This window comes from Pseudopipra pipra, chromosome 2 (assembly GCF_036250125.1).
Source record: "Pseudopipra pipra isolate bDixPip1 chromosome 2, bDixPip1.hap1, whole genome shotgun sequence".
Taxonomy (NCBI): domain Eukaryota; kingdom Metazoa; phylum Chordata; class Aves; order Passeriformes; family Pipridae; genus Pseudopipra; species Pseudopipra pipra.
The window spans coordinates 33,605,466-33,710,156 of NC_087550.1; the positions used below are offsets into that span (position 1 = coordinate 33,605,466).

At 38.8% G+C, this 104,691-nt stretch overlaps 3 protein-coding genes across 21 annotated transcripts; 2 read left to right on the plus strand and 1 right to left on the minus strand.

The window, feature by feature from the left end:
* Positions 1-7,648: 7,648 nt before the first annotated feature.
* PICALM (phosphatidylinositol binding clathrin assembly protein) lies at positions 7,649-74,507 on the plus strand. 16 transcript variants are annotated; one of them, XM_064644909.1, is made up of 24 exons: positions 7,649-7,919; positions 8,417-8,458; positions 34,115-34,257; positions 36,501-36,576; positions 37,800-37,902; positions 40,074-40,167; positions 40,656-40,767; positions 42,030-42,136; positions 43,351-43,392; positions 44,099-44,184; positions 45,504-45,627; positions 45,978-46,114; positions 48,404-48,504; positions 53,300-53,449; positions 55,328-55,408; positions 57,969-58,076; positions 58,970-59,101; positions 59,191-59,221; positions 60,046-60,145; positions 61,902-61,925; positions 63,945-64,004; positions 66,188-66,292; positions 72,110-72,212; positions 73,157-74,507. In XM_064644909.1, exons 1-23 carry the CDS (start codon positions 7,790-7,792, stop codon positions 72,200-72,202), a joined length of 2,181 nt encoding a protein of 726 aa, XP_064500979.1. In that variant the 5' UTR covers positions 7,649-7,789; the 3' UTR covers positions 72,203-72,212; positions 73,157-74,507. The 16 variants fall into 16 exon arrangements, with proteins under 16 accessions (XP_064500979.1, XP_064500994.1, XP_064500982.1 ...); XM_064644924.1 differs by lacking the exon at positions 8,417-8,458 and adding an exon at positions 54,902-54,985; XM_064644912.1 differs by lacking the exon at positions 72,110-72,212.
* Positions 74,508-79,611: 5,104 nt separating this feature from the next.
* CCDC83 (coiled-coil domain containing 83) lies at positions 79,612-99,034 on the minus strand. 4 transcript variants are annotated; one of them, XM_064644926.1, is made up of 11 exons: positions 98,924-99,034; positions 97,945-98,049; positions 94,977-95,061; positions 92,467-92,635; positions 91,816-91,983; positions 88,952-89,043; positions 87,726-87,794; positions 85,161-85,282; positions 84,054-84,136; positions 82,427-82,605; positions 79,612-80,643 (listed from the first exon to the last, which is right to left on the minus strand). In XM_064644926.1, the coding sequence occupies exons 2-11, from the start codon at positions 98,028-98,030 to the stop codon at positions 80,452-80,454; spliced, it is 1,245 nt and encodes a 414-aa protein (XP_064500996.1). In that variant the 5' UTR covers positions 98,031-98,049; positions 98,924-99,034; the 3' UTR covers positions 79,612-80,451. The 4 variants fall into 4 exon arrangements, with proteins under 4 accessions (XP_064500996.1, XP_064500997.1, XP_064500995.1 ...); XM_064644927.1 differs by lacking the exon at positions 98,924-99,034 and adding an exon at positions 98,636-98,752; XM_064644925.1 differs by lacking the exon at positions 98,924-99,034 and having other exon boundaries at positions 97,945-98,607.
* Positions 98,207-99,570, plus strand: LOC135407284 (uncharacterized). Its single transcript, XM_064642197.1, has 3 exons — positions 98,207-98,227; positions 98,600-99,165; positions 99,450-99,570. The coding sequence occupies exons 1-3, from the start codon at positions 98,207-98,209 to the stop codon at positions 99,559-99,561; spliced, it is 699 nt and encodes a 232-aa protein (XP_064498267.1). The 3' UTR covers positions 99,562-99,570.
* Positions 99,571-104,691: the final 5,121 nt, after the last annotated feature.

The window sequence follows — 104,691 nt, forward strand, 5'->3', positions numbered from 1 at the left end:
ATTCTGTTTGAAGTCAGTGGGCATTTTGCCACAGATTCAATAAGAACAGAACTTGGCATCTGAAAGCATACTGTGTTTGATGAAATATGGACCTGCAGAGTATTTGATCTGTGGTTTTACCTGCCTACACTACTGTTTTCTTTACAACTACCCTTAGTAAAATGTTCTTTTTGGCATCTGGTCTTTCAGGTCAACAAGATGTTGCACAAACTCCTTATCTTCTCCTCCCTCCTCCAACTGTGTTATCTAATCTGAATAAGTTCAGTGCATCTGATATCAATTTTTGCCCTTTATCGTTTGCTGGTTTTTTGGTTATAAGGGTTAAAAAACACTGGTGCACAGAATGTTCACCAGTATCTTGCTTTTGTAGTTCTTCCTAGGTTTCAGCTGTTGCAATGTATAAATTCTTTAGCAATAAACAGGCTCTCTTGGAGAATGTTACAAGTGAATATCAAGACATGCAGGGTTAGTGTTTGACTTCAGAATATCCCAGTGCAATTTCAGAGACTATAATACTTTCTTTTGGATCATTATTCCTTCTTTATTCCTCCGGTAGCAAGTACTGCCAACATGTCTGGCTTTCCAGTGAAAAGGGACGCTGTATAAAAAAGCAGGGGAGGGCTTAACTGATTAGTGAAAGCACACAGAAGTGGTCCAAAGAGAACTGGATAGGTGGATGCATTAGAAAACATGGATCCTCTACCACTTTTTGCTCCGGCATGCAGAAAAAAAGTCACCAGTAAAAATGTTGGTTATTTTGTGATCCATGGAAAGTGAATTTGTTGGCCTGCAGCCAGTAGCCAGTGGAAATATTCACATCACACAACTTCCCAACACAGTGGGCGACTTATGATCTGAAGTCACAGAAGTTTGTTGCCAGAGTCACTTGTAGCTTTAAACCCATATGGATTTACCAGGAGGCTACCAAGGGAATTTTAGCATTCTTGTAGCCCCTCTCCCACTCCACTACTGTAGTCCTGACAATTGCCTTGTTCCCAGCATATCACCTCATCCCCTATCTGGCACCTCAACCCCATCTGCAAGCAGTGGGGAGTCACAGAGAAGGCACGACATGAGGCGGAACCGTGAGTGTGCATTCTCCTGCATTTGGCCCTCCACCGTGGGATCTCCCCAAGGCCGTTGAGCTGGTGAAAGGTGGGTGCTGACATTTAGTTGTGAAGGGAGAACTGCGGCCCTGCCATTCACATCTGGCCTGCAGCTGTCTCTGGCCTTGGCAGAGGAAACAAGCAGAACATACAATCCAATCACTTCTAGACGAGGGGGTGTGGCTGAAGTATGTTATCAAGACAAGCCTGCACCACTGCTACTCAGGAAGGATTGCTTTTTGAGCTCCAAGAAATAAAACTAGGAAGGATGACAGAGGAGGTGAGAACATTCAGTCCAGTATTACCTGTAGTTATTTGCTTCTCAGATCCTGAAAAGCAAGGCACTTTTAAATTCCAGTTAATTTCTTTTTCTATGCATTTGCTCCATTTCGCTGAATGGAAAGCATTTTATTTTATGTGCCTGCGTTTACTGGAATGAATTAGAATAAATCCTCTATGGATTTCAAGATTCAGAATATCTTATACACCATCAGAATGTTGGGAAGCATTTAGTTAATGTTCTTTTCAGTGCAGCAGTTTGACTTAATCAGCATGGAGTCTGCCCACGTGTAAATGCAGTCACTGACCCCTGAAACATAGAGCCAAACACTGATAGCCTGACTCACTTCAGTAGGCAAGATTCAGATCTCACATGAAGACCAGGGAGTGGGACCTACCTATACAAGGCTTGAAAGTAACTCACTGGCATAAATGGATTTATTTGTTTGAGGAGGGAACCAGGATTTACTTTTGGTGCACAGACCCAGTTATGAGAATACTTTTCACACATAGGTTTTCTTCTGGGTGAGAAGCCCCATTCAAGTCAGCATTGGCAGGACCCAGCTATTTACTCTCTATAGTTGGCATTGCCAGCATCAACATTTTTGTTTCAGCTCCACATCAAAATTCATGTGGGTGTAAAGCTTTCCCAGACACAGAGCATGAGCACATGAGCCTCAACATTAATGAGGGAATTGATTAAGCTCTGCTGCACGTCTGTGTGTGCAAGAGTGTGAGCATAAGTAACAATTACAGCTCGGCAGCAGGCTGAAGTGGCTGCTCCATTGTCACCCTCAATGTTTGTTTGCTTGCAACTTTCCTTAAAAATATTCCTTTGGGATTGAAGTGTGTTCTGCTTGCCTTTGATTCAAAGGTGACTGAAGAAAATTATAGGAGCGGCTTCTGAGTTACAGGAGCCCAAAAGGAATGCAGTTCCTCCTGCACTCACCCTGCTGGCATGGTGCTTGTGAACTGGCAGGGAAGTGAAATGAATGACAGTACCGTCTCAGAAGTGCCCAGAGAAGGATTCTTATCAAATGCTGTCTCCTGCTAAGTCTCACAAGCCAGCCTGCAATGATGGGGAGAAGTATTTGGCAGCAAGGCCCTAGTTTTCAACATCAAACTAGGGGGAAGGAATGAGTACAAGTGATACTAGCTGGGACAGGGCCATTTTTTTTTCCTGTATGATAGACAGTCTCCAGAAATTTTAGGGAAGTGTATGGGTGCACTTATCATGCTGGTAAAGCTGTGTTGTAAGGTTTGATTTTCCTTGTGCAGTATCTGAAGCAAGTTGCTGTGAGAGTGCCCACTGGCAAGAAAAAAAACACGGTATGAAAGAGCAGCAGGAGTGCATTAGGAATTCTCGCTGATGGGCAATGCACGGAAGACACAGAGGACAGCAGGCCTCTTGCTCTTCAGAGGTGTCAGTGTGTGACAGTTCCACTGGGATGTGTGAACAAAATGTAAGGGAGCTTGTTTCCTTCCTCTCTCACACTGGAAGACATTTGTTGCATGCATTTGTCAGTCAGGTAAAAATCCTCCTTATAGTGTTAATGACACCATCAATTTTGCAAGGTGCAAGTCTCGTGTCAGGCCAAGGAAAAGGTGTTACAACACACAAACGAATTCAGAAGCATCATATTTGTTTTCCATACCCACTTTGATACTCTCATATGGCATGGGAGCTCCTACCCAGATATTCTGCTCCTAAGTGAAGGCAGTAAAATTAGTTCTGATTGTTCCCCTCCTGTGAAATGGTACTGACTCATTTTTCTCCCTTCCTACATGCTTTTCTCAAGTCAAAATTACGTTAGCTCTCGGGCAGCTGCTTTCTTCCTTGACAAAGTCAACTTCCTTCGGGGGAACAGAACAGCAAGGGGCATTAATTACTAGATAACTGGAGCTGCATGAGAAGGTGACACAAGCTGCAGAGCTCAGAATAGTGCATATGAGAAAGGATGTTGGATATTGGCATTACAAAAGAGGAAGTGTGAAAGGAACAAAAGAAACATGAAAGCTGTCACCATTTCCAGAAAGAGGGAAGAGAATTAGGAAAGAGATCTCTGATTCACCATGGACTTCAGGAAGTTGGCTTTATCTGCAAGAACAAGACTTGGACTAGATGTGAGGACAGTGAGAAGCTTGAAGAAAAGTGGGTGATATAAGAGGACTGCAGAGCAATAGCTGGATGTTCCTATTTCAGCAGGAAAATTCTGGATAGGTTCAAGGTGGATATTTGGATGGAAGAGGGTGACGTATTTGAAAGAGGAATGAACACGGAATAATGATCATTAGGAAAGGAAGGAGCTGAGTAGAAAGCGTTTGAAGGATCAGAAACATAATTTCATACAAACTGGATACAAGACGAGCAAAAGGAAAACCTGTGAACAAGCCCATCTGGAATAGTGAAGAGGGGTATCAATTAAAATGTATCCTAACTCCATTGTGGTTTTTTATTATTTTGCAATATTACAGCAGTCCTCAATAATCATTTTGCTTCCTTTTCTTCCACGCATGCAATCTGGCCACTTTGAGTACCTCTGCTGACACATGCCTGGGCTGCTTCATTTCACTGTGCCACTAACAACTGCTACTTTAACTGCAACTTTTCTACGTCCCAGTTTCTTTTTGTTTATCTTCTTAGAGGTGATACTGGAAAAAAATTCTTTATTGTCCATAAAATTATTTGATGAAGTTGCTATGGTGACGCAAATTATATTGACTTCTTACTATAGTCACAGAAAAGAAATATTGGGTAAATTATTACGCTGGAGTTAAATGGGCAGATTTCTACTAGGCTGGGCAAATTTAGGCTACTCAAAAGTTCATCACTAGCCCTAGATTGCTGCATATGGTCAGTGAGTGGCCTGGTTCTAGCCATGCAGCTGCTCTGGAGCTCTACATTGCCAGAGGTGCATGAAAAAATGGACCATACAGTGGCCATGGACACAGGCAGATGTCATAGAGAGCTACATTTGGGAAGCTGGTGTTTCCTGCTGTCTTGTTCTGTATCTTATATCTCTAACTCAGATGCTAACTTCTTGGGGCTGACATCAAATTCACCTTTCCTGAAAAGTTGGGGAAAATACTATAGCCCTTAAGAGTAAATGAAACTACAGTGATCCTTGAAATGGGTCATGTGAAACATCTGGATTGTAACAGGTTTCCAAATCATTTATACAACACTGATAGACTGTTTCCCAACCTTATGGACGTGGCTTCCCTGCCTCTGCTTTCCCTTCCCATTGCCTTCTTGCCCCATCACTCTTACTATTCCCTTGAGCAGTTCCACTGTTCCAGCCCTATTTCAAACTTGTTCACTCTCTGCAACTTCTCTTCCCCAGCCCTGTTCACTTCCCAGATTATGGTTGCTGGGTTTTTTTGTTGTTGTTTCTGTTAGGACATATGCCCTCATCCTTGGTAATGAGCCTGTGACAGTTTATTAGCATGTGCTCAGCTTTGTGTCTCACTGGCTTTGTGCCTCAGAAGGGCTGATTTCTAATAGGCCTGAAATTCAGCCCAAACACCTGTTTTAAATCTGAAGCCAGTTCTGATTAATAGTGCCCCAACCCACATGTCTCCTAATTGCATGCAATAGTATGAAGTGTGGAGGAAGGGCATGGATGCCAGCAGCACTGGGAACACCAAAGCACCCAGGCAGATCACCGGCATTACAGTGTGGCAGGCACCTCACCGAGTAGAAATGACAGTATTGCAAGAAAATTATATACATAATAAATTACAGAGGTCATGATGAGGCAGTGTTTTCAGTACTGCACAATACACATGGGAAGAAACAGCCCTGTCAGCTTGTTTGTCCTTCCAGGATAGCTGGATGCCAGTGAAATACTGACAATTTTGGGGAGCTTGTGAACGTAAGATTCAGCATTTTCACAAAAGCTGGATCCAGATTATGGAAGAACTTTTCACAGGATAAAAGAATGTTGTTTAAGTTTGCTGCTTCACTAAATATAGGACTCCTATCTGCATTAGTTTCTCTTCAGATATATACTCCCTTCTTTCATTCTCGAGCACACCCAGGCACACAAACAAAAACAAATGAGTTATAAACTAATCAAACTTGTTTTCTTCGGGTTGGAAAGGAAAAGAGATAATATTTTGATTTCAATTTCCAAATCTTTGGGAGGTGCTCAGATATTATCTATCACAGAGCTTAAAGCTCCTCACTGGAATGGTATCTAGTGGCTCCCAAGCAATTAAAAAGCAACAATTACCAAAATATATTTTCCCATCACTTCTATCTCCCATTTTTGCTTATGAACAAACATAACAAGCAGAATTTTTAACTGTGGAGTAAAACTGTGAGGTTTCTGTGCACATGAAGGGCTGTAAAAAAAGGCAAAATTTATTTTTGGTTTTGGACCTCTAAGACCGAGGTCACTTTTTGTTCCCTTAGGAATGAAATATTTTGTCCAAATCTGGTCTCAGTAACTCCTAGGGTCACAAGCTTCCTCTGTTTGGATAGTTTCACTGTTCCTGAAGAAAAAAAATGGGCATCGTCAGAGAAGAACTGATGAAGCCTAATTTACTTAGGCCTATTCCATGGAATTTCTCCAAACAGGAACTTGGGATGTTGAAATCCAGCTCCTAGCTGAAGTTAGCATAAAAAATACCAGCAGTGTCAAAATTGTTTATATCTCTGATTTACCATATAATCTAGAAATAATATAAAAAGATGATCACAGCAATGCGTGTTGCTGTATCAGTAGCCTATAGCAGCCTCTCTGTTCTCATGGTGGGCAGCTCTATGCTAAAGCTGTCTTATGTCAGAGTCTGCTGCTGTATATGTCAGTGATTTATTTCCCCAGCATAGATACTTGGGACTCCAAAAGCTGTTTAGACGGAGCCAAGAAATACAAATACAAGAGTATTTTCAAAGAGCTTGGCATTATGAAGGAAGCAAGTTCTACATGTGCAAGCCCTCTTTACACACACACACACACAAATGGCATTATATGGGTTCAGTTTTCGCCAGATGTCCTTCCTCTGACACCAATTTTCCTTATGCATTATAAACAGATAATCCTACTTATACATCCAGTCAAGCAGACAGAGCCGAGTATCATTTGTATACCTCTGCTCTTTAAGTTGCCCAATAAATATTTCATTGTCTTCATGGATGAGGGACAGTTACAAGACAACTCCTCAGGAAGCACTTCTGGGAGAGGAAGAACTTTTGTCTGCTGGAATCCTGTGGTTTTGCTGTGTTATTTGCTGCAGTGTGTTTGGGATGGGGGAGAAGAGCCCTGTTGTAAGGAGTAATGGAAGTTGCAGACCGGAGGGAGGCTGGAACAGTGCTTTGGCAATGCACAGGAGGAGGTGAGGACTCCAAGTAGCTGCTCCTCACTGTCCACCACTGGGATATAGGTACCCATGTTTACAGATGTAGGTATCAGGTCTGGAGAATGCACCTGAAGGAACAGTTAGCTGACTTTTATGAACAGAAACCGAGTAACTTCGTACAAAATTCCTGGCTGCCAAGGACAGAGCCACTGACTAAGTCCAAGAGCTCTGAGAAGTATCAGCAGAACAGCAGAACAGTGGGAGGCTAATCATGAAAGACCCGAGAATCACCAATGTTTTTGTGCTGGCCGTGATGTACATTCAAGACATTTCTGGTGAGCTTTCAAATAAAAATAACTCCGAATAGAAGCCCGATCACAGCAACCAGACAGCTCCGGACCCCTCGCTGCCTGCGAACAGATTTTTTTTTTTTTTTTGTTTCCCCCTTTACGCTTTCCCTTGCCTCAGGTGACACCGAAAGGAGTTTCCACAAAAACCTTTCAGGCTGAGAAATACAAAACTGCTTCCTTCAGGGACGGACCCCCGCCCACATACACACACTCGCTCGACGAAAACTTTACCCCGCGCTGAATCCAAATAGGGGCCCATCGACCCTCCCCGGGGGAGCGCGCCCCAGGGCAGGGGATGCTAGAGGGAGGTGATGCCATTGGAAGGGATGCCAGACGGAGGGATCCCGCCCTGGGAGGGGATCCCGCGCCCCTCAGCGCTGGGGGGGCGGCGCGTGTCAAGGGGCGGGGCTCCGAGCGGTCACGTGAGGCGGGAGAGGCCCGGCAAGGCCCGAGGAGGAGCTCGGTCGCCGCCATTTTCCTGCGGCGCCCAGTGCGTGTCCCTGTCCCCGGCCGGGCGGGCGCGCAGGGGGAGGGGACGGCGGCCGGGGGAGGGGGGCGGGAGGAGGAGGAGGAGGAGGAGGGGTCCCTGCTCGGGTGACAGGTCCGTCCCTGAGGGCGGAGCGGGGGCCGCCTGCGGCACGGCGGGGTGAGGAGCCCGCGCAGCTCCATCCCTCCGGCGACTCCTCCCGTCCCGGCCCCTGAGGAGGGAGCGGAGCCGCGCTCGGTTCCAGCGCCGCCAGCGAACCCGCCATGTCCGGCCAAAGCCTCACCGACCGCATCACGGCGGCGCAGCACAGTGTGACCGGTTCGGCCGTCTCCAAGACCGTGTGCAAGGCCACGACCCACGAGGTCATGGGCCCCAAGAAGAAGCACCTGGACTGTGAGTACCGGGCGGGGACGGCGGCCCGGGGGCTTTCTGCGCCGAGGAGCAGGGCTGTCCGGCCTGTCCCGGGGTCCCGCTGCGGGGCTGCCGCCCTTCCCACCGGCCTCGTGGGGACGAGAAGCCTCCTGAGGCAGAGGAGCTCTGTGTTCCAGCATCGGGCTTTCCCGGAGCGCGGGGGGGGGGTGGGATCGGGGACGTGGCGATGGAGAGCTTGGGAGAGGCTGTTCAGTGTATCTGCTCTCCATAAGGGGCCTTGCTGGCTCTTCCCTATGCACAGGGCCCTGGACAGTGTGAGCTTCTGAAGGACAGGACTTACTCTATACCCCTTCCTTGGAAAGAGAGAACCACGGAGGCCACGCAGAGGAATGGGCTGCAATTTCCTTACTAATTGATCTTATTTGTGTCTTGCTAGGGGCAGCACTCCCCCATTCTCAAGAGGAGGTGCAGGAGTTTCAGGAAGGAATAGCTGATCACTGATCTTAATTCTTTTTCAGGTAGTCTACTAGGAAAAAAAAAAATCCTTCTCTATCAATCAGGTAATTCTTCCACGTAGGGAAATATGTGAAATGAGTGCTTGAGGGGCATATCTCTCCCAGTAAGGATGTTCTTCTAGCTCGTCTTTCTAGTCTGTCTCATTCACTTGGGAAGATGGATCTAAGAGAACTTCTTTAGAACTTCAGTACCTGAACTTAACATCCCATACAGGGATGGACCATTTTTCAGCTTCTGTTAGAAATAAATCGAAGGCGGGAATGCCTCAAAGGTTTTCTATCAACTCCGATCCACCCAGGTGATTATGAAGAGAATGATGAGCACCAAAGTTCACATTAGTGTATCTCCTACTAAGCTGTAAGGTCACAGGACTGAGGAAGTTCTTCGCTTGAATACCTGATTATCTTGCATCTGTTTATTCTAGGCCTTTTAAGGACACCCCCCCTTCACTTCACCCAATATATAATGAAAGGTACTGGATAGAGATGTGTGTCTGTGCCTTTTGTATGTGTGCTTTCTCCTTTCCTCCCACCCACATCTGTGAGGAGAAGGTTGAGTCTTCATGCATCTTGAATTTGTGCCTTCTGAATCGCTCTGTATCCAAATGAGAAGATCAGATGACAGTACTAGGGTTAATTGTGCTGTAGTTCTTTCTTCTTTCCACCAAAATGTGTCTGCATTAAAGGTTTAAGAAATTCTTGTTCTGCAAGCACCAGAGAGGGATGTGATCAATTTTTTAGGGTAGCCCCAGAACAGCTGCCTCTGTTTAGTTCTGGTATTCTCTCATCCATTTAATCTCTTGTGTGAAGATGGTAGTAACTGAGTGACTTTGTTATTTTTGGTGAGCCAGGGGTGTTAGAACACTGAGGAAATCTTTGGGCATTAAATAACTTACTCTCATGTGGAGAAAACACCTTGTCATATGGCTTATGTATGAAATTGTGATGTTACTGAATTTCACACAGCAGAAGTGAGGCTTTCTGAAAAACAAACTTTGTCAGGTTTAGCCTGTAATAGTGCTAAAAGTACAGTTTCAGTAATAAGGTGTTTAGGAGCTGAATTATTTAGTGGCAAAGCTTTATGAAAAAGAACATCAATCTGGCCAGAAAACTGCTCTGCAGATTGGAGGATGTCTGTGTGTGTGTAAGAGGGTGGTGTTCTGAGCAGGGCTACTAGGGGACAACCTAATTGAGACCTCCAGGGTGCTGCTGCAGAAGGATGCCTGGACTTCCTTAGAAAGCTGTCTGGTAGCTGCTGGATGAGAAGACCATTTCTGTGTCTCCTTTTTCTACTCTAGATTGTCACAGGTTCTAATTTCTGCCTCTCTCTGAGAATTCTTTTATCAGAGCAAACCAAACTTTTTTTTTTTTTAATTAGTTTTACTACTAGTCCCTTTTTTTTTTTAGCAGTTAAAATAGATCATGGGTAGATAAGTTTTGTATGCTGCCCCTAATATGTTTGTTAGAAGTCTCTGTTCCTGGCATCAGGAAATGACACATGGTCTTGTATTCTGAACATTTTCTTTGTTCATACCCTTTATGGTTATATGTTTAAAAATAAATATTTTTTGCCCAGGCTGTGACTCAAGCCCCACCTCTGAATTATTTGTACGTACCTTCCTTTTACAACAGTTTAACTAGGTAAGTCCTATGAACTGACATCTCATTGTGAATGACAATTAATATACCAGTCTTCATAGGCAGCATGGTGCTTAAATATTTTTCTGATTATTGTTTATTGTGGTAATATGGTTAAAACTTGCTTTGTTGTGTCCTGGGTGAGTGGATTAGCTGAGTTTTCCTATACTGCCCTGTAATGAAGTCTTAGTTTTGTGGCATTTTCTGTGACCATGACACGCCTTGCTGTTAACATGGTCTCTGTATTTCTTGTACAGATCTCAAGATCTCTGACTGTCCTGTTACTGAAATTCTTTCTTCATTAAGCTTGAGCTGTCATGAACACATTTAAGTAGCTCAGCCTCATGTTAACTCAAATAAATGAGGGGAAATCCAACAGAAGTACTTGTGCACATGATTATTCCTGTCCTTATTTATCTTGCTCTTGACTGTGTATGGAGATCCAAAACTGAAGTGCTCCATCCTAGGTTTGTATATTCCCTCTGTATGTCCCTCAGTGACAGTTATCACAATAATCATCGCAGGTAAAAAGGCATTCTTTTCTTAGCCAGTAATGATTAAAATATAATTACTTCAAAGAATGCTCTTTCTCTCCCATTACAAATATCAGTTGCTTGTTTGGTTTGAGGGAGAAAGAATTTTAGTGAAGATGACTTATGATAAGTAAAAACAGCATCTTGAGGTTGTATACTTGAACTCACAGTATTTTTTTTTTTTTGGTCCTGTTTTGAAAGTCCAGTCTTTCAGCTGGGATAAGGATGCTGTTTGGTAACCTAGGTGCTGCTTTTGTAGTGGTGAATTCCTTGTTTTACAGAAATCAGACAGGTTTAATAGTCTTGGAACCCTGAAAGCATAGTTCATGAAATTTCTTTTACGGAAAACCCAGTTTCACTAGGACTTTGTCCTAGTTTTCACACCTCTCTGAGCAGTGAGAACTCTAAACTGGTTTGTGGGTTTAACTTGCATGCTGAGATTTATACAACCCTTTCTTTCAAGTTAGCTTTTTGTCGCCATGTTGAGTGCTGTATAGTGATGCTAAGGACAAGTGGTTTAGTTTGTTTGAATATAAATGGTGCTGGAAAACTTGTTGCTAGGTTTCACTCTTTTTTTTTACGTGATTTTGATGGGGAGGTGTTCTTGTATATGTATGTGTGGTGGATAATTAATATTAGGAATACCTGAAGATACCCAGTTAAGGCCAAATAGGAGATTTCACTAGGTTGGTTCAGTGAAACTGCTGTAGCTGTATTAGCTCAGCAGCATAAAACTGTTTGTGTGCACGTGCATGCTGTGAGGTGTACTTCAAACAGCTGTGTTGTGATACACACTTAGGGTTGGGTTCTTGAATGAGTATGGCATAGTGACCCTATCTGCTGGTAGCTAATTGAGTGGTGCTCTTTAAAGGAGAATGTGGATGGATGGCTTGGAAGGAAGTTGTGATGCTGTAATTATCCATTCTTAACAGGAAATCTCTCTAATTATGCCAGAGTGTAACTTCCTTGCCTTCTTATTGTGAGGGAAAATGTGTATTTTTAAGCAAGACAGTAAACCAGAACCCTGCCCTGTGTTGGGTAGATATCTGTGAGAAGCTGTGTAAGTGAAAGTAAACTTCAGGGAGCTTGTTGGGAACTTACTTCCCAAGTCCCTGGTGTCACCTGTTTTGATTTTGTCTAGAGGCTATTTACTAGCACAGATAAAAGTCCGGCTAAAGATTTGCTTCATGTCTGTGCTGGGGACAGCTTCTGTTTCAAAATGAGATGGTATGAAGAGGGTAACTTGTAGAGCTGAGGGATAAGGACCATTGCTTTTCTCTGTATCACCCAAGAGATTTGTAAAAACACTGGGAAAACCAATGTCTTGAGTGTTCTCTTGCCTTTACATGCAAAAGTGTAACTGAGTTGTTTCAGTGATGTGGTGAATTAACTCCTATGTCTGTGGATACTTCTGTGTGCTCCAGTAGAAACAGATTATCCACGTTCCTTTTGTGATATTGTAGTACTTCAAGAAATTCATATTTTGTCTCTGGTTTTGGTAGAATTACCTGAAGTTTCTTGTGGCTTTGCTTCTCATTTTATAGTTGACTTAAATTTCTGGAGGCAATCCATTGTTATTTTTGCTTAGAAATGTTCTGTGTAACTGTAATTATTTCAAATCCAGGTAATTGCATTATTACAACTTTCTTTTGAAGTATTCTTTTTTTCTCTCTGAGTCCTTCCATGATTCCTTCATCATTTCTTCTTTAGCCAACTTTTTCTTTCTTTTTATTAAAATTCCTTTGGAATATTTGTTTGTGCCTTTTAGTAGAGTATGAGCGCTATCATACTCTTCTAGTCTGCCAGAGGGCCAATTTTCTACCACAGCTGCTCATTTGCAGAAAGAATAGCCATTTAGTTGTGCAGCTGTTGTTTTATTTTACTTAGCCTGAAGCAATATTCTACTTTGGATGAAGTAAGAGGCAGGAGCTAAGGAGGAGAAGCTGTAGGACACCTGCAATCAGCTTACTGTGAATCTCCATACTGCCATTATTTCCCATCAGCTGTGACTATTCAGGTGTCATGTAACTTTGAGCTGTAGCTCTAGTGGTGGTCTGTGGGTTTTTTGGGGGGTTTATTTTGGTTTTTTTTTCTTTTTTTTTTTTTTTTAGTGATGCAGTCATCTCTTGCATCTTCTAAAAACAGCACTTGGGAGAGGCCTTCTCATGCAGTTCAGCCTGTGACCTAATGATCTATTTGAGTCTTCATTTTCTAATCCTAAAATCAGTTTTTGATTTGTAGATGTGAAAGTTTTAAGTTGTTTCTAATGACTTGGCTCACAAAGTAATGCTGGTTTGCATAATAATACAAAAGAGATGACTTATCCAACATGGAATTTAAAGCTTCTCATTTTTACTTTGTGTATGTTGCCTTATGTGAAGTACATGATCTATTGATAGAATTCTGGGAAAGTTCACTTATAAAATGTTATGGGCATCGTCCTCCCCCTGGAAAATGCAGCATGTTTTCTGAAGCAGAGACACCTTATGTATTTGAAAGCTTAATTTTTTAAACAGCCTTCTTAAATTTAAGTTTCTGAATACCTTTAAATATTTTCACTCTGAACATCTCAAACATCAATTAATACTTTAAAAATAGTGCACTAGTTTACTACTGGTAGGATATGGGGCTCTTCTGTAAACTGTGAAGTAGCTGTTCCTCAAGCATGCTAGAAGAAATCAGGTAAGTATTGTGAATGACTTGATTATAAAATCTTGAAGTCCTGTAGTGGGACAATTATTAAACATTTCCAGATAGTTTGTAAACAAGTTTAAAGCAATAATATCAAGTATGTGTTCTTACTTTTGAGTATTTTAGCAAACTCTTCTGCAAACTTTGCTTTGTGTTGAAGAATTGGGTGGATTTTTTTGGGTTTTAGTGTGGTGGTTTTTTGGTTGTTTTTTTTTTGTCCATGAGTGTATGAATTTAACCATTTAGATTTCCTGCTGATTGAGATCTTAGCTCTGGAAGGAGTTGTAATTTGGAGCTTAATGCAAATTTGGAGCTTGCAAAGATTTAGGTTGGAGAGAGATTTTTATCACTGATTATGTATGCAGCCAGTTAGAAGTAAGCAGGAAGTAACTGGCCAAAAAATATGCACTCAAGTGGAAAGAAGCTTTTGTTGATATAAAATTGTTGGATTTGATGTTTTCCTTGCTCTTGTAGCAGTTCTCTGTATTATGAATTAAGATCGGGAAGGGGCAGGGTTACTCTTGGTAACTCTGTATCCTTAAAAAGAAATAAGGAAGAAGAAATACTGTTGTAGGTTGTATTTTACCCCTAGGTTTATATCAGAGCTTTATTAATTAGCTGGTAGTTTCTAAATGTAAAAATAGTAAGTTCAGAGCTAATGTGTGGTGCTTTCAAGTCTGCTAACGGTAAATCCAAGTTATGAGTAATATATGACAAATCGGGTATAGGGGTTTGAGAAATTAGGGAACTAAGCTGTATTTAACTGTGTGAGAATAACTTAATGAAGTTAAGCATTTCATGCAGATTTAGCAAATGCACTGGATTTTCTGATTGTGGCTAAACATCTCCTGTGCTGTTTTGCTAAAGGAGCTTTTTTAAAGTAATGCTTATCTGGATCATTTGCAATATTATACAAGGATAAATTAAGCTTTTATAAGTTTTACCTCTAAACAGAATGTGTAAAATAACAAGATCTCCACCAAAATTTAACTTGGACGTGGTAATTCATAGAATGAAGCATAAGAGAATTTACTGGAGTGAACAGTGGTGGCATAAAGGAAAATCCAGAGATTTTAGTTCGTGTCATGACATAAGTAGTCTAAAATAAAATAAAGAAAGAAACCCCAAAAGGTGGGTTTTGTACTCATTCTGAGCTCTCCTATATAATTTCATCCAGACCTATGTTAACTTACTGAGAAGTTCTCCTGAAAAACACTTTTGAAATCTTCACTTAATATCCTTTATTGCTTCCTCCCAAGCAAGTCCTTCAGTCACAACATCCGTACGCTGTAGCAGTGGTGCCGTTCTGGGAGGAGTGATTCTTTTGCTGATGTGGGAAGTGAGAAGTTTGCACGGGTTGAAACTGCTCTGGTATTTCACATATTTACTCTAAATATGGTACTTGCAGTAGCTTGTAGCTCAGCTGTTCCACTTGCTGGCTGTGTGTTATGACATCAACAAAGTATCTCTATTGTTTGTAACCTTTGTCGATTTTTTTTAATAGTTAATACAATTTGAAGCACAAATTGTGAATCCTTAATAAAACTGTTTCCTAGTAAAATATTTAGTGTATATAAAAAGTTTTCCATATTAATAAATTGTAAAAAGGATATTCTTTTATCCATTTGAAAAAAGGTTATAATGAGGTTCATATCATTCCTTAATTACTTTTGTTCAAAAAAACCCTAAACCCCAACAAACCCAAACCAGCCCAGTGGTATTTATCTGCACAGCGTAAGTTTCTGAAGTTACAATAGTAAACTGGATTTCCAACTCGGAGTGGGTATCATACAAAGTTTTAAACTAAACTCAGGCTACAAACAGAAGTAAATGTGTTTTAAATACTTGTTTTTAATTTAAAAAAAAAAATTCTTTGCCTTTAATCTGGCTGTGAATCCACTCAGAGCAGTTCTGGTTGTCTGTGACTTGCTACTCTGTCTGCCAGATGAGAAGGTTGAATGTCTTGGCTATGAAAAAGTAGAAGTCTTCATGTTCCTTGGCATTCTTAAGGGTTGCTTATAAATTGTTTTGCTGTTGGTAGTGTTTGGTTTCTTCTGGGGTGGATACTGAGCTGTAAAATGACATGGCAGTACTTCCGTACCTGTCTTCTGTTCAAGTGTGTGCTTTTTGTATTGGGTTTAGTTTTGTTAGGTAGCGCGTCCCTCTCTTCCCTTATATTCAGAAATCACATGGTCATTTCACCTACATTTGTTTGCAGTTGCACTGGGTTTATTTGGCTGATATCTCTGCTCTTGCTGACAAATGGGTCAATATTTAGTTGGAAATGGGGTCACCCTTGAATTTGATTTATCCCTTTTCCCTCCCTCCCTGCCCAATATGACCATAATAGTTTCAGCCATCATTGCAACCTATTTCAAACTTTGACTTTTTCTGATCCATAATTCTGTGTATTCTGGATCTGACCTTATTTATTATGTGAAGTGTTGAAAGTTGCTTAAACTATTGTGATGGTTAAGCCTCCATACAGAGAATGGTGTCATTTGATTTGGTTTAATTCTATACCTTTTTCTATTTGCCAGAAACCACTGGTGTTCATAATTCAGCGTGTATACTGTTATGAAGAGATTAAAAATAACTTCCATTAAAAATCAGACTGTTAGGAATATCTGCTTGATTATATATTGCAGCTACATACAGCTGTAGTTCACAAAGCAGTTTTTCAGTTCTGGATTGATGCAAAGCTGGCTGCATTAAGTCCTGCTTACTCATGAAATGCCTTCATTCTTTTCTTCTGTCTTAAAAGGGGCACTTAAGTTTAATATTTACATAATGGTTACATCACTTTTTAAGTTTTAAGGACGAAATTCAGTTGGTTTACTTGCAATTACTCTTTATTCATCATGAATCACAACTAGCACTGTTCAAATCATAGTTGCAGGTAAACAAGAAAAATGTCTTTTTGAACAATATCCTTGTGTTCTTTTTTCTTTTGACAAGCCAAGTTTGTTTACTCTTTAGAAATATACTGGAATCCTTAGGTAGATTTTAATTTTTAATTAATTCTCAGGATGACAGTCCATATCACTGCTTTCATTGATATGTTCTGATTAGATTATTTTTATTCAAATGACTGAATTTGGATTTATTATCCTTTAAATCACTTTTCCTGTTGTATGTTAATAACTTGTCTTAAATTCATTAGGGGTTATTTCTCCCCAGAGTGCTTGCATTTCACTCATGAGTGTCACAGTATATAGCATTGGAGAATAAAACTTAAGAGTATCAAAAATACACGTGGATTTTAATCATATGAATTAAAGAAAAATCAGTGGAAACCAAATATGACCACTTCTACATTCATGGGCTGTAGTTATTTATAATAAGGATATGTGATGCATGGCAAGTTGCCACATTTGATTAGGTGTTGAATGGAAAAGCTCAGGATGAACAAGTCCTACCTATAACCTGTGTGACACACAGGGACTAACACACTGTGTTGGGATTTGAGGAAAACTGGTGGTCTGGATACAGACTTCTGTTTTTAGGTTCTTGATAGTTAATAAGGAGCTAGCCCAAACTGTCTTCCAGACCTGTTCAGCTGAAATGTTTGCCGCAATGGTATCATCATTTAGCCTGTCAAATGTAATTAAAGCTAAAACATAAATTAAGTCAATCTCTGAGTAGGTTACTCTGCATTAAAAATCTGGAACACATGAAGTTTGTTTCAGTGCTGAATTTGATGTGCAAGTGCATGGAAATTCAAAGCAGCTTTTGTGTTAGTTCTTAAATACTGGGGAACAGCAAAGTTAGTTTAACCTCTGATGCTTGGGATTTCATTGTTATGGATTTGAAGCTAATGCATTTCCAGGGGTTGATTTTCACTTTTGTTTTGTTTTGGTTTTTTTTTTTGGTTTTTTTTGCTTTTTGTTTACACACAGTTTTTGAGGAGCCTTTCTTCATATTTAATGATCTGTAAGTAAAATACAGTGTGTTGAAGGAGATACTTTTGTCCTTACTTTAAACTGTAATGAGGAGTCTTAGTAGACAGGAATGTGGTCCTGATATATAGTAGGGCTGACACAAGATGTCTTAACACCTAGTTTTACTATGGCTCCATATTCTTTTTAGCTCCCTGAAGTTTTAACCAGTGAACAAACCTTACTTTGAAGCAAATTAAATGACTGTTTTTTGTCTTTTTCGAGCTTTTATTCTGAAACAGTTTCATTTTAGGGATATAATCTGGCTGAAGGTATTTTTTTTTCCTGAAGACCGAAAGGCAGATGTTATTTACTTCTGCTCTTGGCTTTAGTTTATCTTAGAGGCTGTTTGTGATAGGGACATGTCTTTGTGCATGGTAAATAGAGAAATTCCTGTCTGAAGTCTGTGGGTGCTGAGAAGTTCTTTCTGTCTATAATTTCCCTTACCCATCCAATTTCAAACTTAGGAGTTTGAAACTCCGTGTTTGCTCTGAAACTTTGAAACTTGATAACTTATGAAGTGCTCGGGAACAGTCTCTAAAACTGAGGGACGAAGGAAAGAGTTGATCTGGATTTAGGAAACTCAGTCATAGCAATCTTGCTGTAAGAGGATGGGTTCTCCTTTGTAAGATCCTTGGCTGTAACTATTGAAAATCAGTAATGGTTAGTGCATGATGCTGGAAAAATTCAATTCTCCATCTATATCTACTCTATCACAGTATATTTTAAAATTATTACTCTGAGCAGCTTTGATGTGGGCTGTGAGGGATGGTTTTGTTGTGCCGTTGTATAAAGGTGCTATTCAAATGCACATTGAAGATGTACTTGGATGAACCAGAGTGAGTTTTGTTTGGTCAGAGAGCTCCAAATATCTCATGGGAGATGCTAGTCTAAATTGAAGAAGGAAGTAAAAGCTAAATTAGGCAGGCATTTCCAACATTTCTATTAATAGAATGGAAGAATTTAGCTGTACTTTTGCTTGACTGCCTTCCTTCATGAGAGAACCACACGCTTACATTACATGAGTGTCAGTTGGAACAGTTTTGTGGTGATACCTGTGTTTTGATGGGGTAGAGAGGTAATTTTTCTTTGAGCTCTGGTGCTTTGCTTTATCCAGTTTTCTAACAGTTCATGTCAAAATCTGAGCCTGTATTAGCCAAAAGAAAAGGTATGAAAGTGGCTGTCAGTGACAAATCTCCTTTAATGAGTTCACCTACTTTAAGCACAAAAAGTGAACTAGATGGTATGGAATTAATGGGGCTTTTATTAAAACGGTTGCAAGAAGTGCTCTAAATACATGTATCTTGAACTCTTCTAGTTGCTTAAGAAATCATAGTTTAGAAAATAGTGACACTTTTTTAGAATTTTGCTTGTCACCAAATAGGATGGCATGGAAGGAGCAGCTCCATGCTTTTTGTTAAGCTTCTTTCTCCTATTCCCAATGGGGGGGAAAAAAATGAAGATTGATCCCACTTAGGAGTAGACAGAAGTCCTATAAGAACGTCTGGTGTGCAGACTATTATTTTGGTTTCTCACTCTAGAGAAAGATAAATCTCAGACACATTTTGCAAAGCTGTGTGTTCAGACTGTTTTGTGTGACACCAGGGAGTACAAAATTTGGCCTATTTGATATCTGAGATGTTACCTCAGGTACCTAACTGTGTAAACCTGTGCTGTTCTGTGTGTTGTTCTGCCAGGCACTTTGTAAGAGAAGGTTTTTGAATGGTGTTTGAATAATAAATATTTGAAGTTTGAGGATTTGCTGCTTTGCACATTTAGATAATTTGTCAAGAGATTTTTTTTTTCCTGTAAGAAAATGCACTGTATGATATAAGAGGCAAATATTTTAAATTGCTTTCCTCCTTGGTCTCTTAACTGAGATTTGGTAAGGAAATCTTTGCAGCAACCTTTGGGCAAGTGTTAGTTTACAGTATTGAGGATTACTAGTTTGAGATTGACCAGCTTCTTTTATAGAAACTACAAGGAAAAAAATATTCCTCAGCAAAGCTCCTTCATGAAATCTGTGTTTTGTCGCTTATTAGCAGCATGATTTTGTCTTTGCCTTATTTTTCCCTCTTTTCAGCTTTTTCCAGTTTTGTAGGGCTATTTATGTCATTGTTTATAAGCCTTTAAATCAGAGCTACAGTTTTAATTAGGACCTGTTAAGTTCTGTTTAGTCAGCTATGACAGTAAGTGATCATCTGACAGGACACTGCTGTATGTATTTCCTGAGAGATCAATAGAAAAGTAAGATACACAGATTATCCGTACAAAATAGGAAATATTGCACAACTGGATTGTAGCGTGATGTGTGCAAAGTTTATTCATGGTAAGAATGTGGACTAAAACCTATCATCTAAGGTGGTTTTCTCCGACGTGTGAGCATTGTGCTATTTATAAGGAAAAGCATGTAACACTATCTTGTAATAAATAGCACTATTTAAAAACAACTAAATACTTTGGACTTCCTTCTATTTCTTATATGCTGGGAAATGTACCATTTGCAGTAAGCTTATGTATTGTGCTTTTGATATTTTCTATATTAAAATGAACCCAAATTACTTAGTAATTTTTGCATCTTTATGATGTCAAAAGAGCATTATGTAATAATCATGCCATTTTATAGTATGTTTTAAGCTTCCTTGGTGTTAGGTGCAAAAGTTTCCCAGATTTTTTTCCCTTTATCACGTTAGTTTTGCTACTCTGTGTAATTACATAAAAAGCAATTGGTTTCTAACCAATATACTGTAGGGGCAAAAGGACGTGTAGTAGATGCTGTTGCACCCTTAGAATCTCTTGACAGTACAGCTGTTTCATACAACATACTAGAGTGAACTCGTGATGAGAGGGAGTGTATTTCCACAAAATTATATGTCTGGTTTATTGGGTTTTTTGGTGGTTTTTTTGGGGGGGCCAGTAGTTAATCAGACATCCCTTTACTGTAGGTGAAGCTGTAGAAGGTGATATCTGCCAAGAAATATGTCCTACCATGCATTTAAATATTTTTATGGCTAAATTGAATTTATCATCCTATATAATTTCCGGTTTGCTGAGAACGCCAGAACACTTAGTGTATTGCAGGCCTTACACAGTCTGGGAGGCTGCATAGTAGAAGATTTGCTTTGCCATGAGTGCTTTCCAGAAACTGGAAAAACTCTGATATAGAGAAGGTCATAATCTGACCGGGAAACTTTGCTGTGCAGAGGTGGATTTACACACATTCATTGACAATTTCAGCATTGATGGAGATAGGCAAATACAGGGGCATTAAATACATGCTTCCTGACAACTCCCAAAGGCATTCAGGAAAAATGTGCTATTCTTGCTCTAAGTGAGATTCTGTTCAGAAGGAAATTTAATTTCCAAAGTCTCATTTTAAAATAGGCAAGAATAACAGATATTCCAAACAGCTTTGCTAGAGTGAGTAAGACTTCTGAGCTACTGAAATGAGACAAGTGTGTTGAAGTAGGAAAGATCAGATGGCTTTGGTTTTTTATCATTAGTTTTGTCTATTAAACTGTCTAATTAAAGATGCAACACTGCTATTCAAAGGGAAAATAATGTGAATTACATGTGTGTGATTAGTTCTAAAATTACAAAGGTCTTGAATTTTTTGGTTTGAGAATCTGTTCAATGAGATGTGGCAGGAGGTCAGGCTGTTGTTAATGATAGATGGTGGTTTCAGTTTCACTATGCTGTCCTGATGGTACATCACTACTACAAAATTACTTCTAGCGTATCTTTTAGAGTAAAGGGATGCAGAAGCTAAACATCTAAGAAACACCTAAATTACATTCGTGTGAATGCTTTGTATATTTAGAAGATACATGTATTTAGATTTAGAAACTGTGCTAGGAGTGTTAACTGACAAAATGTGCTGTGCTCGAAGTCAGGCGTGTTTTCTGTGTTTGCTCTTCTGTAACGCAGGATTAAGGCAGCCACAGGTGTTGGAAGGTGGCACGGGCTGAGAGAGGTGGAGTTGTTCAGCATGGAGATGAGAAGGCTTCAGGAGGACCTAGTTGCAGCATTCCAGTACCTGGAGGGGGATTGTAAAAAGGAGGGAGAGGGACTTTTTATACTGACAGGACAAGGGGGAATGGCTTTAAACTAGCAGAGGGCAGGTTTAGATTGGATACTAGGAAGAAACTCTCTACTCAGAGGATGGTGAAGCACTGGAACACCTTGCCCAGAGAGGTTGTGGATGCCCCATCCCGTCAAGTGTTTGAGGCCAGGTTCGATGGGGCTTTGAGCAGCCTGATCATTAGAGGCATCCCTGCCCGTAGCGGGGGTGTTGGAACTAGATGATCTTTAAGGTCCCTTCCAACCTAAACCATTCTATGGCTCTATGATAGGTACTTTGGCTGCCTGTGGGTGTACTTTTTAACAGGTACGATCTGAATGCCAGTGAGGCAGGTGAGGTGAAGTTGAGATCAGGAGTTCCTGGCAGGACTGAGGAGGTTAGATAGTTAAACAAACCCTAGTTACGTTAAAGGCTCACCTTCTTGAAAAAATAAGTCGTCTTGCTGCAAAACTACAGTAGAGTTGTGTTCATTGAGGATTTTTTTTTTCCTGAGGTGTCTGCTGTTAACAAAATGGTTTCTTTGTTCCAGTAGGCTGGGCTACAATAATGTTACTCTACCACTGCTAGCAAGCTGCCAGGTAAGAGCATTTTTAGTACTTTGCATGAGTCTGGGAGGTATTCCAGAGCAATCTGCAAGGATTGATTGCATACAAATGGTAGTACAATAGCAGCTTGTATATGTGTTTCACAAGTCTTGTTTTAAACACACATCCATTAGCACAACTTGTTTTTTGTTGCGTGGAGGTGCAATAGCTGTAGAATATTTACAGACTGAGTTCCTTCGGAGCAGAAGGAAAGGGCTTTAAGTGCATACTATAACCAAAAATATACAGTATGCAAAGGCACTATTTACAGTATGCTTGAGCACTATTGCTGTCAGAGAGAAAGGTAGAGAACAACATGGTAATATATTCAATGTGTACATGGTGATGAAGAGACCAATATCTTTGGCATCACATACTGATCTCTCAGTTATCTATAAACCATGTTATGTGTCTTCTCTATTCACCTTAAGGTGAAATCATAGGGTAAACTTGCATGTATGCAGACTGTTCCCTTGAAATAGCTAAGCTATACAATTTTCAAAGTAATTAGTCTTCATCAAAATAAAAATGTTCCTCCTAATGCAGTTCATTGTGCTTCCATCCGCCCATGTGTGACTATTCACACTATAAATATTATATGGGATGCTTAAGTGTTCATTATAATATTTAATATAATAATTTAATATTATACTCTAATATATTATTTATTTGAATATTGAACCAATGACTGTCATTCAGAATCAAAGCCTGCCTGGCCGTCTGTCCTGATGTATTCTTAAACAGCAGCACTCACACAGAACCCTTAAGGGTTCTGCTTTCTAGCTCATCAGAACCTGAAACAGTGGATGCATCCTCAAGTCTTGGCAGTTATGCACTCTGAAAATACTGACTTATTGTTGAACAAAGCTATTCTTAATTTTATTGATAAATGCATTGAAATTAGCATATGATCAGTGTAAAAGAACATTGGTTTTTCTCCCTGGTTTAAATAGGCCAGTGGGTTAAATACTCAGATTGAATGTACAGCTTATGCAAGAATTGTCATGTTGGTTGTCTGATACAGACATTTTTCATCCTGTAATCAAGAGTCTTTAGATTATGATTTATAGGCTCATTATTAAGCATGTTTTTAAAGATAGGATCAAGGCTCTAAGTTTACAGATACTTTTCAGTGGGCATAATGTGCTAGCATAAGTGTGGGAGCTAATGCTTATTTTGGATTAGATTTCACGATAAAATGCTTTTAAAGGGTAGCGCAGGAATTGAATGTAATGCAAAAGTGTTCAGTAGTTTTAGTATGTCTTGCATATTTCTCAGTATTAGGGAGCTGAAGCAGTAGTTTATTTGTTCTGTTGAGGAAGAAAATCTTTTCTTAAGAGTGGTAGCTGGAAAATTAGTCTTTAGAAAGGTAACTTAATATATTTTAGATACTTTTGCACTGATTAATATTTTAATATTTTAACAAAGATAGTTCTCTCCTGTTATAACAACTGATGAGTACAGGTTAAAACAATGGGTTTTTGGCATGTTTTTTCTTCAGGAGTCTTGAACTTTAATAGAGCATAAGAGTGCTGCTTCAATACAGACTGCATACATCACTTTGCCCACAATTAGAGGATATTTAAAGTGGAGAATATGTCCATATCTGATTCTTATGATGCTTTTTATTACTCAATGGTATGGTGGTATACACCATGTGTCAACATAGAATAGCATTACACTGGGAATGTTTGCAGCTGCTCTTTAGACCAAGTTTAGAAAACAAAGTTACCCTGATAAATTGGAGCAGTGTTCTGTGATTGCTTGCAAGTGCAGAGTTCTAAATGTGTAAGGACGGTGTAAAACTTGAGTATAAAAGGATTATCTGAAAGTCTAGGAGCACTGCAAGGGGCTTTGGCTCATTTAATTTTCGTTATAAACCAGCAGTGTGAGAATGCAGGAAAGATGGGCATCCATACATATGTCTGTGTAAGAATGTATTATGGGACAGAAAGTTGTTTCCATTATCCAGCTGGGACACTATATGTAAATATGTATATATGAATTAGTGAAACTGTAGAGAATCCAGAGGAGATCACCTGGATTAAGAAGACTGGAAAGTTAGGAAACATTGAAAGAAAAATATTTCTTTTATGGATAAAGAAAATAGTGTTTTTTCCATTGTGTTGAATTTTTTTTATGGAGAGAATTCAGACTCCTCTGAGAAGTACAAGAGGAAGTTTCTTTTTTAATCTGCACCAGAACATCAGGCTTTTGGGATATAAGTCAAAGGAAAGTTGGAATTATGGGGATGTACAGTAACCACTGAGGGCCAATGCAGACATCTTTGGGGAACAGAGGGTGACTGTAGCTGGGGAGTTGAGTAACATAATCACTCATTATTGCCCAAAGTGGGAGGACTTTTCCACTTCTTTTTCCTCTTTTTCTTCTTATTTTTGCATGTCATCATCTCCTCTTCTTGCAGTGGTTTTTGCCAGTTTTGGTCTTCTGTGAGCCATTTTTTGTCTTCTAGGATGATGAAAAAACTATGGAGGGTTGTGTCACCCCATGTGTCATCCCCATTATCCCATCCACCACCACTTAAGTTAGGTTTTATTGTGTGGGGTGTTTTTTTCTTTTCCGAGAAATTATTGTTTCAGAGAAGTACACCAGCACTGACAAAACATGAGCAATAGAAATGTATGACTTAGCAGGTAGAGACAGGAATGGGACCACCCTGTTTTGTGTCATGAAAACGTATCCTATGAGTTATATATCCTAGGAATTTGTGTTGGTCTAAAAAAAACTTATGTGATGTGTTAAACTTTCTTCAACATCTAGTTGAATTAAGGTATGATTTGTGTACTTTTCAGAGTAGAAATGTGGGGTAGTGAAGGAATGAGTTACCTTGTAGCAACAGCCACAGAAGCCAGATTCATTAGTGCCAAGTTGGTTCTGTCGGGACCTTAGTAGCCTTTTCCTTATGTAAAAAAGGAGAGGAAAAGGCATAACACTGAAAAAACTAGTTGTCACTGATACTGGTTCCACATTTGGATGACTTTGAAAACTCATTCCTCAGAGGGATCCAGGCACCACAGCCTGTGTATTCAGTCAGGGGTCTACAGTAGCTGAGTGGAGTTTATATGATGTCCAGAGGTTCTGAACAACGTGAATTATTTTATAAGTTGGTGATCCTAAGTGTGTATAACTAATTTTATTTATTCTGCTATGATGATCTGACAGTTCGGGTTATTTTCTTATGTTGAATTTAGCAGAATCAACTTCTCTGAAAGAGTAACATGGTGATTCTTTGCAGGATGAACAGAACAACTTAAAGTTGTCATTTTTTTCAAAGGAGAAATGTATCTGATTAGATGAGCAGATAAGAACAAGCATTATGGTGTTGGTATATTCAGTTTCTGAACTGCTCAAGCTTGTTTGTGTGCTGTCATGGTACACTGAATGTTTGTGTAAGTGTGGTTGTAACTGTTCCTGGATTAATGAGACAAATCTAGTTGAAATTAGAATGTTGTGATTACAATCTGTGGCTGGAGCTGTTGAGGCAATATTTAGCTGTATTTTAATGTTAGTCTTTAAAGTGTGTTGAGGGTACTGAGCAAGTTTAAAGGGAAGTATTGTTCAGGTCTGCCAAGTGTTGCCATAGGAGAAAAATCTAGAGTTAAGAGATACCCAAGGCAGTAATGCAGAGTTCACAGGGTTGCTGATAAAGTTAAAGTAATTTCTAAGAATTGCAATTAGAAATAGCAGTTTTAAGTACATGACATGATAGTCTTATTTGAATTGGAAGAAAAAAGCAAGATGCAGCTTGATGAAATGAAAATAAAAATTGTTGGCTGTGGAACAAGTTATTCAGCATTATAATAAATCTACTTTATGCATTTTTTGTCTTGCTTATCTAATATAAATTAGATTAAATCACAGTTCTTTTTAAACATGTAAAGTTCAGAATAAAATGGGTCTTCTCAGATTTCTTCAACTCTTCCATAAATTGTTTCCTGAGTCAGTGTATCTAGCTCTTAAAGTGCTCCTGTATGCAGAGGAAGAATTATCAACTGGAATTTTTATTTTAGAAATGTGTAATCCAGATTTCTTTGTCCACCCTCTCAAGGATACTTGGGTGAAGCCACTGGAAAATATTATATAGTAAACTACTTCTAGTAAAGAAGTAGTTTGGTACAAGTGGGTTTTTTCAGAAGAGAAACAAAACTAAATTTAGAACAAATAGTGGGTTTAGCATATACAAAATACCTGCAAATACAGGTATTTTCTACTAATTAAGAAAATACTTAAATATTCACTCAGTTTTCAAATATATGCTTGTTATATAATATTCTTCTAGCAGGTTAAATGCACTTTAGTGAGTGGCTCAGACTGAAATTTAACATCACTCTTCCTCACCTGATCACTCCAGTATGTCACTGGGGGTTTCTCTGTTTTGGCACAAGCTTAATTTTTAATTACCAAATGTATCTCTTTGAGGAAGAAATAAATCTTAAAACTTTGATGATTTTACCTGCTTGCATTAATATTCAGAACTATTTTGAGGATGATTTTTAGACAAAATAGTTTGGTTCTATAATGAAAATTACTTATTTACATCCAGGAACTTTCCAGTTCTATTTCACATGTTTAAATAAGGAGATCACCTATGGAGGAAGTAGGAGACTATTTAGAAATTTACCATATGCTTGCATTAAGTTATTGGATTTTAAAATGTGAGTTGGAATGTGTAGAATCAGATTTGAATGTGTCAGGGTTTGCAGCGTTCAGAACTGTTAATATATAGAAGCAGATTTCAATTATAGATTTTACAGACAACCTTTCTCTTTTGTTCTTATTTTAGTTTTTCTGATTTCTTATTTTGTAATTGTCCTTTCATGGCACAGTTAAATCCTCTACTATTTCAATAATAAAGAACAGTGTCTGTTAAATGTTTTCCTAGAGTAAAACTGGTATGCATTTGTGAAGTCATTTCAAGTTTTGTTTTTAGTTTTTGTAACAAGATAAAATTAGAGTGAACTCTTCATAATCATTGTGTCAAAGTGAGTAGAAAAAATTACCTTCATAGTCCAAAAAAGTTGTCATCAGCAGCCAGTTGAAAAACTCTTCTCCTCGATACTTTATATTGAACACTTGAAAACAGCGGACCATCTTGACTTGCCAGTTATTCGGGGAAAGAAGATGATCTGTTTATAGAAATTTGAAGAAACCAATACAGCTAGAAAAATATCTAATATACAGAGGTTAGATGTTTCTAAAATTTTATGTTACTTTTCACACAAACCACTCAAGTTAAGAAAAACCTTCTAATTTAGTAAGTAACAGAATAAAAATTGACCATGGAAAACTTTGCTGCTGCTAAATTCAGCTTGTCTAATTTAAGATCTGCTGGCAAATATTACATTAGTGTAACTGGATCGTGTTTGTTTCTTTGTTTTTTCCTCAATAACCCCTATTCCATAACTACTTCTACATCCTCCTGGAAAGGAAAGATGTGACATGTGTGCTTTCCCAGAACCTGTGACAGGACTATTTAAAATCAAAATGGGCATATAGTTCACGAGCTGTTTGGGGGGGAAGCAGGAGGAATGTTAATCTTAAACTCATAAAATAGTAAAAGTAAATTAAACTTTACACTACTGCTAGTGCTTGCTGTAAACTGTATTCCTAACAGAAAATGGAAGGAATTTTTTGTCTAGTGGCTGACTTCCTGATGGTATAAAGCCAATAATTTTTCAGATCATTAACCAATTTGATGCAAACTTGCTGACTTCTGATATTTGAAATTTTCCACCAAATTTGTAAGGTTGACAGTGTCAGCTGCTGCTACACTGTGTGTCACTGCATGGGAAATGGTCACATCACTGCTGACTTCCTCACCTACTCCTTGGTAGTGTTTTAGCTGTTTAACAGATGTTTATATTCAGGATTTGCATTTTGATTAAGATTGCTAACCAGATGAGGGAGCAGCTCTGTTCCAGTGATGAAATACTTGTAGAGAACAAGAAGTATTAATATAAGAAAATGAGAACCTAACGTAGAGGAAAGTGGTATAGTTTGAAAATCATTATATGAATTGAAATCTAGACAACTGGAGAAGGGAATTGAACTTGAATATTAGTACTGTGGATAACTGTATCTTTTTTATTATTTTATTATTGTTGCGGCCGTTGGGTTAAGTCGAGACACCAAAATTTTTCCCACTGATTTTCACAGGGATGATAAAATGAAAGTGTTATGTCTTGTGGAGAAACTGGTCCCGTAGAAGAAAGCAAAATAATCCTGTATCAATAGCTTTTTAAAACTTCTGCTCAAATCTGCAAATTGTTTTGTATGGCCCTAGGTGAAAGGGGAATTGATCGCAAGGAAATGCATGCTTTTGAGCAGAATTATCTTAAGAGTAGGCCCGGCCCCGTATTCCACCATTATGATTAGCCATAACTGTTCCCTCCTGTGAGTGCAGTGTCAGTCACTGGTGTGTTATCTCTTCAGTTTGAAAGGTGTTCCCTATACTAAATTAATTGTGTTCTGTTGAACTCCTCTATGTGGACATAAGACATATAAATATTCATTCATGCAAGAAACATTTTATATTTCCTTCTGTTTTTTAAAAAAATAAACTGTTAAAAAACACTTTGCTCTGTGTTTTGACTTCAGTTATAAAATTTACTAATTGAGCAAATGTGATCCGATGCATATTGGCTAATATTTTGGATCCATTGATGTGTATTGAAATTCTAATATTATTTAGCTTTCATCCAGTCAAGAAAAGTTGAAGTGTTAAGGCAAATAAGAGCTTCCTGACAACTTTGTAGTTTGTTGGGTAACTTGAGTTCTCTGGGCATGCTGAACTTGTGATAGTTTGTATTTTATATCATTTAGATTCTGACTATTCTGGGGAGAGTATAGTATTGAAAAGTTTTTGTGGAAGGTTTAATTTGTGTGTGATTATATATGCATCCTTTTATGATTCTGTTTTCTCCATCTGGCTGTTGAGTTTATCTGAAATAAAGCAGCATATGCTATCTGAAAAGTGATTCAGAATGACCTTTAGGCTTTGGCAATACCTTGGGGTAGGGCAGAGATACGTAATGTGTACATCTGCCCAAAGGTAATGATAGAAAGAAATGAGCTATTTACTTAATTTATTAAGGTGGTACTTGAATAATCTTAAAAAGTAAATCTAAGAACTGTTCATATATAGGACTTGTTAATGGACATAGCTGTGCAAATGTGTGTTTGTGGAAGATCACAGAATAAATTGGAGACTCTTGTTGCACCTGGAGCTAAGTGTATGCATATTCTGAATGTATAAGCTCAGACTGTTACATGTGGTTTACTTGACTGATCATCCGTAGTATCTTTTGTATGTTGATTTTGTGTTGGCTTGGGAGAAATGGAGTATTTGTTTAACGTGTTGAAGGTAGACATGCCTGTCTTTAATCACGCCTTGTGCTTCTGATGTTGGTTAGGTTCTGAAGTTAAACTATATACTAAGGCAAATTTTGCCCCTTTTGTTGTTCAGAGGGCCATTTCCACATCGAGTCTTGTACTGAGTTGCAGTGCTGCCTTTGTGATGCCAATTTGTGTGACCCATGGGTGGATGTTAAACACAGTCTTGACTCTTTAAAGAAGCAGTTTTGGGGGACGCTGAGTTTTTTCAATGGTAGTACCTCTAGCAGGGCACAGGAGACACACTGTCCAAGCAAAGAGGCTCACATATTGGATAGTGCAGTGGGAAAACTACATCCTTTAAACAAGAGCAGTAGGAAACTGATCTGCTTGTCTTCTTGAGCTCTTTATGAGCTGCTTTTTAATAACTTTTAAAAAATAAATAAATTGGGCTAATTCGTACTGTGAAAACTTATTGAGTTTCTGGCAGACCTGTGACTTATCATCTAATTGTAATTAGCCTGCCTGAATGTTGCATACAAGCTGCTTCCCAGGAGAGCAGGACTTTTTTCCTACTTGTTTGAGAGTCAATCTCATAAAACTGCAATATATGCATACCTGTGTGCATGAAGAGCTGTGAAGGTTTTTTTGGTCCTGTTTTAGACGAAATTTTAGCCAGTCTGGAAGAACTGTATATTGTCGTACTTTCACTTAATTTTTTGTCATCACAATGAGCTCCTTCATTGCAAATATTACTTGGAGGTGCTGTTCCATACATCACTCACTCTGCTGTGGCTTCCCAACTCAGGGAGGGATGATGTAGTCTACAGTAATTTCTATTCCCAAGTAATTTCCACATAAGTGTTTAAAAAACTTATTTTGCAGCAGTTTTTCCTGGGAAAGCTCGACTGCTGAATCTTGCAGCAGAATCATCTAATTTTTTTAAATCGTTTTAGTGAACATGAATTCAGATTCAGTGAGATGTAGAAAATGGGCAGGTGACTATTGGGAAAAAGAGTTCAGCATTTTCCAGCTTTTCGGTTTTTGGCCAAAACTTATTATGTGATGAGTTGAAAGAATTTCATCTGTATCTTATCTGTAAATAAGGAATTAGCTAAGTGGGATGTCATTTATCTTACTCTACTTTTATGTTTTTAGGGATTTTGTGTTGTTTTTTGTTTGTGGGTTGTTTGGTTGTTTGGTTGAAGAATATGATGTGTTTAACTCTTGGCAGTATCTGCCTACTCGTGTTTGATGATCAATATTTCAATTACCTGCTTACTGAAATGATACTGTCTCTCTCATTATATATATTTAAAAAAATTGGACCAACTATCAGCAACTTGAAGGACATAACCAATTATTTGCTCACTCTAGGTAGCATCTGTGGTATAATGGATGAAAAAGCAATAGCTACCAAAATGGATACCAATATCTGTCACAGTTGCTTGACCTATTTTGGAGTAGCTAGGGGTGTGGGGCACACTTTTTGGCCTGGAAGATCTGATTCTTTTAAATATTTTCAGGTTGATACTTATGAATAGAAACATTATTCAAAATGAGAGATACAGGTAAGCCATTTGGAAATGGGATATTGTACAGAAGTGTGTAATTCTGGTTTATGGTCAGCCTACTTGTCAAGTTACTGCAAGTGATACAGTCTGAAACTATATCTGAAACCAAAACTGTTAACAAAAGCTATTTTCAACTGAGTTCTTTATAATCGTACTGGGAAATAGTATGAGTGAGACTTTGGGAAAAGAAATCATTTTAAAAAATTGTGGTTCTTTATTGTGGGAAAGAAGACCAGTCTTTCACAGCTTTGTCTTAGCAGGCTGCCTGGTGCAGAAGGAGGTTCTGCACAAGGAGTTGGGTCACAGGTCACACGCTGAAAGCACACGCGTCCTCTGGGGTCATTTGGGGCAGACGCCTTTGCTTTATTATCCGGCCTGACTGCCTCATGTTTGCCATGGGTCAAGACTCATGATCATTTACTGGGGTTGGCTAATCCACATCTGCATTCCTAGTGTGGAGTAGATGCTGTACTTCAGCACCATAGCCTTGTAGTAACTGCTTTGCGTAGATGATTGCAGCTTGGTTTTTGGGTATGAGTATTTAGTCTTGCTCTACTATTACTGTACTTTTTACCTTTATACTTCTTTGACCTAGTGACTACCAATTGTGTAAAGCAATGGATCATTTGGTTCTTTCCTGTAACAGAGGCTAAACAATTGAAAAGCTATAGATGTTTTGGTTGGGAGTGCAAATATATTATTTTTCAAAGCCTGTGTTCATAGCCATACCCAGAAACTGGCACTATTGATATCTTGCTTTGGGGCCCTTAGGTTTCAAAACACATAGTTAGTATTTTCATAGGTGGGTGTGAGATGAGTTGTGTTAAATGTAGGATGTGAAAATAACTTTATATTTGTTCCTCTCCTTTAATGAAGGGTGTCTGTGCAAATAGGATAAATGAGCAGAAACACAGTATATGACAGTGCAGCTGTGTGGGATGCAGGGTACTGTCTTCTGCTGTGTCTGTACTATGCTGCTTATGCTATGGTTGGCACAAAAACTGCTGATCTAATTTGGGATTAACCGTGCAAATATTTCTTTACCTATTTAGCATTGCTTATGCAAATACTTTCAAAAGAAGCTTTGAGATGTAACTTTTCTGAGATGTATATGATGTAGGTACTTTGGAGTATTAAGATATACCAGATTATTGAACATTTGAGTTGTTCATCCTGCATTTTGTAGAGAAAGAAACTTTGTTTTACTGAACTTAGTTTGTAGTAACTGTGATATTGTAATGACTCTTTCCCTTCTTTGCATTTGCAAATTTACTTCCTTCCATTCAAGGCTAGGCTTGCTTGTTTGCTTCTCTTCTTGCCTGTCTTCTTTCCCAGTTGGTTACTAGTTCAGTTCTGTGAAGGATGATGTTCTGCTAGGTTACAGAGCCTGTTTTCCTTTACACTGCTACAGATACCAAAACATGATTTGGAAGTTCAGTGGCATTTCAGAAAACATTTCTTCCAACACAAAATACCATCTACAATGGATATTTATTTGGGGTGTTTGTGGCTTTTTAAGAATTATTTTAGATAGTAGATTTTCAGGTACCACTTTTTTTTTTTTTTTGTCACTGTTGACCTGTTGGCAAAATGTTGCATTTAAGAATAGAAGCTCTCACTTTCTAATATGCACTTGAACCTCTTATGCCAAAATGTATGACTTGACATCCGGTGCTGTGTACACCTTTGTGTTTGTGTGTTCCTGTCAGATAGCCTTGCACAAAACTGCTTGTGTTATTACTTAGGTGGGAAGACCTGAAGATCAAGGAGCTGCAGGGCTTCGTTTTAATGATCTAGTTCAGAGCACGTCTCTTACTGAGTAATATCCTGGCATTGTCTTAACAGCCCCAAATCATCATCCAATAATAGATAACCATGACTTAAAAATGAGGTCATAAATGCCTGTAGTCATCACAGTTTTACTTGTAGATAAAGGAATGGTTTATCTCTCGATCTCATTACATTTATGAATGTGGAAGTCATTTCCTGCTTGCTTCCTTTAATACTTAAACATGGAAATAGCAGCTTTTTCAGTTCTGACTGTTCTAGTTCTGAGTATGTGGTAGCCATGCTTACCTGCTACTCTGGCTGTCTTTCATGAGTCAGTCCTTCAAGATGAATGATTGTTCATAGCAAGATATAAAACTGTCTGCGAAGGTTAAGCATTTGCCTTCAAATTAAATGGATGTTTCCAGTATGTCTTAGTAGCCCATAGACAGGCAGGCGTAGGATTTACTGAAGTCTTGATTTTTATTGAGCTATAGCCTTTAGCAGGGCTGTCAGTTTGAGTGAAATTACTGTTTTATTTTTGGGGTGATAATGGTAGTAAAATGTCATCAGTAGTATGTTGCATTAAGTTAAGCTTCCTATTAAATAATAGCAAGCTGTATTATATCATACCTGGATGTTTCTGTAGTTGTTCCTATTGTATTTGTCAGCATAGCGTCATTATCTTTCTTCATCAGCATTTGGAAATAAAGTACTGGATGATAATACTCTGGTTGTATTCTAAGTATGGCTCCCTGTGTTTATACAGGTGCAACAATAGCAACTCTGGAAGAAAGAGTAACTTTTTTTTAACAACTATTTGAAGAGCCACTAGATTTTATCTACTATCAAGTCCAGACTGAACAGAAATTGGATAGCTTTGTTTTAGCTAGCCACCCTCAGGTTTTATTGTGTTCCTAACCATCTTCCTGGTTAACAACCTGCTTTGTTTTAGCTAAATTCAGCTGTCAGCTTCTTACACTGTTGCTAGAGGCTCCTTTTTTTACTTAACATTTCCTCTGCCCTTTTGAAGGTGTTGATTGTGTTGTATCAAGACTAAGCAGTATTTGAATCTTCTATTAATCACATTGAACCCATGTCTAAAAGGGTTTACTGGTCCATTAAGAGGCCAGAAATCTGAGATTACAGTTAATTCTAGTCATAATCTTCTAGTAAAACTTAATTAAATGGCACCATGCAGTAATTATTTTACTGTTTAGCGCTTTTAGGTGTTTGAAAGTGTAAGTCATTAAAGTACTTCTATTCCAGGGCCTTCTAAGCTGCAAAAGCAGTTGAGAACCCAAAATCTTGACAGTGAGCAGGATGAAGTTAGTATTACAAAGTTCTGGTACTACAGTGCTGTGGTGCTTTTCAGTAAATGAATTATTTTACTGGAAAGCCCCTCATTTTTCATAGAAAATATTACTATATAAAATGAATGTACTGTGGGGGTTTTTTGTTTGTTTGGGGGCTTTTTTTGTGTATTATTGATCTTCCTTCACAGAACTCATAATAATAACAACAAAAATTTCTGTATTGCAGATTTAATCCAGTGCACAAATGAGATGAATGTGAACATCCCACAACTGGCGGACAGTTTGTTTGAAAGAACGACCAACAGTAGCTGGGTAGTGGTCTTCAAATCTCTTATCACAACCCATCATCTAATGGTATATGGAAATGAGGTAATACAAAAAATGGTGTGTTTGAGAACAGTTGCAGCCTTTTGTTCCTATAAATATCAGCTAAATCCTTCCACTAATTCTCTTCGTAAGAAAATCTTTATTTTTACCTTGTTGTCTAGCTCTGCATTAACACAGATCTCGTTTTATGTCTGTCTACTTTGTTTCTACTTTAAAGTTTGTAATTCTAGAATCAAAAGTAAGTGTCCTGAATGCTGGAGGTACCTTTTTTCAGTGTTCTTATTCTACTGATGAAACAAACAAACAAAACCAACCGAAATTAACTCTCACGGGATTCTAAAAGCTGAAAATGGAAGCATTTTTAGGTTTATGCTGTAGCTAATCCTGTGATCTTTCCTTCTGGATAACTTGATTCTAAATTGCTTTCTACCATGTCCCCCTAACCATTTACAGTGAAGACAAATGTGTGCCTGTGAGTTAGCTTTGAGTGTGAACATCTAAATAACACGAAATACCATTGAACAATTTAACAGTTACCCAGGAAGGAATAAGCTTGTTTCGTTTTACAATTTGAATTCTATGGGGCCTTATTGTTCAAAATGCCAACATAGCAGCAGCTTGAATTTTCTGCATTTAAAAAAACCAGAACTGTATTTCTAAGGCTTTCTTAGAAAGTGTTTGCAAACATTCCTTTTTACTTCAAACGGTCAGAATAAGGTAAGCTATATGAACTGTGGCAATAGCTTTAGAAAATCACCAAAACTTTTCAGGTTGCATTCAGAGTTTTTATAGGTTGTGTAACCGCTTCCTCTGGCTGATTTTGCTGGATTGCGGTGGGAGGTTAAGTTTTTAAAACATAGACTGGTTTCTCTTACAGGTTATTGCTGGTCTGGGTGAAAATCTATTCTGTGAAGCCAACTAAGCCACAAGAGGGCAAACTTCTGTTGTTGACTTGAGGCTTTAAACTTTATCACTGGGATAATTGACACTTTCCAAAACACACTATACATTTTGCACTTTGAGTCATGTGAATTTTAAACTGATATCGGTGCAGTTCATAGTAATTAGAGGTATTTCATAGTACTGCTATCTGAAATACTTTGCATTTGAAGAATAGAACTGCCAAACAAATTTTGCTTGGCGAGTGTGGTAAGTATTGGTAGTGAGGGTAAGATTGCTGCTCAAGATGAAACTTTTCACAGCTAGAAAAAGTACTCTGAACAATGAGCATGGAAATGGAATACTTAGAGGTTGGAAAGGACCTTTAAGATCATCTAGTCCAACTGTTAACCCAGAACTGCCAAGCCCACCACTAAACCATGTCCTGAAGTCCCACGTGTCTTTTAAATACCTCCAGGGATGGTGACTCCTCCACTTCCTAGGGCAGCCTGCTCCAGTGCTTGAAATTAAGAAAGTATCTAGAAGTTTATGGAGAAGCTGTAAATCCCTTTGGGAAAAACCATAAGGCAATTGGTCCTCCAGCTTTTGCTTAATTCATTTATAGCTAGGTACTGATTGCCTTTACCCTTCTCCAGTCTGTTTTCTATGTAAGTTATGTACGCTAGTGAAAATAATGAAGTAGTACATGTTACACTAATCAAAACTATCTTTGTCTTTTGTCAAAGTGAATGATTGGTTTATTTTTGTAGCAGCTCTATACAAGAGCTGCTATATAAGACAAAATTATTTTTCCTACTAAATTAAGATGTGATGACAGTGTCTTTACAAGATAAAAATAGTGTCATTCACAAGTACTAAGTGTGATACTGTGTTAATGCTTTATCTGGATTCTTATGTTTATTTGATATTTGATTTATAAGCAAACTAACATTTATATCATGTTATTTTCATATTTAAGCTAAGTACCGTTGCAATTGTATGATGAGCAAAGATGGCTTTGCTAATTGATAAGATTAAATCAACTGTTATAAAATTGAAGTCAGTGAAACAACTGTGAGCATGTAAAATGAGAATTGTATTTGGGGGGATTTTTTCAGAAGTTTACAGTTCCATAATCTGGCTTAAAATAAACAGTCTTTCAGTCAAAGGCCTTCATGCAATATCTGTGTGACTTTGATTTGTTCACAGATTTATGCATATAAAAGAACTACTTAAATTTGATAGTTCAGCTGAATTTTTGTAATAGTTTCCAGATTTGAAATCAGTCTTAAAGCATGAAGGCTTGATTTCATAAGTTGGATAAAAAATTTCTAGTACTGTTACCTCAGCCTCTTCTCATTTGGCAACGTAGTAAAAGCATTCAATTTTTTTTTCCTTTCATCTAGCGGTTTATCCAGTATCTGGCGTCCAGAAACACATTGTTTAATTTGAGCAATTTCCTAGACAAAAGTGGATTGCAAGGTAAGGCATCTTTTTTTTTTCATTAAAAGTTAGTAATGTGCTGGGGGATAGTAAACTCATCTTGGTTACTCTAATGGATGATGTCGTTTAAGAGGTAACTTTTCTGTCAGTTTTACCCCAGACTGCACTTCTTAATTTAAAATGCTGTAGTGGTATGGCAGATAATGTCTGCTGGAGGAAATTCTTCTGTCTTTTAGAAAAGACTTAGTTAAATGTTTCTGACTTCCTTAGTGAAACAGATCCAACTTTTTTTATTTCTGAACAGATTGCCTCATCTGAAGAGGTATATTTTGATGAGTAATTTAAAATTTAAAAAATGCACCTTACATATGTCAGATACAACATATCAGTGAGACAAGAACTTTGTCTAAAAAAATAGAAATTAACATTTTGGGAAATTGATTAAAGACCATTCCATCCATCTTTGAGACTAATTTGATGGGCAAATAAGCTTTTCTCTGGTTCAGATTTTTCAACTGACATACCCTTCCAAACTGTTATGCTGCAGTCCAGTGCAGTTCTGACCATACATGTAGTGGTCACTGTTTTTTCTCCTAAAGTGCTTCCTTGCTTTCTCCACTGTGTTTTATGTACTTCTAATCTTCGCCACAAGTGTACTGAAACAGACAAAGTGGTTGCCCAGGGACAGAAACCTTCTCAGTGATAACCAAGGCTGCACTAAATTGTGTCATTTTATTGAGTCTTAGCTTCTGTGGTCTCAGTGTAGGCTATGAACAGATCTTTTTCTTAGTCTATATTCCTGGATTGACAGTTGTCAAAATATTTCCTATCACTGCTGTCTTAACACAGAAAAATTTCTGTCATATCTTAATGTTTCCTTCAATGCCTCTTGTTCTGTTCAGTTGCAAATGAGAGAATGTGTTGTGGAGCTGATGTGAACATCACTGTGAATGCATCATTTAAATTTTTTGGTAGTAATCTCTATTGTAGTATGAGAACTTGCATAAAAATTACTTTGTTTTGCTTTTGGAAGCAATTTCCTTAGGAAGTGAAGTGTAAACTTCTACATAGTGGTATTGTCTGTTTGATTTACAGAGTGAATATGATGACGTACATGGTTCTTATCAGATTATATTTTTGCCTGATTTTGTATAGTTAATGGAGCTGTCTTGTGTTAATATCTTTCACTTAAGAACAAGAACACTACTCTAAATTAATTGGTTAGGTAATAAAGTCATAAACCTCTGAAACTTGTTTTTTAGGTTATGACATGTCAACGTTTATCAGGCGGTATAGCAGATATCTGAATGAAAAGGCAGTTTCTTATAGACAAGTGGCTTTTGACTTCACAAAAGTAAAAAGAGGGTAAGGATGATATTCTGTTTTGTTTATTTTGAGGTTTTGTCTTTTGTCCTGTAATTCAAGTGAAAGATACTGATGTTGGCTCAGGCTTAGTACAGGCAAAGAATACTCCTTTTCTCAATTGATATCTCTCACAACACACAAAGGCTCAACTGCCCAATCATGTATATTGCAAAAATATTTTACTTCAATTGTTGTAATTTTTCATTTTAAATATTGACAGCTTAATATAAAGAAATTAAGTGATTTGTATTAAAGTCTATATCAAAAAAAGCAGAAGTTTGAGCAAGTCTTTCACAGTCTGTCACGTGCTTTGCCTTGTATGTAATATAGAGGACTGTGCAGTTTATTTGTGCTTCTAGCTCTGGAACGTTTAAATGACAGGTAAGGTGAAACACCTTGCAGTCTTTCCTAGTGTTTCTCTGGTTTTGTCCCAAAATATCTGTATGAAGTTTACCACCTTTATGAAGGTAGTGCAATTTGTACTTTCATTAGAACATTGCAGTAGATGCTATCCTGAGTTTGACTACAGGAATTGAAATTTTCCCTGGAAAGTGAACTCACTTGAAAGAAATAAGTTGTTTGAGACTAGATAGCTCTTTACATATAAAATAACACAGTGCAGAGCACTGATAGCTGGCTAAATTGCATGTTATAGGAACAATGGAATTAATCTTGAACTCTTCATTGGGAAGGCTGGAGAGGAGATACCAATCACGGTTGAAAGTCTTTCCATCTTTGTTACCTCTTTTTAAAATTTAAAAACATAATATCAGTTTTACATTTTGGCATCCTATGTCATCCATGCACAGGTTAGTTTATATTGAAGCTAAAAGCTTAGTTTTTAACCCACAAAAATCCCAACTTAATACTGTTAAATGAGTTAACTGTAGTAGTGGGCTGTCTAATAATATCTTGCATTTATGTTGCAAAGGAATTTGCAGTGGGCCTCAGAACACTCTCCAAATCCTTTATGGTTCCTTGCTAACATGTAAGAGTCCATTTTATTTTGAAGTGTGATGGTAGAGTTAAAGGGGGATGCTTGGGCTCTTTGCTCTCTCTGCCTTTTAGAGATGCTTGGAGCACCAACACCACAAAACAGCGTTTTCCACACTTAGGATCTGTGTGTGTCCAGGTGGCTGCAGCTGCTCTAGAGAGATGCGTAATTGTTTTATCAGGTGTTTCAGGCCTAATGAGTTGAATTGTTTAGCCTACAACCTGTGCTTGGAGGTCATTCTGTGAGCCAATAGGAATAGCTGTGCAGGCGGCAGCAGTCTGCCTTTTCCCCACTCAGTTTTTCTCAGGGCCTTTGCACCCATGTCCTGCCCCATTAAGTTTCTTGCAGTTGCTGTTTGCTGTTTGGATCAAGTATACAGCGCAAATAGAGAGCTGGAAGAAGTGTGCTCCTCACTGCTTTCCAGCCTGGAGAACAGCCATGGCCTTTTCTCTGCAGATGCACTGTGAGATTTGCACTTGCAGGAAACATTTGGTTTGCCATGTGCATGCTGATGAACTGCAAGGCTGTCTGATTTGTCTTACAGAAAGCAGTTGTTTCATGTCACTGAGGTGATTTAATCTCTTCCTCAGTTGTTGCTTTTCTTGGATATGTTTGGTATTCACTTGATGAGGTTTTTTTTTCAAATACATGTCCAATCTTATTCAATCTGAACAATTAATAAACACTAAATATTCGTAGTCAGCGGTTAAAAGAGAATTCTGTGTAGTCTCTAGAATCTTTCTGAAAAAGCTTGAAAAACATCCTACCACATTTGTTTATTCTTTCTTACTGCTTTAAGTTGAAAAGAAAAACATCCAAACTGACACAAAGGAATTACCAGGTGATTGGAAAAAAAGTAGATAGAAATTTGCTGCAGAAATAACCTTCAGAGCATTTTTTTACCTAATGAATTTTATCTCTCCTATATTTCTGACCACTGTCAGGTTCATTTCCTCTAATTAAAAATTCATCTTCTGTTCATATTTTGACCAAATGAAAGTTGTTGGCTTTCTGCCACTTGTATTGGCTAGACAGCATTCCTAAACACCAAAAGGCCTGCTTTGAATGACAAAGACTTAAATGTTTTCTCTGATGACCTGATGTATTTTGTTGTTTCTTACTAACAAGAATTCAAAATTAACATGAAGAATTTTCTTTTGTTTTTTTTTCACAACAGGGCTGATGGAGTGATGAGAACAATGAGCACAGAAAAACTCCTAAAAACTGTACCAATTATACAAAATCAAATGGATGCACTTCTTGACTTTAATGTAAGTTTAGCAGCATGTACATTTCTAACATACACTCAACTTAGAAAACTGCCCAAGCTTGTAAAATAGATCAAGATTAAAGGTCTTGAACTTGGTTCCATGTTACCTGCACAGCTTAAAAAGCACGAATAGTTTTGTTCATTGAGATTCCCCCAAGAAATCAGGAAAAAGAAATACGATGCTCACTGGAGAGAATGCTTTGTGCTAAATTACTGTGTTCATTGTGTACCTTTTGTAAGAATTGCGTGTTCATTTAAAAGCTGATCATTTCTGCCTTCTGTCTTCTAGTTATATTAGTTAACATTAACACTGGTTAACAAAAATGTCTGCCAAAATGATTTAATTCTGTGCTGAGACAACTTGTGTTGGTGTGCTGTGGTGCTACTTTCCACTACTAGCCAGCAGGATGATTGGAACTGGAGTTCAGCTAAAAGTTTTCCATTAAGAGATCAGTTCAGTTACATTAACTTTTTTTCTGATCTTCCTAGGTTAATAGCAATGAACTTACAAATGGTGTAATTAATGCTGCCTTCATGCTCCTCTTCAAAGATGCCATTAGACTGTTTGCAGCATATAACGAAGGGATTATTAACCTCTTGGGTAAATATAACTAAATATTTATTTCTACAATGTTCAGCTTTGGGGAGGGAGCTCAGTGAATGTTTGAAAATAGCTGCTTTCTTGAGAAATTGAAATAGTTTTGTTGTAAAACGTCAAGATTTTACTGTTAATTTCCAATGTTTATCTGTCCAGTTGCTTTGTATACAGGGATTGGTAAAATCTGAAAGCAAAGTCCATTCAAGATTTTATTTGCTTAATTTTTGTCTTTCACTGCTTTGACATGGGTTTTTTTGTGTGTGTTTTTCTCAGATTTTTTTTTTGGTCTCATTGAACTGCATGGCAAACCTGAATCACTATATTAATGGGGGTTTTTTTTGCAGAACGAGATCAGGTTGTGTTTCGTTTTGAGTGGAATAAGTTATGGTCAGTTAGAAATTTGCTGTCACATCATCTGTGATTGCTTGGCTATTGAAACTTCCATGTTGCTAAGTTTTAATGATTGGTTCTCTTATGCTCCTAGAGCATATCTTATATTTTAAGGGGAATTACAAATTCAGAGTTCCGTCCCTTTCACTTGCACATACTGGAGATGAAGGGGAGCCTAAATTTAGAAAATAATTAAGTTGAAAGCAATCTGTTGACTTGCTTGATTTGGTTGTAGTCTGTGATTGGATCAAGCTACCTGATTGCTGTCATTACCCAGTGCTTGCAAAATGAAAAGCAAAATCCAGAGTAAGTTAGTCAGCCTTCCAGTCTGAAACCCCTGTCAGCTTATTTTCTTCTAGAAGCAGTTACTTTCACTCATGTTTTGAGCGAAGCTTAATATAGAAACAGGTCTTGAAAGGGCTTTTCAAAAGTGGGGTGGGACCCTCTTGCTCTCAGCACTGGTGTTTTGTAATCAGTTGTACCTCACTGCACCAGACCATAACAAGAGGCAGAGAAGATCGAAATCTTGCCTGATATCTGGCTGCTGGAATAGAGTAGATATTTGACTGCCAGATTGTAAAACTGCCTTTTTCTTTCTTTCTTCTTCTTCCCAAGAAGATGAATTTACTTTTCTTTGGGTGACCTATTCTTAAACTTGATTGTCCTCTTCAGGGTGGTTATGCTTTTGTGAGATCTAGTACCTGCAAGGTAAGGTGTAATTGCATGCATGGAATCATTAGCTTACATACGACAGAGCTTTTGTCATTTGGTGCAAGTTAAGCATAGTGACTTCTGCAGTTGTCATAATAACAGATCTGCAGGCCTTTGCAGAATCTTGATTAATTATTTAATGCAAGTATTCTTACTGTTTCTAGAAAAATACTTTGATATGAAAAAGAACCAGTGCAAAGAAGGCCTTGATATATATAAGAAGTTCCTCACTAGAATGACACGGATCTCAGAGTTCCTTAAAGTTGCAGAGGTAAGCTTGAGTCAGTCAACTTTGCCCTTTATTTGAAACAGCTTATGAAGGGCTTATTTTGTTATAAAGCAGATGCTTCTTCCTTCCTGCCTAATTGCCCTTACATCAAGGGTCATCTTGTCAATCCCTATGCTGGTGATTAGTTCATTTGAGGACTGTATTGAAAAACCTGACTGTGGAGTACTTATTGGTTTATCTGTTGCTTAAGGAGGGTGTATTAATGTGCCTTTTAAAATTTCCATGGTTGATAATATTTGTGAACTTTCTTTGAAGAATAGCTTTGCTTTAAGCAAACAAAGTAACTTCATGGTGATCTGCTCTCTATGATTCTGGCTATATTCTAGTTTGAAACTCACAATTCTACCATAAATTTTAGATGAAATAACAGTGTTACAAATAAGAAACTGTAGATGAATTGTAGACAAGTAGATGAACATGTGATTTCTTTCTTAGATTTCTTGGTTGCAGGTGTGTTCACGAAGGAAGAAGCAAGTTACTTTGCAAAATGTTTAGCTTGTGGTGGTTTTTTCAAAAAAATGTGTTTAGTCTGTTGCATTCTTATTGCTGAACATTGCTGAATTGATGTTCTGGTATTATGGAATTCCTCAATTGAGATGTGCCCCTGTTCTTTATTTCATTTGTATTCATATCTCTCTTAACAAAAATATAAGCCTTAAAGCTTGACTTGCTGTGTGTCCTGACAGAGTATCTCTATCAGAAATAGTGTTCAGCTGATAACATTATCAACTGAAGTTGAGAGTATTAATTTTTCTGTTGTAACAGTGTATGTCCTGCTGCAAAACATCCTAAATTTGATCTGCACATTAGAGAAGAGTTTCTTTCCAAAACTTCAAAGGTGCTTTGTTATAGCAAATATACCCTTTGTATCAGTAGGTCTGAGAATTTAACACATAAATTGTGAGATAGGCAAAATTCTCCAGCCTTAAAGTTCTGAAACACAAGATTCTTACTTTCTTGTTTCTAAGGTTCTATCTGTTAAAATATCTTTGTAACATACCTACTTCAAATATGTATACATTTAACAAGAATTTATTATAACCAACCATTACAGAGTTCAGACTGTGGAAATTTAAAATATATATTGAACAGGTTTGTGTTTTTTGCATTACCTTATCTAAATGCTGTTTACTTTCTGAGCATCTCAGCCTTCAACAAAAGCAAAGAGGTTCTAAAGGTCGTTTGTTTTATTACAGCAAGTTGGAATTGACAGAGGAGACATACCAGATCTCTCACAGGTAGATAAACTTATTATGTGTTTGCCAGTGCATGTCTGGTTTTGGGGTTGCATAATCAGAAAAATTTGGCATTATGGCATTCACTTAGGCTTTCTTGTATATATTGTCACCAAGTTATTTCTAAATTTGTGATTAAATCCAAGCTCTGTCAGAGCCTGGCTTTCATATTCAGTGATCCTGTTGGTAAAATATTATATATCATTTATGTCATTCTCTAATTGGATTTTAAGGCAACCTTATTTCTATCATGCTTCAAGATGCAAATTATATCTGTGAGTTCACATAATGAAAATTTTATATGATATTATGAAGCTGTGGTTTTTAGCAGCCTTGCTTTTAACTGTATGCCTATCGAAATTAAAGTGAAGGCCTGCAGAGCTTGAACATAAAAATGACTTTCCATGTAATATCCTTCTCAGTGTCTCTTGAAATACTGTCTGCTTCTGATTGTTTGCTTGCTGTTTCCCAGTTGTTAATTTTAACATCTCTTGACATATTTCAGTCCTTACTGATGAATCATTATGATGGAGTGATGTAGTGAGGAGAGTACATCACCTGATACCTTAAGTAATTAAATAGGTACAGAGTGCCAAGATGGGGTATAAGTATTCTGAGCTGTTGTACCTGTTGCCGCACAGTTCCATTCTCTGGAAGTATTTTAATTACTGATTTCTTCAAATCTGTTCCCTAACGTCTGTCTTTGCAGGCACCGAGTAGCCTTCTTGATGCTTTGGAACAACATTTAGCTTCTCTAGAGGGGAAGAAAATCAAAGATTCCACAGCTGCAAGCAGGTGCTTATGTCCTTGTCCTTCTGAACAATTGTCAAATCGACAATTGGTTGTTAAATCAGTTATTTTCAATTTCATTATAAACTAAGGTTTGAGTAGGCTTTGTTAAAGACAAAAAATATGAGCAATTGTGGAATGGCAATTTGTCATAGTTTTTGCTGAATACTTAAAACAGCTTCTTCCAGAATCTAAGGAGCTGCGAGGATTTGCTCTAGCATCCCTACTTATACTTTTGACATTTAATCCTGAACTTCTGAAGAGAAACGAAATTTCTTTCATGTACTGCCTGCAAATATTCATTCTGTTAATAATTAGACTTCTGTAAGGTATGCAACATGAATAAATAAATGTCCTTAGGCTTACATCTCAGCTTTAATCCCTTTTTTGTCAAAACCCAAGGAAATGCTTCCAGAAGTCCTTAAATTAAGAGTGGATTTTAAAGTAATTGGGGGTTAAAGCCATAATGTATATGGTAAAAGACATTAAATGATTTTGAGTACTTTCTAAAACACAACATGCAATCTGGAGAAGTCCTCTACACAACAAACTTCATTGTTTAAATGAGAACTCAGTTGGTTAGAACATGGTGCTAATAATGCCAAGGTTGCAGGTTTGATCTGGGCCATTCATTCAAGAGCTGGACCTGATGATCCTTGTGGGTCCCTTCCAACTCAGAATATTCTGTGACATCAAAATTAAGTAGCATTTCTTTATTATATGTTCAACAAATAAGGCAGTAATATTTTATAAGTTCTTTATGGTAGTGACAATATTAGGGCAGTATTTTGTTACCTTCTTTTTAGAATATTTGCTTTCTTTGGTAAGATTACTCTTCTAAAAGTTAAGGGTTTCTTTTAAATCTTTTTGCATACTCTTAAAAATGACGATAAATTGCAAACTTTCTTTGGGATATACTAGTAGCATTGCTGGTTTGTTAGCTAAACCTGTTAAATTAACAACAATTTGAATTGGAGCCCAGATTATTGGAGATTCCTGTATGTCTACAAATAATACCATCTTAGGCAAACAGGAAAAGAGCAAATCAAACATGAATTTTGTGATACAGTTTGGAGAGGAAACATTTAAGGGGGAAAATCTAAAAGCCAGTGTGCAAGAGTAGATAGCGTGCTTTCTGGGCATTTTGCATTTTTAGTGGTGTATCTTATTTAAACTTACCACTTTGTCTTGTACAGTTTAAGATATAACCAGTGTTATAAAGAGTTCTGAAGGAGACTGGGTGGATTCAAGCAAAGTGTTCTTCAGAAGCTCCAATCACATGTCATCTGTTAACAGCTAGCTTTTCTCCTGTCCAATTACTTTAGGGCTACCACCCTTTCCAATGCAGTCTCTTCCCTTGCAAGTACTGGCCTGTCCCTCACAAAAGTTGATGAAAGGGAAAAACAAGCTGCGTTAGAGGAGGAACAGGCTCGCTTAAAAGCTTTAAAGGTAGGCATACAGAATTTTTAATTGCAAATGCTTTTCCTGCATTCTTGTTGGTAGCTTATTGGGATTCTTACAGGAGCAAAGGGAAAACCAGAGTGATTAATACTGAACGTGTACTTCTGGCAAAGTGCTGGAAGTAGAACCATGAGTGCCTAGATGATACAACTTGTGGAGAGTTTGTTAAAATAGTTTCTGAAGGATTTGTGGAAGCACTGATTCTTGTAATTATAAGTGGTTGGTACTAGTCTGTAGAATAAATAAGAACAATTCTTTAGTTCTGCTTTATTTACCTCCAGTGTCATATACACAAATATTGTTTCTGGATTTCTTATGCCAGCTCACTTTCCCAACAGGAGCAACGTCTAAAGGAACTTGCAAAGAAACCTCATACCTCTTTAACAACTGCAGCTTCTCCTGTGTCGACTGCAGCAGGAAGCATAATGACTACACCAGCCATTGATATTTTTTCTACCCCTAGCTCCTCAAACAGGTATGCTGAATGCTTCACTGTGAGATGCACTGCAAGCGAGGGGCTCCTCTAAGTATCTGATGCAGTGTATATTGCAGAGGATTGGTTGGGTGTAGAGTACATTAATGATGTTATAGGAAATGATGTTTTGGGTACAGCTGATGGGAAAATAATCTATTGCCAAAAATAACATAGGAAGTGTGTTTTCGTCATCTGTTTGCAGAATAGTTTCTGGTATGAACCAATGCTGACAACACTTGTAGCTGTTCTTAGTCAGTAAGTCAGACAGTTGGAACTGTAAAACACACATTTGTCCATATGAAGAACATGCTTTGTCCTCAGAGAACCTGGCAAGTAAATTTGAGAAGTCAAATAAAAATTCCATTTGAGAAGTCATAAAGAAAGTACATTTCTAGATCTTGAAAAGTAGAGTGGCAACAAATATTCTTGGTAGATTTTCAGAGAAAGGAGAGCCTGAAACAGGGTTTGAAATAAGAGAGGTAGGTTTTGCAGTCTTGCATTGCATCTGGAACACCTCTGCCTGCAAGGACCTGCAAAGACACAGTGCAGGAGTACTCAACTGCATGCTAATCCTGATCTTTGACTAGCAGGAGCTGTTGATGTGAGCAAGCACGTGATCTTCATTCTGTAAATTACCTATCAAATTAAGCAGCAGCAGAAGGTACACTGCTTTTATCAGTATAGAAGGAATTGGTTCTCGGAAGGCACATTTTTGCCATGAGTGTGATCCTGTCAGCACTTTGACAGCTTTCTTTTTCCATTAGAGAGCTGTTGTAGGAAATTACTTGACATGAAGTACGTGGAAAATAGCTGAATCACGTATAAGGAGCTAGAGAATCTATCAGTGTTAGTAACTGTAAGACTTTCTTGTAAGACAGATTTTCTTTTAAATTGCTTTTTAGAGGCCAGAAAATTTGTGATGAGTATATGAACTTGAATATCTGATCTTGCTTCTTAAGAGGTCTGAAAAAGAGAAACATCTGATGAAGCTTTTTCAAACAGACAGAAGTGCTGTGTAGCAAAGACAAGAGCATTTTCTTCTGAAGAAACCAAATGTTAGTGTTTCTTCGTGTTTAAATTCAGTTGCTGGCAATATGACTGCTATGAGCAAAGGACAGATTTTACAGCAGGAGCTGTCATGAAGGGGATATGCTGGGTCAGAAGTTCAGTTGCTTGCTATTAAATGCAATGTGTCTGCTTAATCCCTGTCATTACCTTGAACAAGGTTTACCTTGAAAATTATCTTGGTTCAGCTGCTCACATTACAGGGCAGTGCTAGACCATGCTGCTTTTTAGTAGGAGCTATGGTGGCAAAATATGATTGCAATCACTGCTGGAATGGAACACTAAAAACTATGAATTATTCAAGTGATGGGGTCAGCAAGAAAATATACAGAGATCTAGGACATCACTACTAGCCCTTAAGCTCTTGTGCCAATCTCATTTTGAGAGATGCTTGGATGTCATGGTGATACAGCTTGTGTCCATAAGAGTAGCCATATGTGCAAATTTTGGTTCATTTTGTGTACTAAAATGTTCTGGGAGAACACAGTACTGCAAGATTTATTTAAAGTATGAAATGAACTCTCTGCAGGTGGATGAATTTTACTGTTACTGTTAGATTTTTTTTAAATTCTTGCAGCAGTTGTATATAAGCCTTCACTCTACATTTCCATGTGATGTTCTGAGGTTTCAGTTTGGTTTTGAATGATCTAAAATGTGCATTTAAATGGGTTTTCAATCACATGCCTGAGTTTTGATCAAGTGTGTTCACGGCTTGCTTTATTTTGCTTTCCCCGAAGTTCTTTAATAGTTCACAAATGCAAGGCAGTTTCTTAGCAATGGTTGATAGTGGAGAAATGTGAGTTGTGGATTTAGATGTAACATTTTGGTGGCACAGCCCATTATAGTTCATTTTTTCAGTCTGTTTTTGTCATATTGTAGGGCTTTCATGAGGTGATTTTAAAAGTTGCTGAAGACTGCTGAACATAACTTGCTCTAGCCCTGGAGTTGGACTGTGTGAAAGATGAGAAGTCTGCCAGTCTCTCTGTCTTAGACAGCTTTGACAAAAATCACTTGGCGTAACATACAACTCATCTTGCTAAATTAACACATTTTACAGAACTGAAAATATGAAGTTCACCAGCCCTTATAATTTTGGCTTAGTTCTGCCCATTCTGTAATAACCATTTTGTAACAAAGCTTTCATTACTGTTGACAGTCACTACCATTTGCCTATATTGAAAACTGTGATGTAGTTCAAACAGTTGTATTAATTTATCTTTGTAGCACTTCAAAGCTGCCAAATGATCTGCTTGATTTGCAGCCAACTTTTCATCCGTCTGTACATCCCATATCTGCTGCTCCACAAGTAGGAAGTACCTGGGGAGGTAAGAATTCTGAGCTGGATTAAGGTTCTAAGTGCTATGGCTGTGTTCCTGTAAATGTTTCCCCTAGTGTGGGGGCTATTTCTTTCTTAAAGAGAGACATCTTACAAACACAAGCTTTAATTGGGTGAAGGAAGCAGAAAAATAAAATCTGAGTATGGATTAAAATAATGCAGCAGCATGTGGTGATTCTAAATAATTTTGATATGAGAGTTCTTATTAGCAAAGTTACTTTTATTGTTGACCAGCTCTGTCAGCCTCATAACTGCAGTCTTCAAGAGTCACATGGCAAGCTGGAGAAACTTGGCTGTGAGGAGCCGGTTTTGTGAAGGTGTCTGCCAGGTAGCCTGTGCTGCATCAGAATTTTTTTAATAAATATTCTAAATTTTGTCTAATGTTTAATCAAATTTGCTGGTGATGATAAAGCAGAACTTGGATGAGGCCTGATAGGAGACAGTTGTGATAACTGTACACAGAAAGAAAAGCCAGAGTTAGTTGCTGAAATAATAATAAGACTTCTCTTTACAAATTCTCTGCTATATTTCATTTAACTGTAATGGCAAATTAGCAAAAAGCTGTGATTGGATCTCTTAAATGCAGAGACAAAAAATTATATTCTTCCCTCTGAAGTTTACTTCAGAACATCCAAATTATCATTCTGCTGAGTTGCTAGGATGGATTGAATGTGATGCGAGATGATCCCATTGATACAGGCAAGCCATCAAACCAGTGAGCCAAACAAGAGCATTCTAGAAAGTCATGAAAGTTACTTCAAGATAAGTTTGAGTGCTAGAGGATTTAGATATTCACTCAAAGTTCTTGGATACTTTGCAGTGTTCCAGAGTAATTCAGATACAGTAACATATTGCCTGCTTGCATTGTTGGTTATACTGGTGGACAATTAAAAAACTTTAACAGATGGTTGTGTTTTTGTTGTGGGTTTTTGTTTTGTTTTTTTTTACTTTTTTACATAAATGACACTTAAAGAAATAGTAAACTCCTGAACTATGTGACTATTTTCAGATTTTTTTTTTTTATTAGATGCTTGCAAAAATGCTTTCTTTTATGATGAAAAACATTAGGAGTTGCTGCTTCAGGAAGTTTTGTAGGCACCAGAACAACTTTGTTCTAAATTTTTACTTCCCTGTTTCTTTTTCTGAGCTCTTCTTAACATCTTTTCAGTTATCTAATATATCTTCATAATAAGTGGTGTATGTATTCTGCTTTCCTATTTACTTTCTGCTGTGTACTTTGCGTTTTTTGTGTACCTTCTCGCATTTGTTTGTATGGAAATAACACAATTTTGAGTGACAGAGGCAATGCTAATATATGTGGTAGCTTCTAAAATAAATAAAAGTAGCTTACTTGTCCTTTAGTTTTGCTGAGCAGGGCATTTTCTGAGAAAGATGCAGTGAAGAGTGTATGGAGTTAGGCATAAAAATTTCAGCTCTTAATAGGCTTACGGTTTAGAAATGGAGAAAAATGTTTTGGCTCATCTTGATTGCTTTCTGCAAAGTATCTTCTGTTTCAACTGGTCCTATTTGTTTCACGGGTGACAGGTAAAAGGGGAAATTATCTTCCTCTCGAAGGTCACATCACATTTCTTTATTAACCTGAAAATTTAGCCTGAAAGTCTGTGTTTGTTCCATGTTTTGTTACTTGTGGTATGAGTCTTCACTAATAGTCATTGATATATTTGCTTACTATTGACACATTTCTAAATATTTTTAAGACTTAATTAACTGTGAAGGTTTTGGATTGTCTGCTAAAATTTTAGGCTAAAATTCTGGGATCACCATTTTTTGTGTTACCTTTCATCACAAAAACCCCAACTCTTCAGCTTTACAGACATGAACACTCACTTCACACAGGTGAGGTAGATAAGAAGTGCTTTCCACATTTTACAGATGGGGAAATCTGAGCAATTAACTGACTTGTCTGAAGTCATACGGCAAGTCAGTGGCAGAGCCAAGAATGGAACCTGAACTATTTCCAGTCCTGTGCTCTAACCACTGCACAGCAACCCTCCCTTAGGTAATTTTCTGACATGATGATGTTTGTATTTGGTGTATATGGTGACTTTGAGAAGAGTATCAAATCAACTACAATCAGCTAAAATCAGTTACTGTAAAAATTTTGTGCAGCAGCTCTTAGGTATGTAATAGACCAGTAAATTGTTACAGAAGCATTATATTTGGGTTGCTGCCTTTATAGTCTTGTGCTTCTCAAAATGTTAAAACTAACGAGGTTAAACTCCTGGGGAATGGGTTCTGTGGTTGTATATTCTCAGTTTACCTTTTTCAAACTGTAAGAGATTCTGCTGAAAAACCTTTGTTGCTGTCCTTTCAGGTAAAATCTAGTGGGATAACTTAAAGGTAGAGGTTTGCAAAATTCAAATTACTCTTTTAAATGCACCTGAATCATTAATGCCTAATGATAGCATCATGTAGGTGCAGAGTGATTCCATGGACTCAAGCAGATGCCGTGTGTATTCAAGGATGAAATTGGGCTTTAGAAACATTGGGGTGTTGCTGTCAAGACTGACAGCAAATTTTAAAAGCTGAATATGCAAGAATATAAATTACCCAAACCCAATTAATTTTCGGTTACTTTTGTCACTAGCATTGGCAAGTTCTGAGACTCAGACAAGACTGAACACACTGGCTAGAATTAGAATGAGGCAGACAAGCAAAGAGTCTGAGAGCTGATTACATTCCTGAGGAAATCTTGATTGTCTAAAGATGCATTATATTGTCTTACTAGTCAAAACACAGGAAACTCCATATACAACCTTGGAATTTGGGAACAGAAAGTAGTATGCAGAAGTTTTCCTGATGAGTGCATGTGTAAAATAATTTCAGTAGGCAGTAGATTTTGACAAATATGATTAAAAACTATTTGTCTTTCTTAGCTTCCTCCATATTGTTTTATCTGGGCTGTTTAATGGGATTGCTTGGAGACTGTTCCAGCTGTGTATGGTATATTTGCCAGCTATGAATTTGTACCGAAACTTGAAGCAAAACAAATGTATCAGTGTGGAAGTGAATGTTTTGACTGTTTGAATTTTTTTCCAATTACAAGGAGAACCAATAGAATCAGAAGAATGTGAAACAGCAACAGAAAAAGCAAGGAGGAGCTGACCAAAGGATTATTGTCAGATCTGTTTATTCTACAGCTTTTAGAGTAGCATTCAAAGCAGACAACAGTTTTAAGGAGTACCTGAAAGCCGGGGCTTAGTTTCAGGTGACTAGCTGATTGGCATGTCCACTATATAAAACATACATAAGACAACACAAGGTTTTGTATTGTTGTTATATATTACAAATTCTAAATTAGCTTGTTCTGCTTATCCTTTATTTAGTGTTGGACACTGTCATTTTGCTGACTGAATGATTTAGGAAAAGGTGTTCTAAAGTACTTCACCCGTTCTTGCAACGTAGCAAAGCAATCTGGGAGAGAAGTCGGGTCTTACCTAATAAGAGGCCTTAAGGTTGCAGAAAACCAAAGCTTGCACTGAGCCTGCAAAGAACAATGCAGTTATAGTTTTTAAATTTTGTTTCCTTTAGAATTTGCGTACTACTGAACATGTTATCAAGGTCTGTGGGATTTATAGCTAAGAATCAGGTCAGATTCAGGGAGAGAAAATAACTTACACTTTGAAACTGCAGCACACAGCATGGCAGTATTTACAAGAGTTGTGGATAAATTGATAATCTAACCAGGTTTTAAAAAAGAAAGAAGAAATGGCCAGGAACTGAAGTACTTAAGAAATCTCTCCTCTAATTATTATTCAAACATTTCTCTGTAGTGACTTTGCATAGAAGAGTAAGTTGCAGATCTAGGCACTGTGATAAAACAAATAGGGCTTCGATCTGACCCTTGCTGATCTCACCTAGCATGTTCTTGAGTTTTCCATCAAGGATTCATGGACTTTGAAACCAGGCAGCTAAACCACAGCTCCTTCTGTCAGCAATTATTGTAGCTGCCTTTCCTATCCTGTTCATCTGTTGGATCCTGAAGTAAAGGAGTATTTTAGCTTGGCAATTGTCAGGAAGCCTTGAAACTCTCCTGTATGCCTTGGGAAGTTGTTCATATAGATCCATGTTTCCTTCATTGCAGTGAGGTCTGACAGTTTTTTAGTAAGGAACATTTTCCTCGTCATGGCTGTTGTCCCTCAAAGTAGAACAGGATTTTTCTTGCTTGCAGGTAATGGCATACCCACAACAAGTTTGTAGCTCCAGATGCCCCAGGTACTGAAGGAATTGCTTATGTTCTGTGTGCTACCTTGGTATATAGCTCATGAAAACTTCATGATGCTCAGTAACAGAAAAATCCATAACCACAATTTGAAGAAGGAAAAGTACAGCTCAGTTGTTTTTGTTGGGCTTTTTAAAGCTGTCCTGAGGATGGTATTGCATCGAATCCTCGCTTAGCACCTGGGGTTCTGTTGTGCTGACAGGCAGTCTCTGCTCCAGAGACTTTGTTGTTGCGAGTGTCATACTTATTTTCAGTATAAAACGCACTCAGGAAGAAGCAGTTTATAAGACCAAGGTGTTATTAATTTAAAAAAAAGGAAATCTGTGGCTAGTATCTGTAGTATTTTTCTTGAGTAGAGAATAGGTAATTCTGGATAATTTGAAAATACTACAATTAGCTAGATCATCCTGAGTTTAGAGGTGTCAGGAGAAAATTATACCTCCTGGACTCTTCTTAACTCTGCTCTTTTGTACGTAGGAAGCAGCATGTAACTAAATCCATCTCCCTTTTCTTCTTTCTCTTGCTCTCTGGAATTGAACAGATCCTTTTTCTGCTACTGTTGATAGTGTTGATGATGCCATTCCAAACCTAAATCCTTTCCTTACAAAAACTAACGATGCTGCTCATCTGTCTGTGTCTTCTGATGTATCTACTTTCACCAGTAGGACACCCACACATGAAATGTTTGTTGGTAAAGTACAATTTTAAACTAATTTCCTAAAAAATTTAACATTATTTTAGTATGTTTTTGGGGCCTTTCAGAAGCTAAAAGCTGTTTGCTGGTCATTTGGGGCTGATTTTGTGCTATGTTAGAATTTGATTTAGTAGCTGTGCCATGAAAATGGTGTTATGATCCTTGCTTGGCTTCCTAGATGGGATTCTACCCCAGTGTAAAGAAACTCAGTTATAGTTAAAGCAGTTGCTTGAGTGCAGTTTTACACAGTCTCTTATACTTGGGGAATTTTAATTTAAAATACTACATATGTCTGCAAATGGAAAGAAAATGCTGCTGCTTTCTTCCTCAGGTTGAAGTGTCCTTTTTTTAAAAAAGGGGTTTTTTCGTAGTGGATGTTTTTCCCAAGTCATTAACAAAGCTGATAGAGCCCTGCACATTTTGGTGCATGATCTACTCAGACTGTTTACCTACGAGGCAATAAACTAATAACTCACCTATTAAAAACTGTTGACATCTTAATTTGGAGGTGGCTCAGCATGGCTGTCTCATTAGAAATCCTTCTAACGTTTCTGTTGGTGCAGCTGTATAGTAATTTGATTACTTTTCAATATGAAAAGTTCAGTTAGCTTTCATAGACTAACGATCAATTAATTACATGTCAGTTCTGATAAGGAAAGCTAGGTTTAAAAGACAGTTGTACACCACAGGCTGTCTTTATGCTGGTTGAACCCCACTAGAATTGATAAAAAGAAAAATCCAGAATCTTACAACAGAGAGGGCTTTTTTATACCTTTTATACTTGTTAACAGAGATAAAAACAAGGAATGTCTTTAGAGATATTCATACCACCTCTACCTTGTCGCATCTGCTGACTAGTTTCCTAGTTTGTCTGCCTTTAGTGGAAAGAGAGAGCAAGTAAGATGAAGCTGAGCAACTCTTGCTGTGAACTTGTCTCCAGAGTTCCCAGGGAGGATTAGTTGACTGAAACAGCAGTGTACAAATACTTTAAGTTAGTACTACTGTGTAACAATCTGCCCTGTGCTTCTAGTTTTCCACGCTTCCAGTAAAATTTGTATGGTTCACGTGAATGTAGAGTGATTATTTGAAATACAGCTGGTTTTTTTTTTAGTAGGATGGTTATTTAGTCAGATGAGTTTCCTCTGTATAATTCGTTCTGCAGTCATACAAAGAGTTGCAGCGCAGGGCTGTGAACAAGGAGCCTGGTGGGTTTTTGTGGCGTTTGCTGGTCTGAGTAGTACATGACAGCCCTGAAGTCATTGGAAATGGATGGCATTGATACATTGCATCCCCTTCCAGTGTCTCATGCTCTAAGGATATATCTAGAACCAAATTGTGGCCTCCTGGCAAATTGATATGTGAAATGTAAATGCAGTTTTAGCTGTAGCACAGTCAAGGTGCTACGATAATGTGAATGTGGATTTAAAATAACTCTTTCTGGTTCTTTAGATCATTACAATCCGTTTACTCAACTAAATCCTTTTGTGGCAACCAAATATGAATCCACTATTGGGCTGTATCCTTATACTTCAGGTATAAGAAAAATGCCTTGAAGCTTTTACGCTCATTTCTTTCAAGGGTGTAAAACATGGCATTTGGTTGGGAAAAAAAAAGTTTTCATCTTAATATAGCTGTTGCTTCTAAACTGTGCTTTCCCCTTTTGTGTTATAGAGTGTGTAAACTTGTTTCTTACTGTATGTCTGTGTATTGATTTCATTCCATTGGTTCTATGTTATTAGACTGTTATGTGGATTTATAGACTGACCTGAAATTAAAGTTCTGAACAGCAGATAAACCGTATATCTTGGTTCTCTTTCTGTAACTCTCCCTCTTCTCCTTTCATGGCTTTCTCTCTTGTGTGATACGCCTTATCAGATTCTTTTTGTGGTCCTCAAGCTTACCCTAGCGCTTCTCATTTCCGCAATGAGCCTTCTTCTGTAGCTGGTCTATTTGGAGGTAGGTAATGGGATCCAGCCTTACCACAGACACAGAAGTTTGAATGTGTTGTGTGCCTAGAACTAGTAGGTTATTGGCTACAGAAGTGCGTTGTTGTAGTGGCTCCAACTGTTATTCCTGTGCTTGTGCCAGGTGTGTGGTCACAAATGGTATGTATTTTTTTTTAGTTTGTGCTAAACTAAGGCTTATCTAGTCTAAACATGAAATGAGTATCTCCCCATTTCAGGTTCTCTTGTAGTTTACCTGTTGCTACATACCACACAAAAGACATGCATGTTTATAAGTATCTTGTCATCTTGCTCTACCTCATTGTTTTTAAGGTAAAGGGATTGGGATGTTCGTGCTGCTTATGGCAGTTTTGTTGGTATATTACTCTTAAACAGTGCACTAAACTAGAAATTAGCTTTACAACAGAACAGGAGAAAGAGGTATCTGCTGCATTAAATTAATAAATAAAATTTAAAAATTATTTGTGTAATGTCTGTGTAGTACCCCCATAATGATGCTGGTTCGGGAACAGTGTCCTGACAGTTACTAGACAGGCTGTGGGCTATGACAGGTGATAATCTGTCTAAACCAGGTGAATAGGATGCGTTAACACTGCTGAAATGCAAGGCTTAGGAATACCTTCAGTAAATGATTTGTAGAAGGGTTAGTTCTTAAAAGCCCCGTAAAGTCACATTTTAGTTTAGTGTCTTTGAATAGAAATCAGCTCGAGTCATTTAACCAAAGGTTAAATACTACAAATGAATCTGTTCCATATCCAAAAAGCAGGATGATTAGTTTCTGTCAAGTCTTGCCTGTTTATTCTCTTGAAGGAACTAAATTAAAAATACTGACCCTTACACCTTTCAAAACATCCATGTTGAAGAGAATGCCCAGGGCTGGTGGCTGATACCAGAAGTAGGATTTGATCTTTTCCAGAGACTGATTCAGAGGAGTTCTTTGTATTGTTTTGTCTTGGAGCTGGTCTCATCTTGTTAGCTTCATAAAAAAACTCAGCGTGGTTCAGTTAAGGCTGTTTGCTAAAGCAAAATATGAGCTATTTTAAGTCAAGTTTTCTATTAGTACAGGCACGGTTTTAAGAGTTGCAGGACATCCCATCAAAAGAATTCCTGTCTGCAGTTCAGAGTCTCTGAAATGGCTTGTCACAACTTGATGGTGTACGTGTCATAAAGATACTCATTTTGGTTAGTTGATTGTTTACTCATGATCTTTTCCCACATTACTGCTTCCTATGTTTTGTTGTATGCTGTTTTACTCTGATTTGTTTTTAATGAAAACTATGTTGTCAAAATTCTTAGTGATGGATGCTTTTCAGTTAGGAGTTTTATGTTCCTTTAAGACAAATAGAAAGGAACGTGTAATCCGTATTTATTTTTTTTTTTCTGTGAACTTAGTGCTCAAGGGTAGCATTCTGTAGTTACTAATTTTTTAGGTGAAATGTGACTTATTTTGGGAAAACAGTAAGATTGAAATGAAGTGCTGTCACAGCAGGCTAAATGAAAGTATTCTCTGTCAGTTATTTCTATCCACTGCAGTGTTCAACTGCTGAAGTATTTGTGATTCTTTTATTTCTCTGCGTGATCCTGTTTTTGTTAGAAACCAGAAGAGCTAGTTTTCAAGATGGCATTGCATTTTTTTTTTATGCTTTTCATATAAAGTAATAATTACTTCTGTCATTGCCTGAATATCAAGGTGATGTACATGCATGTGCTTGTGTGTGATCATATTTAACATTGAAAAATTTTAGAAACAAATCATTATTCCTCTCTGTATTACTAAACTATCAACTTAATGCTGCTGAACATCATATGCTATGCTTCGTACTGCAATAAATTTTCAGTGTTGAAAAAAACTGTGGTTTTGTAGAACACTGCTTTACAGATATATATGAGACAAATGGAGTAAGTTTAGACAGAAATAGGAGTTGAAACTTTGCTGTAACTCCCCTTATCTTGCAAAAATTTCTAGAACTTGCCTGAAAAATGTGGTCAACTGCAGAACGTGTATTCAAAAATATCTAAGTAAGCCCTATGAAAATGATTAGTATTATAAGAGTGTCTAATCAAAGGCATTGCTAGTCAGGTACCTTGGGATAGTTTGAATCTTACTCCAGTTGTATCTAAGAGAAGTGCTGTGCTAATGTAAAACATGGAGGGAATAATCTTCTGACAGGTAGTCTTGAAACAGATTCTGCACCTAGCCAGCTTCTTTTCCTGGAGAAGCATGGTGATTATTTCCTCTGTAATTTTGTTGTAAGTGTATGGTAAAAGAATAAGGAAGATGCCAACAGTCAGAGGTTCAGCAGTTGCAGGGGTGTGTCTACTATGGCCTCTCTGTCCAGTTTGAGACAAAACCTCTCTTTGGAAGAGTAGCTTCAAATAAAGACCAAATAAATTGCTCAGTGTCAGGGTGTAATCTAAACCTTTCAGGTATTCCTAGTCTTTCTGCAGTACTGAAATAATCTAAGTATTTATTTGTCTTGTCTTGCATAAAGGTGGATTTGTGGGAAATGCTGTATAAAAACATTCAACTTCTTTCTTTTTTTCCTCTACAGGGTTCACTCCATCTCCTGTTGCTCAACCACAGCCATCAGCTGGCCTTAATGTTGACTTTGAGTCTGTGTTTGGAAACAAATCTTCTAACGTTGTCCCAGATTCTGGTGGTAAGAGACTTGCTAAAATAGATGACACATGTCCTTTAACTTAATTTGTTCTTGAGGTATAAATCTCTTAATCTGTATTTACTAATAGTGCTGGGACAGAGTTTCAGCTGAAGAAAATAAAGCTGACTTTAAAAGGTCAATAACAGCACATTAATCAAGTAATTTTTCCTTACATACTATTTCTACCTGCACCCTGCTGAAATGCTTACGCTGATTTCCTTCACTTAAATATTTTGTGCGTTAAAGCTTCACACAGTGAAGAGCCTTCGTTTTTATGTGCTGTTAGCTGAAATTAAGTTCGTAGAGTGTGGTTGGAAGAGGTAGTGTCTTCATTTTATGTATCTGTGCAACACGTTTTTTGGCACTTCTTTGCCTATTCTTTTGACATTAAGATTAGTTCAGAAAATGGTCAGTTATCAAAACATACACAGTCAATTTGGATTGCAGTCAGCAGGCTCTGTTCTTTACAGCATCTGGAAAGTAAATATTTTCTGGTCTTTTGATATTAGACTCTTAACATTGGATTATTTTTTTTATAAACCAATGATTTGCTAAAAGCAGATACATGCATGTTTTTGTAAGCAAGATTGAACTATTTTGGATATTTTTTTCTTTCTTTGGTTTACATTTTGATTGTGTTATGGTCACTGGCAATCCATTGCATGTAAAGTTGATATCACATAGGTTAAATTACTGAAGTGAAATCTCGTTTCCATAATAAATATCTCCTTTATAAAGAGACATAATAATTTTTGTCCTTCTTGTATAGAGTAGCATCACTAGGTTAAATTTTGTATTTTTGCCATTGTGTTGACCTTGCTGTCTATTTAATCAAATGTCATGACAGTTGTGGAAGGCCTGTGATTCAAATCACTTATGTTTCTCATTCCAAGGCTTTGATGAACTAGGTGGTCTCCTAAAACCAACAGTGGCCTCTCAAAACCAGAGTCTTCCAGTTGCCAAAGTACCGCCTAATAAATTAGTGTCAGATGATCTGGATTCATCTTTAGCCAATCTTGTAGGCAGTAAGTATGCAACCACTAACATGTAAATACTTATTTAATTCTTTTAAACCAATAGAATTTCACTAGTCTCTTTTGTTCCTTTGTGACAGATTTGGGCATTGGAAATGGAACTACTAAAAAGTGAGTATGCTTAATCGGAAGTTGAGCATTGTGATTTTCATGATAGTAGATTGTTATGAATGTATGTGTTGAAACCAATGCATAACAACATAATGTTAACCTTCAGAGCATTTTTGGGGTTGTACTTCTCATCCAAGGGAAAATGAATTGTTGAGAGCTGTTGGAAGGTGGCTGTAGACTGAGAGGTAGTGACAGTGGTAGCAGCAGGCAAGGTGTCCTGTCTGTGATTCCTTTCAGACATTATCTATATTGAAGAAATGAGTTCATCAAAATGTTTCTTTGTAGTTGTTATAGGTAGTCACGGTACACCTTAAATACTTTGTGTGATCCGAGGGTGTGCAGAGCTGTATTAAAGATTATGAAACGACAACCTCTGTCTTGAGATTGACCTTTAGGCAAGTGAATTTTGAAGCAAGGTGTGTGTGTTCAAGAGTAGTGAATATCTGCTCTAGCAGCAAAGTTGAGAAATGGGATTAGCAAATTTCAGGCTTATTGGGACCATCTGTGTCAGCTCTGGAATAATTCAGAAATCTAATGTGCAGTTGCTCCTAACTAAACTATCTTGTCCCAAAGGAAGTCCAATACACTAACTTACCTATTCTGGGGAACTCAACTAAGATTAGATACAGCTGAGGAGGCTCATGCTGAACATCTTGTCTTACTTTTCCAAGCAAAATGTGTCATCATGAGACTTTTTATCAACTCCTTTGCTAAATGAACTTCGCTAATAAGTCTCATTCCCAAGTGGAAATGGTGTTTACCTGAGGAAGTTTTCTAAGAAAGTCCAATGTTTTCTAACAATTCTTAAAAAAATTTATTTGAAGTGATGTAAACTGGACTCAGCCAGGTGAAAAGAAACTAACAGGTGGTTCCAACTGGCAACCCAAGATTGCGCCTACAACTGCGTGGAACGCTCCAACGTTGGTAAGCAAATACTCATTTTAAGTTAGTGAGTTCCCTGCAACTTAGATATGCAGGATGATGTATAATGGATGAATTTGAAAGTGAGCTATAGTTGCAGTAAAAAGGTAATAGAAAACTGAAGAAGTGATCAGTTAGAGATGTATACTGCTTGGGTTTGTTTTTCTTGGTTGTGTTATACTAGTAAATAGTTTGTGATGAGACACGCGGGTTTAGCGTGTGTTTGAACAGCCTCTCTCATGGCGAGGTAGCAGCCTTTGGGTTTCGCTCAGTGGACTTCTCAAGTGACAGGACAAGGGGGAATGGCTTTAAACTGACAGAGGGTAGGTTTAGGATTAGGTATTGGAAAGAAATTCTTTACTGTGAGGCTGGTGAGGCACAGGCACAGGTTGCCCAGAGAAGGTGTGGCTGCCCCATCCCTGGAATTGTTCAAGGCCAGGTCAGATGGGGCTTTGAGCAGCCTGATCCAGTGGAAGGTGTGCCTACCCATGGCAGGGGCACTGGAACTAGGTTATCTTCAAGGTCCTTTCCAGCTCAAACCATTCTATGAGTTTGACATAAAACTCTGAATTCCAGGGAGTGAGTGGATACTTCTCTGTCTAGAAAAGTAGAAGTGTGAAAGTACTCCCTTCAGGTGCACTGATACATTCTATATGTATACATTGCAACTTAGCCTGCTCTTGGGGTGAGAACTGGCCCCATTGATACTTGCAGAGCTGTCTGTGCAGTCATGTGGGCTATAGCTTTCTTAATGTACATAACTACTGCTTTCCTGCCCTGGTGTGTGCAGCTGGTTTTAATCCTTGGCAGTTTTGCTGATCAACTTCATGTCTGTTGTAGCAGGTAGTATTGGCAAGGACTTTGAAGTGGCATGTAGTACAAGGGCTCTTAATTACGTAATCAGGACTTTACAGAAGTAGTTTTCACAATGCTCACAGAACATTTTTGCATGTGAATCCTACTCACCTTTTCACCAGTGTCCTGAAGAACTGTACATGGACAGAACAGGTAGCAAACGGCCCTCAAGGATTTATTGCATCTGACTCTCTAGCTGCAGGTTGAATCCTCACTGTAGTAATGCTGCAGTGTTGTGGATTTGGAAAGGGAGAACTTATCTCCCTGCATGCAGCACCTCTTCCCTACCAGGTGTCCCCTGTCAACTCACTGCCTTTATATAGGGACAGAGGTTTGTGGATCTTACTGGAGGGTGTGTAGATATTGAAGAACTGTAACTACTCACCTGCATTAATGACTGGTGGTTTGAGTTTACCTGTGTGCTTGAATCTGTTTAATAACTCGTCTTGTATATGCATCTTCTTGTGATAAGTCATTACATTGAACAGCTTTTATTATTTAGAGATACTGTTGAGACACTTCTCTTCCTGTGAAACTGTTCTAAACATAAAAACCTGGAAACAGAAGTAATGTAAGGGGAAAAAAAACAGCTTTGTTTTCCTCTGCTGGTCTATTTATTGTGGAGTTGCTGCTGCTTGCTAAATAGATATGCTTTTGAAAATCTTTGAAAAAAAGGCATATACCAAATAAATGGACTATGCAAACCAGTGTCAAACCTAATAACAATGACAGTATCACAGGTGTATGTTGTCTCAGTAAATGACTTGAATTACAAGAATGTGTTGGGGTAAACATTTAATGTATTTGTGAACTAAAATGCTATCTGTGTATATTCTGTTGTGTAAGTATTTGCTTCTAATCCAGTGTTATTGCATTATGTAATTGTTCTCCCTGGGAAATACAGAATGGCATGCATTTTCCACAATACGTAAGTGAAACAACCCACAGCCTTTTTGCAATCGACTGGCATGCTGATATTAACCACTGCTGTTGCAGAATCTCATAACCTTCTTGCTATTTACACATTTCTCATTTTAAAATCTTTGGTGTGCCAAAAATTGAGCTTCTCCTAGCATACACAAACTTCTTAGGTGGTGTGCAGGCTCTTGACTCGAATGATGGCATGGGAAATACCAAGATTATTTTTCCTTGCTTTAAACTGTACCATCTGCTGCCAGAGAGCTGGGGTGTGTGTCTGTGCTGCCTTTAATGCATTTGGTGAATTCTGAATGAAGATAAAAATATTGTGTTTGAATAACTGCATGAAACCTCACGAGCTTTTGTTATATTTGGCACTCAGTCCACATTTATGGTAGATCTTGATTTTTTTTTTTTAAATTATTTTTAAGTGGGGAGAGACCAATATGTCATTAATAAAAAGAAAATTCATGCAGATAGTGTACAAAGGGCAAGCAATAACCTGTGCTTGCTGTCTGAGGAACACAGGCTTTCACTTCAAAGGACTTTTTTCTTTATGTCAACAGCAATATTGGTCTTTCCCTATATTCTGTTTTATTGCAGGGTAACTCTGTAACTAAAGGATGGTAGGTCCATACTTGAGCACTCAAAAAAAAAAATTATTCAGCATGGTTGTGTAGGTGTGTGTGTACACAAACAAAACAAAAAATGTAATTTTCAGGATAGCTTTGTCCACTGTGAAATATATGGATAGTACACTGTCTCTAAATGATTCTCTGTCTTTTTTGATGGCAGTTGAAATGCCAATTACACTGGCTCTACTATATAAGAAAAAGCAGCTGATACCTTAGAATTGAACTCAGAAGCGGCTTTCCTGATGTCCTATTCTGGATTTTATCATTTAGCTGCTTTAGTTAATCCAGTATGATTGATATTTTATCATTTCCCTCTTTTCAGTATCAATAATGTCTGTGTACTAAGAAATGCTTATGGCGTTTGTTTTGTCACAAATAGGAATCCCCACAGCAATACCATGAAAACTAGTCTCTTTTTTTCTAAAAGGGGAGACTTAACAGGAGATGGAGAGGATAGACAGCAAGTTATATGAGTATTTATAAGCACCAATTTAGAATCTGAAAAAAGAAACAAAGCAACTTTTTTGTCCTTGTAAGAGTTAATATTAATTTAGAAAGTGAATAAGGAACTGTAGAGCAAAGAACATGGTTAGGAGATGAACTCTTTCTATATCCATCTTTCTAAGAGTTATCAGCTGTTTTTCTATGTATATATTGCCAAGCTGTTTACAAAACTTAACCCCAGGTTTTGTCTGTTGACAGCAATTGTACCTTCATAAAAGTACAGTAAGTATGTAAGGGTAATATAAACATATCTACCAAGTACTAAGAGGGCTTATAGTCTGTTCAAATTCACAGTATGAAGCAGGTATGGGAGAGGGAATGCAAGCTGTATATTCCTGTGAGAGTCTAATTTATATTGAAGTGTGGTAGGATAGTTCCCATAGCGTGTCCATCCTGGCTAAGGAGAAAAGAATTTCTGTAATGTCAGCAGAAGCAATGGTAATTTGGTCTTTCAGTTGTTAAAATTGTCTTTTAAGACTCCTTATGTACCATTACTTCCGATGCTGAAATATAAGTATGTACTTCATGGGATTAAAACAATACTTCTGCTTCATGAATATTTTCTCTCAAACTTCTCTGTGTCCTGTACTGTGTTCCCTAAACAGGATGGTGAAAGAATGTAGCTTGCAGTTCAGTTCAGATAGCCAGAATCCTGATAGGTTAAAACCAAATACATAACTAAGATTTGCCAAGATGGTCTAGAAACTTTAGCTTAGGTATTGTATTCCATCTGAATTAATTAGAATATCCTCTTAACACCAGACTGCAAATCCTATTTATTCTTTGCTATGTTTATGACAAGCTAAATGCTGCAGTTGATCATAAGCAATGCCTTACCAGTACACAGTTTTATCTTCCTCCTCTCAGTTCACCACTGTTTTTCACACCAGGCACCTCCTGTAATGGCTTATCCTGCCACAACGCCAACAGGAATGATGGGCTATGTGATGGTGAGTGAAATTCCTACAACTGGAAACAGTCAAATGCTGTATATCATTTGATTCCTTACAGTTTGGTAGCAGTTGTTTTTCTGAACTATTTTACTGAAGATTGAATTTCAGCTCCCACTGGTTAATTCTTCATCAAATCATTAAGTTCTGGTTTTCTGAGTTACTTCAGTTGTGTTTGTCTGAAATTAACTCTGCCCTTCCTTACTTCGCTTGTTTTTTTGTAAACTTCTTGAGATGGAACTAGGTGATCTTTAAAGTCCCTTCCAACCCAGTTCATTCTGTGATTCTATGAAAGTGAAGGCAGTGTCTATTCTTGGGGGACTTTATTGGTGTAGAAATAAGTTTATCATGTGAGTAATAGCTGCTTACAGAACAGAAGTGTTTTATTGGTGAAGTGAAGCCTTTCTTAAATACCTTCTGCTGAGGTTGGGATCAAGTACCTGTAATGATTAATGCTACAAAACTACAAGTTTGTAACACTACCATGTGGCATGTTGTTGGTTGAGAATTGAATCTTATTGACACACCAGTACCTCAAGGCTTTTGATGTAAACCTGACCTTCCAGCTTGTTGCTCTGAAAATTTTTGTTCTTAGCTCAAATTTTAGAATATTTCTGAAATTATATCCCTTAACTCTGTTAGTATGATTTTGATGCAACACAGCTTTGCTGGGTGAATAAAAGGCAAGAAAACTTCAGTAGGACAGTTATTCTATTAAATGGATTAGAGAAAAAAATTAAGTTAAATGCCTCATCATATAACCAAATTAGTGTAATGTCTCAGTAGGTGAACTGCAGAAGTGGCCGAGTGTTCTTGAGGGTCTTTTGGGAGAGTATCATATCCATGAACTCCCATATTCTTGTTTAAAGTTGTGGCTAAACTAGTGTTAGTGTGGATTCAGACTTTATCTACACAACTTTGCACTGATGGGACCAGCAGCATTTTCATAGTTATTTTGATTCAGCAGCTGGGGAAGGTAACATACATAGTGTACAGGAAGCAGTCTTGCAGGTTATGTCAAGCAGCTTTTATCCTGGGGTATAAATGCCAGTGTGAAATGGAAACTAGAATTGAGGAACCATGGCTCTGTTACCCTGAGTTGCTGCTACTTGTTCATACACCTGCAACATCTGAGTAGGTGGGTGAGATGGGCCATTACAAAATGACCAGTGGGCTCTGTAATGCATCCTGAAACTGTCCCGGCTCATTCAGACGTTACCGAGGACATTTGCTACTGGGAATCTCTGAAATGTTGGCACGTTTTACTACCCTCGAGTTTAATTTTTCCTAAAAGCAGTAGTAGGGACCATAGTTCTAGGTCCCTTTCTAAGGGTGGCCCTTTCTAAGTGGCAGGCTTTTCCCTTGGTGCAGGCATGCTGGGACAGACAGTTTTGTTAGTGCTGCAGTGCTGTGCCTGGGCATTCCCTGGCTGCTGGTTCCTGTGTCTTCCTTGGGCCAGCAGTTGTTCTTAAATTATATTTTTTGTAGGGTGTTTTCAACAGGGTCAGTTTCTTGAATGGGTTTACCCTGTGATTGCCCAAACAGCTGGTTGGCATGAAAGGAGGAGTACCACCACTACCAGTATTAGTCGGGGAAAAGCTGCTTGGAATGGGGATTGCTTCAGTAGGACTGCTGCTGGCTGTTAATTCAATCCTGAGGGAGTGCCAAAAGCTGTGCTAGAGATGGGCATCTGCTTTAAATGTAACCTTATTTGTAAGACCATTACTACGTGTGGAACTCCTAATTTGGCTCAGCTAGAGTGTCGGTAACACTTTGATTGCATAATGACTCTGTGTTAATTGCCAATACAGTTCTCAGTTTTCAGTTTTTCCTGAATGGTGTCAGCTCTGCATTGCTATCTGTAAACTGTGCTTGTGCTTTCAGAGGCAGTCAGGGAAGTGCTGTCAGACTTTGGTTTTGGGAACAGGAGGACCAGCGCAGATGCTTGTGCTTAAACAAGTGCTTCAGGTCGTTGCAGCAAGATATTGAATGGGCTCAGTTGGATAATTCCTTGAAAAGGCTCTAATGTTCCTTTCATTTATTTGCAGAATATTGTAGAAAGATCTGACATGATTGCATATCTCATATAATGAAGCCTTTTCACCCATTTTCTATTTTCTCTCCTTAAATGCTTTCAAAGTATTATTGCTGTGTGTGATTTGATGCTGTCTGGATTTTTTCAGCCGTCACAGATGGGAGGCATACCAGTAATGACACAGCCAACTTTAATATACAGTCAGCCAGTCATGAGACCACCAAACCCTTTCAGCCCTGTACCAGGAGCACAGGTGTGTATATTCAAGTATTGCTGCTGGGAATGAATTGCATGAGGCAGTTTCCTTAAAAGTATTTTAATATTTTCTTGTGCTGGACAAATGTACTGCACAAGCCCAGTGGTCCATGGAAGGCTTCCTTCTTAGCTGCTTGTATCCAGGTTGACAGCAGCAAGCTTGTGTTACAAAAGCAAAGAGGGTAGGTTTTTTAAGGCATTGTTTTTCTAGGAATGTGACAATGCCTTAGTATAGGGATAAGAAAAGTTGATATCTGTGCTCTTTACTGAAGATAGGCCTTTTCCCCAAAATCCAATTCCGTGCTGATTTACCACAGTATGTAACCAAGTGTAAGGTGCCTGCTTGGATTGCAGCATTTTTCAGGGGCCCAACAGGGTGTGTGCAGCCTTTTATGTCTATGACTGTATTAGATGGCTCTGAAACTTGGTGAAACCTCAACCCAACGCCTGGTTGTTGGTCCTGACCACCTCAGGGAGAGGCACATGGAACGTTCGTCTAGTTTGAACCATGGTAGTCTCCAGCAGTTTTTATATTCCTCCTTCCTGGTTTTGCAGGAGACAGTATTTACAGCATAGTGAAGATATGCAATAGCAATAGTGGCCTTTCCTGTTAATTGTTACCTTAAATGGAGTGTTCTTTAAGTCACCCGCTGACCTGCTTCTCAGGATACGCTGTGTCTAGATTCATTACCTAACATACTGCAATGAGTGTGCCAAAGGGCTACTCTGAGTCTTAAGAATAATTTCATCAATACTGGAGTTAAATATATACCTTTTATTGTTTGTTTTAGAAACTTCTGTCACTGGATACTTTCTATCTGAAAGCACTTTTTTAATCCAATAACCATCTGAAGAGGGGACTTGTTTTTTGGTTGGTTGGATTTTTACAGAAGGAAAAACAGTATTATCAGTGTGATTTACTTACCTGTAAAATGCTTCTTTTTGATGTTCACCCTGTGCATTATGATTCTGTTATAAAAATGAAATATATTGTCCCTGTATATTTTGATCTTACTATAAAGAGCTCTGTCTCTATAGGTGACTGTTTAAAAGCATGCATGTATAACATAGTTAGGTGTAGTTGGTTTATGTGTGGGGTTTGGGACTAAAGTGTGGAGAGAAGAGAATTCAGCAGTAAGCTGGAAGGGAAAAGAGCCTAAAGCCTTTTCCAGTGCCTCAGTCTGATCCTTTAACAGGAAAGGCTCTCCTGTGTGCTGCCAACAGGCAGTGTGTCCATTGTCATCCTTAAAACACTTCCCTGTGGATAGATTTTTTTTATTATTATTATTTTTAAATGCTTTATCTCTGAGGGATGCAGTTAGATTTCTTTAGCTAGAAATGCAGTTCTCAGTTGACTTTCTCTTGGACTTCTGAGAGCTGCTTTGCACATTCACTGTCACTTAAGTGATTTAGTATCTTTCACATGGGGTTTATACTATTTCAAGGGGAAAAGTAGTGTTTATGATAGTTCTTAAATAAAAAACAAGTGAAAGGATCCTCAAGGATAAGAATTTTTTCTACATCAAAAAAAATTAATTTTTAAATGATCCTTAAAAAAAAAATAATCTGCCTACCTGCCTGATTCAGTTATGAACAGATATGTGAGTCTGAATAGCTCAGTGAGAATTTCTGCTTCATTTGACTTTGCAAGGCTTGGCCTAGGTTGAATCCCAGCTGGCTGTCATAACAGGAGAAAGAAGAATTAGTCACAAGTGAGGTGTGTGGAGCTATATTTATTCTGCTTATCTGACAACATATTTGGCTCCTGTAAGAATTAATTTGGTAGAGAACACACCCTTTGAATCAGCATTTGCTGTGTGACTGAGAAGGGTTTTCTCTGTGTTGCTGGCAGGTCTTGCTTTGGTCTTGCTGTTTAGTTTTCAAAAGTCTGACATCAATAAAGCAACTTCAGTGAAACAAAGGCTGCCTGTGAGAACTTCTCCATGCACGGCAGAGGTGGCATTTATTAATGTATAGTCACAGAGGGGAGTTACACTATTATCACACTATATTTACTGTATGCTTAGTCTTGAGGCTCTTCTGAGAGCCTATTTGTCATTTTAGGTTTAGTTAGTGCTCCTGTTGTGCCAGAAATAGAACTAAGAAAATAAAGAAACAAAAACGTGTGTTCTTGGGGTAAGTAAACAAATTTCAGTGAGTAATGGTTATCTGAGAGGCACACAGTTCAAACTGCCCACATGGATCACTCTAAACACCGTTATTTGAATACTGGTTTTGTCTATGGTGTCATCATTGCCAAAAACTAAATTGTTTTTCATATTTACTTTTAAAGCACCAGATTATATCACCTCTAGCCTGCTGATAGATCTTGGTTGTTGCCTACAGTAAAGAAACCTGAAGGTACTTAAAAGCATGATGACAGATACGAAGTTGTTGCCAAAAAATTACATTGCCAAGTTGTAGCATGTTCAGAACTCCTCCTGCTCTGTAAACAGACTGGGAAAATGAGCATTGTGATGTTGTTCCTAACTGGATACTCGTAAGGATTTGACTTAATAAATGTATTTTTCCTATCTCTAGACATACTTACTTTGCAAGTGTTCTCTTCACAGCTTTGCAACTTTATTCCTAATTGTTGCTGTCAAAAGCAAGGGTAATTTGGCTTTTAAGGGCTAAATAATTTGAAATAATTGAGAGTGAGACTAGAACAGTTGTTTCTTTGACAGTCTAGGTGCAGAAGACATAGCTTTAAAAGGTGTGCACCTTTTATCTTTGAAATCATTTATCTTGTATTAGGGTCAGTATTTCCCACTTGAGAAAGAAAACAATAGTTTTCATCACGATAAAATAACAGGCTTTGCACACTGCAAACTGTTATATGATGCTGCCCACAACAGTGAGAATGGTTGGAGTTGTTTGATTAAATTTTTGCTGGAGAGTGTGTGTGTATGTCTAAGGAAGGGGCAGGCTGAAGCAGTGTCCAAGCAGAGGGATGATAGATGTGATACAGTACAGCAAACACAGAATATTTCAGACAAGCCAGATCTGACTGATGTGCAGTGGCTGAAATGTGGCTGCCCATCACAGGGCCCAGGTGTTGCAATGTGCAGCTTGATTGTTCAGACAAAATGGTATCTTGTTGGCTGGTATAAAATGGTACAGTCATGACAAATTAGTGATGTTCCTTGAAGCATCACATGTTCTGGTGTGATTGCCCCCAGAAGGGACATAGCCTTAGGAGGCGGGAGCAGCTGGCTAGTGAAAAATTAAGGATTTAAAATAGAATAAATAAATTACTCAACCTACTGCCAGCATCTATGCAAATTGTAACACTGCAGTTGTTAACTCACTGAACTGTACAGGCCAAGTAGCAGGAGTGATTGCCTGGTGATGGAGGATAGGTAAATGTGCAAATGAATAAGTTGGGTTTGTGGGTGGGTGTTTTTTGTGGTTGTTTTTTGGTTGCGTGTTGGGGGTTTTTTTTGGGGGGGGTTGTTTGTTTTGTTTTGTGGGGTGTTTGAAACTGTAAGAACAGGGTATGAAGTTCAGGACAGACTTATGCCAGAAAGTGGACTTTACAGATGCTCACTTTGGCACATTATCCTAAAATATATGCCAAAATAGCTTGACAGACTTGTTCCATGAGAAACCAGAATGTAGCTAATGATGGTAGTCAGCCCAACACTCACTTATGGACTTGGTCTTGCTGTGACTCAGGGGAGTTTTGTCTTTGTTGGAGGCAGTGGGAGGTGATGACTGCTCTTGGAAGTGAGACTGAGCTGTCTGAGCAATGTGGTGTGTTACATTTCAGATCACACAAGCAGTAAGGGCATTAAATCCACAGTGCCAGGTGTATTAGCACTACAGAAACTGATGGCCAGCACTGTTGTTTTAAATGTTTCTCTTCAGAAACTGCTAAGGTAGGTCCTGGGTTTCAGATCCATTTAGAAACAGTAATCTGGAGAGGTGCAATGTAGGAAACTGTCTGACTGTACTTGCCAGATACTTCTTTCGGGCCTCCTTTTTCATAGTTAGAGGAATCTTGTTAAAATACGTATTTACTATACGATGCTGTGTCTTGTCCGAATTTGACTGTGGCATATAGGTAGTAGCATTATCAGGTTTTTTCCCAGATTTTAACCTGGACAGGCTTCCTGAAATTTCCCCTGTTACCGGTTACATGCTGATATTGCACAAATGACTCTTAACCTACCAGTCTTCCACACTGCTTTCAAACTGGGACATTATTTTGGACTTGATATCAGTCAGAGATTTGCCAACTCGGTTTAACAAGACTTTTAAAATGTGACTTCAAGTCATTTAACCATGAAGAGAAAGAATGTCTCCTGAAATCGAGTGGCAGCAGGCATGCCTTGCTGAAGTTAGGACTCTGTTGGACCATATCATTAGTCTGGCTCAAATCCCAGAGAGTGGTGGGGTGTGTTGGGCTATGGCTTTCCAAAGGGAAGAACCAGGTTTAAGAGGGGGAACATCTGACATCCTGAAACTGCTTCTCAAGCATTTTCCATTCTGTCTCATGATTCTTCCATAATCTGTTTATGGGGACTGGATCCAAGTGCCCCACTGGGAGTGGGGTTCCGGGAGGAGATGAAGATTCCAATGCAGATCAAGAGTGCACTGACCCTGAAAGAATTCCTCCTCCTCATGTGGTTTCTGAGATAGACATTCATGTGAAAAATTCAAATGTGCAGTTGGCAGTATTTACACTCTGAGCACTTCTGCAAGCAGTTCCCATAAGCACATTCCCTGTCATGCATGGGTTGGCAGGTGTCTGGTGTTTCCAAAGGAAATAGGTCTTCATGCCATGTTTTTTGCAGAGGGTATGGAGTGCAGGTATACGCTGGTGATTAGTGACTTGGTTCTGAACAAACTGTTCCAGTGGCAGAACCTGGATTGGAGGATGCTGACTTTTATTTGTAACTGCAAAAACATGCATGTTCTATCCGAGGGGAGGGCAAACAGAATTTAACAGAGCACCATTTATAACTGGGAAAGTACTAACAAAGAAGGAAAAATAAATCAACAAACAGCAGATCCTCTGCAAGTACAGCCTGCAGATTATTGGCCCCTTCCAGCAGTAGCAGCTGGAATGCCAATATTAGCCACTTCTAAATTATGTGCTTTATGTGGCTGAGTTTGTAGTGTGGTGCTTATATACGTGGCTGTAGGATGCGATTTTTGTGACTGTATAGACTGTTGGTCCCAGTCTTCAGTTCTCACCTAAAACAGCAGCAGTTGACAAAACCAGCTTTTTTCCTTTTTTTTTTTTTTTTTTTTTTTCTACTCACAGAATATATCTCATGTTCTCCTTCTAGGTCCCAAATTGAGAATTATCCATTCTCTGCTCTCCAGCCTCTTTTTATATGCATCTTATTTTGGCAGGAAAAGATAATGAGAGCTATTTCTTCTGGAGAAACCTTGTGGAGAGCTGCCGTGCTCTGGCCAGACCCCACCCTCATCTCTCCCTGCCAGTCTATAGTTTTCCCAGTTAAGCAGGGAGAGTACTAACCTGTTTCACAGAAGTCAGGCTGAGTATTTTGTATCTTCTTTTGAAGAAAGCTGGTGTGAAAGTGTGAGGTTATCTGCTTGTTTGGCAAATGCCATTGGCTTTTCCTTTCTGGAGGGTCACGTCCAGCTTGTTTCTGCATTACACCAACCATTGAAGAGGCTTTGTTTTCTGTATGACCAAACACCTTGTTTTAGTAGTTGATTTCTGCCAAGTTTGCCTCTTAACCTCCCCTTGTCCTTTCATTACACGTTCAGCTTTCATATTCTGTCATTCTGAGACCTTGTTTTCTTTTTCTTTCCCTTTCTCTGTCCTCTTTCCTACTAGCTGTCTGCAGCATCCAGCCCTTCCAGTCAGAGTCCTCACAGAGCCTCAGGAAAGGATCCCTTTGCAGAGCTCTCTCTCCAGGATTTCTTGTAGAACAACTTAGGTATTGTCCATTGTTCTGGGGAGATGCTGGTATTTGTGATATGAAACAAAGTTCTAATTCAACTTTTATTAAGATGGCTAGAACTGTTTCTGAAGGAAATACAAACAAATCATGTTGAGTTGGAAGCATTGTGGAAGTGACTTGGAAACTGTATTTAACTGCAGGGTTTTAAAGGCTGATTGAGTTTTTTTGCTTCGGTCCATTGGAAATGAAGTTTGATAGTTCCCTTCTGAATGGCAGGAGCCAGCTCATGTGGTACTTGCTGCAGTTAGGAAGAAGGAACTGGTGCTACCTGGTGTTCACCATTTCATCAGGAAAATTATTAGAGTTCATGGTTAGCAGCACAGACTGACTGCCGCTGGCAGACTGCGCTTCCCCACGTGGGCTGACCAAAGATTTCACTTCTTGCAGGAGGAGCTGCTTGGTTCATGTGTGCGAGGGTTCAGTTTTGGTACAGATGTGCACTGGAGGAGTTGTGTTCTTTTTTATCAGTTGGGGCAGGCGGGAATTACATCCTAAAATGAGTGAAAACATGAAAAAATTCGAGAGTTCATAGTATAAAGAAAGAGCAGGCTTATTGCACACAGCAGCTGCTTTTCTTTGTGCACTTCTTCTGGTTCAGCATGAAAAATGACCTTGAGTTCTCTTCATAATGGCATTGGTCTGTGTTAGGCTGCCACTGATGACTATGTTGCATGGATAACTAGGGAGCTTTTTATTCTTAACGCAGAGGTGTTCCAAAGGCTGGTGTCGTTGGAAAAACATCCTGATGGCTTTTGGTTGTTTCCTGGCCCTGGTTTTTGTAAAATTTTTTACTTCCATTCAAACCTTCAGATCATGGGGTATCTTGGGCATCAGAAGAATGGAAATGTTTGAAGAAGACAGGTTTATAGTGAAGTCCTACTTCTGTTGGATGCTAACCCAAGGGTTTCTCATCTTTCCAGATTCAGTTTATGTAACTGTATTAGATGGAAGAAAAAGGAACGTTTCCAAAAAGATGTGCTCAGCAGTAAACCCCCACTTCCAGGAAAAAATGAACTTCAGCCTCTCAAGCTCTCCTCTTCCATTAAGTGATGCAGTGAAATGATGAAGACCAATGAAGGAAGCTGGGACACCTCCATAAGAACACAAGTACACAACACAAAGCCAAGAATTGCCATGAATTAAGACCAAGATCTGTTTTTTGTCCTGGTGACTAACACGTCAATACTCTCAGCTTCTAATAATGTTCTTAATTGGTAACGTATGAAGAGAAGCCTTTACTCTGGAAATTGAGATTGGTGTTTGGAAATGCTGTCTGGAGTGGATATGTGTCCTATACCGTAACTCAGAAGAAGACTCTGGGCAGGGGAGGGTCAAATCCTAACTCTTAATTCTGCAGTTACCTTTTCTTCAGTCCTCACAAATGTAGGCACAGCAGTAATGGAAATTAACTTTTTTTAAAAATTATATATTCAGTTTGCAGTAGACATTCCTTATGTATTATTGTTTGTATTTATTTATGATTATCAATTTAACATTAATATTGTATCAAAAAAACCTCCTTATGAAAATGAGTATGGATGTATACAGTATGTCTGATTTTTATCCACAAAGAATGAATCTGATTCAGAATGCTTTTCAGCTGACATACAGAGCACTAAATATTTTAAAGGTCTGAATCTAATGAATTCTCAGCATATATGGGAATTAGGGAAGAGCTGTAAAATGCATTAATCCTTATAGTCAATTCTGTGCCTAGGATTTTGCAAGGGAACAGTTAACTGACTAGAAGAAGCACTACATTTTTAATTCAGCATTAGTGCATTGGGAAGGAAATTTATTGCTTTGTGCTTGGCATGTCATTATTTTTACATTTGACATTATAAGGCCTTTCCAAAATGAATGTGAGGAATTGCTTTCACTTTAAGACTTTCCTTCTTTTCTGTAAAAAAAATAAAATCAAGGTGTTGTGTGTTGGGGGGAAAGCCTTTTCAGTTGGCTCGTGCCATGTTTATGATCACGTACCTTTTAAAAGTAAAAAAAGGGGAAGTAGCTTCCTTACATATGTCTAGTGGGTATTTAGTTCACGAAGAATTAAAGTAGCACTGTTGATCGGTGCTTTGTGTAAATACATCATAATTTTTGGGTGGAGTGGGGCCTTCAGAAGGATAGTCAATGATATGAAAGCAATTCTGTACATGAATTAAGCATACTTGCTGCATTGTCTCTGCAGATTCTATTTTTGTTTAAAATATTAAAATGTATGTTAGCAAAAATGGGTGGATTTTCAAATAAAATGCAGCTTCCACAGAACTTTTGTTACGGTATGAAAGTCTGAGGTGCTTCTTTTCTTTTTGCTGCTTAAAATGTGCACTGATAATTGCTTTGTTTACTTAATAAAATACCAAATGTATTTCATATGTGCATATTGTATTGCAGGAAGTGCAGCACTACGAACCTGTGACTGACATGATCCATACGGCACCTTCCTGGGGCTGCTGTTTGTAGATGCCTTCAGTTCCAGTAATGAGTTGTCTCATTCTTCCTGACTTAATATGGTATTTTACCATCTTCTAGTTTTTAGAAATATTCATGGCAATAAACTTGTACTGTTCATAACTGAGCAAGCAGCATAAATATGCCCTCCAAAATTCCCTAATCTTCTAGCTGAAGGTAATGCTGGAAAAGGTGTGGACAGTTTGATGGGACCATCATCTCTAATTAGACACAGGGAGGGTTGATAGAAGTGGAACTTTGCCCCTCACAACCACCTGAGGCTTGTCCTGACGGCATGCATCATAAAATGATCGGTACAGGTTGGTAGATTTGAAGTTTCTTTCTAAAAGTGTGAATAAAGAAACCCTGAAGCTGTTAGAGTACATAACGCACTTGCCCCAATCTGGGGAGTTTGATACATGGTTTTCTTAAATTTTTGTCGTCCTACGACTGAGACTCCGTGTGGGACTGTGCCCTCAGAGAACAACTCAGTTTTTGCTTGTGGTCAGAATATAAAAGATGTGAATTATCTGCATCAGGGGTCAGCTGGAAAAAAGGTGCACATCTGTGGCCTGTTAGCTGAATCTGTAACTGCCAGGGTACAGATTGTTCTGAAGCAATCCAGAGTTTGTTTGAAGGAGGAAGGTAGACCTTCCTTCTCCTCCATAGCCTGGTGTGCTGGGTTATGATAAAAACAGACACCAACCTTCTCATCTTTTTAGGCCTGTGGTGCTCTCTGCAGAGTGGTTTAAGTCTGGTTTGAGGCTTTTACTGCAGATAGATTTGCGTTCCTAGAGCTCTTTGATCCCTTTGGGCCCCCTTTTGTGTAGCTCTGGACTTGAGGATGCAAATCATGAAGGTGACAAAAAATTCCCAACACACTAAACCGCCTCTTCTGCAGGGATGACGAATTCCTGTTATCCTTTACTGCTTACTAGTTGTTGCTCTGAGTTCCTTAACACAGCTGCTGTGCAGGTTAAACTTTCTTGTTGAAGGCCTTGCCTGTAACCCTTGCTTTTTGGTTTACTCCTTGGAGACAAACTGGCTTGAGAATTTTTCTGAGCATTCCTTTCCATTTACTTTGTTCACAATGTTTGCTTTTGGTATTGCTGGAATAATAGTTTAGCTTAATTTAAAAAGCATAGCACACAGACATGCTTCTTTTAAATTACTGGCCCTTTTCAATAATGGGGGATTGTGAAAACCTGATCGTCTTCAGAATTGAGTTCAAAGGCTGTTTAATCTAGAGGAGCCAACTCTGTCTAGGGAAGCTGCCTGCTCTTAGCAAGCAAGGGAGGATGCAGTGCTTTGTTAGAGGGATGTTGTTGCTCTTAAGAGCTTTGTGTAGGAAACTGGTGTCTCAGAATAGACACAGTATTTTTAATTTTTTTTTAATCAGAGAATTATATCATTAAAACAGCTGGATTTATCTCTTGAGACAATTACTCTTGCCAGAACAAGAACCTGAATAATTCCTAACTTTGTGTGTTTTCTAAAAGCCCAAATGTAGAATCTTCATCTGGAGGGAGATCTGAATTCCTTTGCTGCTTCTGTTCTTTGTTTCAAAGTCACAAACTAAACCGAACTGTACCTCAGGACATGTTTAAAAGTTGTCTATGCATGACTTTGTGACATCAGAGCGTCTATTTAGCCAGCTACTGGAATAAATCACACACTTTGCCAGCTGCCAAACAGCCCTTCAGCAAGAAGAAGGGACAGGGTGAAACCCTGCATCTTTTATTAGACAAAAAGTGCCTGTTTCCAGAGCCTGACACAAATTTTGTAGCAACATAAATGAATTGCAACTAGAAGGCCATGACACAATTGAGATAAAGATTGTGGCAGAGGAATTAGAATTAAATGCTAAAAACACTGAGAACGATAGAAAATGCTGATGGGAGCAGAAGATTGACAAGATAATGTGAGGGGTAGTGAAGAAATGTGCTAAATACAGACAAAAAAGCAGCACTAATGGAAGCATATGTGAACATATGTGAACTGAGGAAGAGCTTTCTCCTTGGCCTGTCAGCAACCTGGAGACTTGACCTTTGGAGCTCTCACACCACAGTGGAGAGAGTAGAAACAAGCTTGACATCTCCCATGCAATTTGCCCAGCAAGAGAAGTCTTTGAGGAAAATTGCTGATGTTTTCCATGTTCAAACTGGAGAGCAAAAGGGACTTGGCTGATCTGTCTGCTGCAACCTGGCTGGATCAGGAGAATGAGTGAGGAGGAGAGAACCCTGAGCAGGTTCACTGAAGGTGTAACGTTGCTACCACCCACTCAGCAGCACCCTTTTGTATCTGAAGGTTGAGTAATGCTATATCCATTTCACTTGTGGGAGATGGCCTGCCTGAGATAACGGATCAGTCTGAGTGAATAAAACATATTTACTTCTTTTCTTGCTTCTCTGATGATGAAATTTCCTGAGGCAAAGATCAAAAAGCCTTGGAACAAAGAGCCAGCTTCCTTAAATTTCTGTTGTGTGAGGCGATAATGGTACAGAGAACATGTTGGATGCAAGCATATTGCTTTGAATATCCGGCAGCTGTGGTGCACCAGGACCACTGGGTCTCAGGTTTATTTTCATAGCGTGGATCTCTGCTTTGTTCACAGTAGTAACTGCTGAACTTCCCCCTGCCAGCTACAGCAATGGCCTAAAAGTGCTGTTTTTTCAGAAGAGCAGTATTTGATACAATTTTAGTGTCTTGATACAGTTTTAGCTCCTTGCTTCACTTTTAGTGATTAAAGTGAGGAATAGATCCAGCACCGTGTTAAATCCCAGTGTTCCATGGCTCAATGGAGGTGTTCAATGGGCCACATATGGGAATAGTTGTTGGCATCTTATTACTAGGCCGTGTCCTGAAACAGCATGGTGTTTGTGGGATAGTGCAGAACATGAGCTCTGAAGTGTAATATTACAAAAAAACATCCTTCTTTTTATGGTGGACTCAAAATCCAAGGGAAAGTCTTTTTTCAGAGGAACATCCAGCTGCAAAACATCAGTGGCTAAAGATGCTAACACCATTGGACTCTGTTCTGTGCTTGTCACTGTAGTGTAACTTTTCAGTCCATTAATTTCTGCCTTGACCTTATTCTGGCAAATTCCTTTTAGCCCACAGAAGCAGAATGTTTAATAACTTCTCTCTCAGAAAGCAGCCAAACAAGAACAAATGCTGCAGAACAAGTCTCTTACCCTCATTTCCCAAAACATGCAGGTCTGGACCTGTGGAAAGAGTGCCTTGTTATATAACCTAGCTGCAGCAGAAGCTGCAAACCTCTCAAAAACGAGACCAACAGTGAAGTAACCCACATTCCCTGCAGCTCAGTCTGGGGGAGAGATCATACTTGCACAGCCAGACTATAGAGCAATAAATCCAGTTGCTTGACTCAATGGGGAAGTTGCTCAGAGAGGGTTCAAGCCAGCAGTGTGCTGAGATAAGCAGCTCCTTTCATCACTGAAGTGGATACAGGCTGTCAGCACCCCCCACCCCATTGTGCTTTTTAGGTATTCCATGGATTAATGTTTCTCAGTTCCAGGTCATGGACCTCAGTTCTATTAAAATAGCTTTTATATCTGTGCAACTTCAGTGGTGCTTGTATTTCTTTAACTTGAATTCCAAGGAATACTAGGTTTTTTTCTTCCTGTTAAAAGTGCAAGTTTCTTACAGCTGTGTTCTAGTTAAATACAAAACTCCAGCTCAGCTGAGGCTTTGCTTGGACTGTAATTGTGGGGACACATGGACACTTTCTTGTGTCCTATAGTTGTCTTGTGCAACAAACACAGGAAAGGGATTTCATAATGCTGGGAATGTAAGGATGCCTCCTGAAAGTTTTGTCCTAACTGGAGTAGTGAACTCTCATTGTTTAAGTAGGGGTTAGAAGTGCTGGCCATGCTGCCAGAAAGAGGGCTGATCAGCCCTCTGTTTTACAACGTGCTGCTCATTTCTGAGATCTTGCCAGTAACAAATTTATCAAATCCAGATGCCTTGTGCTGGAGACCCAGCTTTCTCCATATGGGAACCTTGCACTGGCCTTAAAGCTAATCCTATAGAAATCAAGGGGATTTGGGACACTCCACTAAATATGTTTTGCTACAGGCTGTTGCTTGTGCAGGCTGTCTGTGGCTTGTACCTTAATTAGCATGTTTGGGTTTCTTTTTAACTCCCTTTCACCCACACAGGCACTTAGGGGAAAAGGCTAAACAGAGACTGGAGGAGGCGAAGGCTCTTTTTCCCAAGGTGCAGGTATATGTTGTCCTGCCTTATGTCCTGCACATGGTGCATGATGGGCCTAAGCCACAAGAAGCCTAGAGATGGGCCCTACATTTACACCACTAGAAAATGTAAATCCCCTTTGGGGAGTGGTGGGAAGGAGAGACCTTTCTTTAACTGAAAAGCTGTTCAGCATAAGCCATATTCTAATTCTGCATCTAAACAAGAAGCTAAACTAATCACTGAGCAGAACTAATCTCCCAAGTCAGCCATTTCATGGGGCTTGCCCTGCACTCAAAGCAAGGCAGTGTAGCTGAGGGGAGGCTTCTGTTGTGCTGCAAACACGAGCACATCACACATCCGGATCCCCATTCCCTGGACACTCGAGGGCTGGGAATCACCTCAGCCTTTGCCATAACTCACTTGGGTTACAGCAGGGACACGTCCAAACTCCGCAGACTGTTTACAGATGGCAAAGCACGTGAGAGTCAGTCTGAGATGGAGCCTGCTGCCTTTACCTGCCTGCTCGGGAGCACGGTTCCTGAGGAGCTGAGCTCAGTGGAGCCCAGGGAACAGCTGGACTCACCTGCAGCTCAAGGAGACGCCTGCTGGGCAGGAACAGCTGAGCTCACTTGGAAAACCAAAAACGTTGGCACAGAAGCACAGGATAAGCCGAGACACTTCATAGGAATACAGGTTGTTTAGAATGTTTTAAATTTTTTAAAAAACTTTATTCCAAACAGCTGATTAACCTGTCAAGGGTTCAAATCAGATTATTCAATGCTGTCACAAGTTTCTAACTAGGAAATACACCCATCAGAGCCTACCTGTGGGAAGTAACTGCATTGTGTGCTCCTGAGAGGGTATCCCGGGTGCGCAGTGGAAAACCCCCCACTGCATCAATGCACTAGGGTATAGGTTCATAGAGACCAGTCACAAACCGAAGATACAGGGTTATACAACGTATTTGGCCAATTCTAAACAAACAAAATATTTAAGACTTCCAAGATTTTTATGCTGGTTTTAATTTTTTTAAATTAATTGTTTATTTCAATATATTTAAGTAGGGAGTTTACGAAGACAGATAAAATTCATTCCAACACTCAATTTGTACCAATAGTTGAATTTTGCTTGGACAAATTAATTCTGCTTTAGGAGAGTATTAAATATTTTGTAACAGTTCTATGTTTTATGGCAGCCTGCATTTACCTATTTGTGTCTGATCAAGAGGGAATTCCGCATTTGACAGTCTGCAAGTGGAGACCACACAAACTAAATATTAATTCGGATCCTTTTGTAGATATATGTGCTGCTCTGTGGACTGAGTAGCCCCAAAAGTGCACAAAACCTCTCTCAGTGGTAAGGAAAGGAACCTTTCAATTAGCCATCTGCACACAGACATACCTCTCATTAAACTTACACGTGTGAATCATGATTCAGGCACTCAAAAAAGTTTCCACAAAGCCCAATGCCATACACTCCTTGAAGAACAGAGCAAATATTTGAGGAACTGAGATTGTTACATTTCTGTGTTAACAGCACAGCTTGTCTAGTTTCCATCAACATTTTCTTTAAATAAGGCCCTGATCATCTCAGCTGTGATGTGCCCATCTGATTTACCAACACTGCCATCCTCTCTGTCGCTCCTGCTTGGCATTTCTTCCTGTTCCTTATGATGAGTAGGCACGGCTCTTCCAACTACATACAGCTTTCTCTTCAGAGGACCCAGTTTTAAGTATGCCTTAAGAAAAAAGAATATTATTCTTTATTAGATAGAAAAGGAGCCCTTTAAAAAAAATGAGACCCAGCAACTTTCCTTTTTAAAGCAACTGTAGAGATGCTGCCCTAGGGCTGCTGTTTGGTAATGCCAGTGATAATGGGCTTCTTTTACAAGCCAGCTCATCTTAGGAGGCTGCAGCCCTGCTGCCCTCTTCTTCTCCTGTGTGTTTTCACTGATAATACCACCTCTGTAAACCAAATTCTGCTCTCAAGGTCAGTTCTGTGAGAAGAATTAAACTAATCCAAGAGCTCATTCTTGCCAAAAAGAGGTCCAAGTCCAGCCATGTGCTTCTGCCACGTTTGCACTGGCTCTGGTCTTCTCCAAACGTCTGAGTCAATTTGGTTGACTAACTCAACAGAAAACTAATTTGGGGGGAGAGGGGGAAAGGGAAAGTTTTTCTGCTGGGTCGGAGAGTGAATCAGCTACAGAAAAGGCCGATGTGCTCCTTCCCTGAGGGCAGGAGCTGAACCATACTGCCAAACCAGAGAGAAGAAAGAAGAAACCCTCCTGTGCAAGCTCCTGAAGCACCTCTGTTTAATCAGTACTTTCATAACGGTTGCCAGTGTAACACTGCTGTTTGCAGTTGCACCTTCATTGTTAAGAGGTAGCAGCACCTATGTCAGCAGCACCAATGGCCCTCAGTGGGGTGGGCTCTGTAGTGCTACCAGCAGGAAGAAAGAAGGAGAGCATCCTCTCCCCAGGCAATGACTGCAAAGAAACAAACACCTAGACAGATGTCTTTTCCTAAAGCTTTTCTTTGTAATGCCTCTTCAGGACAGAGCCACCCCTTAAGTTAGTCTCTGATCAAGGCAACAGGATGATTTCTCTGAACACAAGTTGCAGGGTATAAATAAAACTAAAGTGAAATTTCTAGAAAAAGAGTTTTTGAGGGTTTGTTTTGCTTTTGTGGGTTGTGAGTAAGTTAATAGAATATTCAGGACTAAAGAAATATTATAGGGAAGTATCTTTACACAGTCCTGCAGTTTGCACCATGTCTATAAAATCTTCTTTAATTTGGAGTAGAAATCAATGATGTAATGTATTTTCTAAGAGTAATTAGTTTATTTAGAAATGTATTCAAGTTTTTCTAACTCAAGAGTATCAAAGGCACCCAGGAAGCATTTTTTGCAACCTTGGTTTGAGAATCTTCAGAAGTAGGTACCCCCTCTCTGAGAACCACACAAACTCTGGCTATTTACATATAACCTGTACCTTTTTATTTTCTCAACCCCTGTAGTTTGCACCCAGGAACACCTTCATCCCAGCTTTCTGCTGAAGGAATGTCGATCCTTTAATGCTATTATGCCACACAGATTCTAAAGGACCAGTATCCAAGCAAGAGCCTGGCAATACCATAGAAAATTGTCACTAGTTGGCATTCAGAAATTCTTTCTAGGGGGAATTTCATCCTGACACTCTATGTGTTGATTCCTAGGACACTATTCAATTGTCAAAACAATGTCTCCTGATATCAGAAATGCCTTAAGGCATCCAAAACATCCAAGGGAGGCTGGCCTGTATGACAGAGAACCTTGCTCTTTTGGCCCAGCATCTGAAGGACATGGAGTGACCTTACTGTCCCAAATAGAACCAGAGGCTTATGATTAAGCGTCTGAATTGCACACTAGGTAAAAGACACTGGATGCCATAACACCACTGGGAATAGAATGGTCCTGACAGTAGTTCATGCTCCATTCTGAAAAATGTTTGTGTCAGTGAAAGACCTGATGACTTTAACTCATACCTGGAAATCATCTTCATCTTCGTACAGCAAGTGATCCACGGCTGTAGTGAAGAATTTTTTTCGCAGCTCTTCACTGTCTTGAGTCTCATCCTCTGTTTTAGACTGAACCTTTGGAAAAGCTTTTTTTCTCTGACAGGGAACTGTGGCACTTCTGAGGCTCTCTTCTCCATCTGCCCTTGCTTTTTAAAGAGAAGAAAGATGATGTGTGTGTAATTGTTAAGCCTTATGGAAGTCAGAATCGGTACTTGGTATGAGGATTGCTTGCAGTCTTTAATATGGCTTGGCCCATGTGAAGCAAAGAACAGCTTGGTAGGATTTTTAATTGGCAATTCAAGCTAAATGTTAGTTTTCCTCACTGTTTTTTTTTAATGTGTTTTTTGTTCACAATTTCTGATCAAGACCAGGAACTGAAATTGATTGGAAGTGAGAACTAATGGGTCTGTGGGATGGGGCAGGAGAAACAATCAATTCAACTTAAGTCCTGCAGAGCCCTGAATAGTTAAAAAGAATAAGAAAGGCAGCAAAAACAAGTATAAACTTTTTCTATATCCATATATCTATAGGTATATAGATACAAGTTCCTGAAACACAGCTAGTCTACTTATAACTCCCCTGAAGAGCTCACATTTGCAGTTGACTCATTCTCAGGATGACAGACAATGCTGAACATGGACTGCCAAGTTACAGGTTTGCCTGGGATCTGATCCCAGCTTATTGGAACAAAACCTAGTACTCCCAGTAACTCTTGCAAAGGTCTAGCAAAGGTATTCAAAGTAAACATATATCTAATTCAGAAGCTTTAGTTAACATGTTTGCTGGTGCCTGATGGTTTCAAAAGGCCCACCTATGGCTCGGACTGATCAGAACTTCAACAGACTTCTTCATGTATCCATAACTGTATGACTTCAATTTTATTAACTTATGTCTTTAATTTTGTACTTTTTCCATCCTCTTTCTTGTACTAACACAAAGATGTAAAATAAAATGTGATACTAAGGAATCCACAGAAACCATCCTAAACAAATAAGCGCATTCACTCGCTCCTTCTTGCCTAATGGTATATCCTTTTCCTGGGCACACCTGCCAGAATAGATGGAGATTCAGCCCAAAATTCAGTACTGCTTAATAAGATTTTCACTCTGGGCTGAGCTTCATCTGCTCTTGCTAGGGAGTTATTTATAATCTACCTCCAGTGTATGAGCTGAATGACCGTAAGGTGCACATACACTTGAAGTGAAAGCCAGCACAGAGTTTAAAGAATATTGTCTAAGGGACAAGACATAATGAAGTTATGATGATATGGATCAGTAAAGAACTGAGTAGGATATGAACCATATCTTCATAAAAGATGGCCAATCCTGTTAACTGCTTTCCAGGCTAGCTCTAGAGGAGTAATTATATTCCACAATCTAGACACCAATTTCAATTTAAAAACTGTATAACAGGTAGATTGTGATTTTGTCTTAATGCAAACTATAGTCTGTCATTGCTGTGGTGGCTGCCATCAAGTGGGAAATTAAGTGTTCACCATGTCAAACAGGCAGTTTGATAAAAACCTTAAGAAATAAAAAGTCTGTAAATGTTCAGTAACTTATCAGTTCTTATAAGCTGCTGGCATGCACATTACCTGCATATTCTCTATATTCCACTTCCATTTCATCCTTAGGAAATCCTTCTTGCAAGCCAGCTGCCTCAGTAAGAAACAAATGCCTATGGAATAAAAATGATAAAGTGAAACTTATATTAGTGGTCTGAAATTTCTCTCTAAACTGTGCAATGTTTTGGGGTGAGAGGGAGGACACCCTTTCTGAAAGCCATTTGTTGCTTAACCACAAATGCAGAACAGCACAATGGTTTAAAAATGCAATGGAGGCAGCCAGGTAGCTTAGTGGCTAATAAGCTGCTCTTTCTTATTTTTAGTGTCTAAGTTCAACTATGTCCATGAGACTAAAAGAAAACAAATGTTATAGTCTCCAGTCAGTCCAAGATTCAAACCACAGCTGGCAGCTCTCACTTAGAAGCAATCCAAAGTTTGAAAAGGAGAAACAAATGGTCACTTCTTAAGGCTTGGAACTTTTTATGCAATATGGCTAAAATCACTGAGCTGGGGCTGGAAAGTGAAGATGGATCATTCCCATTGTTGCATTATGCTTTTGATACCATTAGTGTTGATATTTTGTAGCTAAATTAATCTTTCTCTGGGGAACAAGTTAAATAATTTCAGTACAAAAGAATCTAATCCTACAGATACCTCTACAGACAGACATATCCCAAGGTCTCTTCCTTACTCAGTGCCAGGTAATCTGTTTCACTTGAGGTTGCAAAGCCTGCTATATTTGCATTTTAATCTTCACATTTTTCCAACAGTAAAGGAAAAATCTGTTATTCAGAACTTGGTCTGAAAAGCTGGGGCTGAGACCATCTAATTACAACATAAAGAAACTATTTCCAAGCCCCAGTGGTATCCCCACTAAGAGGAAGTTAGTAGCACTAGGTCTTCATAGACTATTAAAGAACCAAGTTTCTTCCCTGAATTTTGGTATTTAGGAGGTCACAATGTTACTGTCATCCTTCAAGGATACAAGTCCCACACAGAGTGAAACCCTCTTTCCCCTCAACTCGGAAACTACCTTGTCTTTGATGTAGGAGAGCCCAAACAGCTTTAGAGGCAGATAGTATCATTAGCTTTAAAAAAAAATTAATCACTTTTGAGTCTGTAAAGGCATCATTTTACCTGGATCCTATCTGGTTCTGAAGTTTGGTATCAATCAGTTTTGCCACTAAACTGGTATTTTCTTCTTCCAGGAGCTGAACAGAGGCTTTCAAATCACTTACTTCCTTTCGGTAGATCTTAACCTTTTGACAATTAGAAAAAAAAATAAAGAGAAAATCTTAGAATTTTGGAAAGCTTTCATAGCAACTACCTTGACAGCACATACCTAGAAAGATTGCAGCTGTATCAGCAAGATTGCACATTTGGTGGGGAAACATAGTGACACATTTTCAGATAAAGGGAAGATCTCTCTGGTTCTTTCACACTTTTATTAGAACTCTTTTACTATCACAGCTCTGTCAATCACAGCCATATATCTGGGCTATGCAATCCTGACAGCACAACCTTCTCATGTAGTCAAGCAGGTCTGCTAGATAGCAGCTCTGAATTTTTTGTTTTTGCTTTCACATCAGAGCTTTGAGAGAGAAAAACCTTCTTTGCAGAGTTAAATTCAAGGTCTTGCTCAGCAAGCATTGTTTTTCTAACTCCTGCTTATACACAAAACCTTCTTACCCAGAATTAGCAATGACTCAAGTTACCACAATATGGGCTAAGCCCCAGGTACTACTTTCTTTCACTGGTAATCACCCCATATCGCCATGAAGTTAGACTAACCAAAGGGTGCCAGTTATTCAGTTTCCACAATTCCTCCCACTTTTCCTGAAGTACAAGCAAGTTTTTACCTACTTCACTGGAGAGGGGAATGTATGGGAGAGACACCTTCCCAGAAAACTTAGCCATAGGCCCATGTTTAAGAGCAGTACCCAGTGACCTGAGAGCACCTGTTCTCATCAGAGCCAAATTAACCCAGCTATAATCATCCAAATTTGCAGTTAAAACTAGTTCAAATTTATCCCAGGGATTAAAAAGGTGAAAATGACAGGACATTAACCAGTAACAGGATGTGGCTTGGCACAATGAGGTGATGCGGTTTTGCACCATCTTGGTGTGACACAGTAACCATGGAAAAATGTGGGTGAAGTCTCCAAATCTGTTCAAATTTGGAGATAACTAGTTTAGGGCTGTTTTGGTAAATCATTTTTCAGTTCAGTGGCCAAACTGGGAAAAAAAAATTGAAGTAAGACTAAACTGAAATTTTTGGGTTATCTCCCCAAAAGAAACTACTGGAAGAGCCTGTCAGCTACATATAAACATTAGCCTGAGAGAAAATATTTCATCTGTGTAAGAAAAGCAGAGAAAATGAATGGGTGAATTCAGAGAACTGGAAAAGTTAGTGATAATTGTTTTGTTTTCCCCAAAATTCAAAGCACTAATTCATAACATAGGAAAGTAATTCATAACATAGGAAACTTCTAGTTGAGAGGAAAGAAACCCAAATCCCTCAGCTCCGAGGTGAGGGCCTGTCAGAACATAAGAGTACTCCAAAGTGGATCTGTCTTGTTGACACTGTCTAATGTGTGTAAAAGTCATAAGTGTTCAGTGAGACAGGGAGATGGGAAGATAATTCATACTCATTCAGTGATAGGATGTATAGATTTGAGCTCCTATTTGTTTATGCAGAATAAAACACTAATTCTTTCCTATTGACCCCTACCCTCATTGCTTCATAAGCTGTGGTTTGGACACCTGCCCTGGAAAGTTAAAGATGCATGCTCAGAGCTCATTAAGGGAAAGAAGGAAAGCTGTATCCCTGCATACTGGCATGTATCTTAAACTAGTAAGTAAAATGCAGAAACCTCTGCCAGGTTTGTTGATGTGGCATGGAAAAATAAGAAGTTCATTTATTAACTTCCCAAAAAGTTTTGCTCAGTTCTAAACTGTGAGACTGTAAAGGTGGGGAAGGGCATTTCACCCACCAATCTCATGCTTAGATTTGATCGCAACGAAGAACCTGTATTGACTGGAGCAAACACAATCAAACTCTCACCGTGGAAAAATTAGTTTTCTAAATCTGGCTCACAAAAAAGTCTTTTCTTGAGAAGAAAAGTTACAGGTATCTAATATAGAGCTGTAAATTGCCATTAAAGGACAGTATAAAAGCTATCAAGTAATCAATTACAACTATATATGATTTTGATTTTCCTCTCTTCAGTATATAGCCCCCATAGTTTCTTTATTATCTTCCATTTAAAGTTGTCTCAAGCCATTTCTCAAAACACATTTCCAACATCCATATCCATTTTCTTTCAATACAGCAACACTAAAACTTTAATGCAATTCAAAACTTCACTTTTCAGATACTTACGTGGTTGAGCCTTTACACTAAATAGCATCCCAGTCTTCACAGATGTAAATACTTATTTATATGGAACATGATAGTCCTTCACCTAACTGCTTAGGCAGGAAAAGGGGTCTTTCATTTGTGAAAGCAGGTGTTCACCTTTTACTTTTGTTCATCACATTACACTGTTTGCTGCTCAGGATTACAGATTAATTACTGGAAAACTGCTCTCTTTTTCCTATGGAATTCTTCAGAGGCCCATCACTGGAAACAGTTATGGCTGTAGGCCATGGCATTTAAAATATGAACTACCATGATAAACTATAGGCAAATGATCCTCTTACCTCTTCTTTTAGCCATTCATTCTCTTGAATTTCTCTGCGACAGTTTTTGTCTAAGTATCCCACAGCACTCTGAGAAAACACAATTTAAGATCATCTCATCTGAGAGTGGAACTTTGACAGTCCTGCAGACTATAAAGAAGAACCTTCTGCTCTTTAGCAGGAAATAATTAAGAAATCCACACAACAGACTGTAGCATCCCCTGAGGGATTACAAGGGGATTTAGTTCACAAGGCCAGATGTTTCTTCTCCATCATCCTGCCTAGAGCAGATTATATGTCAAGCAGTTTACCAATATTTTATAATTTCCCATACTAAAATAGGAGATTTCTCCTTTTTTTGCCCAACAAGTTCTTCCATGTTCCCACTATAGTTCAGATCTTCCTGTTTTCAGAAAATCAAACCTTTAAGTACTAAAAACCCCAAGCAAAATCCCAAATGCAGCAGTACTGATCTATGACAAGTGACCTAAACATGTAGAGGTCTGTGCTAATGAGCCCAAGCTACAATTTAATTATTGATGTCAGTAAGTGGAAAGGAACAACTGGGAGGGAAGATACTCCTGTAGATCACACAGTCCTTTGGATTATGTTCTCACATGACTGGAAATTCCAGCACTGAAGTCAGGGAATTTAAACACATAATGGGCCTAGTGATTCACACTCAAGTATGCTTTGCATTTTGTGAAAGTGAGATGTTGTCACCAGAGCTATTTGTAAATCATGGTTTCAAATCAGAGCTGGCAGAGATGACCAAAAAAATTAATGTATCAGTAAACCTAAATTTTCCTGGGACTGCACTATTTTGGCATTTTAAAAATGTTGTACTTTACAAATACAACACCTTTTTTTCAAATTGACGTATATTTTCATGCAGCCAATCCCTTTGCATGTTACTGTTTTTTGAAGTCTATGCAAATGTCAAAATCATTCACAGCAAAAGCAACACATTCTTGAACAAGTCATGTCAGTGCATAGTGCCCCAGTTCCTCATATCTCATTTGTAAAATGCCCTCACATCTACTCATTATTAGTCTGATGTAAAAAAAAAGGTACATGTATGTATAACAATGACCAATTCCACATGTAGTAAGATTTACAGTTTATGTTACTCTCAATTTATTAGAAAAGTTTCAAGTCTTAATGTGAGTTAAAATAGTTATTAAGGCAGAGTACATGTATCCTAACTATGATGCAGTTAGCAGTTTTAAAAAAGGCAGAAGGAATACCTTAAGAGCCTGTTCACTAAGTAACTTCAAGTGCCTGTCAAACAGACTCTTATGTTCTTCTTTCACTGCATTCAAAGCATCTCTATAATATTCTTCAAAACAATAAAAAAGGAAATCAGAAATCATTATTTGACATCAATTTCTCCTAGCAACAAATAGATAATTGGCATGTTGTTACTGAACTGGAACTTATCAGCAAGCATCATATGCATAGATGATCCACAGAAAAGGATTCAAACATCCTTCCCCATAGAAATTATCCTCCTAGACCCAAAGGACAGTAGTGTTAACTACAAAACTAGAAATCAGAAGTGGTTTGCACATTTCTGCTGACAACTGCAACAGCTGAGCAATTCACTGCTAACTGAGCAGTGAGCTGAGCAATCCTCTGCTAAAATATTGGCATCTTAACATTAAATTTTGCCTTTATCAATAGCAGTTCCTAGTGTGGTGTGAAACATTTGCTTAGAAAACTTATTTTTTAGGTATAGAAATGTGTTGGATCATCTTATCCACATAGCATTTTCCCAGACATTTATTATAAAGAGCCTAATAAATTTTCTTACGTGTCTAAGGCTCTAAGGTTCTAATTTGACAACAGGACAAAATGGACAATGTGGCAAATGCCTCAATGATTTGCTTTTATTTTATCATTACATGCAGTCATTATTTAGAAAGTGTGTCTTACATCAAAGTCAATTTGTTTGGCTTCACATTCTAGTCACTTGCTTTTTAATTATTTCATCCTTCCCTTTATCCCTATAGTTCCTTTTTTGTTCTTCTAAATAGCCACTTCTGCTTGATATTTCCCCTTTTTGAAGGAAAGAATGAGAGTGTAGTCATTTTCTTTGAAGGAGGGCACTTCCTACTTGCTGCAGAGGCTTGAAGTTCAGCCTTGCTCTGTACTTGTGTTGCAGACAGCCTGTTGCTGATCTGGCTGTAAATGAACATCTGGTCATGGACCCACTGTGGAGTCAAAGGCAGTCCAATATCGAAGGTGTATTAGTTCATTAGTTGTGCATTAGTTCTTAATTTAACACCGTGGAAGCTGGAATCCACCACCTAGACTTGGCAAAATGAAATAGAAGTACTTCCATACTATAATTAATTCATTATTTCATTCTTTCAGACAGCTAGCCTGAGTTGTACTGGGAGAATGAAGAAAAGGCAAAACAGTATGTCTGAACAGTTCCTAAGGAGGCTATTTTCCCCAACTCTCTCACTGCAACACTGTTTCCCCCACACCTCAGCTATGCCTGTGGCTGTCTTTCGCTTCCTCTCCTCTTCAGCTGTTTTGTTTATAATGTCACTGCCAGACAACATGAATTGTGCCAGTGTCAAGCCCCTCAGTGGTACATACAGAGACAGAAATCTGTTCACCTAAGCTTATTGCCCAAGCCTGTCACACATTTGAGGTGTGAAAAAGCCCAATTTGTTGCTGCACTGCTCTGAAAGCTTGCTGCATTTCTGCTGGAAGGCTGTACCCCCCAGGCACTCTCCAGGTTCAGTTTTAGGAAGTTAAGTAAAATACTGTGCCAACATCCAGTACTGGCAGCATCATTTTGCAATATGTTAAGTAGGCAACTGCAGTATGTACCTCTATATCAGTCTCTCAATAAATACACTTCTGTTTGACCACGCATTTTTGACTCTGTACCCTGTGACATGCAGGAGGCCAGAGTAAATGTTCCTGGCTCATTCTGGCATTCTATATGAAAGCCCATTCTCTTTTTCTTATTTCAGCATCTATATAGCAAAGTTTTAAACTGAGTAAGAACACAGAAAATGCATAAGGAAAAAACTCAGTCTCTCCTGAATAGAGAGATGGATATCTGACAAGCTATCTCGCGATGTAGAAATCACGGGGCAGATCTTAGTCATGGCAAAATATGTTTCAAGAGACAAAAAGATAGCTAGCTGGCTCTTATCCACAGTAGTTGATGCCTGGTAATGGTTGGCACAGAATATACAGAGACCCTTAGAGCAGTGTCACTGCCTGTTACTACCAGCTGCTTGGCTGTGGTCATGCATACTGAGAGGGACATAAAGGAAGAAAACCAGGACATCCTTATCCCACTGGAAGCATGGGTTATGTAAAAGCAAAATATTTACATGATTTAAAAATAATGCAGTAGTAAAGAAATCTTTGTAAAAATCACTCAGCACCAGAATATATAAGCTTTCAAATTCATTCCACTGTTGTGATGCTACTGAAACAGTTCCCAGTATCTGTATATGTCTGCACTGGCTATTTTGCAGGGCTTCACACAGGAGACTAAGCAACTAGGAGGCAAAGTTCAGACCAGTGGCTAAAGAGCTCCCTCTAGTTCTGCTTGTAAACCAGTGTGCTCCATAGAAAAGACTGTTCCAAGAATGAGCTCATGCTACTTTCCTGTCAAAGAAGCTTTCAATATGTGAAGTGTTTGTAACATGATGAGAGGCAACAGCAGTAGAGTCAACATTTTCAAGTATGACTGCTAAGGGAGCCCTGTGTGTAGGTGACCTAAATATATGTAGACTTATTTTTAGGAAACTGCTGTCCTTCACAGTAACATTTTTAAAAAATGGGTTGCCTGTATTTTACAAGAAAATCATCAGAAGTCAAGCTTATCAGTTTCTTTAAGTGTCATCATTTCTGTAAACTTTATCAATTTCTTTAATAAAGGAACTTTTATAGAGAGAAAGAGAGAGAGAATGGGTGTCCTTACATTTTCCAGGATTACACAGCCCACCTTATGTGCACTGTTTTAAGAAAGTTGATACAAGTTACTAGAACATGACCTCAAATTAAATTTATAATTTAATTCCTGCGAGCAATTTGCAAAAAGCCTCTAAGACTTGCATTACACTAGCTGTAAACTGACCTGTAGTTTTTTGAAGATCATCTTTAACTTTCTTAATGTCTTTCTCCAGACTGCTAATCTTGTCAGCGTGTATTTTACTTCCTACATTTTTGTACTCCAACCAATAATCTCTCTCACGCTGCTTTACTGAAATTCTTTGCTGAATTTCTTCAATCTGGGACCGCAGTTCTATTAAAATAAGAATGTCAAAAGACAAGTTCATTACTGATTTCTTGAACTGATAATTCTTATAGTTTAATCAAATTCTTTAAGAAAGGCACTTTCACAGGGGTTGGAGAAGGAAGGGGATTCTTCCACACTACAATACATTACAACGTGATGGGCTCACACAGTGTGAAGGGCCAACATCATTGCTGAAAACAGCATGATCTTATTCTTCCAAGGAGAGACAACAGTTCTCACTGAAATATTGTAACCAAAGACACACATGTCTCCCACAGAGAATCACACGGATGACAGCCAGAATTTTGAACAGATTTACTTATAAGCCCTGCACAATCTCATATCAAATTGAGATAGCCCAATTTTTGGGGAGGAAAACTTATGCTTTTTATGCAACAAGAAGTTGAAACTCTAAATGCAAAACAACAACAACAACAAAGATCCCTACCATGTAAATTGCAAACCACAGTTCCCCAACTTACAACATACCTTTAAAAAGTTGTTCTTTGTCCTTCACATACTGAAAAATTGCTTTCAGTGACTCTTCCACATCATCCCTAGTTACAACCTCCTTTTCATCTCGTTCTTTCTCCTTTTCTTCTATTTGTTTTATTAGGCGCCTGATAAGTGCTTGCTGTTCTTCCTTCAGAACATCATTCTAAGAAAGAAAAACAGAAGACACAGCACATTTTCAAAGTAGACACATAAAACAGTTTCAAAGTGGTTTTCAAAGTAACTTAAGTAACAAAAGTAAAATCTGGCCTAATGCCAGATGAAATGCAAGAACACCCAACTAAACACCTGTTCTTCATATTCAAAAGGATAGAGCAGAAGGGAGAGTTTTCAGGTCTCAGAAGTTTCCTCAGTAACTTCAAGACCATTGGAAGGAAATGAGAGACAAATGATTGCTGTATTCCGTGCAGTACATCAACAGTTCTCCATTGCCTGGAAAGAAAGTTGCTTGTGAGTAATTTAATAACAATATTTATATGTTGGAGCTATTCAACATTCTTCATGAGAATGTACCGCCTTCATGCAGAAAACTCATGAGACAATCAGGTTGCTGGCATATAACCACAGCAAAGAGTCTTGTCAGAGCTGAAATTGGTTTTACCTCCTGATTCCACAGCTGTGATCATAACCCTTTGCCATGACCCTCTCAGGTGATACAGAGATTATGGATCATGTATATTTGCTCCCAAAGGATACCATAGGGAGCAAATAGTAACAGTAACTATGCAGTAGAGAGAGTCTCAAGCATTCCTCACTTCTAGAAGGATTAACTCTAAACCACTCAGAAACATTAAGCAGGAAACAAAGGATGGTGCTCAAAGTGCTGTAAAAACATAGGTAAATTAAACAAATAGTACTTCAACCATGCCCTTAAGTACCCTGCACAGTCTAAAATCTGAAGGAGTCCTCCAGAGACCGTGAACTAGAAGTAAATTGGGGAAGTAATCATAAGAGACTTCAGATGCCTGCAGAAAGAAGAGCAAATGCCACTTCCAGTGATAGTTAAGACACAAATGAAACACCATCCAGGCTTCAAGACTGAAAGAAGCACCACAGAATGCTAAACATATGGATACTTATAAAAGCAGGGCAACCATTGGGCATGGGAAGGACAGAGAGACATTGTTTCAATGTTTCACTGCTATACCGACTGCAGGCTGCAACATGATCCAGGGTAAGGATTTTTGAGTAATTTGACTTAATTTCAATAGGTGACCCTCTATATATCTGCTTTCAAAGTTCACTGCTCACAGTCGTCAGATGTCATATTATGGGTGTTCACATACAGCTCATACACACAGTTCTTTAAAGTGTCACTCAGGTGCAATCAGTAGTTATACAACCTTGTTCTAAAAAAATACCCAAAATAACTCTTAATCCACAAGAAAGTGAGTCTTCATCAAACAGTGCTAAAAATTACAACTGGTCAGTTGCTTGATGCTCTTTCTTTGTTCAGTTTTTATTGTAACTAAGTTTGCAAGAATAACTAGATTCTCACAGAAACCTGTGCAATTCCATTACCTCAGGAGTGAATCAGAAGAGGTCAGCAAAGCTCAGTAGTTGGTTAGGTCTGCTAATGCTACTGACAAAAATGAAGTTAAACCATTTATTCTTTGTGCATTGAAATATTGAGGAAAATGTGCAGGACTGGTCAAAAGGCATATCTGAATGTACTGCAGGGAAGGTACCTACTGAAAGGAGGCTTGCTGTCCTATGTTTGCTGCAGAGGAAGATGCATGTCCAAAGAAGGGCAATAAAGTTGGTAAAAGGATGTCTGAGGGAGCTGAGGATGTTTAGCCTGGAGAAAAGGAGGCTAGTGTGGGACCTTATCTCTCTCTACAAATACCAGAAAGGAGGTTGTAGCCAGGGGGAGTCAGTCCCTTCTCCCAGGTAACAAGTGACAGGACAAGAGGAAATGGCCTCAAATTGTGCCAGGGAGGTTTAGATTGGATATTAGGAAAAATTTCTTCACTGAAAGGGTGATCAGGCATTGGAACAGGCTGACCAGGGAAGTGGTGGAATCACCAGTCCTGGAAGTGTTCAAAAGACATGTGGATGTAGCACTTGTGGACATGTTTTAGTGATGAACATGGCAGTGGTGAGTTAACAGTTGGACTAAATGACCTTAGAGGTCTTTCCCATCACTAACAATTCTGTGATTCCATGAAATATGTAGGTAGTTATTGAACACCTTCACTGAACTCACTTCACTGCTGTGTCCTATTGTGCAATGTTTTACTCCTGCAGTTCATTTTTTACATGTTACATTTAGGATATTTATGCTCTATGTCACATTTAACTCAGGTAACACTTTAACTTTTAGCACATAAAGTGACTCACTAACTCTACTTCCCTTGACTGTAACAAATTCACTCCAATAACTAGTTTTATTGTATGTAGTATTAGGATTGAAAGAATAAAACTGAATCTGTGAGTTAAAATATCACATATAAAATGTGTTGGGAGAAGGATGCATAGTCACTTACTCTTTTATGATACTCTTTGATCTTGTTTTCCAATTCTTCCAGATGAACCAAAACCCGATCAATTGTTGCTTCTTTTGTCTCAATTCTGGGGAGAGAGAACAAAGAAAGAGATATTCTTACAAAACCATGAGAGAAAGGAATGCTATTTAAGCTAGATTAGATGTAAATACTATCAAAATGTTTATTATCATATCATACTGCTTGACTCATTTGGGTAGATATCACTATCTGCTTACTACACATAAAGAAATTATTTCCCATATACATCTGGACCTTCATGTTAGTTTGGATTTCATGCTCTACAGAGATACCTGGTTATACTGTTCCCTTGTAGCCTCTAAAGAGGCTTGAACTGGTTTACTCTTTGTGCATGTGGCTTAGCTGACCAATTACACGGGTCTCTTTTTGCATATGATTATTTGTGCTCCAGAAATATTACTCATCACTAGCTATAGAGGAAGCCTGGGCAACTCACTCAGACATAGGTCAGATGAATCCCAAACTGGAGAATTAAAAGGGATTCAATTCTTCTGAAAATGTGGTTTGTCAAGCTTCATAAACTGTATTTGTACACCAAGAATTTGTTAGCCTTTAAGAAGCACTAAGGAAATAGGGACTCCAGCCTGAGTAGTATGCTCTGTTTATACATTTTTGTCAAAGAACTAGCTCCCTGCCTTCACATTTCATAGGCATTCTCTTTACCACAGCTGTAAAATAAGCCTTTTTTTCTGGTGGTCTCTCTTCTAGCATGAGAAACACTAGGCTGCAAACGATGTCTATTTGCAAAATTCTCTGTAATCTTTCCCTCTGTTCCCAGAATTCATTCACCATGTGGCACAATAGAGGCAAGTATTACAATTATCACAATATCTTTTACTCTTTCAACAGTTATTGTTCCTTCAGTTTTTCGGTTTGGTATTTGTTGGTTTTTTGTTTTTGTTTTTGTTTTTTGTTTGTTTTAATCTTTATTTTTCCCCTCCCTATTGTATTAAGTTGGTTTAAAAGATCCTCTTTTTTTTTTTTTTTTCCCCCTGGCTAACTTGCTAAGTTTGGGTCACTGAATCATGCAAACTACAGGTTACTAAATTTCCATCCTCTGGTGTCAGTGTGCTCCAAAGTATTTTTCAGGTTTTCTACTAAGTACAAGGATATTAGTTAGAGAGAGCAGAGATATGGGGGGTATGGTGGTCATGACTACAGTAAAAGTATGTCACAGACATGACAGTTTGGCCACATAGTGTGATTGTCTAAATTACCTGCCATTTTAAGCCATTTCAAGCCATTTCTGTATTTTGGATATTGCTGATCTTATTTTCTCCTGTTTTAAGATTTTCCATTAATATGTCCATCACCTTGCTAATGTCAAAATGTATATGAGTACAATTTGCCATTTTGTCTGCTACATATTGGAACTTTCTCCTTTAGATTATTTTTCTATGGCATTAGTCAGATTAAAGCCACAAAACAGCTGGATTGATGATTCCTTTGACACTATTTTTCTCAACTCTGTATACTAGGTCTCATCTTGGTGATTTAATCATTTAGAAACAACACTCCCTCCCAGTACGACAACAGTTTTATCAGTCATCTATAGGATGTTACTAAGGCAAGTTATTAATAAGATTGTTGTTCCTAACAATTATGCTGAAACAGAGAACTGTAATGAAAACGGAAAATAACAAACTCCCTGTGAACAGTGACCATCCTTCAATGTATAGAAGAAAAAACAGGAATGGAGGTTAAATATACACTAAGCACTTGATAAATCCTAAAGTGGAATGTGACAGATATGCACTTGTATGATTATGCTGCTTTGCTCAGTTAAGTAGTACAGAGAAGTTATAGATTACAGAGGTGAAAAGAAGGAAAGAGAGGAGAGAGAGAAAGACAAAAATAGCAAAAAGAATACTTTTCTTCCCTATTGTTGTTGTAGAAACTACATACTCCTTGTTAGTACAGCACCTATTTCAGTGGAAAACTCTTCAGACAAATGAGTCTTTTCATTGGATATTTGAATATGCATAAGAATAATTTTATCATAAAGTGGTGCAGTTTTTTCTCAACCTAATAATACAGTTTGCTTATTCCTTAGTGAAATAGATGGGTTGGTTTGTTGACTTTTCGGGTGGTACGTTTGTGATATCCAAGCTAAATCTGGGATATTTCACTATGGAAAACTGTACTCTGTTCAGTGTAAACTGAAACCAGAAACACCACAGAAACTGTGAACTCCTGTAGATGTCACTACAACTACTCTTCAGTTCATTTACTCCACTTTTCATTTCCACATCAAGGCACTACTCCTTGCTCCCTAAACACTGGTAATTGTTGAATGTTGGATGTTGCCGAGGCTTTTCTATTTCAATTTCTGTCTCTGATAAAAGTCATGGAGCTTACTGTTTCTCTTTTAATCATCTACTCAAGAGATTGAAGATCAAATAAATTGGGCTATTTAGTAACTGCTTCAGATATTTCCCACTTGGCTCTTATTTTTCTCTGCTTGATTTTAAAAGACCTTTAAGTTACCCCTCTCTTACTTTCAAAATAAAACACTGTGCTCTGCTCTCAGCTGCACCAAGGAAGAGAGCAAACCACAGGTCTTGAAGTTCTGGCTGGTGACAACAAATCTCCACGAACACCAAGGAATTCTAAAAAATACAGTCAAATGTGATCTTGCAACTTCAGTGTACGCTGATCAAAAGCTTGCTACTAACAGAAAAAATGTTGGGTTTTTTTTGTTTTTAATAAAATATTTTTTCCCAAGTTACAGCCTAATGGCATAAAATTATTTCTGACACATCTAAATGCTTACTTACACCTATAGTTTAAAAAGTGTACCTTTCTCAAATAGCCTTAAAACCCCCCAAAAAATCAGCTCAGGCCCTAAATTGAATAAGATGTCTTTGTTATATGCTTCCTTCATTCACATATTCTATATGAGTGAAAAGTTAAAATTTATTAAACCTACTGAAGTTCTAGTATGGCTTCTGGTATATCTGATTCGGGTTCTGTAACTTGCTTTCCTGGCTTCTCCTCTTTCTTATTCTCTTCCATTTTTTCGGTTGTACTTGTGCTAGAAGTGAAGGGGAAAAAAGACATAGGTGAATGTATAGGATGTCATATATTCATTGGCCTTTGTCACTTGTGGCAAGTTTCTAACAGTTCTGAAATAAAAAAAACTAGTTGGGTTTTTGACAACAATAATCCTGCCCAGGATAGCGCTCAGGCCCATGTTTTTGGGGCAACCTGAAGTATCATTCTGAGTAGATTCAGTGTTCTCTATCACCAGTTACTCATTGCATCCCTTGCTGTGGGCTGTGTTTTACATTCTTGCAAATCAAATCAGCAATTGTTTATTTTCCAGTCCTTTGTTTCTTTATCTTTGTTTTATTTCTTTATCTTTGTCTACTTGTCAATATGCATCTCTTTCCCTTTCCTTCTGTTCTCCTAGCACTATGAACATTTCCCTTTCACTGCAACTCCGATACCAGTTTTTATTGTCAGAGCTGGAACAAAACCACTTTCTGAAGGGACACGCATGTCAGCAGTATTCCCTGGGCATGTTATCACAACTACCAACCTCGGAATTCAACTGTCAGTGAATAATTCTGTAATGGAACTAGTATATATTATTTAAAATAACCCGGCGAATTGATTACCTCAGTCACGCTGTGACACTCCGCAGTCACACTGTATCCGCTTCCCAATCTCCAAAGCACACTAACAACTCCGTTCCTAGCCGACCCTTCCCTTGTACGTATCCCCCACAACCCCCTTCACCACCAGGTACAGCAGTGGACAAAGCTGGGCTACCCCTCACCGAGGCCGCAGCCCCAGACCCCACCGGCACCGCCACCCTGTGCCGGAGCCTCCCCCGCACCCCCCCGCCCCCCGCCGGCCCTGTCACGCCGTGCCCAAGCCCTCCCGCACCGCCCCCGAGCACCCACCGCCACAGTTCCTTGTCAGCCCCAAGCAACCCCTGTCGCCATCGCAACCGGGCCCTGCCCGGCCCCGCCGCGCGTTCCGGGGGCCGGCGGCGCCCTCTGCCCCAGGAAACGGGAAATACAAAATGTCAGCGACGGCACGGGGATGGTTGGAGTCCTGACAGGGGTTTCTGTGAGGCAGAGCTCGTGGGACGGCCCGCGTTTCGCTCAAGTGGGTACCTGCGGTGCCAGGCTGAAATCCTGAGGTAAAATTGCAGCTCTCTTCACGAGGGCGTGTCCCAGCCCCGCAGTGATACAGTCCCACACCGTATGTGAGCTGGGTCACCCATGCCCGCAGAGGAACAAGCTCCCGAAGCTGGAGGAGCCTTGGATGGTTCCTACACCAGCCGTGCACTGCTCCCTGTAGCCCCTTTGCCCCATGCACCTGTGCAAAAAGCCATGCCCCAGAGGTGGGGACAGGGCACAAGAGGATGGAAAGGAAGGCTGGAGTCTGATCCTGAATTACTTCTGCTTCTCTCATCCTGACCAGCAGACCACCATCGACTTTGGATTGGCTCTGTGTGTTGCCCTCCTTCATAGGACACCAGTGCCTGAATCACGTAACCCTGGGAGCCATACTCAACCACAGAAATAAATTGTGAATCACTAAAGAGCCTTTGTCCTCATTCTTGGGCAACATAGAATCATAGAAAGGATTGTGTTGGAAGGGAACTTAAAGATCTTCTAGTTCCAAGTCCCCTAGGGCATCTAGTTCCAAGTTCCTAGATCATCTAGTTCCAAGTCCTGCTAGTTTTGATTGCTCAGGGCCCCATCCATCCTGGCCTTGGACACTTCCAGGGATGGGGCATCCATAGGTTCTTTGGGCTCTCCTCTTTTAGTTTAAAACCATTCACCCTTTTCCTATAACTATCTGCCCATTTAAAAAGTCACTCTTCCTCTTTTTTACAAGTCCCTTTTGAGGACTGGAAGGCTGTAATTAAGTCTCTCCATAGCTCCATAGGTCTCTCTTTTCTCCATGCTCAACATTCACATTTACTAACTTTGTTCAGAGTTTTTGGCTGTCCCTATGGGAACCTGTGTTCTCCTGTGACAAGTTCTGTTTGACATAGTACAGCAATCTCTGTAATTAAGGCATATTCATTAAAGTAAGGACAAAACACTTTAAGTCCTACAGGCAGATATCATAATATGCAATGTATCTATGTTGAAGACAGTAGGACAATGCTGTTTAGTTTCATCCAGTGCCCCACATAACTGTTCAAATCAGAAAGCCAAGAAAAGAAAGAAAGAAACAAACAAAACCCCAAATCGTAAAAAAATACTGCCCTTTAATTTCCTTCTCCTGTATTATGGACTGACTGATGCTATTGGGATACAGTAGCCAACTGACACATCAGCCAGACTTTGAATACAAGGCAGATAAAAAGAAAGAAGAGAGTCTTAAGTCAGCTGGCAAAGACAAAGTTGTGAACTTCATACCCTATACCACGAGATCTTTAAATCACACTATATTTAAATCACACTATGCCAAAAGGTAACAGTGCTTAAACCTGACTGTGGGCAACCTTTGCATTTTTCTATTTTCGTGGGCAGACAATACTTACATCTTTTAGAAAGACTAAAAACACTTTGAGAATTTTGAGTCCTTATTTTGCAGGTTAGCAATGCTGCCAGGATCAGGTAGTGCTTTCAGCTATTTTTGACCCTCTGTTAATAAGCTTGAATATGGAATCATAGAATCATAGAATATCCTGAGTTGGAAGGGACCCACAAGGATCATCAAGTCCAGGTCCTGATCCTGCACAGGACAACCCCAAGAATTGCACCATCTGCTCTATAGTCTTCCTGGAGCCTGCTCTGTAGTTCCCTAGATCCTTCTTCTTGCCCTTGAAAATGGGTGTCCCATTTGCTCTGTAGTGGTCGTCAGGGACCAACATATATGATGTATGCAATATATATAGCATTTATATATGTATAAAGGGGTTACCTAAAGGGAACCAGGAAGAGAAGATGGAGAAGAGCCTTGGGCCACTTCTGGGAGTTTCATCTCTGCTTTTCATGTTGCCTAACCTTCAGTGGAGGACAAGTCTTACAATAAAACTGACTCTAGAGCTGGTTCCTATTCTCATCCCATCCCTAATGCTGAGTTTCCTGCTGAACTGTCCTACTAACTTTACAACTGGAGGAAAAGTTCTCATGTTTCTTTAAACTTCTTTTTTTTCTCTTTGTGTTTCTTTTTAACTTTGGAAATCTGATAAGAGAGGGTAAAGCCACATGAGACTGGAAATTTCCATGCACAATGCCAGAGCCATTTTTTGTATATCACTATTACATGGAATTTGTTTTGGCTCCATATTCCGATCAAGGTCAAAATGGCAAATTCACGTTTTTAAGGACACATGCAGATACAGAACAATTGTCAGAGACTAGAACAACATATTGAAAGGACCAGAAAGCACTTAGTATAAAGAGTTTAATGACAAAGAACTATATAATTAAACATGAGACATCATTTCTCATCAAGTGCAAAGCAGACACTATCTTGATCTGTCCTTGAGGAAAACTACAGTTATTCCCAGAATCCTTCTCACCTCCTAGAAATCATTAAAGAGCAAATTAGGGTTTCATGTGTCTGGGCATTTGAGAGCAATCTCTAGCAGTGCAGCATAGGAGAGTAAATTTAAAGATGCCCTGGTCAATGGCATCAGGTCTTAAATTAGTTTTGGCTGGGAGCAAAAGAGAAGGAAAATGATCAAGCCCTAGTCATGCACATTTGAACTTTAGAGCCATTTCTTTCATGGTCATTATTATCAAACCAATCTCTTTCTTACCACAGAGAGATTTATATACACCTAAGTTACCTGCACCATTCCCTTCCACAGTTTACACCTTCAGTATACATTTTCTTCTAATGTTTTAAAATAAATTTTAAATTATTTAAAAATATTTTTGAAGACTAAATTTTTAAATATGTAAAGAAATGCCTTCAGCAGGTGCAGGGCATGGGAAGATAAGCAAACTTAGCAGCTCTCTTTACATGTTACTGGCTCATTTTATGCCCTTACCTCTCTGTTTTAGTTTGTTTGTTTCCCTCCAAACTTTCATCCCTCTTTTTTCCACGCCTTTGGCTCGTCCCCTGAATATCCCATGGTAGATCTTGTGCAACCTTAAAATCCTCTTCCCTTGCATTCCACATCGTGCCCTACCCCAGCAGTGATCCCCCCAGTCTGTAAGGTACTGGGATTCCCTGGGAAGGGGTGTGCCTCTGATGGAATTACAGGGGCTCCCCCTCCTGCCTCTGCGCTCCTTCATATGTTCAGAGATGGACCTTGATGTGCTGAGAGCTCCTGTGGTGGATTTGGGAGCAGCCAGGCAGGGTATTTGTCAGGCTCCTTCACCTACCATTGTTTCTCTGTCTTCCTTTGTGCATGTGGAGAACTTTTTACCCCACTACCTAACAGTGCAGAAGATTTTAAAGGAAAAAAAAAAGGAAAAAAAGACCTTGGGGCCCAGGAGCCAAATGAAGGATGAAAAGCAAGAGGTGATGTGGTCAAAGCCACCAGCTAGGGAAATATCACTACAGCAATTAAATCAGCAACATCTGAGTTAGCTGTGATTAGTGTTAGTTTATCAGAGAGTGGCTGAGTGTCAGAGGAGATCGAGATTTTGTCTGCAGGAAGCGGGAGGAAGTGAAGAAGTATCAAGTGGATTTGCTTCACTGAAAATTACTATCTCTTCATCTATTTATTACCTGCCATTTTTTAACCACACTGAAACATTTGTTAATTTTTCTGTTATTGGGAAAAGATGGGATTACCTCCTTTTTACTTTGGATAATGGCTAGACAGATAAACATGCTGAACGAGGGGGTGAAGGAAAGAAGGTGGTCCACTTTCTGAATCTGATAGCAGTACCTCTACACAAAGATACCTGCAGGGCTTTTTGGTGGTTTTTTTTTTTGTTTTTGTTTTGTTTTGTTTTTTTTTTCCTGAAGATGTCATAACACTTTGTGTTGCCTGCCATCAAAAACATGCTTGTATTTTTTGATTGTGGTGAGAACTTAACAACTCTGTGACTGTGTATGGGGAAGAGGAGGGTGGGTAGGGTACATCCTTCCATCACTAGTTTTTGTTCTCTTGCTGCCACATTGAGAGTGTTCAGGCTCAATTCACATGAAAAACAGTCCTTCTGTGGTTACATGAAATGCACAGATTCTACAAATCTACTACACCTCTGTAGAGCAACTGCGGGGACCAGTTGTATATTGGTTGCAGATCCTTTCCATCTGAAGTTACTGAGGATTGAATCTGAGGGTCCTTCAAGTATTCAGTATTCTGAAGGTCATTCATCATCTTCGTTACTGCAAACACTCAAGGTATCAGCTGGGACAGCCCTTAAATACAGAATCCCATCGATTTAGTCTGAATCCATTTCAAGAACAAATCACTAGAGTAAATGCGAGTAGGAGAGAGCACATATGTATTTTAACAAACACAGTACACACCCCGTACACAGTTTCTCAGCAGTCACCTGTTACAATGCTGGAGACAGCTGCCACCTGGAGCTTCCTTGCAGCAAGGAAGCTTTTCCCTAAGCTTGGGTCCTAAGTCCTTGTTTAAAGGGGCAATTGTTTGGGGCAGTTGGGTACACCAGACTCATCAGTTCCAGCTCCATCCGGCAGGGGCCAAGCGTATCCACAGCTGCCAGCTGATACAGTGTGTCTGGTCCTAAAACGCTGTTTTACCCTGACCTTCCTTCTTGTTCTTTGGGACTGCTGTGAGAGGGGAAAAAGAGATATTTTACATAAGAGAAAAATATGCTCCGTGTACTAAGAATGTCAAAAGGGCCCCCAGTTCTAATTAGGTGATATTTATTGATCTGCACTGAACAGAATTTAATTGTAGGTTTGAATAGATATGGCTTAGTATGCTGCACTGGGATGAATAAACAGGATATGTGGATAAGAGGTGCTTGAACTAAAATTATCAAGGGGAACAAGCAACTTTTAAGCTTTCACAAGATCTCCAGTTCACTCTGATCCTCGGGAGCTGAATGTAAACCTTATTAAAGGCTTATTAAGTCACAATTTTACTGGATAGTGCACAAAAAGCATGCTCTGGTCCCTTATTTTGTCATATAGGAAAAGGAAGAGCCATGTATAAAATGCACAAAATTGAAAAGGCATGTAATTTACCAAACCTTTACACCAATTTCCTCTAAAAATTGTTTCACCACATCCAAGTTTGTGTAGGAAGTGAAACATAAGAATTTATGATTAGCAGGAAGCCAGGGCTGATGATCTAGGGTTTGGAAGTGAATGGACTCAGAATGGCAACACAGCGGGGCAGTAATTTGAAGCAGAGCTGCTGCAAGTGAGAACCAAGCCAGGTCACTGGCCAGCAGACGTGGGCAGGTGACACACGGGCTGCCCTCGGGGCACAGCGGCCCTGCTCTTGGGCAAGCCAGAGACAGAAATCCTCCAGTTGCCCCAAACCAGAACTAAATCAATTAAATCAAGGGCCGCGAGAAGAACATAAGTAAGGGGAAATACCACCACATCAGCTCTCCATGTGCCAGGGATCGGTGCTGTCTTCCTGCTCACAGAGGGAGGGAGTCTGGCTTCAGAAACCTCCGTGGTGCCTAACTGCTGAGCAACAGGCGCTGAGACGGGAAGGTCCCGGCATCCCATGAAATGACGGCATATGTATTTTGTGCCACTAATTAAACAGAAAAGCGCTTACAGCGGCTTCCTGGGTAAACAGATGACTGAA

Bases quoted from the DNA above. Each gene is read 5' to 3' on its own strand.
- LOC135407284 (XM_064642197.1), top strand. From the start codon at position 98,207: ATGTTTTTGGGGCAACCTGAA. The intron at 98,228-98,599 runs GTATCATTCTGA...TAATGGAACTAG, and splicing joins TGTTTTTGGGGCAACCTGAA to TATATATTATTTAAAATAAC. The intron at 99,166-99,449 runs GTAAAATTGCAG...CATCCTGACCAG, and splicing joins TGCCAGGCTGAAATCCTGAG to CAGACCACCATCGACTTTGG.
- CCDC83 (XM_064644925.1), bottom strand. From the start codon at position 98,075: ATGTCTTTTTTCCCCTTCACTTCTAGCACAAGTACAACCGAAAAAATG. The intron at 91,984-92,466 runs GTATGTTGTAAG...TTATTTTAATAG, and splicing joins CAAAGAACAACTTTTTAAAG to AACTGCGGTCCCAGATTGAA. The intron at 89,044-91,815 runs GTCAGTTTACAG...ATTGTTTTGAAG, and splicing joins TGATCTTCAAAAAACTACAG to AATATTATAGAGATGCTTTG.
- PICALM (XM_064644924.1), top strand. From the start codon at position 7,790: ATGTCCGGCCAAAGCCTCACCGACCGCATCACGGCGGCGCAGCACAGT. The intron at 54,986-55,327 runs GTATAAGAAAAA...ACGCCTTATCAG, and splicing joins GCTGTATCCTTATACTTCAG to ATTCTTTTTGTGGTCCTCAA. The intron at 55,409-57,968 runs GTAGGTAATGGG...TTTCCTCTACAG, and splicing joins TGTAGCTGGTCTATTTGGAG to GGTTCACTCCATCTCCTGTT.